Source organism: Schistocerca serialis, chromosome 5 (assembly GCF_023864345.2).
Source record: "Schistocerca serialis cubense isolate TAMUIC-IGC-003099 chromosome 5, iqSchSeri2.2, whole genome shotgun sequence".
NCBI classification, from domain to species: Eukaryota; Metazoa; Arthropoda; class Insecta; order Orthoptera; family Acrididae; genus Schistocerca; species Schistocerca serialis.
Window position 1 is genome coordinate 126,832,895 of NC_064642.1, and position 144,179 is coordinate 126,977,073.

The window sequence follows — 144,179 nt, forward strand, 5'->3', positions numbered from 1 at the left end:
CTAGCTCCACTCTTATGGGGCTGGCGCGAAATTTGTATACTTATCTTTTGTCTTCTCGGTAAACTTTAAGTAGAAGATCCTCGTCTCACAGCAATACTGCCCTCTACAGTCCTGTTGTGGACACATTTTCCTCACCCAGAAACTGGTGTTAGGGCCATTTCTGCACTTCGTCTCCTTTGTGGGTTGGACAGACAATGTTTTCGTGCCAGCTTACTTGAGGGAACACGACGTGACAGACGTCCCTATGTTATACGTGCTCTGGTGAAACTGTAGTCTGTTCACAACTGAGGTTTATGAAGCCTGTAAATCACTCGGAGGACGGAAATTACGTGGGACTCGCGGGCAGGTGCACGTAAATCAATGGTACTGCTGAGAGCTGAGGAACCGCAAAGGCGAATGCAGTGGAAGCCACTGCCGAAGTATTCCTCCAGCCTACTTTGCTCCTGGTAGTATTCCACTGCTAACAAAGGAAGCTATTTAGGGAAGGCATTGACAGAGAAGACGTATCACTTCTACTGCGCGTACAATTGAAACAAACTTACAGCGTACTAAGGCTACTTCAGATGGATTCACAAATGATTCAGGACGCGATTTATGGATATTTTCGAGCTAAGGTGTTCATATGAACATACGTCCAATGTTCCCTTCGAGCAGAGTTACAATTATTTCAGTGCTACGTATAAAAGTACCTCATTCAACTATCAGCAATTCACAAAGAAACTAATGAAGCAGAATTTATGAAACGTAATCGCATTAATTTAGATTATGCTGACGAAATGAGATTAGGAAATGAGACACTAAAAGTGCCGGCCGCTGTGGCCGAGCGGTTCTAGGCGCTTCAGTCCGGAACCGCGCTGCTGCTACGGTCGCAGGTTCGAATCCTGCCTCGGGCATGGATATGTGTGCTGTCCTTAGGTTAGTTGATGGTTGGAGGGCTGACACATTATCTGCGAATCCAGTAAGACTGGCAACTGATGGGCTATGCATGGGGATCGTATCAACCTGTACCGCATCAAAACAACCTGAAGATAGCGCAATGAAGGGACGAAACTGGTAGCGACAAAATAAAATAAAATCATAAGGACGGCTGTAGGTGTTTTTATTTTTTGTCACGTTAGGTTAGTTAGGTTTAAGTAGTTCTAAGTCTAGGGGACTGATGACGTCAGATGTTAAGTCCCACAGGGCTCAGAGCCATTTTTGAACACTAAAAGTAGTAGACTAGTTCGAGGAGCAAATTGATTGTAGATGTGAGAATCAGAGGTGATGAATGCAGAAACTTCCAAGAAAAGTGTACCTCAAAAGAGGAATACGTTAACAACGAGTATCAATGTTAGAAGATCTTTCCAGATGGTGTTTGCAGTGTATCCTTGTATGGTAGTGAATAGAAGGCAATGAACATTACAGACATGATTATGGTTCTTCAGAATATCATTGGAGATGAGATGGGTTCATCGGGTAACTAATGAAGAGGTACTGTGAACTGATTGGAAAAAATAATTAATGATGCGATTTAATTTAAAGAAGTTATCTGCTCCGAGGACACATTCTGAAACGTCAAGGAATGGATGGAAGTGTCACAATAGGAGTAAAGGTGACAGATGAATCGGTGGGGTGGGTTAATTGCAGAGGGAGGTATAGAAGATCTCACTAGTTGATGTAGGTTGCAATAGTTCTGCAGAGATGAACAGACCGGCAAATGGCAGACTAGAGTTAGAGTTGCACCAAACAGTTGATATTCTTTGGAGATAATAGGCTGACTGGTGTTATTTACATCTGAGTTTAGTCGAATAGTACCCTCTATAACGTGACAGAAATTATTTTCCTATTCATTTATAACCCGAGAAATCATTTATCATGCTTTACACGTACTTATAGACACCGACATTTATAAAGCGAGGTTGGAAAGAGAGGTAGAATGTGGAGGGGGGGGGGGGGGGAGGGAGGGAAACACGACGGATAAATAAGCAACCGTCTGAAGCAAAGCAAATACCTAGTCATAGTATTAAGCGCGAAAGACTTTTACTTTGTAGCTTCACCCCAGATTATTAGAGGAAATTACGGCCCCTTTACACTAGTTCTAAATGTGTCTAATTGGGAGTTGAATTACTTTTTCCCACGAGTGGGAACAAATGACCACGTCCACAGAAATCAACGTTTATCATTCGCCCCACACACCTTTTCACACACAGCGTCTTATGTGTAGAGTTATACGGTCGCAGGTTCGAATCCTGCCTCGGGCATGGATGTGTGTGATGTCCTTAGGTTAGTTAGATTTAAGTAGTCCTACGTTCTAGGGGACTGATGACCTCAGAAGTTAAGTCCCATAGTGCTCAGAGCCAATTCGGTGTTCGTAGAACTTAGAAAAGAACGTTGCCCTGAATGGACAGCCATTGACATACACATAACAAAATCGACAGATGAAAAGGTAATTACCGTAGTACCTCAAGGAAGTGTGATAGGGCTGATACTGTTTACACTATGATCCAGTAGAAAGCATGGGATGGTGTTAGGGCTGTTAGCAGATGATGCGGTTGTCTTTAAAAAAGTAGCAACGCCAAAAGATAATAACGATTTGCAGAATGACATCCAGAGATGAATGGTGCAGGCTCTGGCAGTTGACCTTGAATGTAAATAAATGTAACATATTGCGCATACAGAGGATAATAAATCGAGCACTGTAGGGCTATACTATTGATGACAAACCGCTGGAAACAGTATCTACAGTCAAATACCTAGGAGTTACTATCCAGAGCGACATTAAGGTGAATGACCACATGAAACAAACAATGGGAAAAGCCAGGCTCAGGATGACAGGAAGAATCTGAAGGAAACGTAGCTCATGCACGAAGGAAGTGCCTTATTACGAGCTTATTCGACCGATTCTTGATTATTGCTTATCTATCTCGTATCCCTACCAGGCACGACTGATAGACGATAGAGAAGACCGAACGAAGAGCGGCGTCTTTCGTCACGGGATCGTTTAGCCGGACGAGAGCGTTACGAAGATCCTCAACAAACTCCATTGACAAGCGTTACAAGAGAGGGGTCATGCAACACGGAGACATTTACTGTTGAAATTCCCCCCCCCCTCCCCCCTATACGTCTCGCGTAATGATCTCGTGGAGAACATTCCAGAAATTAGAGCCAATGCACGGGCTTACCGACAATCATTCTTCCCACACGCTATTCGCGAGTGGGGCAGTGAAAGTGCGGGAGGCTCAGTTACTGATACAAAACGTCCATTCCGGCACACATTATTAGGTGGCTTGCGGAGTATGATGTAGATGTGGGTGCGGATAAGTGATACCTTGATCTTATACAATTCCAGCTTACAACGTGATAGAGAATCTTGCTGATGCTCTCAGACAAGCGTCACATTTGGATGTTGATCAATCCAGACATGGCTGTTTCGGCTGCTGAAAACAGCATTTCGATTGAAATAGATGTAATAGGTGAAAAAAAGAAAAAAGCTTCAAGAGGTATGGGAAGGCAGAAATTCAGTAAATAATCCATAGATAAAAATGAACCCATGTTAATGACAGTGTAATTCTTTCCATGTCAACACACTTCACAGTTTATTCTCCACAGTGTGCATTTTCACGGCCACGTTAAGGCGAATTTTGATTAAGCTCCTAACAAATGATCCAAAATCACTTCCTAAACCATACAGTGCCAACAGTTATTAACTGAGGACGTCCACAGGTCACTACGGCTTTTATGAAACAGTTTCTCATATGTTTCCAACCACGTAGATGAAATTGCTCTACTTATGAAGAAGCCTGTTACAAAACATTTATTCGGATTTCAAGGCACTTAAAATTGCTGCACTGTTCATTAACAGCATTTCTAAAAATTTCTATAACTCGAAATGGTGCATCTTCGACAACAAATTATAAACTGTAAGCAATGGCGGATCCATTGTCGAACTCTTAATACATTCATAGTATGAAGGCTTTCACGACCGGATGAAATATCTTCTGGTAAACCTTGCGGGATGTAAGGTCGTGGTCCATGAAACTCTTCAGCTCCTGACGTTTCGTCCAGTGCTTCGCTGGACATCTTCAGAGGGGGTGTTTCTCCTCCGGTGAGTCTTGCCGGCAAGACTCACCGGAGGAGAAACACCCCCTCTGAAGATGTCCAGCAAAGCACTGGACGAAACGTCAGGAGCTGAAGAGTTTCATGGACCACGACCTTACATCCCGCAAGGTTTACCAGAAGATATCTTAATACATTCATTCCTAATATTTGGTCAATACAGAAGCAAAATTATTTTCTCGATGTAAGTTTGACGATATACTTTTCTGGTGGCCGTTAAATAAGTAATTCAACACTATTATTCTGGATTTCAAGACCATATTACTCCTCACTCGTTTGGTTACAAAACCCAGTTTTTCAATCTAATCATCGCTTAATGCAGCAGTGCTACGCCACTTTACTGGAAGGGCGCCGGCCGCGGTGACCGAGTGTTTCTAGGTGCTACGGTTGCAGGTTCGAATCCTGCCTCGGACATGGATGTTTGTGATGTCCTTAGGTTAGTTAGGTTTAAGTAGTTCTAAGTTCTAGGGGACTGATAACCTCAGATGTTAAGTCCCATAGTGCTTAGAGCCATTTGAACCATTTTGATTACATTTACAGACCAATAGCACAAGCGATTCTGTGGTGTGAGGTATCGACCCAAGCTGACCCATATCAGTACGAGGAGTAACCTCCAGGTGCGGCAATGAAGGCGCTGAATCCAGCATCCAGTCGATCGCAAAGGTGGCGAGTACTGTCATGGGACACGTTTGATACGCCTGCTCGACCTGTTAATGTAGTTCTGTTCCGTCCCATGAAATCCCACACGTGCTCGACTGGAGACAAATACGGAGATTATGCTGGCCAGGGAGGTATCTGTACGTCTTGCAGAGCAAGTTGAGATTCGCGGCTAGTTTGAGGGCTCGCAGCCGCGGGATTAGCCTAGCGGTCTCAGGCGTTGCAGTCATAGACTGGGCGGCTGGTCCCGGCGGATGTTCGAGTCCTCCCTCGGGCATGGGTGTGTGTGTCTGTCCTTAGGATAATTTAGGTTAAGTAGTGTGTAAGCTTAGCGACTGCTGACCTTAGCAGTTAAGTCCCATAAGATTTCACACACATTTGAACATTTTTTAGGGCTGGCATTGTGCTGTTGGAACAAACATCACCTTCCTGTTGCAAGGACGGCAAAAGAACGGGTATAACAGCATTCTGCACATACCGAGCACTGGTGTAAAATGCCAAGACATTGGCACTTACACGTTAGCCTACCAACATTAGTATTAATAGTAAAGGGACTGACCAGGGCATCAGATCATGACTCTATTGAATTATGATAAATATGAGGCACTCTCGAGCATTATTCCCTGCATGTCTGCATGATTAAGCCACTAACTTAAAGCGTTGGTGAAAAGTATCGGAAGTTGAGGATTGGACAATGTAAAGTCTGCAGATGGCCGTAGCTCGCCGGGGCGCCGTGGGCGGCAGGTAGCGGTCACCGGAAACGCGGGACAATACGGCGATTTTGGGGGTAGCCCGGCATCCGGAGCCACCTGTGCTGGGCAACACGTGGCGAAGACGGGAATTTCCGTTGCCTAGGGGCGATATGATCTAGTCGATCATTGGGTAGATGTCAGTGGAGGGATTTCGGCGATGATAGAGCGCTCGACAATGGCCGAAACTGAGTGTTCTTCCGCGGCGTTTTCGTACGCGTGGGAGACGAGAGAATTGCGGAGGAGGACTTCGCCTTCAGCCATCGAGCGGTACCGACTTGGAAACGGCGTCTTGGCCATCGTCTTCGAAGGGAGATATACGGTCTGTATCGCAGCATTGCACCAACGCGTGTTCCGTACACAGTTCTGCTGTTAGAGCTGTTTGTGTGCTCAGAAGCGAGATTTTCACCAACGCCTAACCACTTCCAACAACTTACCTAATATTCTCAATCTAGAAGTTATCCTTGCGAGGTGCCGAGTGTTTATCAACGCAGCTGCGGGTAACAGGGGCCCGTAATTGCAAATTGTTAGTGTGCCATTCTCAGGAGTGTGTGGGTGGACAAAGAGATGCACATTTTTTTTTTTGTAAATTTTGTCAGTTGTGGGGAATATCAAATTAAAATGCCAATATTACGATCGAATTATCGACTTCATTGTAGCTAGCATTTACCCTGTCCCAGTAAGCTTTACATGTACTCTAGTCACTGCACAGCTTGCCCAGACGGGAAGGAAAGAAGGTTTGCAGTCTTCTATGTCAGCGACGGACAGATAAGCTTACACTGGTTAACGTCCTTTCCAGAAACTGTAGCTTGTCGCGCCAAAGTCCATTAGACCTGGTGTGGGGCCAGTGTGTCGAATGCTCTCTAGATGCTCGCAGGTCTACGTCGTACACGCAAACGAGCTGCAGCCCCACTACTAATAACTTATTCGCAAGAGATCGTATTGGCTTGTCTGGGCTCACAAGCCTTCTTATATGTACTGTCGTAGCTGCACGATCAGCCAATGCTGTCCTTACAATACGACGATCCCGGCAAGCGTCTGTGCTGCGTGGGCGTCAAGAACCTCGTCTACGGGTGTGAGAAGGTTCACGTGATCACAGTTATCAATCTCTTTGCATAACGCAGCTCATTCATCTTGAGTGACAGTTCTCCGAAAGGACCATGCAGCCACTTGGAAGGCCACAATCTGATCCCTTTCAAACTCATTCAATTGGCTGTAGAAAGCAGGTGTACGTCTCCGGCCACAGTTGCCTGCTTGTTTCACACGTTTGCACCACACTGAGCCTTCTAGCTGTGAGCATTCCCTATTAAAGGGTTGACACAGGTCGCGCTCTGGTAGCTATGCCATTACGCTATTTGTTGGCGAAGGACGCTGGAATCATTATCAGACATCTGCATTCCCCAAGGTGCCACATGCAGTCATCTTATCAAGATCGACGTTGTCTTTCCAGGTGTATGTATGTATGTATGTATGTATGTGTTAAACCGGGGACCTAGAAACGACGGAGAGGATTCATCCCGCTGTAGCTCTCAGTGGTTTACAACCCCGCAACAGGCCACAGTAGTCCACCCACCCCCAAGCCGGACCCATGCTTATTGTGCGGTTCGGCCCCCAGTGGACACCCCCCCCCCCCATCCCGGAACGTCTCATACCAGACGAGTGAAGCCCCAAATGTTTGCATGGTGTACACGCGTACGTGGAAACGGTGTCTGCGCAGCGATCGCCGACACAGTGTAGCTCTTTACTCACATGAAGTGCTGAGTGCTATTGACAAGGGATTTCGGATCGATTCCGTATTCCTGGATATCCGGCAGGCTTTTGACACTGTACCACACAAGCAGCTCGTAGTGAAATTGTGTGCTTATGAAATATCGCCTCAGTTATATGACTGAATTTGCGATTTCCTGTCAGAGAGGTCACAGTTGATAGTAATTGATGGAAAATCATTGAGTAAAACAGAAGTGATTTCTGGCGTTCCCCAAGGTAGTGCTGTAGGCCCTTTGCTGTTCCTCATCTATATGAAGGATTTGGGAACAAACTGAGCAGCCGTCTTCGGTTGTTTGCGGATGACGCTGTCGTTTATCGACTAATGAAGTCATCAGAAGATCAAAACAAACTGCAAAACGATTTAGAAGAAATATCTGAATGGTGCGTAAAGTGGCAGCTGACCCTAAACAACGAAAAGTGTGAGGTCATCGACATGAGTGCTAAAAGGAACTCGATAATCTTCGGTTACACGATAAATCAGTGTAATCTAAACGCCATAAATTCAACTAAATACCTAGGTATTACAATTACGAACAACTTAAATTGGAAGGAACACATAGAAAATGTTGTGGTGAAAGCTAACCAAAGGCTGCGTTTTATTGGCAGGACAGTTAGAAAATGTCGGTCCACTTTCAGAATACTGCTGCGCGGTATGGGATTCTTACCAGACATGACTGAAGGAGTACATCGAAAAAGTTCAAAGAAAGGCAGCACGTTTTGTATTATCGCGAAATATGGGAGAGAGTGTCACAGAAATGATACAGGATTTCGGCTGGACATCATTAAAAGAAAGGCGTTTTTCGTTGCGACGGAATCTTCTCACGAAATTCCAATCACCAACTTTCTCATCCGAATGCAAAAATATTTTGTTGACGCCGACCTACATAGGGAGGAACGATCACCACGATAAAATAAGGGAAACCGGAGCTCGTACGAAAAGATATAGGTGTTCATTCTTTCCGCGCGCTGTACGAGACTGGAATAATAGAGAATTGTGAAGGTAGTTCGATGAACCGTCTGCCAGGCACTTAAATGTGATTTGCAGAGTATCCATGTAGATGTGTAGATGTAATAAGGGGAACCAGCCCGCATTTGCGGAGGTAGACGGAAAACCGCCTTAGAAACCATCAACAGGCTGCCCGACATACCGGACCTCGACACTAATCCGCCGGGCGGATTCGTGCCGGGGACCAGCACCCCTTCCCGCTCGGGAAGCAGCGCATCAGACCGCGCGGCTAGCCGGCGGGCCCTTCCAGGTGTACTAATTTTTTTTCCCCGTCAGCGGATTTATTTAACTTCGAACTGTTATGTGTTTATGTTATCTCTGTGCCATCTACTGTGTCAACATATTTCACCCAGTAAACTAGGTTCATAAGTTCCAGTGTACAGTGAAGTAGTGGTTCTAATATGGCTGTAAGCACTATGAGGCTTAACATCTGAGGTCATCAATCCCCTAGAACTTACAAGGGAACATCCCCATCGCACCCCCCTCAGATTTAGTTATAAGTTGGCACAGTGGATAGGCCTTGAAAAACTGAACACAGATCAATCGAGAAAACAGGAAGAAATTGTGTGGAACTATGAAAAAATAAGCAAAATATACAAACTGGGTCGTCCATGCCTAAGAGAGGCAATATTAAGGGCGATGTGAGCCGAGGAGCGCCGTGGTCCCGTGGTTAGCGTGAGCAGCTGCGGAACGAGAGGTCTTTAGTTCGAATCTGCCCTCGGCTGAAAATTTTGCTTTCTTTATTTTCGCAAAGTTATGATCTGTCCGTTCGTTCATTGACGTCTCTGTTCACTGTAATAAGTTTAGTGTCTGTGTTTTGCGACAGCACCGCAAAACCGTGCGATTAGTTGACGAAAGGACGTGTCTCTCCAATGGGAACCGAAAACATTTGATCGCAAGGTCATAGGTCAACCGATTCCTCCACAGGAAAACACGTCTAATATATTCTATACGACACTGGTGACAGCATGTGCGTCACATGACAGGAATATGTTGTCGACCCACCTAACTAGTACACTTGGCGAATGGGTAAAAAGATTCTTCTACCTTGCTCAATTTAGGTTTTCTTGTGGATGTAATAATCACTCCAAAAAAAGTGATGAAAACATAAGGGTTTGTCACATAAACTGAAAATAAAAAGTTAAAATTTTCGGTCGAGGGAAGATTGTTCAACCAAAGACCTCAAGTTTCGCATCTGTTCACGCTAACCACGGGACCACGGCTCTCCTCGTTTCACACTGCCCTTAATATTGCCTATATTGCACATGGACGACCCAGTTTGTATATTTTGCTTATTTTTTCATAGTTCCACACAACTTCTTCCTGTTTTCTCGATCGATCTGTGTTCAGTTTTTCAAGGCCTATCCACTGTGCCAACTTATAACTAAATCTGAGGGGGGTGCGATGGGGATGGTCCCTTGTTAGAACTACTTAAACCTAACTAACCTAAGGACATCACACACATCCATGCCTGAGGCAGGCGAACCTGCGACCGTAGCAGCAGCGTGGTTCCAGACTGAAGTGTCTAGAACCGCTCGGCCACAACGGCCTCCTGAAGTAGTGGATCCCCATGTCGTCGGGTTTAGTAGTTTTGATAGTTGTGGTGTATTGAACGATTTCGGTGGTGCAAGAGATACGATATTAGGGTGGTTTTTCTTAACAGTTCAGGTGACTGTGTTTGCAATAGAACCCGAGACGCTGGCGCAGAGCTGCGGAAGTGTGGAAGCGCGCGAAATATCGGCCAGCGAGAAGCCCCGGGGCCGGGTTTCGGCCGCCGTCCAGCGCTCTCCTTGTCCGGCCGTGGGGCCGCCGCTACTGGAATTTCAGCCGCCAGATGGCAGGCAGCTCGGCCCTGTACACATCTTCCGCTCGGCGGGGCAGTGTCTGGCTCTGGGTTACACTGCGGTTCAACTTAGTAGCCGCGGACAAGTTACACAGTTGCAGCTCGGGAACGTGCTGACCCGCTGCCGAAAATGCTTCGCCACTGCTTACACGTGCTGTGCTGTCCGTGTAACTGCTGCCTGTTTTGCACTTGTTTACGTGAATTCATTTTACCTGCGCTATGAAAAAATGTTTGGTCACGGGCAGTCCGTCACTGTAGCTTACGTGTTAGGGACATTTCTACAACTAAAATTTTTGAAATTGTTGAAAACATAGTCAGCGATCTTAAAATTCGTTAAAATTAAAATTTTAAACAGTCTTGATCGCAATTTTTTTAATGGAGTGAGTGACCGGTTTCGACTCTTTCACAGAGTCATCTTCAGACTCCAGAGCGGTGGATGGATACAGCCAGACGAGTTCCGTCGACTCTCGACGCTCGTGTAACTGCTCACGAGCGTGTACATGGTTTTTTTCACTTCGTCTGTTGGAAAAGAAACCTGGTTTACATACATAAATGGTTCTCGGTCAGCACACAATTTCGTGTCATACCATTAAGTGAAGAGTTGCTCAATGTAGGTGAAAATGCGATCAGTAATGTTTCAGATTTCGAGGTAGAATGGGATAGGAATGATGATGGAAATAGGATCACGTTTGAGGAAGTGGAGAAAATGGTCAATAGATTGCAGTGCAATAAAGCAGCTGGGGTGGATGAAATTAAGTCGGAACTCATCAAGTACAGTGGAATGTCAGGTCTTAAATGGCTACACAGGATAATTGAAATGGCCTGGGAGTCGTGACAGGTTCCATCAGACTGGACAAAAGCAGTAATCACACCAATCTTTAAACATGGAAACAGAAAAGATTGTAACAACTACAGAGGTATCTCTTTAATCAGTGTTGTGGGTAAAATCTTCTCAGGTATTGTTGAAAGGAAAGTGCGAGTATTAGTTGAGGAGCAACTGGATGAAAATCAGTGTGGGTTTAGGCCTCTTAGAGGTTGTCAGGACCAGATCTTTAGCTTACGACAAATAATGGAGAAGTGTTATGAGTGGAACAGGGAATTGTATCTATGCTTTATAGATCTAGAAAAGGCATATGACCGGGTTTCTAGGAGGAAGTTATTGTCTGTTCTACGAGATTATGGAATAGGAGGCAAACTTTTGCAAGCAATTAAAGGTCTTTACATGGATAGTCAGGCAGCAGTTAGAGCTGACGGTAAACTGAGTTCATGGTTCAGAGTAGTTTCAGGGGTAAGACAAGGCTGCAGCCTGTCTCCACTGTTGTTCATATTATTTATGGATCATATGTTGAAAACAATAGACTGGCTGGGTGAGATTAAGATATGTGAACACAAAATAAGCAGTCTTGCATATGCGGATGACTTAGTTGTGATGGCACATTCTATTGAAAGTTTGCAGAGTAATATTTCAGAGCTAGATCAGAAATGTAAGGACTATGGTACGAAGATTAGCATCTCCAAAACGAAAGTAATGTCAGTGGGAAAGAAATATAAGCAGATTGAGTGCCAAATAGGAGGAACAAAGTTAGAACAGGTGGACGGTTTCAAGTACTTAGGATGCATATTCTCACAGGATGGCAACATAGTGAAAGAACTGGAAGCGAGGTGTAGCAAAGCTAATGCAGTGAGCGCTCAGCTACGATCTAGTCTCTTCTGTAAGAAGGAAGTCAGTACCAAGACTAAGTTATCTGTGCACCGTTCAATCTTTCGACCAACTTTGTTGTATGGGAGCGAAAGCTGGGTGAATTCAAGTTACCTTATCAATAAGGTTGAGGTTACGGATATGAACGTAGCTAGGATGATTGCAGGTACTAGTAGATGGGAACAATGGCAGGAGGGTGTCCACAATGAGGAAATCAAAGAAAAACTGGGAATGAACTCTATAGATGTAGCAGTCAGGGCGAACAGGCTTAGATGGTGGGGTCACGTTACACGGATTGGAGAAGCAAGGTTACCCAAGAGACTCATGGGTTCAGCAGTAGAGGGTAGGAGGAGTCGGGGCAGACCAAGGAGAAGGTACCTGGATTCGGTTAAGAATGATTTTGAAGTAATAGCTTTAACATCAGAAGAGGCACCAATGTTAGCACTGAATAGAGGATCATGGAGGAATTTTATAAGGGGGGCTATGCTCCAAACTGAACGCTGAAAGGCATAATCAGTCTTAAATGATGATGATGATGACCATTAAGTGAGAATGCAAAAAAGTGAGTACGGGCAGCGAGAATCGATCCACAGACACCACGCTTACGAAACTAAGCGCTTGCTTTCGCTGCTGCGAACCTATTTTAATACTAGCGAACGCACAAAATACAAAAGCACGTCTAATACTTTCAAAGTCGTTTTCCTCGAAAACGGCTGAGATCTGCATCTTCGCATTTACATTTCTTGAAATTCTAGTTCTGCCCTGCATACCCAGTCATTATGAATGAAATCGGTCATGGGAAGTTCGTGTGGTCCCCTTGTAAGCACAGACTAATAGGTTCCCTCCACGACAGAATGAATGCAGTATTTACGAAGACAATAGGATGCTTTCCCCAGTAGCAGCAGGCTGGAACGTGAGAAAAAAGGTCGAAGAATATCAAGTGGATTTGCTGCAAAGACGATCCCAACACCATAAAAAATCTTTGTAATGCGCTACAGTGTTGGCAGCGTTTGACACCAGTTGCCCCATTAACGTAGCAACAACTTCCAATAGCTACGTGGGAGGTACAGCGATAATGGAAACAACATTGATAAAGTCCCCAACAAGTGAAGCAGAGGCACCTGCTGTGTTGAGGAAAAGGCGTACGTATTGCCACGCGAATAGAATAGTAATGCGCGACAGCCAAGCGGAATGTCGTCAGCCCTTGTAGTGAACGACCGCATGCGTGACGGTCAAGGGCGATGTAGGTACGACCGACGATGTCAGCACATTTAGACGTGCGAAGTTCGTGGCTGCCTCACGAATACAGGCCGTGTGCTGCACACATACCAGCGTGCAGCAGTTCTTTGATCAATTCAGATCCCGAGCATTACAGTGTAGCCTAAGTGTAAGTTTGTTTTATACACTAACGGAAGAAAAATCCCAGCAAAAAAGGAGTTGTGGGAGGTAAACGAAAGCTGGTAGGCGTGTTTCTACATCTGAAAGATGATGTTTATTCAGACTTCGCACCAGTCGGATAAGAGTGGGGAAAATAGCGTCATTATGGGCATGCCAATCAGGTCTGCTTTAAATTCACTCTGTAACGGTCGTGGGCGTAAGTTACGTTTGAGACTGTACATAGTGAACCGCGATGAATAATACCTCTTTAGCTATATTATAAATCTTTATTTCTAATACAAGGAGTTTCGCGGCTCTAGAGCCACATCTTCAAGCATACAGATTTATTTCACAATTTATTCCAATCTGTATCCCTGAATACAAGGCTCTAAAGATGATGATGTTGTTTGGTTTGTGGGGCGGTCACTGCACGATCCTCAGCGCCCGTAAAGTCCCAATTTTTACACAGTCCAATTTTTATACAGTCCAATCTAGCCACTGTCACGAATGATGATGATGAAATGATGAGGACAACGCAAACAATCAGTTCTCGGGCAGAGAAAATCCCCAACCTGACCGAGAATCGAACCCGGGATCCCGTGATCAAGAGGCAGCAACGCTAGCCACTAGACCACGAGCTGCGGCCACAAGGATCTACAGCCGCGAAACTATTTGTATCAGAAATAAAGGTTGAAATCCGGTTTCACAAAACAGAGCGGATCAGGTTATAGTTGTGGAAAGGAGCCAAAATCAGTTTCTGTCAGTTGCACAAAACGCATAGACTTTATTTTCCTAAAAACATTTAATCACACATGCCCTCAAAAAGATTCAAAACAATATGGCTGAAATTCCCAACACAAGTTATTAAAAGTGCCTTACGGAATACAACAGCTGAAGGCCTTAGTTACAAAATTTTATATAAAAGCTCTGCTGAAGGCCACACACTGGAGATAAAAGACTCAAGCCTTTAAGGCCTGGATAACTACAAACACACACTGGAGATAAAAGACTCAAGCCTTTATAGCCTGGATAACTACAATTTCAGATAGAGAAAAACATGTTCAAAATTTTAAACAAATGATTTTTCAAAATTTAATTTAAGACGGCTGAATGCCTTATCTTAAAATATTTCACGTAAAGTTCGACTGAAGACCACATACTGAACATAGAAAACTCAAGGCTTAAAGCCTGGATAATAATAAGGATTTCCAGTGGGCAAAATCCCCTTTTTTTTAAAAAAAAATTGGTTTAAGCAAGAATCTTCAAGGTTTTAATTTAAGATGGCTGAAGGCCTTATCTCAAATTAAAACAAACTAAATTAATAGACGGCTGAAGGCCTCGCACAGTACTTGAGACTAAAAGAAAGTCACAATCAAAAACAACAGAACAGTGGTGCTCAGAAGTGCTCCAATGGTCGGCCTGAGGAGGTAACTCTAACATAAATTCAGGTGGGACAGGCAGCCAAGAGTAAGGTTAAGTAATCAGATGGCAACCCGACCCAGGGGCGGCTGGAGGACCGACCAAGAACCTAATCAATTCCACCGCGCCGACCAACGGCAAGACAACGAAAAATATCAGCGACAACGAAGATACCAGCAGCACTATGTCTTCAAAATTGGCGTCTAAAACAGCCAAGCCACAATAGCCACTCAGAAAATATGAACAACACCAAAGGGAGGAAAAAACACACTGCTGGAACACTTCATCGCGGAGACTTCCTCGCTGCTCTGTCTCAACCAACCGACTGCCTACTCCAGTACGCAGACAGCATTAACATAACTGCTCAGTCGAAATTACACAAGCTATACACAGTTCCACGAAAACACTTCCACAAGAACTCGAACAATCGTAAAAGCAATCACTGTGGAACAACAGGGGCGAATGACAAGTCGACACACACAGACAACTCGAAGCGATCGGTGACCAAATATACTTCCGATGAGACGACCGACCGAACGACCAACCAAGGTCGTCCCCACTCAAGTCACGTGTGTCAGCAACGGTCGAGCGATTCTTGGCTGTCAGGAGTTCACTGCAGCTCCATCCCGACTCAACTCGATGTCCATTCGGAACTCGGAGACACGGCGACCCGGGCGCACTGGCTCTGACCAAACCATGCAGATGTAACTCTTGTCCATTGGCTATCCGACAACTCTGCACAAGGAAGGAACCTACCCACGTCCCCCAAGTTGACCAACTGACGAGGCTCAGAAACGGTCGTTCCCGCTCCAGCTTCCTTCCGTCGGACAGCCAGCAGTCGCCGAGTACTGGCTGTCCCGACCTCACTGGCGCTGCGTCCCGACTTCCCCCCCCCCCCCCCCCCCCGCCCCCCGACACAAGACGAGCCGGAAATAACTAGCGATCGCTTCGAAGATAATACGATAGTGCTCTTATCGATAGGCGCTGCTGCTGCCACTCACAGGCAGACAAGCCAGCAACTTACTGACGCCAGTAAATCGGAAAGAAACGAGGTGACAGTTCCGTGAAGAGAAGCTGTCAAGCCAGAAACGGCATGAACAAGAGCCGCGCACGGCTCAAAGCTTTATCATGTAGCTGAAGCGGTGTTCTATGGATGCCCGCAGTACAAAATTTTCTGTACATAGTGAGTTGATGTTAGTCAAGAAACCATTTAAGACGACGAAGACGCCGTTATCAACAGCTCTCTGAGTTCGAACGAGGTAGTGTAGCCGGCCGGAGTGGCCGTGCGGTTCTAGGCGCTACAGTTTGGAACCGAGCGACTGCTACGGACGCAGGTTCGAATCCTGCCTCGGGCATGGATGTGTGTGATGTCCTTAGGTTTGTTAGGTTTAATTAGTTCTAAGTTCTAGGCGACTGATGACCTCAGAAGTTAAGTCGCATAGTGCTCAGAGCCATTTGAACCAACCATTTTGAGGTAGTGTAATATTGCGCTGGATGTTTCTTGCACGTTATTGCAGAAAGACCTGGTAAATATGTAACCGCTGTTCCTGATTGCTGGCAGCGGTGATCAGGGAAAGGTACGGTCATAAGAAGACCAGGTCCCAATACCGAGGGGGAAGACCATCCTGTTCGGCATATCGCTCTGGCGCATGGTCTGCGTCAGCAATTCGAGCGGCAATTAGCACCGTAGTGAAGCAACAAACTTTTACAAATCGGTTACTTCAAGGACAGGTCCGAACCAGACGCAGAGTAGCGTGCATCCCAATGATCCCAAACCACCGCCGTATCCGACTTCGGTGTTTTCAGGGGAAAGCTCATTTGAGGACGGAGTGAAGGTCTGTTGTGTTGTCTGATGAAAGCCGGCTCTGCCTCGGTGCGAATAGTGGCCAAGTGTTGATTAGAAGAAGGGCAGGTGAGCACCTGCAACCAATCTGTCTGCAGCCTAGACACACTGGACCTACACGTGGTCTGGGGTGCGATTTCGTACGACACTAGGAGCGCTCTCGTGGTTATCCCACTCTCCCTAACTGCAATATTGTACGTCAATCTGGTGATTCGACCTGTTGTAGTCCTGTTGTGCTGCCATTCATAAAGAGCATTCCAGGGGGTGTTTTCCAACAAAATAACACTTGTCCATATACCGTTGTTGTAGCAAATCACGTCCTACAGACCTCAAAATGATGCCTTGGCCGGCCCAATTACCAGATCTGTCTCCATTCGAGCACATATGGGACATCATTGATCGACAACTCCAGCGTCACCCAAAACCAGCATTAATCGTCCCCGTATTGACCGACCAGGTGCATGGCATCGAACGTTTGCATACTTGCATTCAACACCCTGGTTATTCCTCCGGTTATTAATGTACCATAACTTCACTTTAGCAATGACTCTTCTTTTGTTTACGTTAAGGAGAGGTTTACCATCTTTGGCCCAATAAAAGAATGTTCTTTCAGAATTTCTTTCTCTGGATGTGTTATAGATATCAATGTCAAATTTGGTCAAAATGTTTATTGATATTTCGTCTAAACACTGGAAGTTTTTCGACCGGAAATGTCGAAGAGCAAAGGCGGAAGTGCCGTTGGAACGAAACAAAATTTCGATGTAGACCTCCACGCGCGGTATGTCACAGGTCAGCCGGCTCGTCTGAAATCAAAATTGAGTTGACGTTAGCGAAGTATATAAGATTCTTTAGAAGTAGTACCTCGCTTAAGTTATTTGTACCATAGGAAACAAAATGGCGGCCATTTGAAGAAAAGTAGGGGTTTTTTCATCGATTTTTCGACTTTGTCGGCCAAGTAAAAATATTTATATTTGATGGATCGGAATAAAAGCGGTACAACTCCTAGACAATTTAGTTAGGTCGGAAACAAAGAATAAGGCCAATCGGTTCAGTAGATATGAAGTTAACATACCGCGCGATAAAAAAAGTCATTTCCAGAAAATCGTGGTTGGAGTTTTGAGTACATATAAATGCAATATTATGCAACTTACGTTCAATCTGATATTTCAGGTCCGTAAACTAGTCGTTCCTCTTCCTCACAGAGGGCGTTCTGCTCGATCTGGGCCATCCTGGGCTGCTCCAGAGCCGCTCGTACGGCCGGTGACAAGCGGTTTTCGGCCGCTTGAATCCGGTGGTCGTCCGAATGCTTGGCGATCTGCGTCGAATAGAGGGTGACGTCCATCGTTTTCATGGTCTTCATAATTGCTGAACACCCTTCGTTGAAGCTGCTCATTGCCAGGAAAATCGCAATCTCAACAGTCTTCGCACCAGAATGCAAATGCTTGGGGACTAACTTCCAAACACACGCGTTCAAACTTCCATTTGAATTTTGTGCGTTTCCTCCCAAGCAGCGGTACAATAACTCGTCCTCAGAAAGAAAAAAACTGGTGCGTGAGAAAGGCCGATTTCAGGCAGGTGCATTTTTTTGTTCAACCGCGAATAACAAACATTTCCGTTCCGTATTCGGAAAAACCGTTTCAGGGGTGTATTCTAAACACTTTTATGGATCCAAAAATGCTATTTAAAAAAATCGATTTTTTGAACGAAAAGATGGTAAACCTCCCCTTAACCTGTTGTCTTGCAAGGTTGATCACTTCAGTTTGTTACCTATAAAAATATGTTGCAGGAAATTCATTACTCTACATTTGTTATTTGTTGGTGTCGGGTTTTTTCCGCCATTGTAATTTATCTCGGGTAAGCCATCACTTAAGGGCCATAATTACAAATGCTCTGGGAAAACCACGTTAGGCCCTACTAGCATAAATCAGATTGTTTATGTTCTTACGTGGAAGATTACCAATAATCTGTAAACAGCCAGTGACAATGATAAGCTACTGACATGTCGATATAAATTTCTTTTTTGTACCTGCTGTTGGTCATGTAGGCTAAAACATGCAGCTCAGCAGCTGAAGGTGTTAGTCACGTGTCATTCTTACCGTATGTCACGGCTGTGGAACACAACTGTTCCGCTTGGCCGGCAGGTAGTGAGCTGAAGTAGCCTGAGCCATGTCTGCAGCGCCAGCTCACACAACGCAGCCGCTGGTGCAGGCCGAGCTCGCGTGGGACGCAGACCCAAGTTGCAGCGGGGACAAGCAGCTGTTGAGTCCGAATAGTGCGTCGCACGGCGTGCCGGAGACGCCGCCAAGGCAGGCTGCATTCCTGCCTGGGTTCCCGCCAGCCACTGCCAGGGTCGACCGCCGCAGACTGCAGCGAGAAGCCTGCACGAGCAGTTCGCGGCTCCTGTTTCGGGGGACTCTCCAGGGGAACGAGGCAACGCCTTACCACTTTCTTCCTCCTGTATCTCTCAGCCTGAGAGAAATGTACTGCTCGTCATCAATACTGCAGCTCCCGAAGGCAGCCTACAACGGACCTCAAATAAACGTGAACTGTTCTACGTGCTAGGATAAACATATAAATAGTACTTCAGAGCGACCACGCAGGGCAGGTGGGAGCAAAGCCACCTACATTCTGTATATAAGGCAAAATTACGTAGTGAGTTTCTCATTCAGAAACATTAGAATATTGGTTATTTACGACAAGGTAATGTAATACTTCGTTTAAGAAACCGAAACTGCCAGCACTTGTTGGAATTCGGCAGCTACAGTATTATAGTCTGTCGAGATTGTGGTTTTTCGTTCCGCCATATTGCTGCTCTCGTTCATCGGGATCCCACAACTATCAGGTGAATATAGAGCCCATGGGTTCAGGAGAGCCATGAGGTCTTCGTATCAAACCATTCACAACAGATCCATCAACATCTGAATCATCGCCACCTCCTTCCCATTAACAAGTGTGGCTTCCGTCCCACCTTGTCTTCTAACGACCAGTTCCTTCACCTCACCCATCTCCTATCCTACCAGCTCAACACCTGTAAATCCACTGTTTTTTGTCTTCATCGACCTGAAGAAAGAACGTGTACGGCATTACGGTCACCTCTCCAAATTCAACACTTACGCACTTCCCATTAATTATGTCTGCCTCATCCCATTCTTCCTCTCTAATCGCTCATCCGTCTTCACCATTGACGACATCAATTCCCGCACAGTTCATCACATTGCTGCCGTCCCCCAAGGCTCAGTCTTCGCTCCTCTCCTTTCTCTTCTCTACATGGCCGACACGACCAAACGACCTCCTTCAGTATGTTGGTGACACCTTTCTTCACTCTCCATCCTACACTCCAGAAATCCCAACGATCCAAATCCAACCCATGCCGCTACTTCCTGGTATAACCAATGGCTCATCAAGATCAACCCTTCCAAAACCTAGGCAGTAATTATGGAGACCACCACCCATATGATCAGTCTTCATGCCTCTTGCCTTGGACTAACAATCGTCTGACAACTAACGTGGACACACGTCACCTACTAACTGTCCTACATAAAGCCCACAACAGGTTAAAATTACTAACTGCCCGAATTTCGCGATTGCAACCATCCACTGTCCTCCACACCAATAAAATCCTGATCCAACCCATCCTTTTCTAAGTAAATGTTGCACGTATTTCCTCTTCAGTCAACTCCCCCCCCCCCCCAATCCTGGTGCGCCATGCACACCATCTCGCTTCCCACCTTACCCCACAGGGATCCTTTACAAACTCATCAGATTCCCACATCTCCTCTATCACGTTGAAAACCTCCAAACAATTTATGCCATCTTCAAAATCAGTAAGTCTATAGTTTCCTCTCTGCTTTCCAACCCTCATGTGGTGACACACATTAACTAGCTTATCCCATGAGCCCGACACATTCACACCCTCCACATTCTCTTCCAAAAAATCTTCTGCCTTCTCCCCCTCCCCGCTAATGAACTTTGCTCTGACATTTATGCAACCTACAAGCTCTAATCCCACTCCAGCGGTTCCACCCCATTAGGGCCACATTTCCTTCCTCTCCCCATACTTCCTTATCTCCTCCTCTTTCCTCATGTGCCTTTTTTCCTGCCCCCTTTCCCCATCAACTTGTTGCCCTACCAATACACCCCTCTACTCAACCTCATCCTCCATCCAAACAGCCAGTCCTACCACATCGATGCTATTCACAAGTCCTCCATCCTTACCCCACCATATTCCTGCCCTCCTCACTGACCAAATTTTTCCACTTCAACAACAAACCTCATGTCCCAGGATTAATCCTTCCAGTTTAAGTGCCAGGAAAGTGCCTCTTTTAAATATCAGTGTTTCAACATTGTGTTTTAAATGTGTTCCCATTGAGTTTCGTTTTACCTATTATTATTATTACTGTTTTTAATTTCAAGTGCAAGAAGTCATATCTCTTGTAGATATAAAAACTTCCATTTTAATTTAACCTTTAAAAAGTTCTAAATTCATTGTAAATATTTCTGGTTTTTCTTCTCATTTAGTTTTTGTTGTCGTTTGGCTGAAGAGAGGGTTGACTGTACAGCTGACAGCCCCTCCACCCCCCATCACCCACATAGGGTGCAGAGGAATGGACTAAGAATAAAGGGAAAAAAAGAGGAGGACCATGTTTAAAGCGTTTGTAGTGGTAACTTCCGACACCAAACGTAACAGCAACACCAGATGTGGCGGGAAGAGGTAGAAGGTACCATATTAAGACTTTCCAGGTGATTTATTGTCTCCAACTACAGTTCCACGTTCCCCTCGGTCTGCATCACCGGGTCCTGCAATGCTGAGGACGCCACCTCAGCGACACATCAAGCACTCTGCTAATGGTCGGCCTTGTACGGCTGCGGTGATATGACGACGTCAGGGCTGCTCAGGCAGCAGACTCAGCAGGCTTCGTCCTGCTCTGCCTGAGTGCCTCCTGCTAACAACTGCAAGGTGGCCTATGCCATGCGTCCTCACCAGCGTGGCTTGAGACACATCGACAACAAACGCCCACGATCCGGCAGCTGAATCTGCAGCCCTCACCCTGGATGTCTCTGGTGCGTGTTGGGAGCCAAGATGACTGCCCGCGGTAGCGAGCTGTGGAGTGGCCCGCCGCTGGCTGCCTACGGACCCCGCGTCGGCCTCAGAGGGTCGAACCAGCGACTGGAACACTGGCGCCCCATCTTCTGCTGCGTGTAGTTGGTGGTGTGACATGCCTCACTGGGCAGGAGAGCTGTCACACCTGAATGCTTTGTTAGTGAACCGGCACCTATTGCACCTAATTATATGCGACTGTGCGATTCTATTTTGCTAAACGCACTGCTCCACGTCACGTACTCATAACACTTAGTTTGGCCAGTTTGCCCCCTTGAGCCCGTGACTTGCGCCAAGCAGACCACTGCGTGTACTTTTTACGCCGGTTCTACGCCTCTGTGGCCTCTAATTTACTTCGCAACTGCTGGTGAGCGTAACTCACTGTAAACAGGCCCGCTCCTGGCTGTAACTTGCGCGCTCAGAAATATTGCACCAAAACTGACTTTTCCTATCCCAAACGTTAGTACACCTGGTTCGGTCTCAGCGTTCTCGCACGATTAGCGTCTCAGAGAGCAGACATACTGTTTGCCCTGCAGTACAAGATGGTACTACTGCGTCACATATCTTGGGTGAGGATATGGGGACTGGTTGCAACACGACAAGTACCCACAGGGACAGTGCAACAATGACTGGGGCACCACAGAGGGTGGAGTGTGAACACGGCGATCATTCTTGTGGCTTCTCTTCCCGTGACGCAACAGAAAAGAGAGGCGCATCGACACCTGTGCACCTGACGAAACTGGACACAAGGGCCGGCCGCGGTGGTCTAGCGGTTCTAGGCGCTCAGTCCGGAACCGCGCGACTGCTACGGTCGCAGGTTCGAATCCTGCCTCGGGCATGGATGTGTGTGATGTCCTTAGGTTAGTTAGGTTTAAGTAGTTCTAAGTTCTAGGGGACTGATGACCACAGATGTTAAGTCCCATAGTGCTCAGAGCCATTTGAACCAAGCCTGGACACAAGAGTGCCACCAAACGAGTCCCAGTTCTGTGAACACCATCACGTTGGGTGTAGCCGTGTGTGGAGGTTCTGTGGAAAACGAAAGATGTCATCATCCCACCGGCCCACTAGGTGACACGGTGGTATGAGATTTCTTTCGGTACACTACAAGACCACCTCTGGTTCGATGACTGGTAAAGTGGACAGAAGACGCTACATTTCTGCAGTTGTAACGCAAGACTGCACATGGTCCATGTGCAAGCATACTACTACTTTTGTTCGAATTCTCTCTGTTTGGGATTTGGTTCCAATTCTGCTGCTGTCTAAGGGCCAACTTTTATTTACGAACTCGCTCTTTAGGGGTAATTAATCCCTGGACACTGCGTATCATTATGCTTGAGTAGTTACATTAGCTTTCATATAGCCATGGACTTTCATGCTTGTCCTCGAGTAATGAAGAGAGGAAGCAAGTAACGAACGAAAATTTTTCCTCACTCTGGTCCAGCATGTGCGCATTGTCGACCAGTCGGGAAGAGCTACAAACTACATCAAAACCCTGATATTTTATAGCGTAATGGTCCACAGTACATGTTACATAAACACCGATTACACATTAAATCTGTCTGAAATCGCTATACGAGGTGGAAGTACATGATGACGGCGAACATTTGGAAAACAATTTTGATGACGCAACGATTTATTACGGTGATCGATAGCCCAAATAAAAGTTACACAGTCAATTACATGCGTGATAATGATGATTAAATAAAATTATAAGAATGATTTCAGAGGCAAGGACATGAGAATTGGGAGCCATACAAAGTGGAGAATCATCCCGCACTGACGCTCTAGTAATCACTCGCAACGTAGTGACCAGAAGAGACAGTTTCATCTTCACCACAATTGAACCATAGAGGTGAAAGAGATTGGGCTACAGGGTGACTGAAGTCAGTGTCAGAGCTTTCCCACTAAAATTGACAAATTCCTTAGCTATTACTATATGCGAATTGCGGTTCGTTCTGCTTCTAAGAACTTATTTCTCCAAGTAGGAAAGCCTCTGCTCGCAATATCATTACTTTGTCCACACATGGCAGCCAGGCCAAAGCTGACCGTTGAAGGTGATGACTTGACTGAACAGTAGCAATCTTAACCACACTTGTACACGAGGATCATCTCGCGAAATCATCAATCTGCTTCATCTATATCACCATAGCTATGCTCGCACATCGAAGGACAAATCAACTTTTAAATAAATGCGGAAAGATTCTTAGTTTAAGAAACACCAGAGGCACATGGCCGGTACTGGTGTGAACAAAAGAACAACTCAAGTTCAAACATCGCTCGCGTAAATTTGTGGAAAAACTCACAATTCGGAATAAGAAACACTTCAGAGCATTTAAAGAAAGTAATGAAGCGATTTGCTAAGAAAAGACAAGTATTTGGCCTTACTAATGGAAACAGAAATCGTACCAAGATGTTTCAAGGAACATTGATGCTTACCCGCTTGGCGATGACACCCAGGTTGCTGTTCAGAAAAACTACTCAGCGGTGGTTGTCGCGACGATCCATTCCTTTTAAGAGAGTGGGAGGGGGGAGAGGCGAGAGGCCCTCAGAGCCAATAGTTCGGAGGGAAAAAGCAAGAACGCCTCGTATCGCAAGGAAACGACTTTAATAGTCCTCTCTGGAGGAAATTATCAGGGCAAATCCTATAAAATAGCACAATAAAGTCCCTGTTTCCCTTACTAGCAGCTTTCAATATATACACCCATGCATTCCTACTTATTCGTGGATATGGATTAAATGAGGATAGGATTCTGGTTATTACACAATATAAATATCGACGCATATTCTCTTTCCAAGGGGCTAGGACGAGCAGAAAATCTATCTGAGCAACATATGAACAAGGTTACCAGGCAACGTCGTGTGAGAAAAAAATGAAACTGCGATTAGACTTCCCTCTTTCTCGTGGTGTGGCGACCTACCTCGATAGGGAGGATGTACGACTCTTCCATGTTTCTCACCCATTGGTCACGGATGGCCACTCGCCAGCCACTACAACTGACGGACAATAGCACACAGTTGAAGCAGCATGGAATAAAGTGTGTGTTATCCAAGCTCGATACGACTCGACGCCCAACCGAGTTAGAGCCGTTTTTGTTGCCAGAAGTGAAAAGTCAGTGTAAGTCTTGCCCTGGAAAGCGCTAAACCACCTACGAATTTAATCACTTTTTCTCCCTACTGTACTGAAAACGTCCAAAGAGTAAAATTTGCTTATTTGCTACTCTTCGTGGGGCTGCAATTCTAGTGGTCAACAGTGTAGAATAGTGATCTAGTGTGTGGGACTAAAAGAAGATCTTGGCTGTGCGCAAAGAAAGGCAAAACGCGTCGTCACTGGGTTTCTTGACCAATAGAGCTTAAAAACCGGTACTGGGAAACGCTTTAAGGTGGATGCCAACTATCGCCTGGAAGCCTAATTACAAAGTCTCGAGAAACAAAGTGAAGAGTACAGCTCTCATAGAGGCTGCGAAGACTAACTACAAAGCGCTCAGAGCCAGTTAAACGACTATTCTGCCGCCGTCCATGAGACAATGGAAAGGAATAAATCTTAAAGCTTAGCAGGTGCTACAATAAGAAGTATCCTCCTTCATGCGCTTCGTAGTTCTTTTCAGGATATATACATGACCCAGTGAAAGTACTGTGACGACCACCACCTATGTTGGACGCAATATGCAGTATCTACTCACAGTTGACAGCACTAGCAGAGAAGTGTGTATAAAGCGCGCCGGGAGACACTACGTAGACTGCAGAAGTACAGGAGGCAGTGCACCTGGAGACGGACGTTGAGGCACCCGCTCTGCCTCCTGCTGTGGAGACAGACACAAGAACCGGGGAAGAGACGCCATCCGCTTCCTCCCACGACGAAGAAGAGGCCTCAGAGGAGAAAGAGGCATCATAGGAGGAAGAGCTGCCCCAGTGCCTGCCGCTCCCAGATGAGCGCACTGTGCAACCCTTTCTCAAGACGATTGCGGCGTCCCTAACGGATGGGTCGTACCCACACTGGGACAACCCATATCCCTTCACGCCTCCGGACATGCCCAGTCTCCCCATCCCCACCACCCTTGCCCCGTTGCACGAGGTGGTGTCCCGGAAGGAACTGCGTCTTCTTAACGCCCACCCTATCTTCACCCCCCGCGACATGTCTACCAAGTCGCGAGGAAGTGGTTGAAGGAAGAGTGGCGCTCCGGCAGAAGGAAGCCGGCCCCAGAGGACCAAGCAGCAGTAAACTACTTCGAAAACCTCAGAAAGTAGCGTGATGCCAACTCCAAAGGCAGGCCATTAAACCACCCGAGAGGTCAACGGAGAAACAGCAGCCATGCTGCTTAGCTTCCCTCACCACCGGACTCGATGACAGTCCGTGAATTCAATGGTTCAAATTGCTCTGAGAACTATGGGACTTAACAGCTGTGGTCATCAGTCCCCTAGAACTTAGAACTACTTAAACCTAACTAACCTAAAGACATCACACACATCCATGCCCGAGGCAGGATTCGAACCTGCGACCGTAGCAGTCGCGCGGTTCCAGACTGCTCGCCTAGAACCGCGAGACCACCGCGGCCGGCGCCCGTGAATTAGTGCAGTGCAGACAACAGTGCAGTTATAGTCGCATCGCGGAAACGTAGCGATTTATCTGACGTCCAAATGGGCATGATCATTGGTTTTCGGTCCGAGGGTGGAAGCATTTATGAAATGGCTAAGTTTGTAAACTTGAACAAAATAGGTGCCAACATCTGTAACATTATTTCACAATTTTATTTAGCTACCAGTTCTCGTCCTTAGAACCGATCCCATTTCACAACTCTGTCTTGGATGGCCTCACCGAAGTACTTGAATTGCTTTACTCTGGTAATCGGACCTGTCTCCCAGCCGGCCGATGTGGCCGAGCGGTTCTAGGCGCTAAAGTCTGGATCCGCGCGACCGCTACGGTCGCAGGTTCGAATCCTGCCTTGGGCATGGATGTGTGTGATGTCCTTAGGTTAGTTAGGTTTAAGTAGTTCTAAGTTCTAGGGGACTGATGACCTCAGCAGTTCCATAGTGCTCAGAGCCATTTGAACTTGTCTCCCAGGGAGTGGCTAAGCCACGTCCCCGAAACATGCTTTGTTCCAGGAGTTATGCAAGTTACGCACCAGGTCTTCTGTTAAGTTTGGAAGGTATCAGATGAGGTACTGGTACAAGTAACTGTCAGGTCGGGTCGCAATTCCGGCTAGGATAGCTCATTCGGTGGACCACCTACCTGCGAAAGGCAAAGGTCCCAGAGTCCACCGCAAAATGAAAAATACATTCTGAACTATCTCTGTTTCAAGGAATTTCGGTACACATATGTCATTCGTAATGAATCTGGTTTTTCTGTCGAGATCCTCAGCCCCGTTATGATGGAAGTCGTTTCTAGGAGGTTGATCTGTAAGATCGCTTCCTCAGGGCTTTCTGAAAGTATCACAAAATCCTACGCAAGGCCAGGCAGTTTAATTCATTCTGTGTTTTACCCCCAGCACGTCAGGCTTACTCCTTTATTTTCAAGTCCTGATTTCTAAATTCTCACAATCTTCTCTAGAACACAGTTGGACAGCAGCGGTGATAGTCTGTCACGTTGTCTCACGCCTGTCTTGCTCCCAAGAAATTCACCTAGGATTTTGTGCCTGTTAAGATCTTTATGATTATGTTTCCAAGTTTTGGTTTGGTCGGGAATTACCTTATGTTAAACCGTCCAGGGTCTCCCTGCCCACAGAGTCAAAAACCTATTAGAAGTCTGGAGAAGACACCACGATTTTCCTGGAACTTACCATTTTTGTGACGGATGTTTGACTCCAAATTAAGGGTCTGCTTTGGGCAGAAGTGCCCTTTCCGGAACCCTTATTGATACTTCTCGAGTTGGTTATGTAGGGTCATCATTATTCTATAAGGAAATTCCGTGAAAGAATTTTGTTGGCAACAGCTAGCAGGATCCCTTGCCCCCTCTAGAGCTGTTAACTCCTATTTTTCCCCTATCGTATGAAGCGAAACAGTCAGCGCCCCTTTATTTATTCTAGTAATTTCACGGGCTGTCGTACTTCCTGTAGGGCATCGACAATATTTTGTAATTTCAATTTCAACTTTTCTTCAGGCATAGAATCTTCTCCACTAGCCGTATTATTTTAAGTGCTTTTAATGGATCTTTGGTTCCTACGTCCGCCGGCGGTATGTCATCTCCTGGAATCTTTAATCACTGGTCATAAACTAGGTCTAAATTGTGATCAGATGATGACCAGACGCAGCCTCGCAGCTTGTCTGATTATAAGAATGAATGCTTGACAATAGGTTTGCGACTCCGAAACAGATCTCAAAGAATGCAAATAACGCATATAAAGCCGATGTTACTTTGCTCAACATGAAATTGTAAAACAACTTCGACAATGTGTATGTTAATTGAATCGCTGACAAGTCGAAACACATGCGAACTAGAAGTTAATCGTTTGTGGAAGGGAAGTAAGCTGAAGTTCGCCAATAAGCTCTTTGTGATCATATAAATCAAGAGATTGAAGAGCTACGTAGCTATACGGTGCAAAGAAAGGTACATGGTTGTCTTTCCCCTGCAAAGAAACTAAACGTACGGTAAAAGGACAATACAGGGTGATTCAAAAAGAATACCACAACTTTAAAAATGTGTATTTAATGAAAGAAACATAATATAACCTTCTGTTATACATCATTACAAAGAGTATTTAAAAAGGTTTTTTTTCACTCAAAAACAAGTTCAGAGATGTTCAATATGGGCCCCTCCAGACACTCGAGCAATATCAACCCGATACTCCAACTCGTTCCACACTCTCTGTAGCATATCAGGCGTAACAGTTTGGATAGCTGCTGTTATTTCTCGTTTCAAATCATCAATGGTGGCTGGGAGAGGTGGCCGAAACACCATATCCTTAACATACCCCCATAAGAAAAAATCGCAGGGGGTAAGATCAGGGCTTCTTGGAGGCCAGTGATGAAGTGCTCTGTCACGGGCTGCCTGGCGGCCGATCCATCGCCTCGGGTAGATGACGTTCAGGTAGTTACGGACAGATAAGTGCCAATGTGGTGGCGCTCCATCCTGCTGAAATATGAATTGTTGTGCTTCTTGTTCGAGCTGAGGGAACAGCCAATTCTCTAACATCTCCAGAGAGTGTGGAACGAGTTGGAGTATCGGGTTGATATTGCTCGAGTGTCTGGAGGGGGCCATATTGAACATCTCTGAACTTGTTTTTGAGTGAAAAAAAACCTTTTTAAATGCTCTTTGTAATGATGTATAACAGAAGGTTATATTATGTTTCTTTCATTAAATACACATTTTTAAAGTTGTGGTATTCTTTTTGAATCACTCTGTATTTAGGGGTCCTTCATAACGGTTGATACTCTTGGGTTGGTGCACAAGTTCGTAGCGTTTTTCGTAAGTTTAATAAACACAACAGATACACATTACAGAGTCTTTTGTTGTCAGTAATATATTCTCCTTCACTATCTACAACAGTCTGCCAACGCTGGGGTAACTTTTCGATTCCGCGACTCTAGAAATCACATGGTCTTGAGGCGGAAAACTCATCATGCCATGTTCGGAGTGCATTTTCGTCCGTTTCCTTGAAGGTCGCAGGTTCGAATCCTGCCTCGGGCATGGATGTGTGTGAGGTCCTTAGGTTAGTTAGGTTTAAGTAGTTCTAAGTTCTACGAGAGTAATGACCTCAGCAGTTAAGTCCCATAGTGCTCAGAGCCGTTTGAACCATTTGATAGAGCGCGAAAAGGGAAAATCAGAGGGCGCAAGATCAGGTGAAAAAGGTTGGTGCGGAATGACGTCCCATCCGAACTCCTGTAAAGTGTTTTTTGTCACTCTAGCAAATTTTGGGCTGGCGTTATCGTGGAATAGCACTTCACTCAGTCTTCTTGATCACTGATCATGGACTGCGTGTGCAAGACGTCGTAGTTGTGACAGCAAATGACAGCAGTGATGATTACACTTCGAAGAAGCAATTCGTAGTACACCACACCGTCTCTGTTCCACCAGATGTATAACAATACCTGTTGTGAATGCGCACTGGTCTTTTAACGGGAGTTGCTGTTTTGCTTGGGCTCAACCGTTCCTTTCTTTTCCTTACGTTAGCACACTACTGGCCATTCAAATCGCTACACTAAGAAGAAATGCAGATGATGAACGGGTATTCATTGGACAAATATATTATACTAGAACTGACATGTGATTACATTTACACACAATTTAGGTGCATACATCCTGAGAAACCAGTACCCGGAACAACCACCTCTGGCCGTAATAACGGCCTTGATTTACCTGGGCATTGAGTCAAACAGAGCTTGGATGGCGTGTACAGGTACAGCTGCCCATGCAGCACGATACCACAGTTCATCAAGAGTAGTGACTGGCGTATTGTGACGAGCCAGTTGCTCGACCACCATTGACCAGACCTTTTCAATTGGTGAGAGATCTGGAGAACGTGCTGGCCAGGACAGCAGACGAACATTTTCTGTATCCATAACGGCCCGTACAGAACCTGCAACATGCGGTCGTGCATTATCCTGCTGAAATGTGGGTTTTCGTAGGGATCGAATGAAGGGTAGAGCCACGGGTCGTAACACATCTGAAATGTAACGTCCACTGTTCAAAGTGCCGTCAGTGCGAACAAGAGGTGACCGAGAAGTGTAACCAATGGCACCCCATACCATCACGTCGGGTGATGCGCCAGTATGCCGTAGACGAATACAAGCTTCCAATGTGCGTTCAGCGCCATGTCGCCAAACGCGGATGCGACCATAATGATGCTGTAAACATAACCTGGATTCGTCCCAAAAAATGACGTTTTGCCATTCGTGCACCCAGGTTCGTCGTTGAGTACGCCATCGCAGGCTCTTCTGTCTGTGATGAAGCGTCAAGGGTAACCGCAGCCGTGGTCTCCCAGCTGATAGTCCATGCTGCTGCAAACGTCGTCGAACTGTTCGTACAGATGGTTGTTGTCTTTCAAACGTCCCTATGTGTTGACTCAGGGATCGAGACGTCGCTGCACGATCCGTTATAGCCATGCGGATAAGATGTCTGTCATCTCGACGGCTAGTGATACGAGGCCGTTGGGATCCAGCACGGCTTTCCGTATTACCCTCCTGAACCCACCTATTCCATATTCTGCTAACAGTCATTGGATCTCGACCAACGCGAGCAGCAATGTCGCGATACGATAAACCGCAATCGCGATAGGCTACAATACGACCTTTATCAAAGTCGGAAACGTGATGGTACTCATTTCACCTCCTTACACGAGGCATCACAGCAACGTTTTACCAGGCAAGGCCGGTCAGCTGCTGTTTGTGTATGAGAAATCGGTTGGAAACTTTCCTCATGTCAGCACGTTGTAGGTGTCGTCAATGGCGCCAACCTTGTGTGAATATCTGTAAAGCTAATCATATGCATATCACAGCGTCTTCTTCCTGTCGGTTAAATTTCGCGTCTGTAGCACGTCATCTTCGTGGTGTAGCAATTTTAATGTCCAGATGTGTATAAAGACAACGTTTCTCGTCAGCAATATCGATACAGGATGGGAATGGTCAGTGTTACTGACGATCCAATAGATGACGAGCAAGCAGAGCTGCACAAATGGCCACTCGCCGATTTTTGCTATTTTGGCTGAGAGCATGCAGTACCCGTACACCCGATTTTTGAGCCTTTCTCATTCCATGCAAATCTCGCACGATGGTGACATGATCACAGTTCATCTCAATTTCGAGCTCTCGAGTAGACTGATGTGGATAATTGATAGTTAATGTGTTTAAAGGGTGTTGATCAGACCCCGAAGGTCTTCCTGAACGTGGAGAGTCACTAATGTTTACAACGATTCTCCTTGAAGCGAGAAAAAGGTTTTCTTGCCGTGTTATGTGCAATGACATTATCCACATACACGAAGGAAATGTTTTTGGCTGACTCTACTGCTGCCACCCCTCTATTGAAGTCAAAGAGAAGACTATGTTCCGATTTCTCCACTTGGCACCCCATTTTTCTAGTGTCCACAGCCCCACACATTACCTCCAAAGGACAAAATAACAATATGTAAATTCAAATAGCAACAGCGGACCACAAATAAAAAATAACAATTGATAAATGAACCCATAGAAACAAGAATGCCGACGTGCAAGGCAATAAACGCTACGAACGTATGCACCAACCTAATGTTTTCGTGGCTCCTTTTTGTGTCTGTCTGCCTGACATTCAAAATTCATAGGAAAAACACAGTCACTTACACCACAATCCCTGCAACCTCATGTCATCCAAAGATCCATAAACAGGCAGCATACAGGACAATGCTACATAGGGCAACTAAGATACCATTGAACCAAGAAAACATGCAACAAGAAATAAACGCAGTGAAAAAGATTGCAGTTGCCAATGGGTACAATGTTTCCATGGCTGACACAATCCTAGACAAAGTGAAGAAAGAGCCAGATACAAGCTGCACCACAGAAGAAAAAGAGAAAAACAAATATATATGTAGTATCCCATATATTGGCAATGTATCACAGAAGACTGCAAATATTTTCAAAAATCACAAAGTAAAAATTGGGTTGGTTGGTTGGTTGTTTCGGCGAAGGAGACCAGACAGTGAGGTCATCGTTCTCATCGGATTAGGGAAGGTTGGTTGGTTGGTTGGTTTGGGGAAGGAGACCACACAGCGTGGTCATCGGTCTCATCGGATTAGGGAAGGACGGGGAAGGAAGTTGGCCGTGCCCTTTGAAAGGAACCATCCCCGCATTTGCCTGGAGCGATTTAGGGAAATCACGGAAAACCTAAATCAGGATGACCGCACGCGGGATTGAACCGTCGTCCTCCCGAATGCGAATCCAGTGTCGAACCACTGCGCCACCTCGCTCGGTGTAAAAATTGGGTTTCCTACACCTAATAAACTATGACAAAAACTAATACACAATATAAAGTGTAAACATGATCCATACTCAGACTCTGGAATATACAACGTCACATGCCAGGAATGCTCCATGTTCCACCTAGGACAAACAGGTCGTAATTTCAACACCAGGTACACAGAGCACATAAAAGCCTGCACACACGACAGACACACTACATCAGCCACAGCAACACATGTACATAATACAGGACACCCATTTGGAAAAATAGAGCGAAATGTCAAAGTACTCCACCAACTAAATAAAGGACATAAAATGGATTTCCTAGAAGAACTGGAGATATATTCACATTACAGAAAATATGAAGATAAAATATTAAACGAAAAACTTGAAAGTGAATCAGTGAATTTCTTCAGATGTTTCGATAGGATACTTAAATCAAAATAGTAACACATAGAAATAAGCACAATTGTAAAATAGACATAAGTGAATTATATGTGGAGGACTTATAATGTCATCTCTGTTGACTACTTGTAAGAACATCTGTGTCACTATTTTGTTTATGTAAAATGTTTTCGATGTTTAAAAGTGTACAACAAGTTGTGTGTGATGTTTAGCGCGTGTGAGACTCTGCACAAATGGACCATAAGGAAACTGTAACCACAAATTCTTATAATTTCGCCACTAACTTCGCAAAAAGATCGACAACCAACAAAAAATCTAGTTTTTTCTTATATATTGCAGCAAAGTCAACGAAATGAAGCAGACTCTCACACATCGACATCATCACATAGGAATGACATAACAAACACAAAAAACGCGCTTGAAAATGGGAATCATTTCCCCAAACAAGTCGTGCGAAAAATAAAATAAAGAAAATCGTGACTGGTAGCAGATGAGTTATTTATAAACAAACCTATTATAAAGGGAAAACTCTATAACAAAGGATGGTTTTACTAAAAGGTCCTAATAAATATTTGAAACAATATAAAACATTTAATTTTAGTCATTTTTACGCAAGGTGTGAAACTCACAGGGGAGGGGGAGGGGGGAGAATGGGGCTAGTGTCAGCACACCAAGGACGTGGAGGGGCTCCAGGTTTTAAAGAAAACCCTTCGCGTGATTTATGGGCGTCCTGTAGGAGCAGCAGCGTGACGTAACCAGCGGCGCCAGACCGGAGCAGCTGTGTTGCTTGCTGGCTGGCGTCTTGCCTCTCATTGCGTCACCCGCTGTCGGGCGGCTCCAGTTGGCGTCGCGCGTCCCACGCCCTCCGACCCCGGCCTCCAGCCTCCAGGCTCCAGCTCCAGCTTTGCCAGCTGCTGGAACGGCAGCCTCGCGGCCTTGGCGGCAGGCCTTTCCCACCACTCATTACACTCCTCACTACACTCCGCCTACTAAAATGTGGCAACAGGCGTTTCCAGCGCGTTTCGATGGCTAACAAATCAGTCAGCTGCGCACCAGTTCGGGAAAAGGAAAGACTAGTGAAAGTTTCCCCAAGACACACTAACTGTAGCTGACGGTAACGCACTGCAGATCTGATTCTGTCGCGCAAGTAGCCAGCAGCAACTGGAATTGTCTAGTAAGTGTGCATATATCAGTGGACAAATGCTGCAGATAAATCTTGCTTATCATGCCAGAGACCATGATGTGAATGCCACTGTTACCGGCTGCTGCCACTGCAACCAAATTCACTCATGATAATAACAATAATATCTAGTTCATAAACGCAAAATAGCCTGGGGATTCCTTTCGTCGATGTTCTGTTACAAAGGAAAACAACAAAAATTTCGAAAAAAGTTCGTTGCCATGTATTCGTGAAAACATCTTTGAAATTTTGAATCAGTCGCACAAAGAAATACGCATTATATATATACACTCCTGGAAATGGAAAAAAGAACACATTGACACCGGTGTGTCAGACCCACCATACTTGCTCCGGACACTGCGAGAGGGCTGTACAAGCAATGATCACACGCACGGCACAGCGGACACACCAGGAACCGCGGTGTTGGCCGTCGAATGGCGCTAGCTGCGCAGCATTTGTGCACCGCCGCCGTCAGTGTCAGCCAGTTTGCCGTGGCATACGGAGCTCCATCGCAGTCTTTAACACTGGTAGCATGCCGCGACAGCGTGGACGTGAACCGTATGTGCGGTTGACGGACTTTGAGCGAGGGCGTATAGTGGGCATGCGGGAGGCCGGGTGGACGTACCGCCGAATTGCTCAACACGTGGGGCGTGAGGTCTCCACAGTACATCGATGTTGTCGCCAGTGGTCGGCGGAAGGTGCACGTGCCCGTCGACCTGGGACCGGGCCGCAGCGACGCACGGATGCACGCCAAGACCGTAGGATCCTACGCAGTGCCGTAGGGGACCGCACCGCCACTTCCCAGCAAATTAGGGACACTGTTGCTCCTGGGGTATCGGCGAGGACCATTCGCAACCGTCTCCATGAAGCTGGGCTACGGTCCCGCACACCGTTAGGCCGTCTTCCGATCACGCCCCAACATCGTGCAGCCCGCCTCCAGTGGTGTCGCGACAGGCGTGAATGGAGGGACGATTGGAGACGTGTCGTCTTCAGCGATGAGAGTCGCTTCTGCCTTGGTGCCAATGATGGTCGTATGCGTGTTTGGCGCCGTGCAGGTGAGCGCCACAATCAGGACTGCATACGACCGAGGCACACAGGGCCAACACCCGGCATCATGGTGTGGGGAGCGATCTCCTACACTGGCCGTACACCACTGGTGATCGTCGAGGGGACACTGAATAGTGCACGGTACATCCAAACCGTCATCGAACCCATCGTTCTACCATTCCTAGACCGGCAAGGGAACTTGCTGTTCCAACAGGACAATGCACGTCCGCATGTATCCCGTGCCACCCAACGTGCTCTAGAAGGTGTAAGTCAACTACCCTGGCCAGCAAGATCTCCGGATCTGTCCCCCATTGAGCATGTTTGGGACTGGATGAAGCGTCGTCTCACGCGGTCTGCACGTCCAGCACGAACGCTGGTCCAACTGAGGCGCCAGGTGGAAATGGCATGGCAAGCCGTTCCACAGGACTACATCCAGCATCTCTACGATCGTCTCCATGGGAGAATAGCAGCCTGCATTGCTGCGAAAGGTGGATATACACTGTACTAGTGCCGACATTGTGCATGCTCTGTTGCCTGTGTCTATGTGCCTGTGGTTCTGTCAGTGTGATCATGTGATGTATCTGACCCCAGGAATGTGTCAATAAAGTTTCCCCTTCCTGGGACAATGAATTCACGGTGTTCTTATTTCAATTTCCAGGAGTGTATATAGTAACCAAATTAAGAAACATGATCCCGGCCAGTTTCTGTACCCTGGGAGCTGCTGTTTCGCGTGCCTACAACACGGCTTTGTAAACGTCTCTATGGCACCGCCTCCCCCTAGCTCTATAGACGGCCGTCGTTTCCACATACAGCCGTTTCCACAACGCAGTTGAAAGCTGTCAAAAGCGCTGCTATGTGTCAGGGATTTCCTTATTAGGCTGCGTTCACACTGCCGGCCGGGCCGAGCCGAGCTTGGCCGGGCCGCCGCCCGCTTTGATATCAAACACGTGGTTTTGAATTGCGGTGTTCACACTGGCGGCCGGGCCGCGCCGACACGGCGTGAGCCTCCCGGAGCCGAGCCGGCGACATCCCGAGTGTTTAATACTGCCGGCGCGAGCCGACCGCAGGCGCGGGCCTGTGGAGCAGCACTACAGCTTCTGCAGTACACGCATCACACGTCTCCCTTCTGCTTTCATCACAAGAGTGACTGCACACGTCTTTTATTTTTACAAGGGAACCTCCCCATCGCACCCCCCTCAGATTTAGTTATAAGTTGGCACAGTGGATAGTTCTTGAAAAACTGAACACAGATCAATCGAGAAAACAGGAAGAAGTTGTGTGGAACTATGAAAAAAATAAGAAAAATATACAAATTGAGTAGTCCAGGTGCAAGATAGGTAACATCCAGGATAATTTGAGCTCAGGAGCGCCGTGGTCCCGTGGTTAGCGTGAGCAGCTGTAGAACGAGAGATCCTTGGTTCAAGTTTTCCCTCGAGTGAAAAGTTTAATTTTTTATATAATCAATTTCGCTCTCCAAAATTCCAGGAAATGTTCAGATTTGCTTGGACATATGCAGGATTTGACCGTCTACACACGGAAAAATTTGAAAACGTTAAAAACATATGTTTTGACAGAACACAGGGAAAACTGTGCGACTGTGAAACTGTTGCACTCATTTGTTGCAGTGTGTGTGACAAATTCTTATGTTTTCATCACTTTTTTGGGAGTGATTATCACATCCATAAGAAAATCCAAATCGGGCAAGGTAGAAGAATCTTTTTACCCATTCTCCAAGTGTACAAGTTAGGTGGGTCGCCGACATATTCCTGTCATGTGACGCACGTACCGTCACCAGTGTCCTATAGAATATATCAGACGTGTTTTCCTGTGGAGGAATCGGTTGACCTATGACCTTGCGATCAAATGTTTTCGGTTCCCATTGGAGAGGCACGTCCTTTCGTCCACTAATCGCACGGCTTTGAGGTGCGGTCGCAAAACACAGACACTAAACTTATTACAGTGAACAGAGACGTCAATGAACGAACGGACAGATCATAACTTTGCGAAAATAAAGAATGTAAAATTTTCACTCGAGGGAAGACTTGAACCAAGAACCTCTCGTTCCGCAGCTGCTCACGCTAACCACGGGACCATCGCGCTCCTGAGCTCAGATTATCCTTGATGTTGCCTATGTTGCACATGGACTACTCAGTTTGTATATTTTGCTTATTTTTTCATAGTTCCACACAACTTCTTCCTGTTTTCTCGATTGACCTGTGTTCAGTGTTTCAAGGCCTATCCACCGTGTCAACTTATAACTAAATCTGAGGGGGGTGCGATGGGGAGGTCCCCTTGTTAGATGTTACCTCACATTTCACAATCAGTGAGGAAAAATTACGTTTATCATTATGATTCATGCGAAATTACTTTTATTTCATTTATTTAATCTACCGTATTTACATGCATTTACAACAATAGCTTGCCAGCGATCGCGGCATTGCCGCCACTGAATAGTTCGCATTTACTTGTAAACGGAGACAGATATGAGCGTCACTGAGGGACGGAAATGCGTCCCTACCAGATGACAATGCATTGTAAAGTCATGCTGTGGCACGTTACTATAAGCTGTTGTCTGTGACATCTTTTTGCGATGTTCTTACTTTAATGAATGCAGAATAACATATACTTGTGTCCATCAATTTGGTATCAGAAATTCGGCTAGTATGATAGTAATGATGCAGTTTCCAGATTATGGAACGAAGTAACCAAGGAGTTTGTTTCAGATAGTACACACAAATGTAAATTATTTTCCTTTATAATTTTATTTGTTTTATTTACAGTGAAATGAGATACACAAAAATACAGTAAATAGCTAAGTACTTTCAATTCCAAAATTTATTTTTGAAAGGTTTTTTTAATTATTTTAAGTTGCACTTTTAACGAAATGTTCAACAAAAGTGTTCCTGACAGTTTTCGAACGTAATGTGGAATTTCTGTTGAAAGTGGCACCAGCTGTCTGCATATCAGCATTGTTACAAAACTTTTCAGCTTCAACATTGCATCCTTCTCTGTCAATGACAATATTATGAAGTAGACAAATGCACTTGCTACGTCAATGGACGTTTCAGTTTCATTCCTCAGTAGTCTCCATTTATTGGTCATTATACCAAATGCACATTCGACAACTTTTCTTGCTCTGGAATGCATATCATTGTATAGAATCTTCTCGTTGTCCAAATTTCTGCGAGGAAAAGGTCTCATCAAATTCTCTAATAAGGGGTAAGCTTCATCTCCCAAAATGACGTACGGTAGTTCCTGACAGATTCCTTCAAGTCTTGTTGGTGACGGTAATAACAGCTCCCCATTTGTAAGTTTCTTATATAACATACTTTCTTTAAACACGCCTGCATAAGACTGTTTACCGTAGGCACCAACATCTACAGCTATAAATTTGTAATTTGCGTCAACAACTGCTTGGAGTACAATCAAATAATACTGTTTGTAATTGTAAAACATGCAGCCAGAAAGTTTAGGACATTGGACACGTATGTGCTTCCCGTCTATACATCCAACACAGTTTGGAAATCCCCATCTCGTATGCATTTCACTGTCAATTTCTTTAAATCGAGAAACAGTTGGCGTTGGTAAATGAATGGGAGCAAGTGATTCCCATATGGCCATACAAACGTCTTTCACCACCACTGATACGGTGGACACTCCTAATCGGAATGACTATGTTAGTGCATGAAAGGAGATGCCAGTGGACAGATACCTGAGAAAAAAATCGTAAAATGTGTTACTCAAGTGTGGTGTTGGGCGAAGTTTTTACAGTTTTGTTTGCACATTAGATATTTACTTAGTCCATGTCATTTCACAGTTATACAACAATAAATAATTCTACCTTGCACCCTTCTATTTCAAGTAAAATAATGAAATTGAAATGCAAAGACCTGAGAGACAGTTACAGAAAATAACTTGTGTAACTTGGCAAAATAAGGTCATGTGATCCAGGGAATGGTATATTAAAATGCAATTCCACTCGGGCTTTGTTCTGTCATATGATTTTCCTAAGTTCCAAGAGCTATGCACAGTTCCTTATCAGTGGAAATAGAACCCTGTGTCAAAGGGCATTATCTCAAAACTCTTCGCCTATCAATCTGTCTATCTTACAAGGTAATGAAAAGAATTCTGTGAAGTCATCAGTGGCTCCACATGATGAACCATCACCACTGCCAAGCGCTGCATCATGAAGAAAAAAAGAAGAAAAAGTTGGAAAATTCTGAAGGAGTATTTCTGCGATTCTTCGTTGAAGGCGCAGCAAGACATTACCCAAAATGACGAAGCTAATTGCTTACTAATGATTCTCAGGAGTCCCATAAACTCTCTTCCCCTCAGAGGTAAGCGTTTGTGAAATTTAAAATACAAAAGCATGACTACAATTAATTGGAGGTAGTGAATGCTGCACAAAGTTCTACTGCAAACCAAAGAGTGTGTACTAACGAATCTTACCTTATCGTTATAGACAATTTTTCTTCTGCTGTTATACTTATGCGAAAATTTGTGTTCTGTTTCGAAATTTTGTCTTGAATGTTCTGCAGCACATACTGAAATGTATTATGATTCATTCTGTAATATGAATAAAATTTTTCAGGATAGTTTTTAAGTTCTTCATGTAAAGAAAAAAACTCTCCTAAATGTCTGTCGCTATTTATGGGATGAATCCATAACCTCCTAGTTCTTCTGTACTTCAAAACTCGACGAGTTACTGCAGAGTCAAAACAATACCAATAAAAGAGTGAAGACATTGTTCTACACGACAGCACAGACTAGCTAAAGGCGAGCAACTGTTGACTGCAGCTGTGTTTCCTACTGACTTGCTTGTCAGCTGTCGAAGGGTGGGGATTTTTTTAAATTTATTTCTTTGGCCTCCGACAACTAACAGCCATTTAGCCAAAGAGTGGGGATTACCTTGACAGTGCAGCGCAGCCCGCCAAGGAAGAAAAAAAAACAATGAAGAACAATGAAACGCACATCTGTGTTGATCTGCAGTAGTTTCATTAACTCTCCATTATTTTTTCTGTGCCGGCCGCGGTGGTCTAGCGGTTCTAGGCGCTCAGTCCGGAGCCGCGCGACTGCTACGGTCGCAGGTTCGAATCCTGCCTCGGGCATGGATGTGTGTGATGTCCTTAGGTTAGTTAGGTTTAAGTAGTTCTAAGTTCTAGGGGACTGATGACCACGGTAGTTAAGTCCCATAGTGCTCAGAGCCATTTAAACCCATTTTTTTATTTTTTCTGTCAAAGTAGAGAACGAGACTACAGAATTGCGCTTCAGTTTCTGCAGTAAGCGTATCACAAATCTCCAGTTTGTTTTTGTGATTAGTTTTACACCAAATTTTATCAGACCTACGTCATTGACACTTCTACCTGTACATGTACTAAACCAAGCTGTAACCGCGCGAACTCCGTAGCTTTCGGAAGCTGCACTGACACCACTGAGTAGCTCGCATTACTTGAGACCAGAGACAGATATCAGTATCATTATCATTTCAAAAACTTTCTGGTACTTTTAGCTACATTTCATTCCCATCAATGTATGGTCTAAAACGGATCTAACAGTTAGCTACCCGCTACATAACTTTTTCACTACAAGATTTGTAAATCAAGTGCACAACGTTCACAAACAGCATAATTTCACAATTACTGTTAAGCAATATGGAAAAATAAATGATTCAATACGAAGCTAAGATGTTACACTACCACGTGTACAAAAACCAGATTTTTTTAGCCGCATGCTTTCTTCAAAATCGATTGAGAAGCGTTATGAAACTAAGAAATCACGTGAAACGAAAAGTAGACTTTTTCTTTTTTCACGACGTAAGTAACGCTTTTGAGGAAAAAATAAGTTCATAAAAAGATGTGGCGAAGTCTTATATACCGCTAAGAATTTTTAAAACATGAAAATCGGAGAAGTGGATTTTCCCCCTTTTCGCCGTCCCGGCTCGGCGCGGCGCGCAATGTGAATGCACTACACGTCGGCCTGAGCTGGGCTACGCACGAGCCGAGCCAGTACGCGTCAACCCGGCCCGGCCGGCAGTGTGAACGCAGCCTTAAGCTTACTCGACTATGGGAGTGTCTTAGTAGTAAAGATTAAATGTACTGAAACTTGATGCATTTTCCGGCATTTTTTTTACGTATTTCAGTGTTATAGAAGTCACATATCTCTTGAAATATGTGACGCACAATGGTATAGGTACATTCAGCAGCATATTTGGATACTGTCACCTAAATATGTTGCAAACAGAGATAGTAGTAAACAAGTGATTAATTTAATGCATGAGTCAGCGATGTTTCACACATATCAGTTTTCGTATCGCCATATCTCGTGATGTATCATAGGGGTATGTGTACAAAGTTATGTTAAAATCGGTGCCATAGTTTAGGAGGATAGCCAACGTAACTGCGGCCACATGGTTCAGTATACAATGAAAAGTGGTATAAATTCCCATAATAAAAATATACCTCAAATCACTAAGCAAAATACTCACGCAATGTTTTAATTAATGAATAGAAGCACTTTAGAAACATTTACTGGGGTTATAAGGGACAGTCAAATGTAGACAGATGGCAAAAAGTTAGCAAAGTGTTTATTATTTCAAAAGAAATCGTCATAAGTGTTAACCTTGGCAGCATGTGGGCGGGTATTACTCTGTAGCAGAATGATCTACCTTCAGTCAGAGTAGCAGACGAAGCTCTTTTATATATATATGCTGTTTCTAAGCATCAGAAAGTTATGGATCCCTCGAAAATCCGGCGTTGATTGCATAGTGTAACAGGAAAATGACGGGAAACGCCTTACTGGTGGTTAAAGAATTTTTGTAACTTATTATGAAAGTTTGCCGTTTCAGGGCAACGGTATTCTGTAAGTGCGCAATTTATTCGGTTAGCTTTATCTAAATGACAGCTTGCACTACTTGCAGTAAGATATTTTGCACTTGAATGAGATTTTCACTCTGCAGCGGAGTGTGCGCTGATATGAAACTTCCTGGCAGATTTAAACTGTGTGCCGGACCGAGACTCGAACTCGGGACCTTTGCCTTTCGCGGGCAAGAGCTCTGCTAAGTGCCAGCTTTACTTCTGCCAGTATCTCGTCTCCTGTGTGAGGACGGGACGTGAGTCGTGCTTGGGTAGCTCAGTTGGTAGAGCACTTGCCCGCGAAAGGCAAAGGTCCCGAGTTCGAGTCTCGGTCCGGCACACAGTTTTAATCTGCCAGGAAGTTTCATATCAGCGCACACTACTCCGCTGCAGAGTGAAAATCTCGTTCTGGAAACATCCCCCAGGCTGTGGCTAAGCCATGTCTCCGCAATATCCTTTCTTTCAGGAGTGCTAGTTCTTCAAGGTTCGCAGGAGAGCTTCTGTAAAGTTTGGAAGGTAGGAGACGAGGTACTGGCAGAAGTAAAGCTGTGAGGACGGGGCGTGAGCCGTGTTTGGGTAGCTCAGTTGGCAGAGCTCTTGCCCGCGAAAGGCAAAGGTCCCGAGTTCGAGTCTCGGTCCGGCACACAGTTTTATTTTGCACTTTGTTGTTTCAAGTTCTGTGTTTCAGATGTCGTAAAGATTCTGCTGCTGAATAGGAACAGTGATAAAGTAAGAATGACTTGAGGGTTTTACCGAAAAGTGAGAATAGTGTAACGATTTTTGTGTTACGTGGAGAATTATTGTAAATTTACACCGCACTCTTTGTCATTGAAATTTCGTAGCAACTTTCTTAAGCCGATGTCCTTATTGACTGGACATGGTACTTTCCTTTTGGCCTTATACCATACTCATGGTTATTGAAATTTTTCTTTATGTGTACTACTGACAGAACAACAAGAGTAGTATATACGATACTGCCGTGCCTGTGTTGTTCGGAAGTGCGATGCAAAGTTTCTTCGGACATGCGCGTCTGAATGTATGAGTGCAGGTTGTAGACACATGGCTCCTGACATACGGATGTTTGCGTCTAGCTGGGAGTCGTGCTCGGATAGCCTAAGTGAATGGCGACCGCTCGGATAACTGGGGAATCCGGGTTCGAGTCCCTGTCCGGTACAAGTCTTCACTGTCGTCATTCCATTATATTCGAAAATGCGAATACATTTCATTTGTGACTAATGTATGAACAAGTGAGGAAATGTGCATTTTCATAGGGCTAACGCAGGAGTTTTACACGAGACAGTTACAGCCGGCATCTGCCGATAGAGCCCATCACTGATAGTTCTATAACTGACTCGAATTTATTAGCATTTGTGACCTGCACATATAATTCGCCTTGACTTTTGGTGTGCCCAACAGTGAATGATACAGAGTAAGATTAAATTCGCCCTAAGGCACTAAAAACTTTAACTGAATAAACGTGTACAGGATTTCATGGGCATCGGATGCTGAGATGCATTCCGACATACAGAGCTCTGGGCATTATCTAATTTCACAATTACACATGGACACTCATGTACTTCATCACACGACACGTCCGCCCCCGGTAGCTGAGTGGTCAGCGCGACAGAATGTCAATCTTAAGGGCCCAGGTTCGATTCCCGGCTGGGTCGGAGATTTTCTCCGCTCAGGGACTGGGTGTTGTGTTGTCCTAATCATCATCATTTCATCCCCATCGGCGCGCAAGTCACCGAAGTGGCGTCAAATCGAAAGACTTGCACCTGGCGAACGGTCTACCCGACGAAGGCCCTAGTCACACGACATATACTATCACACGAGACCATGCTTTCAGTGGCATTATGGGAGGAATGTTCCAAACACTGGAGGAGGAATCGCAATACGCAATTAGGCAATTGGCACCATGAAAACAGATAAACTTCTGCAAGGAGAAACTTTACGGAAAGTATTACGTAACTAAAGGGCTACTCCAGATGGGCAACAATTAAATGAAGGCTCAGTTTATGCAACACCACATTGTCGTCGTTACACCTTACACAAAGGTAATCAAAACGACGATTCGTGTCCAAATGTGCCGCTGCACTACAGACAAAGAACAAACCCCCAAAATAACTAATTATAGCGTCACACGATAGCCACATCTCACTTTGTTCTGCATATGTTAGATGATTTATCACCTGTGAGAGGTTCAAAATGGTTCAAATGCCTCTGAGCACTATGGGACTCAACTTCTGAGGTCATTAATCCCCTAGAACTTAGAACTAGTTAAACCTAACTAACCTAAGGACATCACACACATCCATGACCGAGGTAGGATTCGAACCTGCGACCGTAGCGGTCACGCGGTTCCAGACTGCAGCGCCTAGAACCGCACGGCCACTTCGGCCGGCCACGTGAGAGGTGCCATACTTAAATCTACACTCGTAGGTGAGAGGTCACTCAAAATATTCAATCTTCTGGACCACAGTTAACACACGCTGTGGTAACCTCTCATTACAGTTTTTACTCGTCATAATTGTGTGGTAGGGAGAGCCAGTCTTATCATATATACACGTGGCGGCCGATCGAATTGATCGCCAGGTAATGGATATTAATCCCAACAGAATTTAAGGAAATATCAAACAGGGTGGGTGCATCCCAATATTCTGTAGATAGTATCACAAACTACCCAACAGATGTACCTCCTTCTTACAGACTACACATGTGATGGTAGTAGACTACAGATTTTATGAATTCCATCTTAAATTATCTTTATGAAAATATCCTATAAATTCACAGATGCTTTCCCAACGTATTAATTAAACCTGAAACTTAAGAAAGATAACATTAAGAACTAGCTCTAAAGTTAGAGCGCGACCCATGTTTCTCAGCGGTCAACCCGTAACAAAATGAGTACATAAGGCCCTCTGACATTTACTTAAAAAAACTCAGCGAATGAAATTCAACATGATTACGCGAATAAAATCACCGATCCCATTCTCGCAATCTAGTCTAGGTACTATTGACCCCTCTGTGAAACGAATGTTCACAAGTCCAGCACAGTGCGAAGCTCTGAAGCACTGTGGCCTCTCCCCCTTTGTGTGCTCTATCGGCTCCGTCTCCCGAAGGGGAGGGGCCGGAAATTCGTACCTGTTACCAATCCTGGACAGCAGCACCTGTTTCTCCGATGTCACAAACTGCTCCTGCAGTAGTGATGCTTCTAAGTTGGTAGCACAATCCACCATTTTTCTACCTCTGCCTAAGCAGGAGTGATCTTGAAATTAGTCAGACTTCTACAATTACTCAAGATTCACACCAAGAGGTGGAACGATAAGGAAAGGGGACGCATGTGCACCACGATTAAATAAATTACACCACATTTGCATTCTGCCGTACCCGAGAGTCTGAGTGTCAAGTAATACATGAAAGGAAACGCAATTATAGTAGTGGTTAAAAACAGTCTTGGTTGCAAATTTGTTTTTTACTTTATTTTTTCAACTACGCGTTTCGCTTTAATTAGGCATCATCAAGTTCATCTTAATTTGGTATTTCTTAAAACGATCCTTTAAGACAGCGTAGCCAAAGGGCATCGTCGAATACATCAGGCCAATATCGCCTTCGTTAAGCTCAGTAAAAACTTTTCTAGATGGACTCGAGTGACTCCAAGACCTGCATAACGCGTTCCCGTTCACAGGAGCGAGTAACAGAATAAGATGGGGCTCAGGTAGTAAGCATAATGCACCACAGCCACATATAGAATGGAAGAAACACAATTACGAGAGATATTCAACGCCACTGATGGCTGTGCATTACATTATTACACAAATTAAACAGGATGTGAGGCTGTAAGGGTTACAGTTTAAACGAAGGCGGTTCTAATTGAAGCCTCTTAATAATTGCTTTTGAAATAATCAACGGTTTACTTACTTTTTCCCACCTGTCTCGTTTTCAGTTCACTGCCTCATGCGTGTCAGGCAAGTCGGTACCACGTTGTGAATTCCCAGCTGGGGGGCGCTCCACAGCTCTGCGCCAGTCAACACAGCCGACTGCAAACAGCTGTGAGATCCCGCCCCTCTGGTGCACAGATCGGATCAGCTTTTTGTGTGCGGTGAGAGTTTTTGTCGCGCCGCAGTCACCTGCAGCGGAGGGTCGCCCCACCCGGACATCCTCAAAGGCGACGGCTGCCTTATCAGCTGCTATTGTGTCGGCCACGATTTATCGTAACCCACTTAAGGGCTGCGGATACGACCGCCCCGTGCATACATCAGGACACACCGCCGCAGACGCCGACCCCATCTGTCCCAAGTCGGCGTTGCTGGTCTTGCCGTATCTCACACACGACTCAACGACAATGAGTATGGCAGCGGATGGAAACTGAAAGCAAACCCATTGAAAGAAATCGCGGCATTCCATCTGAACAACAAATACGCAAACTACTGTATTATTGTGCAAGAGCAATGCGAAGTATCTGGTCATCACCTAGGATAGGTCACGTGCCTACAGCCTCCATCTTCTGAAAAAGGCTGCAAAAGTGAAGAGCAGCAAAAATGCGCTCCCTGATCAAAAGTATCCGGACGCCTGTCAGTGGACATTATTTGGGGTGTAGCCACCCTACACCTTTATAACGGGTTGAACTCTGCTAGAGACACTTTCAATGAAGAGTCTGAAAGTCAGTGGAGAAATGGCAATGCATTCTCCCAGAAAAGATTTTTGATGTTGGGGTCTCCAGTTACGTCGAGGTTCTAATTCAACCCAAAGGTGTTCCGCTGCGTTCAGGCCGGGACTCTGAGTTGCTCAATCCATTTCAAGAACGACATTTTTGATAATCATTGTCTTACAGACGCTGCTTTATGATAGGGTGGATTGTCATGATCTACATACACATCTATACTCTGCAGACCACCGTGAGGTGCATGGCAGAGGGTAAGTCACATTGTTCCGGCTATCAGGGTTTCTTCCCGTTCGCCGGCAAGAGTGGCCGAGCGGTTCTAGGCGCTACAGTCTGGAACCGCGCGCCCGCTACGGTCGCAGGTTCGAATCCTGCCTCGGGCATGGTTGTGTGCGATGTTCTTAGGTTAGTTAGGTTTAAGTAGTTCTAAGTTCTAGGGGACTGATGACCTCAGCAGTTAAGTCCCATAGTGCTCAGAGCCATTTGAACCATTTTCTTCCCGTTCCATTCAACACTGATTGTTTGAATGCCTCTGTGTGTACAGGAATTATTGTAATCTTATCCTCACAATCCCCACGTGAGCGATACTTAGGGGGTTTTAGTATATACCTAGAATAATCATTTAAAGCCGGTTCATGAACCTTTGTTAATAGACTCACTCGGAATAGTTTGCCTATCTTCAAGAGTCTTCCAGTTCAGTTCCTTCAGTATCTCTGTGACACCCTCCCTCGGATTAAGTAAACCTATGACCATTGGTGCTGCCCCTCTCTGTATACGTTGAATATCCCCCGTTAGTCTCGTTTATTACGGGTCCCACACACTTGAACAATATTCTATAACCAGTCGCGCGAGTGATTTGTAAGCAATCTCCTTTGTAGACTGATTGCACTTTCCTAGTGTTCTACCAATAAACCGAAGTCTACCACCTGCTTTACCCACGACTGAATCTATGTGATCATTCCATTTCATACCCCTACAAAGCGTTACACCCAGGTATTTTCATGAGTTGGCCGATTCCAACACCGACTCATTGATACTATAGTCATAGGGTACTAGGTTTTTTCGATTTGTGAACTCCAAATTTTGCATTTATGAACATGTAGAGTGCCAATCTCTGCATCACGTTGAATTCTTAACAACATCTGAATATTTATGCAGCTTCTTTCAGATAGTACTTTATTGTAGATAAGTGCATCATATACAAAAAGCCTGACTTTGATATTAATATTGCCTGCAAGGTCATTATCGTACAATATGAACATCAAGAGTCCCAATAGACTTCCCTGGGGCACAATCGAAGTTACTTCTACAACTGACAATGATTCTCCATCCCAGGCAACATGTTGTGTCCTCCCTACCAAAAGTCCTCAATCCAGTCACAAATTTCACTTGGTACTCCATATGATAGAACATTTCACAATAAGCGTAGGTGCAGTAGTGAGTCAAATGCTTTTCGAAAATCAAGAAACACTGTATCTGCCTTGATCCATAACTTTCTGTATGTCATGTGAGAAAAGTGCGAGTTGGGTATCACACGATCGATGTTTTCGAAATCCATGCTGGTTGGCTTTAAGGAGGTCATTCTGTTCATGAAAGCTCATTGATCACAGAATATGTTCTAAGATTCTACAGAAAGTCGATGTCAAGGATATTGGACGGTAGTTTTGTGGATTACTTCTATTACCCTTCTGGTAGACGGGTGTGACCTGCGCCTTTTTCCAAGAGCTGGGCACGGTTTTTTATTCGAGGGATTTACGATAGGTTATAGTTAGAAGAGAGGCTAACTCAGCCGCAAATTCAGTATAGAATCTAACAGGAATTTCATCGGTGCCTGGAACTTTGTTCACCTCTAACGATTTCAGCTGTTCCTGAACACCACTGGTGAGAGGATTAAATTGGGGAAATTCTCCTGGGTTTTCCTTTGTAAAGAAACATTTGAAAGCGGAGTTAAGCATTTCAGCTTTTGCTTTGCTACCCTCAATTTCAGTTCCTGTGTCATTCGCTAGGGATTGGACGCTAACCTTGGTGCCACTAACAGGCTTTACATACGACAAGAAATTCTTCGGGCTCTGTGAAAGATCACTTGGCAATATTCAGCTGCGGTAGTCGTTGGAGCCATCACGCATTGTTGTCCTGACAATCAAACGCGTTTCATTCAGCATCTCTCTATCAACACCCCTACTCTTTGTTTTACACGTATGAAAATCGTCTCCGAACTATTCCTCTACTTTCAAATTTGTTCATACCCTTCTGCATTTAGCATTTTCTTAAACACAGTAAGGTGATGTAAACTTTCTATTAAAATATTGTCTGTTTGTAAGAGAAAGTGAGTATATTGGTTTCAAAAACTTTCTCCTTATGTGACGTGTACTTTAGATATTGCATTCTATTGCTGAGCAAAACTGACTGGTGGTTGGCACTGTGTTTCGCATCTCAACAGTGTCGTGAAATTAAACTATAAACATGAAATTCAAAATCTGAACTAAAGAAAATGAATGTAATCAAATGCCAAAAGAAACTGAAAACCATACAACTCAAACTCGCTACCGAAGTACATTAGGTACGTTAGGTGATATGAAGAGCAGTGTTAGACTTGAATATCCAACAAATAAATAACAGTGAGTGTCATTATTATTATTGTTATTATTAACATCAGCGATAGTATAAGTAGTGGCAGTCGGCGTTATCGTCTTAGCAGTAATAGTAGTAGCGGTGGTGTTCATTAAGAAAGCTAGCTATGTCCATATTAAAAGGGAAAAGAATTTAGTCCCGTGATCCGCCACGGCTGCTTGGTACGAGCATTCGGACACTTTTGGTGCTCGAACGTTTGTTCGTTCGCGGCAGAGTTTGCACACGGGGAAGAACACACCTTACGCAGTAGCACGTCCATCCCCCGCCACCACAGTAAATCGTTGCTGCGGAGTGTAACGTAACGCCACAGTCGTTCCCAAGCCTACTCTTTATACAGTGTGTATGTAGCTCTGGATATTTTGAGAGGCAGCCGTAATTTAAGAAGAAAAATGGATCGGAAGGTGTGTCAGAGGACAGAGCTGCCGGCAGCCGTAACGACTGCGCGTTGGCGGCGCCCCCACAAAAACAGGCGGCGGGTAATGCTGCAGGCACACAGGAGGCGGTGAGGACGGAGACAAAGTGTGGCCACGGCGCATACCGAGCGAGGACAAACGACGCGGGAGGCCGCTCCGGCCGTGATTAATAGGGCCGGGGGAGGCGTTCCACGTCTCCAGGGGAGCAACTAACCTGCCCCACTGGCCGGCGCGCCTCGCCTGCTGTCTCGGTACGCAGCAGTCAGACTCCGTTAGTTCAGTTTAACTGGCACATTTATTTATTTATTCCTTATTTAGCATCTAAATCTACATCAACATCCATACTCCGCAAGCCACGTAACGGTGTGTGGCGGAGGGCACTTGGAGTACCTCTATCGGTTCTCCCTTCTATTCCAGTCTTGTATTGTTCAAAAAATGGTGCAAATGGCTCTGAGCACTATGGGACTCAACTGCTGAGGTCATTAGTCCCCTAGAACTTAGAACTAGTTAAACCTAACAAACCTAAGGACATCACAAACATCCATGCCCGAGGCAGAGTTCTAACCTGCGACCGTAGAAGTCGCGCGGCTCCAGACTGTAGCGCCTAGAACCGCTCATCCACTCGGGCCGGCTTGCATTGTTCGTGGAAGTCGATATGCCTCTGCATGGGCTCTAATCTCTCAATTTTATCCTCATGGTCTCTTCGCGAGATATACGCAGGAGGGAGCAATACACTGCTTGACTCCTCGGTGAAGGTATGTTCTCGAAACTTCAACAAAACCCCGTACCGAGCTACTGAGCGTCTCTCCTGCAGAGTCTTCCACTGGAGTTTATCTATCATTTCCGTAACGCTTTCGCTATTACTAAATGATCCTGTAACGAAGCGCGCTGCTCTACGTTGGATCTTCTCTATCTCTTCTATCAACCCTATTTGGTACGGATCCCAGTGGGCGAAAAAGTGTACTGTAACCTACTTCCTTTGTTTTCGGACTGCATTTCCTTACTATTCTTCCAATGAATCTCAGTCTGGCAACTGCTTTACCGACGATTAACTTTATATGGTCATTCCATTTTAAATCACTCCTAATGGCTACTCCCAGATAACTTATGGAATTAACTGTTTCCAGTAGCTGACCTGCTATATTGTAGCTAAATGATAAAGGATCTTTGTCCGCATCTCGTGGTCGTGCGGTAGCGTTCTCGCTTCCCACGCCCGGGTTCCCGGGTTCGATTCCCGGCGGGGTCAGGGATTTTCTCTGCCTCGTGATGACTGGGTGTTGTGTGACGTCCTTAGGTTAGTTAGGTTTAAGTAGTTCTAAGTTCTAGGGGACTGATGACCATAGATGTTAAGTCCCATAGTGCTCAGAGCCATTTTTAGCCATAAAGGATCTTTCTCTCTACGTATTCACAGCACACTACTCTTGTCTACATTGAGATTCAATGGCCATTCCCTGCACCATGCGTCAATTTGTTGCAGATCCTCCTGCATTTCAGTACAATTTTCCATTGTTACAACCTCTCGATATACTACAGCGTCATTCGCAAAAGGCTTCAGTGAACTTTTGATGTTAGCCACAAGGTCATTTTTATATATTGTGAATAGCAACGGTCCTACGACACTCTCCTGCGGCACACCTGAAAGATTGAGCCCTTAAGGCCCTCTCTTAAATCTGACTAGAAACAACACATACAAAAAATATTTCATAACAATCACAATAATAAAAATTTGCATTGTTAGTAAAGAAAAATTTGCAACAACAATAATAATAGTGACAATAAAATAATGGAGGCATTAATAGTTATGCTGATAATAATAACAACAATAGTACTAATAGCTAGTGCATGCTAACAGAAGAAGGACAGAGTACTAGGAAATAGTGGGAGGTACGGGAGAACCGGGAGGGTGAAGAAGTAGAGAACTACGAAAGAGCTATAGACAGCGACTGCACGAATGGAAGTTGGGATATCACCAGGGCCTGCAAATGTACCAATACAATTTGTGAGGTATGGCCCGAGCATTCTGTATGAATATCTAAGCAACTTGTTTAATAAATGTGTGTGTTATGGGGTAGGAAATTCCAGAAGAGAGGAACTTAGCGTATCAGAACCCCAAACATAAAAAGAAAGCAAGGAAGTGTATAGCAATTATCGTGTTATAAGTGTCACAAGATCAGTTAGCAGGTTGTACGGGAAGATTTTAAAATCAAGAACGGAAAAGCTTTTAAAAGAAGTGAAAGAACGAAATGGCTTTACAAGAGGGAGGTCATTTGTACATAACATCTTTACCTTAATACAGATCATGGAAAAGGCCAGCCGGGTTGGCCGAGCGGTTCTAGGCGCTACAATCTCGAACTACGCGACCGCTACGGTCGCAGGTTCGAATCCTGCCTCGGGCGTGAATGAGTGTCATGTCCTTAGATTAGTTAGGCTTAAGTAGTTCTAAGTTATAGGGGACTGATGACCTGAGCAGTTAAGTCCCATAGTGCTCAGAGCCATTTTTTTGAGATCATGAAAAAGAGGTTGTAAAGGAATCTAAGTAGTCATCTGGTCGTCATAGATCAAGATGGTTCAAATGGTTCTGAGCACTATGGGACTTAACATCTGTGGTCATCAGTCCCCTAAACTGAGAACTACTTAAACCTAACTAACGTAAGGACATACATGCCCGAGGCAGGATTCGAACCTGCGACCGTAGCAGTCGCTCGGTTCCAGACTGTAGCGCCTAGAACCGCATGGCCACTCAGGCCGGCTTGTTCCAAGTATCACAAACTTCTACAGCTCGACGGAATCCGTCACTGAAGTGGAGAAAGGAGTTTCTAGAGAGATCCTCAGAATAACTAAAGAAGCAAGGATGCTGACTGTCTCCCACAATCTTTAAAATGTATGTGCCAAAGGCACTGGATCTGTGGTGTAGAAAGAGCATGGGAATGGGGACTGAAGTAAGGAACCAGTGTAAGTACACAATTTTCTATGCTGATGATCAAGTCGTTGCAATAAACGCTGAAGAGGATATACGTATCTTACATGCTTACGAAGTTGTTCGAAGAGTGTAAACTGTGGATTTTGAAAACTAATTCTGAGAAGATGGAATATCCATGTTGCGAAGAAGGCGGGAGTAACCTGGACATTGAGGGACATCTTATTAAAAATGGTTCAGATGGCTCTAAGCACTATGGGACATAACATCTGAGGTCATCAGTGCCCTAGGAATAGAACTACGTAAACTTAACTAACCTAAGGACATCACACACATGCATGCCCGATGCAGGATTCAAACCTGCGACCATAGCAGCAGCGCGGTTCCAGACTGAAGCGCCTAGAACCGCTCGGCCACAGCGGCCGGCCATCTTATTAAAGCGTATAAAGAGTTTAAGTACGTGGGTAGTATCTTGTCACGTAATGGGAGATAGAAATATCCAACAACGGATGAGTCAGGGAAGGGCGGCTAACCAGAAATTAAATCATATACGTTGGTCCTCAAGAAGGGGTTTAAAGGTTAAAGTACATCTATAAAAAATCCATCGTGGAACGAGTAACAAGATATGGGATTGAGAGCTGGGAACTCACAGATAGAAATAAAAAGTGTCTTAGACCACTTGAGAATCCCATGCAAAATTTCCCAACTTTACCACGTAAGAAATGAAGAAATAAGAGAGTCATTATACTATTACGGATAGAATTGAAGAAAGACAGCTTGGATGGTTCAGGCACGTCAAAAGAATAGATAAGACATATGGCATAAAGGAATATTTTAATGGCAACCTTCTGGAAGGAGAAGAAGAGGAAGACCGCGAAAAGTATGGCTAAGTGGAATAAAAGAAGCGATGGAGAGAAGACGAATAGAAGCTGATGAGGAAAAGTGACGAGATCGAGGCATTTGCCAACAGAGCAGGATGCGGCGACAGCTGTAAGACCCGCAACAAGAGAAAAAAATAACGCCAATAAATAATCAAATAAAGGAGTTAATGAGAATGATATTGATTGGTTTAGCACATTTGAAGCCGTTTTTTCTGTTATAAGAAGTGGAAGCGTTAATAAAAGAGGAGAAGATTTAAATTAAAGTGAAGTGGATGTTATAAAGAAAAAACTTCACCAGAGAATTCTGTGTACAACTGGAAGGGAATAGGGGTGGGGGAAGAAGGGTTGACGAGAATGACCTGCAGACATGTATGTGGAAGAGGCAGCTACAGAACAGAATGTCTACCACTAGCTGTCTTTTGGAGTTTGAAAGGAATTTAATTTCTTTAATATTTTGAAGTAGATTGTTGCACAGTCTGGTTCCCTATACTGAAGTTGATTTAGAGAACATGGCAATATTGTGTACTGATACAGCGAGTATTTTACTTTATTGAGAACTAGTGTTCCTGCTGTGCTGTTCAAATACTAGTGTAGGGTTGAAGATTAATAAGAAGGAGTCCAATGCTCGAGAAAAAGATAGAGAAAGCACAAAGTGTAATAATCTCTACATTTATTGTCATGTAGCCACGATAACTGTTCTTAGGCAAGAGTGATATAGTTGAAATAACGCTAATGTATCACACACAAGCACTTATCGACAGTCCCAGCCGGCGTGATTTTTCGTACCATAATCACGAGTGGGAAGTATTCGTGATTCTACGACTTTCTTTTTAAGCTCGAGTGCTGGAAGAAGCACAGGGAGAGATGGTATGGCGATGATTGGGCGGAAAACACTAGAGAAAGGAATGTTACGAGAGTGCAGATCATTTATTAAATTCACTGTAGGAGTAAGACTGTGCAGTGTGTTAGGAAAATCTGCTAAGTCCGCAAGCGCCACAGGATGACCAGAAACAGTCGACGCCGACAACAAACTCCTTCCACGCACTGTCGAGACGAGAAATCTGGTAGCATAACGAGACGTCAGCCCTACTCTGACCTAGAACGATCCAGACGCGCGAATTCCGTGCTGATCTGCGGCCATGGTGATGGATGTTTGAGAAACTGCCATGGAAGAGGCTCTACGTTGGACAGAACAACTTCACCTTGTACAAGAGCGAGGGATCATTACCGAACGTTGCAAACCTGCTCACTTCAAAAAGCACCAGCCAAGGAAGCAGATGTTTATTTATAGTCACGACGTATAGGCCGGCTAAAAGAAGAAGAAGGCGGCAACTATAAACAAACATCTGCTTCCTTGGCTGGTCGTTTTTGAAGTGAGCAAGTTTGCAACTCTCGACAATGATCCCTCGCTCTCGTTCAAGGTGAAGTTGTTCTGTCCAACGCAGAGCCTAGTTGTATGGTAGTTTTTCAAACATTCATCACCACGGAATCAGATCAGATCGAAATTCTTACGCTTGTGTTTGACTAGATACAAAAAATTTTTTAATGTTTGGTGAAGGTTATTTGAACTTGTTTGTGAAGGAATCTTCGTGGTGTATTCGCTTATAGTTTTTTTCTTTTTCTATATTTAATATTTTCTGTTATAATGGCGTAGACTTTCGCGGGCAGAGTCAGCTAGCATAAAAGTTTTCTAGGTATCGTAAAGTTTCATAATGTACGAGTAAAAGCCGTCCCCCGGTAGCTTATGGTCAGCGTGACGGATTGTCAACCCTCTGGGGGCGGGTTCGATTGCCAGCTGGTTCGGGGAATTCTTTCCGCCCAGTGACTGGGTGTTGTGCTGTCCTCATCATCATCCTATCATCGTCATCGACTGCAGGTCGCCGAAGTGGCGTCAAATTGAAAGACCGGCACCAGGTGAATGGCCTGCCCGACGGGGGCCCTAGCCATACGATTAAATTAGTTAATAATGTAAAAACCTATAATGGAGAAACCAACATTTCGGTCACGGCTACAATGGCCTTCTGCTGCGTCTACTGATGATCCGAATACTTAGAGATACACTCCTGGAAATGGAAAAAAGAACACATTGACACCGGTGTGTCAGACCCACCATACTTGCTCCGGCACTGCGAGAGGGCTGTACAAACAATGATCACACGCACGGCACAGCGGACACACCAGGAACCGCGGTGTTGGCCGTCGAATGGCGCTAGCTGCGCAGCATTTGTGCACCGCCGCCGTCAGTGTCAGCCAGTTTGCCGTGGCATACGGAGCTCCATCGCAGTCTTTAACACTGGTAGCATGCCGCGACAGCGTGGACGTGAACCGTATGTGCAGTTGACGGACTTTGAGCGAGGGCGTATAGTGGGCATGCGGGAGGCCGGGTGGACGTACCGCCGAATTGCTCAACACGTGGGGCGTGAGGTCTCCACAGTACATCGATGTTGTCGCCAGTGGTCGGCGGAAGGTGCACGTGCCCGTCGACCTGGGACCGGACCGCAGCGACGCACGGATGCACGCCGAGACCGTAGGATCCTACGCAGTGCCGTAGGGGACCGCACCGCCACTTCCCAGCAAATTAGGGACACTGTTGCTCCTGGGGTATCGGCGAGGACCATTCGCAACCGTCTCCATCAAGCTGGGCTACGGTCCCGCACACCGTTAGGCCGTCTTCTGCTCACGCCCCAACATCGTGCAGCCCGCCTCCAGTGGTGTCGCGACAGGCGTGAATGGAGGGACGAATGGAGACGTGTCGTCTTCAGCGACGAGAGTCGCTTCTGCCTTGGTGCCAATGATGGTCGTATGCGTGTTTGGCGCCGTGCAGGTGAGCGCCACAATCAGGACTGCATACGACCGAGGCACACAGGGCCAACACCCGGCATCATGGTGTGGGGAGCGATCTCCTACACTGGCCGTACACCACTGGTGATCGTCGAGGGGACACTGAATAGTGCACGGTACATCCAAACCGTCATCGAACCCATCGTTCTACCATTCCTAGACCGGCAAGGGAACTTGCTGTTCCAACAGGACAATGCACGTCCGCATGTATCCCGTGCCACCCAACGTGCTCTAGAAGGTGTAAGTCAACTACCCTGGCCAGCAAGATCTCCGGATCTGTCCCCCATTGAGCATGTTTGGGACTGGATGAAGGGTCGTCTCACGCGGTCTGCATGTCCAGCACGAACGCTGGTCCAACTGAGGCGCCAGGCGGAAATGGCATGGCAAGCCGTTCCACAGGACTACATCCAGCATCTCTACGATCGTCTCCATGGGAGAATAGCAGCCTGCATTGCTGCGAAAGGTGGATATACACTGTACTAGTGCCGACATTGTGCATGCTCTGTTGCCTGTGTCTATGTGCCTGTGGTTCTGTCAGTGTGATCATGTGATGTATCTGACCCCAGGAATGTGTCAATAAAGTTTCCCCTTCCTGGGACAATGAATTCACGGTGTTCTTATTTCAATTTCCAGGAGTGTATTTTCTACGCCGTCTAAAATATGTACATTTGTATGCACGCATGTAAGTGCTGCACGTATATAGTTTTTATTGCATAAGTAGTACCTCCGGAGAAATTAAAATGAATGAAAGAAACCAGAGCAACGAAATTACGTAGACAGTTGACAGTCGAGTAGCGGGAAATAATGGTGTTTGCTGGACTAGTTGGTGACATGGTGTGCGAGAAATCGAAAGTTGTAGTAAATGACTCTTTTAACTATTTACTGATGTGGAAAGTGGTGTAAAGTAGAGCTAATTATTTGTGGTCGAGTTCAAATATTTAAAAAGTAACTGGTACAGACTGTGGTTATAGCGTGCTACAGTTATTCAGAGAAAGAATACTGTGGTTTGGTTCAAAAATGGTTCAAATGGCTCTGAGCAATATGGGACTTAACATCTGAGGTCATCAGTCCCCTAGAACTTAGAACTGTTTAAACCTAACTAACCTAAGGACATCATACACATCCATGCCCGCGGCAGGATTCGAACCTGCGACCGTAGCAGTCGCACGGTTCCGGACTGAAGGACCTAGAACCGCTCGGCCACACCGGCCGGCTACTGTGGTTTGGAGTGTGTAAACAATGACAGTGTGAATTCACAGAACTTATAAGGCGTTGTGGTAAATAACTCTACATGACCGCCTACTGGTTGAATGCAAGGGAATGTGCGATATTACACGAATGAAGCCGGTCTCTGCCAGCATTTAATCTCCATTCCGTCTGAACATCCCAACATAAACAGCTCTCCGTATACTGGATTCCCAGATATTGCTATATTGCAGCGATTCATCAGCCACTTTAGTCTGATAATTAATTTTAACGACAAGCAACGTAATATGAAATGAAAGACGAGTCGCCATACTCGATACAGCTTCATTTACCGCCTTCATTCGTTACGGGGCAGGCACAAGTTACTTGCATAGATCTATGACCGCAGGAAACGTAAGAAGTGGAAGCGAATCATAATAAAGCGAGTCACGTATCCATTCAAAGTGTTGCAAAAACGTACACAAAGTGACCGAAAGTATGTGACCAAAAGTATGTACCACAGACTGCTCTGTGGAGGACCCGGGTTCGATACGAGGTGCCCTCAGGGACTCTACGTTGGTGGGAGAACTGGAACGACGTGTATGCAGCCTTGTCATGCCACTTGAGGAGCTACCTGACTGAAAAATAGCGGCTTCAAGGTCGAGAAAGCAGACGACCGGGAGAGCGGAGTACTGACCTCACACCTTTCCATTCCATGCCGTATCCAATGACGCCATTGGCAGCGGACGACACAGTGGTCGGTCGGTTCCGACAGGCTTAACAGGGTCAGACGCGGTGCTTCCGCTATACGTTTGTTGATTGTAAGTATCCTGGCACCCTCACGTAATGCGGCGCTGACCACTAGATGTCCTAGGAGGCGGACTCTACTCGATGTCAAAAAAGGTTGGCTGGCCACTATAGAAGGAAGAGGGAACAATTGTTTCGACAGGAGCGCAGCAGAAGCAGCGTAATTCGTCGATCAGGAGTGCTCAGTGCAATCGAACGTTGAGCTGTCATTGGATGTTACCTGAGTAACAATCCCATCAGGGGCAGTTCCAACTTTCTAAATCTTCCCAAGTCGAGCGTTACTGACGCGACTGTGTGGTGGAGACACGAAGGAAAAACCACAGACCAGGCAGTAAGAAAGCGGGACAAATCACTCGTGAGTTACAGAGTGCAACCAGCAGTCCTTGAATGTGCACAGGGAGTTAAAAAGAATGGACTACAATAATCGGGGAAATCCTCATGAGCTACATAGTTCTATAGCTTATGTTAATCAAAGGTTGAAGTGGTGTAAAGAGCAAAGCCACTGGTCAGTGGATGACTCAAAACGAGTGATGCGGATAGATGAAACACACTATACTCTTTGGTCTGCAGACAGTGAAGTACGGAGAAGGTGGTGTTGCCTTGTAGGAGTATTTTTCGTGGTTCTTCGTCTATATATGTACTGTTCAAGCCACCGTATTGTGCATGGCGGAGGGAACCTCATGCTTCTACTATTGGTTTTCCTGTACCACTCCGCCGGCTGTTGTGGCCGTGCGGTTCTAGGCTCTTCAGTCTGGAACCGCGCTGCTGTTACGGTCACAGGTTCGAATCCTGCCTCGGGCATGGATGTGTGTAATGTCCTTATGTTAGTTAGGTTCAAGTAGTTCTATGCCTAGGGGACTGATGACCTCAGATGTTAAGTCCCATAGTGCTCAGAGCATGTTCCACTCCCAAATGTAGCAAGGAAAGCATCTATAGGCATCCGTACGAGCCTTAATTTTTATCTTGTCTTCGCTCTCCTTACGCGAAATATACAGGGTGAGTTACCTAACATTACCGCTGGATATATTTCATAAACCTCATCAAATACTGACGAATCGATTTCACAGACCGACCGTGAGGAGAGGGGCTAGAGTAATTGGTTAATACAAACCATAAAAAATGCACGGAAGTACGTTTTTCAACACAAACCTACGTTTTTTTTAAATGGAACCACGTTAGTTTTGTTAGAACATCTGAACATATAAACAAATACGTAATCAGTGCCGTTTGTTGCATTGTAAAATGTTAATTACATCCGGAGATATTGTAACCTAAAGTTGACGCTTGAGTACCACTCATCCGCTGTTTGATCGTGTGTATCGGAGAGCACCGAATTACGTAGGGATCCAAAGGGAACGGTGATGGACCTTAGGTACAGAAGAGACTGGAACAGCACATTACGTCCACATGCTAACACCTTTTTATTGGCCTTTTTCACTGACGCAGATATACGTTACCATGAGGGGTGAGGTACACGTAGACACGTGGTTTCCGTTTTCAATTACGGAATGGAATAGAGTGTGTCCCGACATGTCAGGCCAATAGATGTTCAAAATGGTGGCCATCATTTGCTGCACACAATTGCAGTCTCTAGCGTAATGAATGTCGTACACGGCGCAGTACATCTGATGTAATGTCGCCGCAGGCTGCCACAATACGTTGTTTCATATCCTCTGGGGTTGTAGGCACATCACGGTACACATTCTCCTTTAACGTCCCCCACAGAAAGAAGTCCAGAGGTGTAAGATCAGGAGAACGGGCTGGCCAATTTATGCGTCCTCCACGTCCTAAGAAACGCCCGTCGAACATCCTGTTAAGGGTCAGCCTAGTGTTAATTGCGGAATGTGCAGGTGCACCATCATGCTGATACCACATACGTCGACGCGTTTCCAGTGGGACATTTTCGAGCAACGTTGGCAGATCATTCTGTAGAAACGCGATGCATGTTGCAGCTGTTTGGGCCCCTGCAGTGAAGTGAGGACCAATGAAGTGGTCGCCAATGATTCTGCACCATACATTTACAGTCCACGGTCGCTGTCGCTCTACCTGTCTGAGCCAGCGAGGATTGTCCACGGACCAGTAATGCATGTTCCGTAGATTCACTACCCCATGGTTTGTGAAACCCGCTTCATCGGTAAACAGGTAGAACTGCAACGCATTCTCTGTTAATGCCCATTGACAGAATTGCACTCGATGATTAAAGTCATCATCATGTAATTGCTGATGTAGCGACACATGAAACGGATGAAACCGGTGACGATGCAGTATGCGCATGACACTACTTTCACTCAGTCCACCGGCTCTCGCAATGTCCCGTGTACTCATGTGTGGGTTCATGGCAACAGCAGCTAACACACCAACTGCACCCGCTTCTCCTGTGACGGTCCTGTTACGGACCCGTTTGCGTGCTACGACCGTACCTGTTGCATACAGTTGGCGGTAGATGTTTTGCAATGTGCGGTACGTTGGATGCTCTCTGTCCGGGTACCGTTCTGCATACACCCTGCAGGCTTCAGCTGCATTTCGTCGATACTCTCCATATATGAGTATCATCTCCGCCTTTTCAGAGTTCGAATACACCATGGTCACAGTTCCTACAACACTACACTATCACAGACGTCTGGTAACACGGTGTACTACAGTTGGTCTGCGTGCGGAGACGATTGCAGAATAACAATAGCAGCAAGCGCTACCTGCGGACACTGCGACAGCTAGACCAAACCACTGCTGCCACACTCATAAACACGGTCGTCATCGTAAACATGTCCCTGTAGATGCTGCTCGCCGACCGAGGCCCGTGTTTGTTACAACAGGCAACTGAACGTCGGAGGTTTCAAGCGTCAACTTTGGGTTACAATATCTCCGGATGTAATTAACATTTTACAATGCAACAAACGGCATTGATTATGTATTTGTTTATATGTTCAGATGTGCTATTAAAACTAACGTGGTTCCATTTAAAAAATGTAGGTTTGTGTTAAAAAACATACTTCCGTGCATTTTTGTATGGTTTGTATTAAACAATTACACTAGACCTTCTCCTCACGTTCGGTCTGTGGAATCGGTTCGTCAGTATTTGATGTGGTTTACGAAATATATCCAGCGGTAACGTTAGGTGACTCACCCTGTGTATTGGCAGCAGTAGATTAGTTCTGCAGTCAGTTCTCAAAATTTACTCTACTTCGTGTCTTCCCTCCAAAGATTCCCGTTTGAGCTCGCGAAGCTTCTCCGTAACACTCACATGTCGATCGACCCTACCGGCAGCAAATTTAGCAGCCCGCCTCTGAACTACTTCCATATCTTCCTTTATAAGACCTAGTGGGGATGCCCAACACGAGAGCAGAAATCAAGAATGATTCGCACAAGTGTTGTACGCTAGACTGCACTTGGTTATAGAAGATAGACTCAAAAAAAGAGTTGCAAAAGTACTGATATATTGCAGCTGCCACTACGAGCATCTCAGCACAGCTTTTTTGTGCCATTTTCCATTCATTGCTTTCAGTACATCCATACACGAGGTCCATATTGGTGTACACTCCCTTACTGATATGTATCATTGTTAACGTATAACAAACTACCGGAAAAAACATGTAGTTATTTTTACTCTGTCTGGTTTTTTATACACGAAGTTTAGAGTGCCTTCCTTTTAATTATTGCAACCAAACCCGGCAATGCTTCACAGTTGATAAATGGGTCTAGGAATTAGATAAGTCCTAATCTTCATCTTTCCCCTTTCTCTGTCCATCTCTTAATCCTCTTCCTCTCTTTGTCCATCACCTCCTACTCCATCTCTCTATCCATCTCCTCTCCCCCTATGCCTCACCACCTCCTTCCCCTCTCTCTGTTCATCTCCTGCTTCCCCCTCTCTATATCCATTTCCTCCCCTCTCCTTGACCTTGAACTTTGATTACTGTTATTGCCAACGAATCATTGACTGGGAACTGAAGTCGCTTAAAATTACTGATATATGGGACATGACATACCTCCTCTGCTGCTGCATCTGTGAAGATAATAGCTCCAATGATATTACTTCACGTAGTTTTATTCTGCGATTGGGTAGGATTACAAAGTTTGGGTGATGCAGTTCCGTAGTAGTACTCTAATGGCCGATGAGCCATAGATACAAGTACCCTTTTTCTATGAAAACCGACTGCCCGAGAGAAAACAAAACAGCGTACAGTTGTGTATACTATTTCTGTTTAAAATTATATACAGGGTGTTACAAAAAGGTACGGCCAAACTTTCAGGAAACATTCTTCACACACAAATAAAGAAAAGATGTTACGTGGACATGTGTCCGGAAACGCTTGATTTCCATGTTAGAGCACATTTTAGTTTCGTCAGATTGTACTGTACGTTATCATGATTTCATACGGGATACTCTACCTGTGCTGCTAGAACATGTGCCTTTACAAGTACGACACAACATGTGGTTCATGCACGATGGAGCTCCTGCACATTTCAGTCGAAGTGTCCGTACGCTTCTCAACAACATATTCGGTGACCGATGGCCTGGTAAAGGCGGACCAATTCCATGGCCTCCACGCTCTCCTGACCTCAACCCTTTTGACTTTTATTTATGGGGGCATTTGAAAGCTCTTGTCTACGCAACCCCGGTAACAAATGTAGAGACTCTTTGTGCTCGTATTGTGGGCGGCTGTGATACAATACGCCATTCTCCAGGGCTGCATCAGCGCATCAGGGATTCCATGCGACGGAGGGTGGATACACGTTTCCCCGCTAAGGGAGGACGTTTTGAACATTTCCTGTAACAAAGTGTTTGAAGTCACGCTGGTACGTTCTGTTGCTTGTATTTCCATTCCATGATTAATGTGGTTTGAAGAGAAGTAATAAAATGAGCTCTAACATGGAAAGTAAGTGTTTCTGGACACATGTCCACATAACATACTTTCTTTCTTTGTGTGTGAGGAATGTTTCCTGAAAGTTTGGCCGAACATTTTTGTAACACCCTGTATAAGCTGGAATAATGTGTACGGGAGAAAAAAATTGTGTAATGCTTAAATTCCCTACTATTGTACTTGAACATGACTGCAGGGAAGAAAATGAAACCGCAGATTTTCACAGCACAGCATAGCACAACCTTTTCCTTCTCGTAGTTCGTTTTAACAGACAACCTGTCAATTATTATTTAAGAAAAAATGTATCCTCTACCGATCTATTTATTAGAGTCAACTTTCAAACAAATCAGTCAACAACTTTTAGAGACTTTTACTAACTACGTTTTCCCGTTATATACTACACTCCTGGAAATTGAAATAAGAACACCGTGAATTCATTGTCCCAGGAAGGGGAAACTTTATTGACACATTCCTGGGGTCAGATACATCACATGATCACACTGACAGAACCACAGGCACATAGACACAGGCAACAGAGCATGCACAATGTCGGCACTAGTACAGTGTATATCCACCTTTCGCAGCATTGCAGGCTGCTATTCTCCCATGGAGACGATCGTAGAGATGCTGGATGAGGTCCTGTGGAACGGCTTGCCATGCCATTTCCACCTGGCGCCTCAGTTGGACCAGCGTTCGTGCTGGACGTGCAGACCGCGTGAGACGACGCTTCATCCAGTCCCAAACATGCTCAATGGGGGACAGATCCGGAGATCTTGCTGGCCAGGGTAGTTGACTTACACCTTCTAGAGCACGTTGGGTGGCACGGGATACATGCGGACGTGCATTGTCCTGTTGGAACAGCAAGTTCTCTTGCCGGTCTAGGAATGGTAGAACGATGGGTTCGATGACGGCTTGGATGTACCGTGCACTATTCAGTGTCCCCTCGACGATCAACAGTGGTGTACGGCCAGTGTAGGAGATCGCTCCCCACACCATGATGCCGGGTGTTGGCCCTGTATGCCTCGGTCGTATGCAGTCCTGATTGTGGCGCTCACCTGCATGGCGCCAAACACGCATACGACCATCATTGGCACCACGGCAGAAGCGACTCTCATCGCTGAAGACGACACGTCTCCATTCGTCCCTCCATTCACGCCTGTCGCGACACCACTGGAGGCGGGCTGCACGATGTTGGGGCGTGAGCAGAAGACGGCCTAACGGTGTGCGGGACCGTAGCCCAGCTTGATGGAGACGGTTGCGAATGGTCCTCGCCGACACCCCAGGAGCAACAGTGTCCCTAATTTGCTGGGAAGTGGCGGTGCGGTCCCCTACGGCACTGCGTAGGATCCTACGGTCTTGACGTGCATCCGTGCGTCGCTGCGGTCCGGTCCCAGGTCGACGGGCACGTGCACCTTCCGCCGACCACTGGCGACAACATCGATGTACTGTGGAGACCTCACGCCCCACTTGTTGAGCAATTCGGCGGTACGTCCACCCGGCCTCCCGCATGCCCACTATACACCCTCGCTCAAAGTCCGTCAACTGCACATACGGTTCACGTCCACGCTGTCGCGGCATGCTACCAGTGTTAAAGACTGCAATGGAGCTCCGTATGCCACGGCAAACTGGCTGACACTGACGGCGGCGGTGCACAAATGCTGCGCAGCCAGCGCCATTCGACGGCCAATACCGCGGTTCCTGGTGTGTCCGCTGTGCCGTGCGTGTGATCATTGCTTGTACAGCCCTCTCGCAGTGTCCGGAGCAAGTATGGTGGGTCTGACACACAGGTGTCAATGTGTTCTTTTTTCCAAGCAATGATCACACGCACGGCACAGCGGACACACCAGGAACCGCGGTGTTGGCCGTCGAATGGCGCTAGCTGCGCAGCATTTGTGCACCGCCGCCGTCAGTGTCAGCCAGTTTGCCGTGGCATACGGAGCTCCATCGCAGTCTTTAACACTGGTAGCATGCCGCGACAGCGTGGACGTGAACCGTATGTGCAGTTGACGGACTTTGAGCGATTGCGTATAGTGGGCATGCGGGAGGCCGGGTGGACGTACCGCCGAATTGCTCAACACGTGGGGCGTGAGGTCTCCACAGTACATCGATGTTGTCGCCAGTGGTCGGCGGAAGGTGCACGTGCCCGTTGACCTGGGACCGGACCGCAGCGACGCATGGACGCACGCCAAGACCGTAGGATCCTACGCAGTGCCGTAGGGGACCGCACCGCCACTTCCCAGCAAATTAGGGACACTGTTGCTCCTGGGGTATCGGCGAGGACCATTCGCAACCGTCTCCATGAAGCTGGGCTACGGTCCCGCACACCGTTAGGCCGTCTTCTGCTCACGCCCCAACATCGTGCAGCCCGCCTCCAGTGGTGTCGCGACAGGCGTGAATGGAGGGACGAATGGAGACGTGTCGTCTTCAGCGATGAGAGTCGCTTCTGCCTTGGTGCCAATGATGGTCGTATGCGTGTTTGGCGCCGGGCAGGTGAGCGCCACAATCAGGACTGCATACGACCGAGGCACACAGGGCCAACACCCGGCATCATGGTGTGGGGAGCGATCTCCTACACTGGCCGTACACCACTGGTTATCGTCGAGGGGACACTGAATAGTGCACGGTACATCCAAACCGTCATCGAACCCATCGTTCTACCATTCCTAGACCGGCAAGAGAACTTGCTGTTCCAACAGGACAATGCACGTCCGCATGTATCCCGTGCCACCCAACGTGCTCTAGAAGGTATAAGTCAACTACCCTGGCCAGCAAGATCTCCGGATCTGTCCCCCATTGAGCATGTTTGGGACTGGATGAAGCGTCGTCTCACGCGGTCTGCACGTCCAGCACGAACGCTGGTCCAACTGAGGCGCCAGGCGGAAATGGCATGGCAAGCCGTTCCACAGGACTACATCCAGCATCTCTACGATCGTCTCCATGGGAGAATAGCAGCCTGCATTGCTGCGAAAGGTGGATATACACTGTACTAGTGCCGACATTGTGCATGCTCTGTTGCCTGTGTCTATGTGCCTGTGGTTCTGTCAGTGTGATCATGTGATGTATCTGACCCCAGGAATGTGTCAATAAAGTTTCCCCTTCCTGGGACAATGAATTCACGGTGTTCTTATTTCAATTTCCAGGAGTGTATGTATTTCTATGCCCTACACATTTGAAAGATATGTAACACCCGAACGTTTATTAGATTATCGGGAAAAACTGTGAAGTAAACTGGGCAAGAGCTTTTCAAGATTCTTGGGAATAACGAACAGCTTAACTTTGTATTTTAGTAGAGATTAAACTAACATGAAAAGTTATTACCACCCCTCTCCTCTCTCCCCCTTCGTACCAACTATTCAATGTTTTCGATACCGATACTCTGATATTTCTTTCAATTATCTGAAATTATCGAATGCTGATGCCGATACCAAAGGCAGTGAAACACAGGTATCGATGCGTACTGATAATGTTAGTATGATAACGTCTCTACATACACCCCGTATGCGTCTATCCCAGAGTGTGACGCACACATTGTTGTCCTGTTGCAGGTGAGGAGCGGCGCTAAGCTGGGACAGGTGGTGGGCTGTTTCTGCTGCAGCATGCCGACAGTGCGGTTCTTGCTAGTCTAACACTGCCCATCTGCTGAGGGTAAGATATTGCCTAACTACTGTCTCCCACAATGTGGCGAATTGTGAAAAATAGCATTTTGTGCACAAACGTGTGTTGCACTGCTATGTTGCGAATTTCCCTGTTTAATGATTTTTTCTTAAAGCATCAGTATTTATTGCGTATTCATTAGTCAGAACGTAATGAAGAACTGTATTTTCGTCTTTAAACTCGCGTTTCAATGAACTCGGTGTTACGTCATATGAGAGCCCAGAATGTTTATTGACAGACGTCCTCTGTATTAGGTCTTCACAATGTGATTCATCCACCTATTCTCTACTCAGCTTTAGAGAGGTTGAAATGTTCCTGACTGTTTTGTTACTCAGGTTACATCCAATGACTACGCCACATTTGAAGTCACTGAGCCCTCCTGGCCGACCCATGCTGCTGCGTCTCTCCGCTTCTCGTGGCTTATAGCTGGTTTTGCTGATTATGTAGAGGTGTTCGGATACTTTTGGTCAGGAAGCATATATACAGGTGGTCCATCTGAAGTTTCGGATAAGATTATCTGGAAAACTATAGATCGGGTACAAATAGTGGGTAAGACAAATTCCTAACCTCAAAGGGGGACATCAAATGATACTACACGTGACCCCCAGGCCCCGCCCCTTTGGGTGGGGCGGGGGGGGGGGCAACATTTAAATCTTAAATGGAAACCCTCTTTCTTTATTGCAGAATCGGATTCACCATAAAAAAGTAATCATGTTTTGTCTGAAACATCTTTTTAAACCATTAACAGATGGCGCTGAAATCGAGAAGTTGGGGAAGAACTCCGATTTATTTAGAATGATCCCAGAAAGACGCATCAGATCGATACAAAATGTGCACCAATTATTTCATTACACCAAATTAAGCTATTTTTTTTTTACAAAATGTATCCTACCCGCCACAGTTTTTGATGGAAGGAGGCGGAATGGTATTAAAATCTCGTTAGGGAACTCTTCACAACTGCATTACTCACCCGACTGTGGGGCTACTGTGGCCAAACTGAGAACTATGACTCAGTACAAAGGTCGGTGCAATGCGATCAGAAGTGACTTCACTTTCAGATTGTGAACCGTAAACATCAACTGACGAATGTAAATTATTCTTTAGCGAAACATGGCTCACTACCCTCCTACAGAGATTGTTGATATGATGCTACTTTTAGGTGAATGCCATAACAATTACGCTGCAGCTGCGCAACTGTATGCGGATCGTTTCCCAAACAGACGACATCCAAGCGAAAACATTATTCGAAATTGCACTCAACGAGCTCGAAATGGATACGTTCAAAATGGTTCAAATGGCTCTGAGCACTATGGGACTCAACATCTGAGGTCATCAGTCCCCTAGAACTTAGAACTACTTAAACCTAACTAACCTAAGGACATCACACACATCCATGCCCTAGACAGGATTCGAACCTGCGACCGTAGCAGTCACGCGGTTCCGGACTGAAGTGCCTAGAACCGCACGGCCACCGAGGCCGGCGAAATGGATACGTGCACCTTCAACCTCGTCATCGCGAATACAATGAATATGACGCACGTACCATTACCGTTCTCGCCTTTGTTCAACTGGATCCCGAAATGAGTAGTCGTGCGATTCAGAGACAAACTGGAATACCGAAATCAACTGTTTTGAGGATTTTCAAGGCACGTAAATATCATGCGTATCATACCACACTGACACAGGCATTAACGCTGAAAGATATCCAAATACGCGTGCATTTTGCCAATGGGCCTTGCAAATGATAAGAGCTGCCAATGAAATTTTTAGATACGTTATGTTCACTTATAATGCCACATTCAAAAACAATGGTGTATTAAATTGTCATGATTGTCATTATTCGTCCCCTGTCAAACCACACTGCCACATACCCGTTGACAATCAACACAAATGGTCGTTAATGGTCTGGTGTGCAATTTTAAACGGTTACTTGGTAGTACCGTATTTTTTTGACCGAAATGTTACTGGGGAATCTTATTTACAACTTCTCCGCGATGATTTGTTGGAGCTAATGGATGTTGATTTAGAAACTAGGAAACGAATGTGGTTCCAACAGGACGGAGCAGCTCCCCATTATGCTAAAAACGTACGGAACGTTTTATATTTACGGTACCGTGGTCGCTGGATAGGACGCGGCGGACCAATTCAGTGGCCTCCATTCACCAGACCCAACATCTCCAGATTTTTTCTTGGGGGGTTATTTATAAAATATTGTTTATGAAAGACAGCCCACAACCAGAAACGATATGGAGCAACGCATTAGAAGATCGTGTGCAGCCATACCACGGGATGTGCTGCTCAAAACTGTAGACATCTTGCGCAGACGATTGACTTCATGCATTGAAGCAAATGGGGATAATTTTGAACAATTTTTTCGTGACTAATTTCATAAATGAAGCACCACAAATTGTGAAAGGCAAGGGGACTCACACTAATGAAGCACCCCAACATGTGAGAGGCAATGGGACTCACACTAATGAAGCACCCCATGGGAACATCATTCTACTACGTCCGTGTCGTTGTTGCTGGGTAACGCTAAAAGTAAGATACAGTACATTTTGTACAAAAACAGCTTAATTTGGCGTAACGAAATAATTGGTCATATTTTAACGATTTGATAGGTCTTTCTCGGATAATTCTAAATAAATCAGAATTCTGTCCCAATTTTACTTTTTTCTCGATTTCAGCGCCATCTGTCGATGGTTTAAATGTGTTTCAGACAAAACTTGATTACTTTTTTTTTATGGAGAATCCGAATCTGCAATAAAAAATGGGGGTTTCCATTTAAGATTTAAAAGTTGCCCCCCCCCCCCCCCCCCGCCCAACCCAAGGTGGGTGGGGGCTGGATCTCACGTGTAGTATCATTTGATGTCCCCCATTGAGCTTACGAACTTGTCTTACCCACCATTTTTACCCGATGTATAGTTTTCGAGATCATCTCATCCGAAACTTGAGATGGACCAGCCCGTATATACATATTTGAATGCGTTTGTGAGCTAGCAAGGTATTAACAAAAATTTGCCCGACATTTTAATGTTCCCATGTAATTCGCTGGGCCCACGGACAAACTTATCAGTCAGTTGCTTCTCATTCATTGGGTCGTTTTTGCTGTTGTAAGAAGTGTGTGAGAAATCTCAGTTACATTGATTAAATATTACACTGAGTATCAATACAGCCAACTAATGACATTCTTTGCATAATGTAAGATTCTGCGATTATCTGTGGAAATAAATAAGCACTCAGATATCGACAGTCACAATCTAAGGGCGAAACAAGTGAGCGCGATTCTAAACATTGCTGTGAGACTAGGCCTGTCTGCGAGAGTAAAATTTCAGTAGTGTTGGTCGAGACCTCGTATACAGAAGACGCGTCTAGCTGCCGTCATTTCGGTGATGGCAGATCTTACCACACTCAAGGCCTGATTTAATTTATACAGCCAGGCGAGACGTAGATGGCTTAACTACGCTTGAAGATGGAATTCAAGATAACATTCGCAAGCATAGCGTAAAGCGCAATTGCAGGGTTAGGCACGTGATTATAGTCCGAGTTTGCAAAGTGCCATGATTTACTTGTCAGTTAAAGAAGCCTCCTTATTCTCCAAATAATAATTATTATTCTGCACATCTGATTCACAAATATGCTGTGGTTATTAAATTTTAATGTAACTTTGAAATTGAAATAATTTGTTAATCTGGCACTCACCCATTATTGATACTCATTAGGGCATTGTCAGGCATTTCGCCATTATTAACAACTGTCAAACTATTATTGGTCATGATGATTTCTATAGTTTATAAACAGACTTAATTTATGAAATCCCTTCTTACAACTTATTTTGTAGCTAACAGGACCCAGGCAAACTCCTTTTTATTAAAATTATTCTTAGTAACAATAAGCTTTAGCAGCATGCTGCTGCGAATTGCTGTAAACCACATGGAAAAGGGCAGCCATCTAAAGAGGTGAGTGCAAAACTTAGGGCCAAAACATAGACACTGACGCACCACAACGTGTCATGTACTCTAATCTAGTAAATTCCGTTGCGCAAGCCAGATTCTGTATCATTTGTAAATTCATATTCCGATACATAGTCAGATAGCTTATCCAAATGTTAGTTTTAAGTTTTTCCTGTAACGATCTGTTGAGGGCTTAAACGACAGAGAAACTGACACTCACATAACACGCATACAGTGTTATGCAGGTTAGATTCCGATTACTGATAGCTCAGTTTGCTTAGCGAGTCCATTTTCACAGACGAACATGGGCTTTATTTGTTGTAGGTACGTTACACGGTAAGACTGACGTCGTTCATGTCTGTACGTGACAGAAATCAGGAAGGAAGACTGAGTGAAGGATCTCACTATCGGTGTTTACCTCTGTTAAAACTTCTGGGCTGAGAGAGCAAGAACGAGAGGGCGAGAACTATGCGTGAAACTATTCACTAACTTATCGTCCTCGTCTGCGGGAGACATCTTCAGATATAAAACATTAGCAACATCTGAGATACCAGTCGTCCATCTCTAATGTTATTCTGCGTTGACAGGGAAGAAACAGTAAATAATTCTATGAGCCGGCCAGAGTGACCGAGCGGTTCTAGGCGCTACAGTCTGGAACCACGCGACCGCTACGGTCGCAGGTTCGAATCCTGCCCCTGGCATGGATGTGTGTGTTGTCCTTAGGTTAGTTAGGTTTAAGTAGTTCTAAGTTCTAGGGGACTAATGACCTAAGCAGGTAAGTCCCATAGTGCTCAGAGCCATTTGAACCATTTAATTCTCTGTATCGCCGCAGCCTCTCATTTCGTACGTTTTGAGAGAGAAAAGGAAGTTTATTTTTTTGGTTACCCGACCGCAGTCAAGAATATAAATGGCAAATAAGTTTATGCCCACTCAGTGACATTCGTTTAGGCCTAATTGTTTTATCAGTGTTTTATCAGATAATTTATTGTACACCTTTACATACACAACCAAAAGCTGGGAAAATGTCATTTACCAAAGCTCTGCACGAGAGCCTGGTGAAATTTACGTAGTTTTCTTCGATATCCTCTGGAGTTTATGCTACCGCCTGACCGACTGTAGGAAGTGGAGGTATGTTTCTCTTTTTTTCCGTAGCTCTCGTATGTGGCCCGAGTTACTTGCTTTGCTGCTTTCACAAGGCCGTCGAATTCCTCGTACCCTCTGATTCTAGCCTTGCGCCTACGCGTGTATTCCTCGCCTGTAATCAACAACTGGCAGCTGCTTGTGAGTTCCGCGATCACTGCAATCAACAAGCATCGCCGATCGCGTAATGCGGCAATTATTACTCTACACACTCAGTTCTGACGTTACCTTATGACCACTATGCTATAGCAAATGATTCCTAGGAGATAGGAATACGTTCATGATTAAAACTGAGCGTAATTATACCTCTGTTGGTAGGTTTAAAGCAAATGTAACGATGTTTTAGAGATTTTCAGTGAAATTCACCCACGACCGTTCATCGAGACGTGCGTACGAAGAATCAGCGATGCGGACACTTTATCAGACAGTTGGCATCTTTAGCTATGACGACAATTTATCTTTTTATTTCCGTCGGTTTGACTTGTTTGATGCGGTGCGCCATAACTTCATTTCCGGTGACAACCTCTTCATCTCATTGTAGGATTTGCACCCAAGGTTATCAATTAATTTTTTATTCAACAAGGAAAATCGCCATACAGCCGTGCAGCTTGAGAAGTTATATGATTTTATTTTACAACCAGTTTCGGCAATTAAGTATTCCATCTTCAGGCCCCCTATGAAAGTCATGTACAGACGCTCATTCGTATCGATATTTGCATACTGAAGTCATCAGCATCTGGATGTCGTGAATTGGTTTTCCAAGTGCATTTTTCGAAGACTTAACTTCTTGTCAAGGAACAACTTCTTGTTAGGTCTTCGAATGGAGCACTTGAGAAACTAATTCACGACATCCAGATACTGATGGCTCCAGTATGCCAATATCGATACGACTGTGTGTATCATGAGGTGTATATGGAACTTGAAGATGGCATATTGAATTACTGTTTGTGAAAATAAAATAACTTCTAAAATTCCAAGGTGTTTTAGCGATTTTCCTTGTTAAAAATTTGATCGGCTGCTGTCCTGCGTCCACAATGGGTCAACAAAGATTGTCAATTAATGGATGCGTACATACCAATCTCTGATTTCCTCAAGAGTTTTTACTCTCTACACCTCCCTGTAGTACATACCATGTAAGTTATTCCCTGATGTCTTAACACACGCCCTGTCATCCTGTCCATTCTTCTTGACAATGTTTTCCACATTTTTCTATACTCGCCAGTTCTGCGAAGAACCTCCTCTTACCTTATTTCACGGCGAATCTGTGTGCAGTTTAGATGTTTGGTCCACAAGAGTCTTACTGGCCCGCATACTTGAACTCTGTGGTAGGTTTCCAGTTGAGCGTGATTTCACCCCCAAACCGTGACGCACTTGTCATCTGTACAGCAGCCGAAGTATCCGCCGGATACCCTGACGTTTCTAAAACCCGCATAGTTATTTCTCAACAATGCTATAAAATTTCGCAGCAGTAATTGAAGCGCGACACTAGATTAAATATTTTAGTGATACTGTCTTATAGGATTGCTACGTCTTCACTAAGGCTGGTCGCCCACCGGAACTGTACCGTTTCACTTGTGGTTGAGACCGTGAATACTGTCTTCTAATTTCAAGTTCATGACTTAAGAGCAGCACACAGTAACGGTTCAGTGACGTGTTCCAAAAGTCTATAACAGACTGACGTCAGGAGTATAGGCCTACAGTTCTATTCATCTGTTTGATGAACTTTTATATTCCGTTTATTCCAGTTTGTGTTATTGCGTCACGAAATAAAGTAGTAAGACTCTGATTTTTGTATTTCATTCCAAGCTTAGGTGACGCGAAGCACTTTCAGGACTGCACTTTATGAAGATTGTGCCAAGCACCTACCAAATAGGCAGCAGTCCCTCGTGCATCCTGTGCTGCTGGCAGCCTATCAGGCGGGGGCTGTTAAGAAGCTACGTTCTGCGTCGCCCTGGCTGAGCTGGTTGCATGAGTACGCGGCGCATCTCCGCACTATCTGTATCGCTCCGAAAACAAAAATGTTTGTGTCAAAAGCAGTCACAGTGGTGCCTCCTTTATGTTTTATCTGTCTTCTCTCTGTCGTAGCAAAATTATTGATAGCTATAGGACAGCAGACATTACACAGCTTCTGCCATGGTATGTAACGCATAACCTAAAGCAGCCAGTTCGTCTGCCTATACAGGGTGGTCCATTGATAGTGATCGGGCCAAATATCTCACGAAATAAGCATCAAACGAAAAAACTACAAAGAACGAAACTCGTCTAGCTTGAAGAGGGAAACCAGATGGCGCTATGGTTGGCCCGCTAGATGGCGCAGCCATAGGTCAAACGGATGTCAACTGCGTTTTTTTTTTTTTTTTTTTTTTTTTTTTTTTTTTTTTTTTTTTTTTTTTTGTGATCCGCCGACAACGCCTGACAACATGCGTCAGCGCATTGTCAATGCATGTGCGAGCATTACGGAAGGCGAACTACTCGCTGTTGAGAGGAATGTCGTTACATACACATATTGCCAAATGCATTGAGGTTGACGGACATCATTTTGAGCATTTATTGCATTAATGTGGTTCAAAAATGGCTCTGAGCACTATGGTACTTAACATCTGAGGTCATCAGTCACCTAGAACTTAGAACTACTTAAACCTAACTAACGTTAGGACATCACACACATCCATGCCCAAGTTAGGATTCGAACCTGCGACGTAGCAAGCGCGCGGTTCCAAACTGAAGCGCCTGGAACCGCTCAGCCACATTAATGTGGTATTTACAGGTAATCAAATTGTAACAGCAAGCGTTCTCAGAAATGATAAGTTCACAAAGGTACATGTATCACATTGGAACAACCGAAATAAAATGTTCAAACGTACCTACATTCTGTATTTTAATTTAAAAAACCTACGTCTTACCAACTGTTCGCCTTAAATTGTGAGCCATATGTTTGTGCCTAATACAGTGCCATCTATCACAAAACGAAAAAAGCGGTCCAACTAAAACATTCATAATTCTTCACGTACTACACGAATATGTAATAAAAAATGGGAGTTCCTATGTTAAAAAACGCAGTTGATATCCATTTGACCTATGGCAGCGCCACCTAGCGGGCGAACCATAGCGCCATCTGGTTTCCCCCTTCAAGCTAGACAAGTTTGGTTCTTTGTAGTTTTTTCGTTTGACGCTTATTTCGTGAGATATTTGGTCCAGTCACGATCAATGGACCACCCTGTATACGTACAGTAGTGTCTAAAGTTAAGCATAGTCACAAAAAGAGGACATATTACCTTATCACGATTTCGGAAGGGTTACTGAAGAAACTACAGCTTAATCAAAAGCCTTTGACATACAACGGTGCCCGAAACATATGTTAGAAAAGTTCTGATAGCTAAGACACAAATTTGTAAGAAAACAACACAACTGGGAAATCTCTTCCACGGCAAAAAAGAGTAAACCCCTATGAACCACAAATACTGCACAGTGACGTGGGATGCTCTCTACGGTATGGTTCAAGAGGTCTGTTGGGAGCAAGAGCGGTGCGGAGGTTTGGAAGTGTCGTTGGTGGAGGCTGACGGGAGGCAAAATGTTCAAATGTGTGTAAAATCTTATGGGACTTAAGTGCTAAGGTCATCAATCCCTAAGCTTACACACTACTTAACCTAAATTATCTTAACTACAAACACACACACACCCATGCCCGAGGGAGGACTCGAACCTCCGCCGGGACCAGCCACACAGTCCATGACTGCAGCGCCCTGACCGCTCGGCTAATCCCGCGCGGCGACGGGAGGCAGTTCGCCTCTCTGATTCATCCCAACCATCTTATATAGCATTCAGATCCAGGGATGTCGATGGCCGTTTCAAGCGATGAATATCTTCATTTTCAAAAAATTCATCCGCTAGAGCAGCTCTATGTGAACTGCATGAATCGTCCATAAAAATGAAATCTGGGACAACTGCTGCTCTGAAAAGGCGAACGTGGGGTAGCAATACCTCATCTCTGTACCTCAGAGTTTAAGAATTTTTAACATTGTGCAGCCCTGTCAGCAAATGTGATAATTGAACATATAACACGTCAGCATCAGTTGCAAATAGAAACCAAATTTTACCCAGATTTCAGCCAAAATAATTTGGCCCTCTTCAGAAGCGAGTAACACCAAACTACTGCATGCCAAAGTTTGGCCATGTCAAGTATAAAACTGTAGCACCGTAATAACTAGTCGTAATCTACTTGTCATAATCTACTAGTCATGGCCAAACTTTGGCATGCAGTGTGTTTAGTGTCACTCGCTTCTGAAGAGGGCCAAATTATTTTGGCTCAAAACTGGGTGAAATATGGTTTCTATTTACAACTGAGGTTGACGTGTTACATGTACCTCAGAGTATTTTCAGTATTCCTCCGACCACCAACGTAGATGTGGAGCTCCATACGGGGATTCAACATGTTGCCTCCCCACAACATGACGCCATCATCACCAAACCGGTCTCTTTCCACGATCTTCCTGGGGTTATACCGTCAACTAGATTCGCCCTAGAGTAATGTGCGACGAGAATCATTTTGCAAAGTGAAGTGGGATTCATCTGTGAAGAGCAAAGTTCACACTCTAATTTTGATTTTGTCGACTCAACAATACACGCGCTATCTCTGTGCTCGAGTAAGGAGAATGCACAACTCCTGAGGTAGCTGTAAGCTTTGCAGCCAGTTGTCTTGCGCGATTACTTTGGGCCGTTACGGCCAGATATCGATTATGATTATTCTGGGTCGGCCTTGTACTGGGCTACAACGAACATCTGTGTCTCGAAACCGTCACCAAAGCCTCTAAATGTCACTTTGTGTCACATTCAATGATATGAGACTACGATATTGTAGTCTCAGTATCAATGAATGTGACACAAAGTGACATTTCACGTATCTACACCACACACGGGATATGGAATTGCAAGTCTCTGTTCAACGCCGAAAGTGGTCGCGCGGGATCGGGCAGACCCAATGGTGCACGTCCGCTGAGCCACACCTCCGGCACTCGGTACGACGAGCGCCCTTCTATAGGATGGCCGGCGGCAGCAACGTGGTCCACTCTCGCTCGGAGCCACTTTGCAATGGGAAGACACGCAGACGCCGACTACTCGCGGCTTGTTGTTGCTGTTGTAATACTGAACTCTGTTTCTTGTTGCGTCATTTGTACTGAGTCTTCGTACATCTGGAGAAATACAAGCTAAGTAAATCTGCTTGTTGTGTTGCTTGTTCACTACTCATTTTTGCTTCTGTCCAGCTTTTCTACGACGACAGTTGCTGCAACACTCTATAGCCTATCTCCCCTTACCATTTTGCACGAAGCTGTACACAACATTTGAACAGAAATTTGCAATTCTGATACCAACATAACGACGCCCGTGGGGTGGTACTGATACGTGACACCACAGATCTGTCTGGCCTGCTTCCAGGCGGGCGAATATTCTTCCCTTCAAAACAGGGTGTCTTTCTGCCATTACCTCAGCTTCAACAAGAGACTACACTTTGCTCACCATGAAGGGACAAACAAGACTGCGACATGAGGTATTTCATGCACAGTTGTTGTTTACTTTTCAGTAACACCGCTATTCACAGCTCAGAGTGCTCCTTTCCTATATAGAGAGAACAAGTAGATTACGTAGATAAACATTTACTATATTGTTCGATTATTGCCCTCCTTTTATCTTTATGCTTAACTTCTGGACACACACACACACACACACACACACACACACACACCGACAACTAAAAATATTATGTCACATGTTTTAAAGCGCTTTGGTCCATCTTTGCCACGCAATACGGTAGTGATTCTGCATGGCATGGATTCAGAAAGTTTCCGAAGATATGCGGCCACAGATATCTACGCGTAGGTCACGCAGTTCCCGTAAATTGCAGGTCTATGATTTGTTGGTGCGGAGCTGGCAGCTTATAGCTTCCCCATTGTGTTCCATTGGTATCAGATAAAGAGAATTTGTCAACAAAGACGTCGACATAAGTTCACTGTCCTACTTCTGGTCTTCTCATGCGGACAGTTATCCTGCTTGAAGATGTTACCAGCGGCAGGGAAGACATTAGACATGAAGTGAGGAAGTGATCCACAATAATGTTCACACACACAGCTGCCTATACGAGACCAACACAGCTTCCATGGAAGCCCAGCTGTCACACACAGCATAATACTTCCCCTCACCGGTCTACGTCTGTAGCGGATGCATGTTTCGAAAAGCCGATTGCCGAACTGTCGGCTTATCAAGAAACGACCATCGGTCTGGTGTAAAAACAAACTCGATTCATCCGATCGGGCAGCACGTTTCCTTCGATCCAAGGTCAAGTCTAGATGATCCCAGACCTAATGCTATCGTAATTGGCAATGCCACGTTGTCAACATGGGACACGTAGAATCTGCTGTGAAGCCCCTCGTTCAACAGTGCGCCTTGAACGTTCTGCCCGGAAACACTTGCGCATGCACCAGATGGCAGATATCGCAGCCTTCTCTGCCTCCACATTCTGCGATGAGCCTAGGACATCCAACACCTTGTCGCCTACCTGTGGTTTCACCATTGTCCAACCACTTTCCATAGACGCTCATGACAGCAGCAAGCAAACAGTAGACCAAAGTTACCATTTCCGAGATGCTAGTTCCCAGTAGCCGGAGCCACATGAACCTGCCCTTTGTCAAACTCGCTTCTGTCAGCGCATTTCGCCTTTTGTGACACGAATCGTCGCTAGAATAATTCCTCACTCGTCTCTTCTCCGTTTATACAGGGTGGTCCATTGATAGTGACCGGGAAAAATACCTCACGAAATAAGCGTCAAACGAAAAAACTACAAAGAAAGAAACTCGTCTAGCTTGAAGGGGGAAACCAGATGGCGCTTTGATCGGCCCGCTAGATGGTCCTGCCATAGGTCAAACGGATATCAACTGCTTTTTTAAAATAGGAACCCCCATTTTTTATTACATATTCGTGTAGTACGTAAAGAAATGTGAATGTTTTAGCTGGACCACAGTTTCGCTTTGTGATAGATGGCGCTGTAATAGTCACTATCGTATAAGTACGTGGTATCATGTAACATTCCGCCAGTGCGCACGGTATTTGCTTTCTGATACATCACCCGTGTTAAAATGGAGCGTTTACCAATTGCGGAAAAGGTCGATATCGTGTTGATGTATGGCTATTGTGATCAACACGCCCAACGGGCGTGTGCTATGTATGCTGCTCGGTATTCTGGACGACATCATCCAAGTGTCCGGACCGTTCGCCGGATAGTTACGCCATTTAAGGAAACAGCAAGTGTTCAGCCACATGTGAAACGTCAACCACGACCTGCAACAATTGATGATGCCCAAGTAGGTGTTTTAGCTGCTGTCGCGGCTAATCCGCACATAAGTAACAGACAAATTGCGCGAGAATCGGGAGTCTCAGAAACGTCGGTGTTGAAAATGCTACATCATCATCGATTGCACCCGTACCATATTCCTATGCACCAGAAATTGCATGGCGACGACTTCGAACGTCGTGTACAGTTCTGCCACTGGGCACAAGAGAAATTACGGGACGATGACAGATTTTTTGCACGCATTCTATTTAGCGACGAAGCGCCATTCACCAACAGCGGTAACGTAAATCGGCATAATACGCACTACTGGGCAACGGAAAATGCATGATGGCTGCGACAAGGAGAACATCAGTGACCTTGGCGGGTTAACGATGGTGCGGCATTATGGGAGGAAGGGTAATTGGCTCCCATTTTATCGATGGCAATCTAAATGGTGCAATGTATGCCGATTTCCTACGTAATGTTCTACCGATTTTAGTACCAGTTGTGTCACTGCATGACAAAATGGCGATGTACTCCCAATATGATGGATGTCCGGCACATATCTTGCGTGCGGTTGAAGCGGCGTTGAATAGCATATTTAATGACAGGTAGATTGGTCGTCGACGCACCATAACATGGCCCGCACTTTCACCGGATCTAACGTCCCCGGTTTTATTTTTGTGGGGAAAGTTGAAGGATATTTGCTATCGTGGTCCACCGACAACGCCTGTGAACGTGCGTCAGCGCATTTTCAATACATGTGCGAAAATTACGGAAGGCAAACTACTCGCTATTGAGAGGAATATCGTTACACGAATTGCCAAATGCATTGAGGTTGACGAACCTCATTTTGAGCATTTATTGCATTAAAGTGGTATTTACAGGCAATCACGCTGTAACAACATGCGTTCTCAGAAATGTTAAGTTCACAAAGGTACATGTATCACATTGGAACAACAGAAATAAAATGCTCAAACGTACCTACGTTCTGTATTTTAATTTAAAAAACCAATCTGTTACCAACTGTTCGTCTAAAATCGTGAGCCATATGTCTGTGACTATTATAGCGCCATCTATCACAAAGCGCAAAAAGTATTCCAACTAAAACATTCATATTTCTTTACGTACTGCACGAATATGTAATAAAAAATGGGGGTTCCTATTTTTAAAAAACGCTGTTGATATCCGTTTGACCTACGGCAGCGCCATCTAGCGGGCCAACCATAGCGCCATCTGGTTTACCCTTCAAGCTAGACAAGTTTCCTTATTTGTAGTTGTTCGTTTGACTCTTATTTCGTGAGATATTTTTCCCGGTCACTATCAATGGACCACCCTGTGTACTTCCCTTAAAGCGTCACGTGCCTGCATCGCCACCAGGTGGCAATCTACCTGACACTGGGCGATGGCTATAATGTCTTGGCTGTTCACTCTCAAGCCACCTGTGAAACGTACAGATATCCGTGCGTGTTGAACCGCCGCTTCCGGGACAGGGGAATGTGCCGACCCCGGATTGAATACGCTCCACGGATTAACGATGAGGTTCGGTGTGCCAGCCAGCCTGCATGTGGTATTTAGGCGGCTTCCCACATCCCACTGGCTGTATACGGGAGTTGGGTATTAGTCCCGCCTCACGAGGAAGACTCCCTGTCGCACCCCCCTCAGATTTAGTGGCAAGATGACCCAGCGGATAGCACGTCAAAAGACAGGTCAAGCATAAAAACGGGACAAAGGTGTACTGAAGTGTAAGAAAAAACAAAATAAAAAACAGTGAACGATCCACGTTAACAAGTTGTAACCTCCCAACAGTTTACTTCCGTAACCTCGCAATAATAATGTGACTAACCTCTCAATAAAATTGTGGCTCACATATAACCTTTCAATAATTAACTGACTGTGAATCTAAACTGGTAAATCTGGACGTCAGAAATGCTGTGTCATAGCCCTGAAAAGTCATTCTGAATAAACTGAAAATTATTACCTCAATTATGTCGCCAGATAACGCATATATATCTGCTCCTGTAAGAAATTTTTCTGGCACAGCCCAGTGCAATGCTGGCCGCTAGATTTACCATGTATAAAAAGAAACAACTGAATTTTCTTTACGATAATCAGGATGACCATGGATAGGAGAAATTAGTGAAATCTTTAAATTAAGATGATTGATTGTCAAAAGTTATCTTTATAAGAAAGATTAACATTAAAATATTTTTAGAAACATTTACATGGGACTTGATATAACAATAGTACAAAATCAGTTGTAACAAATTAGATATTCGCGCGGCTGCTTTTACCTTATACTACATCGCTCAGGCACGGCCGGCCCAACCGCCCGACAGCGAGCTACCACCACTACTGCTGCTGCCGACACAGCTCTTACTGCAGCCGACACTGCTCTCTGATCTGCGATTCTATTATAGCTTACATATCGCAGGCAGCCGGTGAGCAATCCATCGAAATTACATCTGCTCGAGTGAGCCAGCAATAAATTCCTTAGTCATGGACCTCTTACAAAGTACAATATCGAACGTTACAGCGTCGTGGTTAAATGATCACAGTGTTGGACAGCAAACTGGGTGAGCCGTGTTCAACACTCCCTCGTACCATTTTTTTCACAACATTATGAGCTGTTCGTCTGATCATTGAAATGTTTGTTCTCATTCTGCAGTCTTGAGAATTGTCACACTATACATTGGTTATAGAATTTGAGTCATGCGGTAAGAGTACATTACCGTCGCAAATAAATGTCATGAATAGTGGGAGCAGGCGAGATACCACATAGAGGTCCTACAGAAATGAAAACGACAAATAAAGGGCTCTTAACAACAAAAGAATTCAAGAGACAAAACTTCCGAAACGGAACGCAGCTTCAAAGACGTTGAAATCTTACGTTTTGACAGAGCACAAGGAAAACTGTGCGATTGTGAAACTGTTGCGTTCATTTGTTGCAGCTTATGTGACAAACATTTCCTTGGGAGTGATCACATTCACATTCGTACGAAGAATATATCGGACAAGAAGACATTCGTACAAATTAGGTGCATCGATAAGAGATTCCTATCGTATGAGAAATGTACTGTCACTATGCTGAGTACGACACACCAGAAGTGTTTTCCGCTGAAGGATTCGGTTGACTTGCCTTGTCATGAAACATTTGCCGTTCCCATTCGAAAGCCGCTTCCTTTCGGCTGCTAATAAAGTAGTCATGCAGAATCAACTTTCATTATAGGTCTCTTCCTTACACCTCGTTCTTCGCTGTTTCAAACGGACGTTACAACACGACACAGACACAAATCTGAATAGGGCCAACAGCGAAAAAAAAATTTAAAAAAAATGGAGGAGGGAGCTTCGAACACACGTTGCCAGCTATTCAGTCCAACACTGTGATCACTTAACTACGAAGCCACTGCTCAGGCACACTTCTCTATGTTGCACTTCTTTTCCTTGCGCCGTTACTTGTTCTATTTTGCCTTTTTTTCAGTTCAGTACACGTTCTTCCCGTTTTCATGCTCGATGTGTATTCAGTGTTTGACGTGCTGTCAACTGGGACTCTTACCACTTAAAAGAAAGAGGGGGGGGGGGGTGCTATGGAGAGTTTCCCTTGTCATTAGTACGAATCGGAAACATTTAGAAAAATTTCACTCACTTTCACATGGCACACAGACTTTGGGGTACACACATTGCGTCTCGGAGAGTAGGGGCTGGCGGCAGGAAGGGCATCTGGCCACCCCTTAAAACTAACCATGCCAAATCCATAAATGACCACGCTGATACTGTGCTAGTAGGGGAAAAGGGGACAAGAAAAAGAATTACTGTGAAGCCACTTTTCAACCTTTCAAGCCGGCCGAAGTGGCCGTGCGGTTAAAGGCGCTGCAGTCTGGAACCGCAAGACCGCTACGGTCGCAGGTTCGAATCCTGCCTCGGGCATGGATGTTTGTGATGTCCTTAGGTTCGCTAGGTTTAACTAGTTCTAAGTTCTAGGGGACTAATGACCTCAGCAGTTGAGTCCCATAGTGCTCAGAGCCATTTGAACCATTTTGTCAACCTTTCAAAATACACTACTGGCCATTAAATTTGCTACACCACGAAGATTACGTGCTACAACGCGAAATTTAACCGACAGGAAGTAGATGCTGTGATATGCAAATGATTAGCTTTTCAGAGCATTCACACAAGGTTGCCGCCGGTGGCGACACCTACAACGTGCTGACATGAGGAAAGTTTCCGACCGATTTCTCATACGCAAACAGCAGTTGACCGGCGTTGCCTGGTGAGCCGTTGTTTTGATGCCTCGTCTAAGGAGGAGAAATGCGTACCATCACGTTCCCGACTTTGATAAAGGTCGGATTGTAGCCTATCGCGTTTGCGGTTTATCGTATCGCGACATTGCTGCTCGCGTTGGTCGAGATCCAAGTACTGTTAGCAGAATATGGAATCGGTGGGTTCAGGAGGGTAATACGGAATCCCGTGCTGGATTCCAACGGCCTCGTATCACTAGCAGTCGAGATGACAGGCATCTTATCCGCATGACTGTAACGGATCGTGTAGCCACGTCTCGATCCCTGAGTCAACAGATGGGGACGTTTGCAAGACAACAACCATCTTCACGAACAGTTCGACGACGTTTGCAGCAGCATGGACTATCAGCTCGGAGACCATGGCTGCGGTTACCCTTGACGCTGCATCACAGACAGGAGCGCCTGCGATGGTGTACTCAACGACGAACCTGGGTGCACGAATGGCAAAACGTCATTTTTTGGGATGAATCCAGGTTCTGTTTACAGCATCATGATGGTCGCATCCGTGTTTGGCGACATCGCGGTGACCGCACATTGGAAGCGTGTATTCGTCATCGCCATACTGGCGTGTCACCCGGCGTGATGGTATCGGGTGCCATTGGTTACACGTCTCAGTCACCTCTTGTTCGCATTGACGCCACTTTGAACAGTGCACGTTACATTTCAGATGTGTTACGACCCGTGGCTCTACCCTTCATTCGATCCCTGCGAAACCATACATTTCTGCAGGATAATGCACGACCGCATGTTGCAGGTCCTGTACGGGCCTTTCTGGATACAGAAAATGTTCGACTGCTGCTCTGGCCAGCACATTCTCCAGTTCTCTTACCAACTGAATACGTCAGGTCAATAGTGGCCTAGCAACGGGCTCGTCACAATACGCCAGTCACTATTCTTGATGAACTGTGGTATCGTGTTGAAGCTGCATGGGCAGCTGTACCTGTACATGGCATCCAAGCTCTGACTCAATGCCCAGGCGTATCAAGGCCGTTATTACAGCCAGAGGTGGTTGTTCTGGATACTGATTTCTCAGGATCTATGCTCCCAAATTGCGTGAAAATGTAACCAAATGACAGTTGTAGTATAATATATTTGTCCAATAAATACCTATTTATCATCTGCATTTCTTCTTGGTGTAGCAATTTTAACGGCCAGTGGTGTAGGTAATACAATAGAATGACTTTGTCAGTATAGGTGGATTTGATTTTTTTTCTCTGTCTTCGAGAAAATCGAGAGGGTTGGACAAAACTTTGTTTGGATTAGACGGGCTGTCGTTAACCTCTCACAGAACATTGTTCAGAGACAGAAAGAGTGTGAGGGAGAGCTTTTTCAGCGAGTTTCTGGAGTAAATCGTCTCTGCAGCCTTCACGCAGTGATGTCTTAAGCACGGCAGATTCCTCAGATGCTGTGCGGTCCACTCTTCCGGAAAGCTGGGCTGTTTGGAGCCTGGAGCCCGGAGCCTGACAAATACGCAGCACGTGGCCTGTGGGACGTGACGTCACGTGCGCTGCGGCTGCAACTTGATCCCCGCTGCCCAGCCTCCGCCTCTGTTCCGCGCGAAACTCTAGCCGGCGCAGTCGCAGACTTATCGCGTCGCGGAATCCGTGGCTACCGGGAACCCGTGCCCGCAGTGCTGGAAGTTTCCAGCCGCTGCCAGACTCTGCACTCGGCAGTGTTCACGATCTGCTTTGAACAACATCGTAATTCTTTGTACGTGCTTGCGATTTAACAGTATGTCGACATGGAGACGTTACGGACGGGGAATAAGCTACGACCGGGTACCAACTGAAGAAATTTGAGAAAACTGCACAATATCTACCGTAGTGTCTCAGAATTTGATCCTCTGGATACTGGTGGATGAAGATATCGATAGACGATATATAACTGATAAGTCATAAGGACAGTTAATTAAGCTCACACCTACCTCTTTAAAATACACAGTGGTCACTGTAAATGGTCTGTAACTGCTACTGGACGCTCATGTAAGTCTTCGCTATTGACGTAAGGCGTGGCAATAAAGTGAGGTGTGTGCGCCGGCCGGTTGTATGCAATCGGTTCAGTTGAGGTGGGTCGACGTGGAGACATAATGGTAGAAATCAGATGAATTTTGACATGAATGAAGCTGCCGGATTTTATGTTGTATTAACGCGGACAGTCTAGCGTGTCTACAAGGAATTGTATACCACTCGCAGCCACGTAACACGAGATAAAAAAACCGGTTGGTAAAAAGATCCAAACTGACAGGGATTGGAGAAAAGCGTCACGCCTCGTCCATGACAGACGATTTCAAAACGATAGGAATTTCTGCTGTTAGTGAACTCATGTCCATCTCAATCAATTTCTGATCGAACTTTTCGAAAGTGGCTGCAGGCTGCAGTCGGGAACCCCGCGAAAGGCCATTTCTCGTAGCGGACCAGAAAGCTACACTTCAGTGGCGCACGCAACACAGAAACTGGACAGTAGCTGACTGTAGGTGTGTAGTGTGGTCCGACTAGTGGCGATTCAGGATAATTTCAACTGGTGAACAGCGTCGAGCGGTCCGACGGCCCAATGAGGCGTGTGTGGAGGGTGACTTTCATGCCGGGGGTGGTTCTGTGACTTTTTGCGGTGTTTTTCGTACCATGACTTCAACGCACTCATTCCGGTTACTTAAACCTTTTCTTATGGGCTTGACGCCTTTCTATAACAGAATCTCCACTATGTAAGCGTAGACCAGCGGTTGTTAAAATTCAGAGAAACAGTATCGACGGCTGTTCAGTTGATACATATATACCAGATAAATTGATGAGCGATGGTACTGATCCCATGGTGTCAGAACACTGTTGCAGAAGAATTTAAAATCCCCAAGATTGGCGAATTTTTACAGACGCTCGAAATTTAGAGCGAATTTCAATCCGAAGTGCTTTTAATAGTTCCCAAAACGAAACTCAGTTTCAAAATCTCGCAGTAAATCCAGAGAGATTCTGGTTGGTTGGTTGGTTGGTTGGGTTGGTGGAAGGGACCAAACAGCGAGGTCATCGGTCTCATCGGATTAGGGAATGATGGGGGAAGGAAATGGACCGTACCCTTTCAAAAGAACATCCCAGCATTTGCCTGGAGTGATTTGGAGAAATTACGGAAAATCTAAATCAAGATGGCCGGACGCAGGTTTAAACCGTCGTCCCCCGAATGCGAGTTCAGCGTGCTAACCACTGCGCCACCTCGCTCCGTGGGTTCTAGTCACACGTAAAGTATATCGGTGGCAAGACAATCAGCACCTTCAGTGCACGTTAACAACGTCACTGATGACAGTGCGAATAAAGCAGAGTTACTGAACAGGGTTTTCCACAGTTCCTTCAACAAGGAAGACGTAGTAAATATTGCAAAATTCGAATCAAGAACTACTGCCAACATGAGTAACTTAGAAGTAGTTATCCTCGGTGCAGCGAAGCAGCTTAAGTCACTTAACAAAGGCAAAGCCTCTGGTCCGGATTATATACCAGTCAGTTGTCTTTGAGAGCATGCCGGTACACTGGCTTCATAGTTAGCTATCATATACAACAGCTCGCTCGTCAAAGGATGTGTACAAAAAAACTGGAAAGTTGCACAAATCACACCAACACTCAAGAATGGAAATAGGAATAATCCGCTGAATTATAAACCTACATCGCTAAGATCAATTTCCAGTGGTATTTTTTTCTGAGTTACCTCGAAGAAAACGATTTATTGATAAATAGCACGGAACGAGAAAATATAGTTTATGTGAAGAACAACCAGCTCTTTATTCCCACGAAGTAACGAGTGCTACAGACAGGGAATGTCAAATTGATTCCATATCTTTAGATTTCCAGAAGGCTTTTGACACATTTCCTATGGAGTATCGTCTCAGTTGTGCGACTGGATTCCTGAGTTCGTGTCAGAAAGATCATTGTTCGTAGTATCTGACAGAAAGTCATCGAGTAAAACAGAAGTAGTTTCTGTCGGTCGTCAAGGAAGCGTTATAGGCCCTCTCCTGTTCCTGATCTACACAAACGACGTAGGAGACAATGTGAGCAGATCTCTTGTTTGCGGATGATGCTGTCATTTCCCGTCTTATAAAGTCATCAGATGGTCAAAACCAATTGCAAAGTGGCTTGGACAAGATGTCTGCATGGTGCAAGAGTAGCAATTGACTGTAAATAATGAAAAGTATGCAGTCATCCACATGAGTGCTAAAAGAAATCCGCTAAATTTCGGTCACACGATAAATCACACAAATCTGAAGCATATAAATTTAACCATATACTTAGGGATTACAATTACGAATAATTTAAACGGGAACTATCACCTAATAATGTTGTGTGGAAATCAAACCAAAGACTGCGATTTATAGGCAGAACACTTTGAAAATGCTGCAGGTCTACTAAAAAGACTGCTTGCGACACGCTTGTCCGCCATCTCCTGGAGTACTGCTGTGCGGCGTTGGACCGCAACAGATGGGACAAACGGAAGACATCGAAAATGTTCACAGAAGGGAAGCAAAACAGAGAAGAGAGTGCTACGGAGAGGATACGTGAACTGGGGGTAGCAATCATTAAAACGAACACGTTTTTCGTTGTGGCGGATCTTCTCGTGAAACTTCAATCACCAACTTTCTCCTCCGATTCCGAAAATATTTTGTTGGCGTCCATCTACATAGGGAGAAATGATCACCATAATAACATAAAAGAAACCAGAGATCGCGCGTAAAGATTTAGGTGCTCGTTTTTCCTGCTCGCCGTTCGAAAGTGGAGCGGCAGAGAAATAGCTTTAAAGTGGATCGATGAACCCTCTGCCAAGCACCTAACTGCGAATTCCTGAATAATCGTGTAGACGTACAGGCAGAAGTAGACGTTGATGACTCTGCGCTGAGTACGCTGTAGACACCCCCGTTTTCCAAGATGACGTGTACGTTTCAGGTATTCCATCGCACCTCAAACTGACTGTTAAATAACCTAAATTTTATCTTAGGGCATACATATGGGACAATTTTTAATAGTGGGTGAAACGTACAATCGACATTACCAAAGTTTTGTGGCTGTACGGGATTCAGTTATCAATGCGTGGCTGCAGCGCCATATTAAATTCGTTGTCGGATTGAGGCCATACTGCACGATATTAGCGTAATGTCTGCAGTGGGGGGATAATTTTTTGTCCAGCCTGCTAATAACCCTGTTTTTAGGTGCCGTAAGCATGGTGATAATGGTCTGGAGATGACCTATATACACTCCTGGAAATGGAAAAAAGAACACATTGACACCGGTGTGTCAGACCCACCATACTTGCTCCGGACACTGCGAGAGGGCTGTACAAGCAATGATCACACGCACGGCACAGCGGACACACCAGGAACCGTGGTGTTGGCCGTCGAATGGCGCTAGCTGCGCAGCATTTGTGCACCGCCGCCGTCAGTGTCAGCCAGTTTGCCGTGGCATACGGGGCTCCATCGCAGTCTTTAACACTGGTAGCATGCCGCGACAGCGTGGACGTGAACCGTATGTGCACTTGCCGGACTTTGAGCAAGGGCGTATAGTGGGCATGCGGGAGGCCGGGTGGACGTACCGCCGAATTGCTCAACACGTGGGGCGTGAGGTCTCCACAGTACATCGATGTTGTCGCCAGTGGTCGGCGGAAGGTGCACGTGCCCGTCGACCTGGGACCGGACCGCAGCGACGCACGGATGCACGCCAAGACCGTAGGATCCTACGCAGTGCCGTAGGGGACCGCACCGCCACTTCCCAGCAAATTAGGGACACTGTTGCTCCTGGGGTATCGGCGAGGACCATTCGCAACCGTCTCCATGAAGTTGGGCTACGGTCCCGCACACCGTTAGGCCGTCTTCCGCTCACGCCCCAGCATCGTGCAGCCCGCCTCCAGCGGTGTCGCGACAGGCGTGAATGGACGGACGAATGGAGACGTGTCGTCTTCAGCGATGAGAGTCGCTTCTGCCTTGGTGCCAATGATGGTCGTATGCGTGTTTGGCGCCGTGCAGGTGAGCACCACAATCAGGACTGCATACGACCGAGGCACACAGGGCCAACACCCGGCATCATGGTGTGGGGAGCGATCTCCTACACTGGCCGTACACCACTGATGATCGTCGAGGGGACACTGAATAGTGCACGGTACATCCAAACCGTCATCGAACCCATCGTTCTACCATTCCTTGACCGGCAAGGGAATTTGCTGTTCCAACAGGACAATGCACGTCCGCATGTATCCCGTGCCACCCAACGTGCTCTAGAAGGTGTAAGTCAACTACCCTGGCCAGCAAGATCTCCGGATCTGTCCCCCATTGAGCATGTTTGGGACTGGATGAAGCGTCGTCTCACGCGGTCTGCACGTCCAGCACGAACGCTGGTCCAACTGAGGCGCCAGGTGGAAATGGCATGGCAAGCCGTTCCACAGGACTACATCCAGCATCTCTACGATCGTCTCCATGGGAGAATAGCAGCCTGCATTGCTGCGAAAGGTGGATATACACTGTGCTAGTGCCGACATTGTGCATGCTCTGTTGCCTGTGTCTATGTGCCTGTGGTTCCGTCAGTGTGATCATGTGATGTATCTGACTCCAGGAATGTGTCAATAAAGTTTCCCCTTCCTGGGACAATGAATTCACGGTGTTCTTATTTCAATTTCCAGGAGTGTATTTACACGGTTGTTAAAATCTCTAAGGGAAACAGTTAATTCGCAACACGATCTGTTTAAGAATCATTTTGCACCACAATCAAATGATATGAAGGTTTTTTTTATCTTTTGTTGAGGTAAATATGGTATGTAGTAGGCTGTAATATTCTTTATTGGTTCAAATGGCTCTGAGCACTATGGGACTTAACATCTGAGGTCATCAGTCCCGTAGAACTTAGAACTATTTAAACCTAACTAACCTAAGGACATCACACACATCCATGCCCGAGGCAGGATTCGAACCTGCGACGTAGCGGTCGCGCGGTTCCAGACTGACGCACCTAGAACCGCTCGGCCACACTGGCCGGCTATTATTTATTGATTGTGCGATCGGCCGATTTCGACGTCTGCCATTTTCAAGCACATGTGGACAACTTTCATATGATTTATCACTTTAGACGTGGCACATTAATTAAACTACTGTGCCACATATGACGCCACATTTTACACTTTCCATATACAACATTCCTGGGTATCTGCGTTGTCCTCATCATCGTCATCATGATCATCATCATCATTCATGACAGTGGCTGGATTGGAATGTGTAAAAATTGGATTCTGTCAAAATTGGGTCATTCTACGGAGGCTGATGACCGCGCGGTAGGGGGGGGGGGGGGAGTGCCTCACAAAGCAAACATCATCATCCTCATAATATACTACATTCTATGTGGATTGAAAAGCGACAATACAGGGAGGGGGGGGAAAAAGTGGCCTGGGGAGCAGAGTTCCAGGGTACAAAGAAACACAGCAGAGGAAGGGAAGTACAGACTAAACAGATTATAGCAGATGTTGAAAGTGACCACCATTCATCTCTTGGTACTTCTGCGCCCTGGTCAGCAAATAGCTGAAGACGGATTGAGGCTGGACTGCTGGAACTGCTGCAATTGATGCAATCTCATCCGAAGTGTTCTGCTGAAGTTTTGAAGACTATGGAGGTTCTTGCGATACACCTTAGACTTGAGGCGTCCCCACACAAAGTATTCGCACACTGAGAGATCAGGTGACCTGGGTGGCCAGCTACCGCAGCGACCAGACTGATATCTGCTAACAACCCTGTCAGGCGTGAAGACTGTGTAAACGCGCCCCAAGATTCGGCAGGCTGTATGGGCAGTTGCTCCATCCATCCTACTGGAAGCAATTGTAGGCCTTTCCCTCCTCTGTTAACGCTGCCACGAACTCACGCCCAGTCGAGTGTGCAGTCATGTTAATTTGACCATCTGTCAAAAGCCTGAGTAACCACGTTTTGTGGCGGGACATCTGCGAAACGCGCAGGAAGAGAGTCTGATTTTCTGGAAGGTACCGACAGTGATGTCAAACCAGGCAGTCTCCAGTGCTATGATGAGCTCCACTAGGTTTCTCGGTTGAGAACCCATGGCGCCAACAGCACGGTCGACCTGGTGTCACAGATTCTCGATTGGGGGTTAAATCCAGGGAGTTTGGTGCCAGGGGAGAACGGTAAATACAGACGTACACTGTGAGCTGTGTGACATGTTGCATTGTCCTGCTGGTAATTGCCATCGTGCAGAGAAGGAACATACTGCATGTAGAGGTGGACGTCGTCCCCAAGGATAGATGCATACTTGAGTTAATCATCTGTGCTTTCCAGAATGAAGAGATCACCCGAGGAATGTCACGAAAACATTCCCCAAACCATAATAGTTGCCGTAGAGCGTACAGGAGCAAATACTGTTTATTACGTGACACTTCGGACTAACGTCACCTGTTATTATGTGCACTGAAGATCAGTATGTAAAAGTTGAAATGTTGATCTTCTACAATAGAACGACGGATTTCGCGATCGATTGCTGTTCTTTTTCCATTGACTGGCGCACACAGCGGGATCATATGGATTCCAGTCAAATTAGTCAATTTATAGTCCATATTAACAAATCTCGCATTTAAAAAAATTTTTTTCTTCCTGATGCCATTCTGCACTTTATATTCTTTCTACTTCGGTCATCGTCAGTTACGTTGCTGCTCAAACAGCAAATCTCAACTTCTAATTTTAGTGTATTATTCCTCAATCCAGTTCCCTTAGCGTCAACTGCTTTAATTCAACCTACTTTAGTTGATGATCGGTTTATAATCTTTTTGCAATCATTATACACCTTATTCTAACGATCTTCCTATTAGCTGGCTGTCTGAATTAAAATGTCATAAATGAACCTCAAAGCTTTTATTTCTCCTGTTTGAACTTCAATTTCCCGTCCAAATTTGTCCTTGTTTTCCCAGTGTCACATACTGGATCGTCTACCAACGACAACGTAAATTTGAAGCTCCATTAGGTATTCCAGAGGAGCGCTCCCCGTTTTCAAGAAGGGACGTCGAACAGATGTGCAGAACTATAGTCCTATATCTCTAACGTCGATCAGTTGTAGAATTTTGGAACACGTATTATGTTCGAGTATAATGACTTTTCTGGAGACTAGAAATCTACTCTGTAGGAATCAGCATGGGTTTCGAAAAAGACGATCGTGTGAAACCCAGCTCGCGCTATTCGTCCACGAGACTCAGAGGGCCATAGACACGGGTACCAGGTAGATGCCGTGTTTCTTGACTTCCGCAACGCGTTCCATATAGTTTCCCACTGTCGTTTAATGAACAAAGTAAGAGCATATGGACTGTCAAACCAATTGCGTGATTGGATTGAAGAGTTCTTAGATAACAGAACGCAGCATGTCATTCTCAATGGAGAGAAGTCTTCCGAAATAAGAGTGATTTCAGGTGTGCCGCAGGGGAGTGTCGTAGGACCTTTGCTATTCACAATATACATAAATGACCTTGTGGATGACATCGGAAGTTCATTGAGGCTTTTTGCGGATGATGCTGTGGTATATCGAGAGGTTGTAACAATGGAAAATTGTGCTGAAATGCAGGAGGGTCTGCAACGAATTGGCACATGGCGCAGGGAATGGCAATTGAATCTCAATGTAGACAAGTGTAATGTGCTGCGAATACATAGAAAGAAAGATCCCTTATCATTTAGCTGCAATATAGCAGGTCAGCAAATGGAAGCAGTTAATTCCATAAATTGTCTGGGAGTAGCCATTAGGAGTGATTTAAAATGGAATGATGATATAAAGTTGATCGTCGGTAAAGGAGATGCCAGACCGATATTGGAAGAATCTTAAGCAAATGCGATTCGAAAACAAAGGAGGTAGTTTACAGTACGCTTGTTCGCCCACTGCTTGAATGCTGCTCAGCAGTGTGGGATCCGTACCAGATAGGGTTGATAGAAGAGATAAAGAAGATCCAACGGAGAGCAGCGCGCTTCGTTACAGGATCATTTAGTAATCGCGAAAGCGTTACGGAGATGATAGATAAACTCCAGGGGAAGACTCTGCACGAAAGACGCTCAGTAGTTCGGTACGGGCTTTTGTTGAAGTTTCGAGAACATACCTTCACCGAGGAGTCAAGCGGTATATTGTTCCCTCATACGTATATCTCGCGAAGAGACCATGAGGATAAAATCAGAGAGATTAGAGCCCACACAGAGGCATACCGACAACCTTCTTTCCACGAACAATACGAGACTGGAATAGAAGGGAGAACCGATAGAGGTACTCAAGGTACCCTCCGCCACACACCGTCAGGTGGCTTGAGGAGTATGGATGTAGATGTAGATGTAGATGCCCGTAGGTCTTTATACTGTGGCCGCTCCTGCTGACTCCCACTTCAAAGCGCTCGTCTTCCAGAAGCCATATGGCGCAGTACTAGGCTACAAATTAAGAGGTTCTAAAGCGAGGACGTGGCGCCAGAGAGGTGAAAGCTGTGCAGGATAAGGAGCTGACAGAGGGCCGCCGCTCCCCGACAGCCCAGTGGCGTATGCGCCCCCGTTGCCCGTTTATTCGTGTCGCCGCGTCGTTAGCGCCGGACTGGCCTACCTGTCGCTCGGGCGCCATTGCGGAACACCGGCGCCGACACCAGATGGACAGCGCTGACCCGCCCTGGCGGCAGCGACAGCCGTCCACGCTGCACGGTGCGGCGGCGGCGTCACCTGTTAAGATTCCTCGGACTTGACGAGACTACAGCACTTCCACAGCTGAATAAAATCACGACGATACGAACTCGCCGCTCGAAATTTCGAAGAGATGCGGAGTGGCCTGTTCACGTGAGGGTTGTTGTTGGATGTGTACACTCCAGGCACACGTCGCCCAAGTTCTGTTGATTCACCCTTCGTCTTGCAACAAATACACTCATCCTTATAAATTAAGGATAATTGAAGAATGTGGTGCCACACAACGTGGCACTACACAAAACTGGCGCTAATAATACAGGCACATTGTGCCGTTGGTGGGGAGGCTTGCGTGCCTCAGCGATACAGATAGCCGTACCGTAGGTGCAACCACAACGGAGGGGTATCTGTTGAGAGGCCAGACAAACGCGTGGTTCCTGAAGAGGGGCAGCAGCCTTTTCTGTAGTTGCAAGGACAACAGTCTGGATGATTGACTGATCTGGCCTTGTAACAATAACCAAAACGGCCTTGCTGTGCTGGTACTGCGAACGGCTGAAAGCAAGGGGAAACTACAGCCGTAATTTTTCCCGAGGGCATGCAGCTTTACTGTAGGAGAGCTGCATCAAACCAGTCTCAGGACTGAAGACCACAACAACAACAACAACAACAACAGGGAACACACACGACACAGATCTGTAAGGCCACGGTATTGGTGATAAGTCGAGAAAACCGTCCCGAAACACATCTGCTACAAAACGCCACTGTTTCCTGCGCATGTACCCCGACATCAGTATGGGATATTGTAAGTAGGCTGTTTAGGTTTTTATGTTGGTAACGCCACGTAGCGCTCTATATGAAAATCACTGGCTGTGCTGTGTGCGGTCTGTGGCTGGTTGGCATTGTTGGAACGTTCGCTACTGTAGTGTTCCGCAGTTGGATGTGAACAGCGCGTAGCGTTGCACAGTAGGAGGTGAGCCGCTAGCAGTGCTGGATGTGGGTAGAGAGATGGCGGAGTTTTGAGAGCGGATGATCTGGACATACATTGTTTGTTCTCTATCAAAATCTTTCATTTGCTAACTATACCTATCAGTAGTTAGTGCCTTCAGTAGTCAGAATCTTTTATTTAGCTGGCAGTATTGGCGCTCGCTCTATTGCAGTAATTCGAGTAACGAAGATTTTTGTGAGGTAAGTGATTCATGAAAGGTATAGGTTATGGTTAGTCAAGGCCATTCTTTTGTACGGATTTTTTGAAAGTCAGATTGCGTTGCGCTAAAAATACTGTTTGTCAGTTTAGTGTTGATCAGAATAAGTAAAGAGAGAAATGTCTGAGTACGTTCAGTTTTGCTCAGCTGTTTGAAAATCAAATAATGGAAGAGGTTTATCAGCACAGTAATTCATAAATTTTTCTAAGGGCACGTTTCAATATGATCACCATGCACGCGTACACAGGCCGCACAACAGGTTGGCATACTCTGGGTCAAGTGGTTGAGCAGCTTCTGGGGTATAGCTTCCCATTCTTGCACCAGTGCCTGTCGGAGCTCCTGAAGTGTCGTAGGGGTTTGTAGACGTGCAGCGATACGTCGACCGAGAGCATCTCAGACGTGCTCGGTGGGGTTTAGGTCTGGAGAACAGGCAAGCCACTCCATTCGCCCGATATCTTCTGTTTCAAGGTACTCCTCCAAGATGGCAGCTCGGTCGGGCCGTGCGTTATCATCCATCAGGAGGAAGGTGGGACCCTCCGCACCCCTGAAAAGGCGGACAAAATGGTGAAAAATAACGTCCCGATACACCTGACCTGTTACAGTTCCTCTGTCAAAGACGTGCAGCGATGTACATGCACCAGTCATAATCCCACCCCACACCATCAATCCACAACCTCCATCCAGGTCCCTTTCAAGGACATTAAGGAGTTGCTCTCTGGTTCCTGGTTCACGCCAGATGAAAACCAGGATAGAATCTCGGTACAGACTATACCTGGACTCGTCCGTGAACATAGCCTGGGACCACTGTTCCAATGACAACGTACTGTGTTCTTGTTCTTGACACCAGGCTTTATGGGCTCTCCTGCGACCAGGGGTCAGTGGAATGCACCTTGCAGATCTCCGGGCGAATAAACCATTTCTGCTCAGTCGTCTGTAGACTATGTGTCTGGAGACAACTGTTCCAGTGGCTGTGGTAAGGTCCTGAGCAAGGCTACCTGCAGTACTCTGTGGCCGTCTCCGGGCACTGATGGTGAGATATCGGTCTTCTTGTGGTGTTGTGCACTACTGCAGCGCCTGGACACATTTCCTGTCCGCTGTAATCGTTGCCATAATATTGAGATCACACTTTGTGGCACACGGAGGGCCCGTGCTACGACCTGCTGTGTTTGACCAGCCTCCAGTCGCCCTAGTATTCTACCCCTCATAACGTCATCGATATGTGTTCTTTGAGCCATTTTCAACACACAGTCACCATTAGCACGTCTGAAAACGACTGCACACTTACTCGCTGCACCGTACTCTGACATGCACCAACACACTTCTGCTTTGTGGACTGCTGCCAGCACCACCGTGCGACGACCGCAGTTCAAATGCACCGCATGGTCATATCCTGAGGTGATTTACACCCTCAAACCGCCCACCAGAGCGTTGTTTCACCATATATCAGCATTATCCTTAATTTATTATTTTGAGTGTATGTCCCTCCGGCAGAAGGCTTCGCACAGTCATAGGTCCGTTAATTATGCCTGTCGAGACTATAATGAGGGTCGATGTTTCTCTACATTTGCTGAATGATATCGTAAATTTTAGTGATGACAGAATAATTTATTTCCATGATGTAGTTTGAGCCACTACACGTCATCACAATCAGAATGCAAAGATTACGCATGAATGAAAAACGCATTGTCCCGCTATGTACATGTCAAATGCGACGAACTGCCAAAATCGAACTCACTCTCAAAACAAGACTGCCTAACTTAGCTCCCATAGCTGAAGCGACGCCACGAAGTTCGTGTCCAGCTGTCTGTTCTTGACTCTGGCTATCAGACGGTAGGAAAGAAAACGCTTTTTTATAAGGGATAGCCAATAGGTAACCAAAAAACGCATTTCCCTCTTCTTTCACGTGGTTAACCACGCACCTTCTCTGCCGTTTAGCGTGATCACCCATGCACGAAGTGCATGATCACGATGCATCACAGCACTATGTGGGTCGCCCGTTTTGGTTTGAACCCATATTGCACCATGTTACGTATTTTGCAAGGGACTGTTAGCTATAAACATTACAAGGGTTAGTCATCAAGTTTTAATTTGGACTTGGCTGATGTTGGACATTCCAATGCGACATATTTTTCTCCAAGACGGATTACCTCGGAGAGAACTTTGGTTAATGAAGTGGACTTGGCTGATGTTGGACATTCCAATGCGACATATTTTTTTTCAAGACGGATTACCTCGGAGAGAACTTTGGTTAATGAAGTAGGCATTTTGGCTAACATGGAGACGATCCACCTTGAAAGTCACATTGTCCTCACTCTGGGAATGCCTGGTGTGCAATTGTTCCTTCATCCTAAGAAACAGGAAGACGTCTCTGGGTTTTGCGTTAGCGGTATGTGGGTGGTGAGGCCAAATTTCGTAGTTAAGAGAAACAGCGCACAATGAGCCAGGGCGTTCTCGTGGAGTAAAAGCATCCAATTGGGCAGTTTCCCGCGATACTTCATTTTGACAGCCTCTCGTAATATCGGCAGTAAATTCCGGTGGTAAGCTCTGTGAAAGTCTGCCACTTACGAGCATAATCTATCTCCTCCATGAGCTTGCTCAATGACGTGATGCTTGGGTTTTCACCTTATCAGCAGTTGTGAATCCCCAGGTTTCCTCTGCTTACTTTGCGCCTTTGGTTAGGGTCACTGTCACATATTGATACAAACGCCATTCGCCCCCAGTGATTGTGAGGTGAAGTCGTTTGGAGTGCCCTCTCAGCTGCGACATTTCCACTCTTATGTCGGTTCGGTAGCCTCTTTGAATGAGTGTGATCAGCTGCGGCACCCAGCCAGGTGTGACCTTTATAATGTTCGAAACGTTTTGCAAAATGCTGATTCACGACTGATTTTCATTTTTCCACTGTAACCTTGATTGAGTTACACCGGTACTCAAATACCAGTGCCTAAATCTCTCTTGCGAATCCCGTTTCTTCACAGAAAGAAGGTTTGCCACTTGGCTCTTCGTCATTCGGGTCAAACTGGGAGCGTCTCTATCTCATTCAGTGCATGTGAAGGGGAATTTTGTCACACACTTCCGCCAGTTCTGCATATACTGTTGCAGAGTTTCTCACCTTCAGACGCAGAAAACGAATTAACACACATTATTGCGGTAGTCCATTTTATCTGCTCTAGCAACGAACTGTGGTGCTGTTACTCTATTGTTCCAAAATTCAGAAACAATTCGCTAAAACTCAATGGCATAAAGCGTAGTTGTGCAAATGTACACTAATTTCCGCACGAAAGATCATGACGCAGTTCTTACTTTCGACTGTCAGTCTCAGATCACAGTGACAAATGTAAAAAAAAAAAAGAAAAAACCGAGAGAGAGAGAGAAAAGTGGTAGTAATAATTATGATCGATCGAAGACGTTAGTTTGTGTTGAGGCAGCTAAAATAGGCCACCCGAAATAAATCCACACCGAATATACACTCCTGGAAATGGAAAAAAGAACACATTGACACCGGTGTGTCAGACCCACCATACTTGCTCCGGACACTGCGAGAGGGCTGTACAAGCAATGATCACACGCACGGCACAGCGGACACACCAGGAACAGCGGTGTTGGCCTTCGAATGGCGCTAGCTGCGCAGCATTTGTGCACCGCCGCCGTCAGTGTCAGCCAGTTTGCCGTGGCATACGGAGCTCCATCGCAGTCTTTAACACTGGTAGCATGCCGCGACAGCGTGGACGTGAACCGTATGTGCAGTTGACGGACTTTGAGCGAGGGCGTATAGTGGGCATGCGGGAGGCCGGGTGGACGTACCGCCGAATTGCTCAACACGTGGGGCGTGAGGCCTCCACAGTACATCGATGTTGTCGCCAGTGGTCGGCGGAAGGTGCACGTGCCCGTCGACCTGGGACCGGACCGCAGCGACGCACGGATGCACGCCAAGACCGTAGGATCCTACGCAGTGCCGTAGGGGACCGCACCGCCACTTCCCAGCAAATTAGGGACACTGTTGCTCCTGGGGTATCGGCGAGGACCATTCGCAACCGTCTCCATGAAGCTGGGCTACGGTCCCGCACACCGTTAGGCCGTCTCCCGCTCACGCCCCAACATCGTGCAGCCCGCCTCCAGTGGTGTCGCGACAGGCGTGAATGGAGGGACGAATGGAGACGTGTCGTCTTCAGCGATGAGAGTCGCTTCTGCCTTGGTGCCAATGATGGTCGTATGCGTGTTTGGCGCCGTGCAGGTGAGCGCCACAATCAGGACTGCATACGACCGAGGCACACAGGGCCAACACCCGGCATCATGGTGTGAGGAGCGATCTCCTACACTGGCCGTACACCACTGGTGATCGTCGAGGGGACACTGAATAGTGCACGGCACATCCAAACCGTCATCGAACCCATCGTTCTACCATTCCTAGACCGGCAAGGGAACTTGCTGTTCCAACAGGACAATGCACGTCCGCATGTATCCCGTGCCACCCAACGTGCTCTAGAAGGTGTACGTCAACTACCCTGGCCAGCAAGATCTCCGGATCTGTCCCCCATTGAGCATGTTTGGGACTGGATGAAGCGTCGTCTCACGCGGTCTGCACGTCCACCTCGAACGCTGGTCCGACTGAGGCGCCAGGTGGAAATGGCATGGCAAGCCGTTCCACAGGACTACATCCAGCATCTCTACGATCGTCTCCATGAGAGAATAGCAGCCTGCATTGGTGCGAAAGGTGGATATACACTGTACTAGTGCCGACATTGTGCATGCTCTGTTGCCTGTGTCTATGTGCCTGTGGTTCTGTCAGTGTGATCATGTGATGTATCTGACCCCAGGAATGTGTCAATAAAGTTTCCCCTTCCTGGGACAATGAATTCACGGTGTTCTTATTTCAATTTCCAGGAGTGTATATATCGTGGTGTGGCTTCCTCTGAGCTTTAGCGGACAATGAAGTGAAGTAAGTAATTTTTGACAATTATAGGTGCCGATGCCGACGAGTGACACGTTTATTATTAGAACTTCTCTGTGGCACTGGTCAGACCTCCGAAGAAGGCTTCAAGATATAAAATAACTTACAAGAAATTTTATCAAATAGTAATGAGATAACAGCGCATCAGACCACTATCCCAAAGACGTTTGTCCTGCTGTACCAAATATAAACAAGCACTTAACTCGACTGTTGTTCATGTCTCTCCTAGCAAGTGCTCGAAATGTGGACACTCAGCATTAATACACGGATGCACAGCACCGAATATTGAATTTCATCTGGACTTAATCGCCATGCAAGCCCGTGTTATACGCCGCTTTTCATCTTCAGCAGTTTTCGATGTTTCCATGCTGCTACCATATTTTAATTATCACGACTGGTAAAAGTCCTAAGGTATTTAGTCTCCTGAGCAGATAGATCATTTTGTGTTTCTCGAACGATCCATCCAACGATCCCCAAATATTATTTTATTGTCTGCAATTATCTGAGCGGATTGTACGGATTACTCGTCATGTTGGTATCACAATAAAATGCCTCATGTCCAGTTAGTTGTCTTACCGTAGCTGTGGCAGCGTAACGGCTAGTGTCTATACTCGTTGCTATTTACTTGTAGAATCCTATCAATGAAACATGGACCGTAGTTATATACTTGAGAAGCCTGCTTCACGCGTTAAAAGACAAAGTCCATTGCTTATTCACTTCTCTCAGCCAGTGCTGGTTTTCAGCTGACCAGTTGTGAAGATTAGTTGTCCTATACTGTGTAAATGATGTTTCACCCGTAAATAAAAGCATGTATAGAAATGCAACATCGTTTTGCGGTCTCCGTTAACCACTCTGAGAACTGAATCCGATTTTCAAAGTAGTTCTCGGAAAGCTATTGATAGAGGGAAATGTGGAAAGGATAAAATGCGTTTGAATGGAGAACGCTCCTTTGATTGAACCGACTCTCACATTCAAGCTTCCTCGATCTGAGAAGTGAATTCTGCTAAAATTTTACTTGCACTTCCCTAATCACTTGCTGTTTATTCTTTACATTTCAGTTTTTGGAGGAAGTATACCCATAACATACTACCACTCACCTCCTCTAACAATTTGTCAACATTTACCATAAGTGGTTATCACATTCACTTTTTCGATTTTTGATGTGTTCAGTGAGAAAGTTTATATGGCTCCACGAGCAAGTTATCTGATCGCTACATTAGCTGAGCATACACTGTCGAGTTTCAAATGCACAGCTAGACACACAAAGCATACATGAGTTACACGTTTGCTTCATTAGGTACAGTTTGGCTGATTTTTTTGGTATGTCACCTCCTGACAGTGTTTTGCGGCGCTTTGACCTTGCTACTACTTGATCAAGTATCACACATGTTGAGAGGTGTCGCGCCACTCTCTCACTTTAGCATCATTGTCAGATTAATATTCATATTTTAGGTCACGATCTCGGTGTTCCCTAGTACTGCATTTGGTATGTAAGGTTTATGACTTTTTACATGAGGAAAATGTGGGCAGAATATGCTTATAACTGCAGCTATACTCTCTAGAGAATTTGTACCTGAGGGGCCGTAGTCGAGGAGACGGAGAACGGGGTGAGAGAGATGGAATGGGGGCCATAAATTCTGATTGCAGTGACAGGCTGTGTGAGTGATTCTGGAAAGCAGCACTCAGTGGACTGCTGGCTGCAGTACTCTCCTCCTTTCGCTTAGGGTCGAACAGGAGGGCACTGGTTCACAAAACATTTTAGCTAGGCTAGGTGGCAGTCCATTGTGATGGCGGCCAGTTGGTGGAACGTGGGTGGAGGAACCTCAAAAATAGTTCAAAAGGCTCTGAGCACTATGGGACTTAACATCTATGGTCATCAGTCCCCTAGAACTTAGAACTACTTAAACCTAACTAACCTAAGGACATCACACAACACCCAGTCATCACGAGGCAGAGAAAATCCCTGACCCCGTGGAGGAAGCTGTTCAAGAGAAACTGTTGTAAACTGACCCTTTGTACAAATGGTGGGTAGGTCATAAAACAATGCATTTCCACGTTAAAAGCTGAGACGATACAGACAGAGCTGTTAGCGCACGTATTTAGTGGAGGCAAGACTGTAACTCCCCTGACCCCAGAAAGTCTTCATGTTCTTTTAGCGAGCGGCAAAAGCTTATATTTCGTGGGCACGTCTGTGTGGGAAGTTTAACAACCTTCTTTCAGAAATCTGAAATGATCAGCCTGGAAAGATTAGATCTCTCCATAAATAAGGGACTGTGGTCCCGTCTCGGTAGATGTTTGTTTTGTCCAATCATCTAGTCTAAAATCTCCTTTTTTCGGACAGAGAGGTTTGGAGTCGCTGATTGGCTCCTCTTATTATACGCAAAGTGGGGCTTGCTGTCCCAGTGTGGGAACCCTGGCGCTGTGACTGGATTGGCTACCAGGCTAACAGAACAGTGAAGAAGGGAGATTCAATGAGTAGAGGAGTTCGATTGGTTTGTGCAATGTGGGGGCAGTTTCGTTATTACTAATTCAGTTCCCGTACCGAGACTTGGTGGAAAATGGTTGTGATTCTTTGCTTTCTTCGTCTTCTGGTCATCCCCTGGTGGGAGCTTCAGGTCTTTCCCAAATGGATGAGACATGCGGTCTGTATCTAGTGGTGGACTGAGAGCCAGTGGCAGTTTCCAGCCGTAACGACAATTGAACTGCATATCATCAAGAAGATATCGTTGTCACGAGAGTGAAATTATTCATCCACAATCTGCCATCTGGCATCTGACAATACCAGCACGCACCGTCGTGCCTCTGAGTCAAACTGGTTTGGCCAGATCAGTGAACAGGTGCATCTCACGCTGAAATCAGCCGGGATTTCAGGGCTCTGATAGGGAAGTTTCCAATGTTTCAATAATCAAAACGCCAGACCGCATAGTTGGTAAATTTTCGTGGGCGCACCACGACATTATACACTACTGACCATTAAAATTGCTACACCACGAAAATGACGTGCTACAGATGCGAAATTTAACCGACAGGAAGTAGATGCTGTGAGAAGCAAATGATTAGCTTTTCAGAGCATTCACACAATTATGGCGCCGGTGGCGACACCTACAACGTGCTGACATGAGGAAGTTTCCAACCGATTTCTCATACACAAACAGCAGTTGACCGGCGTTGCCTGGTGAAACGTTGTTCTGATACCTCGTGCAAAAGGGGAAATGCGTACCATCACGTTTCCTACTTTGATAAAGGTCGGATTGTAGCCTATCGCGACTGCGGTTTATCGTATCGTGACAATGCTTCTCGCGTTGGTCGAGATCCAATGACTGTTAGCAGAATATGGAATCGGTGGGTTCAGGAGGGTAATACGGAACGCCGTGCTGGATCCCAACGGCCTCTAATCTGTCGCAGTCGAGATGACAGGCATCTTATCCGCATGGCTGTAACAGATCGTGCAGCCACGTCTCGATCTCTGAGTCAACAGATGGGGACGTTTGCAAGACAACAACCATTTGAACGAACAGTTCGACGACGTTTGGAGCAGCATGGACTATCAGCTCGGAGACCATGGCTGCGGTTACCCTTGACGCTGCATCACAGACAGGAGCGCCTGCGATGGTGTACTCAACGACGAACCTGGGTGCACGAATGGGAAAACGTCATATTTTGGGATGAAGCCAGGTTATGTTTACAGCATTATGATGGTCGCATCCGTGTTTGGCGACAACGCGGTGAACGCTCATTAGAAGCGTGTATTCGTCATCGCCACACCGGCGTATCACACGGCGTGATGGTATGGGGTGCCACTGGTTACATGTCTCGGTCACCTCTTGTACGCATTGACGGCAGTTTGAACACTGAACGTTACATTTCAGATGTGTTACTGCCTGTGGCTCTACCCTTCATTCGATCCCTGCGAAACCCTGCATTTCAGCAGGATAATGCACGAGCGCATGTTGCAGGTACTGTACGGGCTTTTCCGGATACACAAAATGTTCGACTGCTGCCCTGGCCAGCACATTCTCCAGATCTCTCACCAACTGAAAACGTCTGGTCAGTGGTGGCCGAGCAACTGTCTCGTCACATTACGACAGTCACTACTCTTGATGAACTGTGGTATCGTGTTGAAGCTGCATGGGCAGCTGTACCTGTACACGCCATCCAAGCTCTGTTTGACTCAAGGCCCAGGCGTATCAAGGCCGTTATTACGGTCAGAGGTTTTCTCAGTATCTATGCACCCAAATTGCGTGAAAATGTAATCACATGTCAGTTCTAGTATAATATATTTCTCCAATGAATACCCGTGTATCATCACATTTCTTTTTGGTGTAGCAATTTTAACGGCCAGTGGTGTAGCTGCAGCGCGGCGCTCCTTGCCCATAGCGCGCTGTTTTCTGCTGCCGCCCGAATCAAGGTGAAAGGGTACAGTACTGATGCATCAGCGTAGTATTGTTAAATGATATTCACAGTACTGACAGCTCCCTGTTCTCAGGTGAACCATAGTTTGTGGTATACTTCGTCGTAGTTGATCCCATCTGAATAGAGATAGGCCTCACAGTGAATTCATGTAAACAAAGTCAGGTTGCATTGAAGAGGGATTAATTCAGGAGGGAATTTGTATAGCTTCGACGTCAATGTGCGCTTTGCCAATCAAACACCATCCATTCTCTGATCTGTGTTTGTCATTTTTAGTGTAAGATTTATTAGCTCATTGTAGTCTAAAAGGTTTAATGAAACTTCTCGTCATTTATAAACTTCAATACGCCACTGTTCTCGTTCATACTCCCTCAACTATTCACTGTTTTTAATTTATTGTGGAGGGACGTGAGTACACCAGAAATTTAAGTTTCAATCTTATTAAATTAATTAATTTGATTATTTTTTTGTGTTCTGAAAGTGACCACAGCCAGAGGCAACAAAAGCGCCATGAGTAAATGCAGTAATTTCATATATAAAAATTAAGGGTGTAGCTCACGATTTGAAGGTTATTGAGAACATAATTCTTTTCTTTAAGTAAAGATAACATTTAACATAATAACATTTAGTATCACTCAGCGTCAGCTTGCAATGTTGTGTCCTTGAAATCAACTTCTAATGCCCATTATGATAGCACAGTACAAAATATACAGTTGCAGTACAGAAAATCTAAATTTTTGTCGCAATTCGGCAGCCATAAAGTTAAAAATTACTTACGTATGCCACAAGATTTGCCTCACTGCCCGCTGTTTCTCGTTCTAGTCTGTAATTGGCAGGGCCTGTCTTCTCTGCCTCGCCCTGTATAGCTAGTTTATGCAGAATCTGTGGTAGTCTGTAATTCGTAACACGGCGGCTGACATCCTTTGAATATATCTTTGTCAAGTTTACACTCGCTAGTTTTCTCTTGCTTTTGCCAGCAGCTTGAGATTATGATGTGTGCGTGTTTTGAGGTCAATTCCGTGAGTGGCACGCTTAGAGAATTTACACTTATCGTTTATTTTGTCGTCCAATTTGCACATTTATTTTTGTGATGTGACTAGATCCGAGGAATATTAGATAATCATCAGATCTATGTAGTTGTGTAAGCAGCCAGTCATATCCATGTGCAACGACACTAGCTTGCGGAGATTCCAGTATTATGCTCACCAAACTATTTAACATTATCTCAATATAAAGGATGATAGCTGGAGAGGAGCCATGGAAACTACTGTGCAGTAAGACTGACAATACAAACGCCAGAGATGTGGGAAGAGTGCTTTGCAAACAAATTAAATAAGGCAACAAAAATTGCAGCCAACCAATTTAGTTATGTCAGTGGGTGTAGGCACTACTGACGCTATTCAAACAGAGAAAATCGTGAAATAAAAATGCAAAGATTCCAAGTTCCGTCTTGTGTTTATTGACATCGCAGAAACTTTGTACCGTGTGTCAAGAAAATTTATATGGTAACCTATACGTGCACCGTGTGTCACGGATGCTACATCTATATCCTGAAGAATATGTATGAGAACATGAAGACAAAATAAAATTATAAACAGCCGACCAGTTGCAATGGATAAAGAATTCTTTACCTAGGTTTCGACAAATATAAATTTGTCTTCTTCAGAAGGTGGCAATTTTACATTGGTAAGGACTAATGTACCATCGCCGTTTTTACAAATGTCGGCATAGATCCATTTTTCAATATGAAATATAGCCCTAGAATTAGGGTTTGTCACGTAAATATAAATTAGTACATGTATCTTGCAGAGCTCACAACCGAGTCGGTTGGGGTCCACCGAGTATCTGATTTGAGTCCACTGCTTTTTATTGTGGTCATTCATCCAGTCACATACCATCTGCATAAAACCTACTCCTTGGACGCTTTTATACGTCGACATAGTAGATCTAATAGAACAATCTCTACCAAATATTAGAGACTACATTAATAGTTGCTGCACCGTGGAGTACTCTAAAGGGGTATATGTGTTGCAACTTCTCAAGAATGAGTACCATCTTAAATCGCACCAGCATCTACGTAATTCTCTTATAGTATCGACCGATCAGTTCGACTACCTCTTATCGATGCAGATATTGAAAACTGTATAAAAAGTGGTTGGTTCAAATGGACGTAATCATAGAGTATCTACGATGTGAAAACGCCTGACGAAGGGAAAATTTGCGAACGAAGACCATATCTGACGTATGGTTCACAATGTTGGAGAACAAAGGCTCCAGGTTATACAAATAAAGAGTCTGGCATGTAATCCTAAATGGCAGAGTAAGAAACGATCGCATCAGAGGCTCGTATAAGACAGCAAACATGGAGAAAAACAGAACCGCCTAGGCTATTGCAGGCGTCTCATGCGGCGTGAACCTAACCAGATGAGAAGAACTGAAAAGAGGCCCTCGGCACTCACCGGATGCATGGATTAGGATCCAAAGAACGACGCGAAAACGATGGCAGTGCAACCCGAAATGATTCAAATACGTTCAAAACGGCAAACGAGATTAAGAGGGTCGACCCCAAGGGACAGGGGAAATAAGAGATGGAACAAGATGAATGTTTTTGGACGGAGCCACTCTACGGAAGATTTTTTGTAGTGAAAGAAATGACTAAGAAAAGAAAAGAATTCAGTTCGGAAACTCATATAGTCTCCATCGATTTGCACAAGTCACCTGATGCCTCAGTGCAGCAATTCTATGGGAGATTTAGATCACAAAAGTTTTACAAGAGAATCTACTAAAAAATGATCAGAACTCTATATCAAAACATTACTCCGTTTATTGACGCAGGGAAGAACCGTAAAAACAAATAAAGAAGCTGCACAAGGTTTTCTGACTGTTCCCATCACTTATTAATAATGTCGACGATGTCAGAGTAAGATGGAAACAAAAGTTCTGGTACGGTATAATGCTCTCAGCGCAGTATAATTTGAGTAGTATTTTATATGCAGACGATGTTGTTATTGTGCAATAGATAGAAGAAATTTACAAAGAGGCTATACATCTTCAGTAATGTAATAAATACACACATCGAGAAAAGTTTTGCATCACCTCGGTTCCGATACTTCTGAAACCTGTAGAGAAAACTGGAATTGAGATCAACATAAGCATCATTTCCGCCCTTTTTAATGCTGATGTAAACCATACATTGCATGTTGTACCACCATACTACCCAATCTATTCCAGGCATGTTCGATCGGGTTCATGTGTGGAGAACATGCTGGCCACTCTAGTTTAGCGATGTAAGTCATACACAAGAATTGCACGATGGGGGCGCGAATTGTCGTTCATGAAGACGAATGCCTCGCCGATATGCTGCCGATATGGTTTCACTATCTGTCAGAGGATGGCATTCACGTATCGAACAGCAGTTTCGGCACTTTCCATGACAACCAGCCGCGTACGTCGGCCCCACATAATGCCACCCCAAAACATCAGGCAATCTCCACCTTGCTGCACAGGGTTGCCGGCCGGTGTGGCCGAGCGGTTCTAATCTCTTGAGTACGGAACCGCGCTGCTGCTACGGTCGCAGGTTCGAATCCTGCCTCGGGCATGGATGTGTGTGATGTCCTTAGGTTAGTTAGGTTTAAGTAGTTCTAAGTTCTAGGGGACTGATGACCTCAGATGTTAAGTCCCATAGTGCTCAGAGCCATTTAAACCATTTAAATCATGCAGGGTTGTTTACATCTTTGGGCGGGTTTAGTGACTTCTCTGATCAAAGGAACTGTGTCTGTGATACAATGTCAACAGTCAACGTCTATCTTCAGGAGTTCTGGAACTGGGGTGTTGCAAAACTTTTTTTCATGTGTGTAATATGGACTGACAATAATTCCACATAAATCAAAAGTAATGGGATTTCTGGGAAAAAGCATGATAAAATCCAAAACTGAGGTAAGTGGCAATGTATTGGAATGAATATCCTCCAGCTCGAAGTAGCTTAGATATGAAATATTCTCAACATTTAATGCGACATAGAAACAAATCTTCTCAAATTTAAACATGTGTAGGGTGTTCTTCCAAAGAATCGCCAGACCTATTTTCCGTGATATTTCGGTGCTGTGTAGCTGGAGTCAGCCCAGTGAAATACTGCTCACTACGTCGTTCAAGAGGCGCTCACTGTCGATGGAAATCGTGGGTTTGTTTCCTGTTACAAACAGTATGATATTTAAAGCAGATTTTTTTTTGTGTCCCGTCAGATAGATCGGTTCAAAATTCGTATAGTGCAATATTCATTCTATCAATATGTAATAACCAGGGGCACTAAAACACAAAAAATAACCAGTGCTATGGCACCGCCCTGGTCCGGTCACTGGTAGCGGTGCAGCAGTGCTGCTCAGTCGCTGCTGAGATGATGGTTAGTTTCCGTATTTTACTGCCCCTGGTTAATACACATCGATAAAACGAATATCTGCTCTACCCGCTCTTTCGAATGCGACCTGTAAAATCCCGCTTTAAAAATCATTTTTTTTTTTTGGTAACGGAAAAAACAATGACTCTTTTCGTTGACGCTGGATGTCGCATGAAATACGTGATGAGCGGTATTTATTTGGGCCCACTCAAGCTACACATTGCCAAAACGAAATCACGAATATCTGCCGAAACACCAGAGAAAATGCGACTGACAGCTATTACGGTGGGACATTCTGTAGGTGGAGCATTTCATATAACTCTGAAACATGAAACCGGAAAAGGAACTAAACTGAAGCTTTATTAAACAGTGCCGGTTTATATAGTACGTACTATATGGAAGTGAAACGTGTGCACTTTCGAAGAAAGAGGGAAAGAAAATTACGTCAGCTGACATGAAATTTCTCGGAGCAGTCAAAGGCTGCACACTGATGGGCAAAATACAAAACGTAATACATGGTAAGAAATACGGAATTTCGATTAGGAAAGCAAAATCAAAGAGAAACATAATGTCAGTTGGTGAAACCTTTTAGAAAGAATGTCTAGAATCATCATAGATCACAGTCTTACAGGGCGGCGATGTGTCTGACGAACGAGTAAAAAATGGTTTCCTGAACGGGTCGTATGAAGTGGACGATAAGGACGACGACGAAGAAGAAGACGAAGAAGAGGAGCTCGGAGTATTAATTTGGAAATTTGTGGTAACTTCCTATGGGACCAAACTGCTGAGGTCATCAGTCCCTAGGCTTACGTACTACTAAATCTAACTTAAACTAACTTACGATAAGGACAACAGACACACCCATGCCCGAGGGAGGACTCGAACCTCCGACGGGGGCAGCCGCGCGAGCCGTGGCAAGGCGCCCGAGACCGCGCGGCTACCCCGCCCGGAAAGAATTAATTCTTTGATCACATGTGAAGATGCAGTGACCTGAGGTGACAACTTTTGGGACAATTATATGCACATTCTGCAGATGGCGGTAGCATCTCGTAAACAGGGTACAGGCTTATTACAAATGATTGAAGCGATTTCATAAATTCACTGTAGCTCCATTCATTGACATATGGTCACGACACATTACAGATACGTAGAAAAACTCATAAAGTTTTGTTCGGCTGAAGCCGCACTTCAGGTTTCTGCCGCCGAGCGCTCGAGAGCGCAGTGAGACAAAATGGCGACAGGAGCCGAGAAAGCGTATGTCGTGCTTGAAATGCACTCATATCAGTCAGTCATAACAGTGCAACGACACTTCAGGACGAAGTTCAACAAAGATCCACCAACTACTAACTCCATTCGGCGATGGTATGCACAGTTTAAAGCTTCTGGATGCCTCTGTAAGGGGAAATCAGCGGATCGGCCTGCAGTGAGCGAAGAAACGGTTGAACGCGTGCGGGCAAGTTTCACGCGTAGCCCGCGGAAGTCGACGAATAAAGCAAGCAGGGAGCTAAACGTACCACAGCTGACGGTTTGGAAAATTTTGCGGAAAAGGCTAAAGCAGAAGCCTTACCGTTTCCAATTGCTACAAGCCCTGACACCCGATGACAAAGTCAAACGCTTTGAATTTTCGGCGCGGTTGCAACAGCTCATGGAAGAGGATGGGTTCAGTGCGAAACTTGTTTTCAGTGGTGAAGCAACATTTTTTCTTAATGGTGAAGTGAACAGACACAATCTGCGAATCTGGGCGGTAGAGAATCCTCACGCATTCGTGCAGAAAATTCGCAATTCACCAAAAGTTAACGTGTTTTGTGCAATCTCGCGGTTTAAAGTTTACGGCCCCTTTTTCTTCTGCGAAAAAAACGTTACAGGACACCTGTGTCTGGACATGCTGAAAAATTGGCTCATGCCACAACTGGAGACCGACAGCGCCGACTTCATCTTTCAACAGGATGGTGCTCCACCGCACTTCCATCATGATGTTCGGCATTTCTTAAACAGGAGATTGGAAAACCGATGGATCGGTCGTGGTGGAGATCATGATCAGCAATTCATGTCATGGCCTCCACGCTCTCCCGACTTAACCCCATGCGATTTCTTTCTGTGGGGTTATGTGAAAGATTCAGTGTTTAAACCTCCTCTACCAAGAAACGTGCCAGAACTGCGAGCTCGCATCGACGATGCTTTCGAACTTATTGATGGGGACATGCTGCGCCGAGTGTGGGAGGAACTTGATTATCGGCTTGATGTCTGCCGAATCACTAAAGGGGCACATATCGAACATTTCTGAATGCCTAAAAAAACTTTTTGAGTTTTTGTATGTGTGTGCAAAGCATTGTGAAAATATCTCAAATAATAAAGTTATTGTAGAGCTGTGAAATCGCTTGAATCATTTGTAATAACCCTGTATAAAAGGGCAGTGCATCGGCGAAGCTGTCGTTTGTATTTTGGTGATTCACGTGTAAAGCTTTTCTACGTGATTATCATTGCACGACAGTAATTGACGGACTTTGAACAGTGAATGGTAGTTGGGTCTAGACGCATGGGACATACCATTTTTGAAATCGTTGGGGAATTCTGTATTCCGGGACCCACAGCGTCGAGAGTGTGCCGTGAATACCAAACTCACGCGTTACGGCTCATCACGGAAAGTACAGTGACCCACGACCTTCACTTAACGACCAAGAGTAGTGGCGTTTGCGTAGTGCTCTCAGTGCTAACAGACAAGCAACTCAGCATGAAATAACCCCAGAAATCAATGTCAGACGTGCGACGAACATATCCGTTAGGAAGTGCTGCGAAATTTGGCGTTAAAATGAAATGAAATGAGCGTATGGCATCTTTGACCGGGAGGCCCATCTGGGGAAGTTCGGCCGCCAAGTGCAAGTCTTATGTCAGTCGACGCCACATTGGGCGACTTGCGCACCTGTGATGAGGATGAAATGATGATGTGAATAACACGACACCCAGCCCACGAGCAGAGAAGATCTCCAACCCGGCCGGGAATTGAAACCGGGCCCACTTGTATGGGAGGCAAGCACGTTACCCATTAATGGGCTATGGCACCAGACGACCGCCGCGAATACCTTTGCCAGCAGCACGGCATCGCCTTCAGCGCCTCTCCTGGGCTTGTGACTGTATCGGTTGGAAGCTAGTCTAGAAAACCGTGTGAACCGTGTTGCGGCTCGTGTTGGTGCCATTGATATGTTGGCATCGTGTAATAGGGATAGTTGTAACGCCAGAAGTGCATATCCTCCTATTTCCATCTATTGTGCTATAAATGGCTCTAAGCACTATGGGACTCAACATCTGTGGTCATAAGTCCCCTAGAACTTAGAACTACTTAACCCTAACTAACCTAAGGACATCACACACATCCATGCCCGAGGCAGGATTCCAACCTGCGACCGTAGCAGTCGCGCGGTTCCTGACTGAGCGCCTAGAACCGCTAGACCACCGCGGCCGGCTGTACTATAAATGTTTTTCCTTATTTTGTTACCTCTAGATATGACATTTCTGTGTCTTTATATATTGTAATTGTTGTACTATTTGTATATATATATATATATATATATATATATATATATATATATATATATATATATATATATACAGGGTTATTACAAATGATTGACGCGATTTCACAGCTCTACAATAACTTTATTATTTGAGATATTTTCACAATGCTTTGCACACACATACAAAAACTCAAAAAGTTCTTTTAGGCATTCACAAATGTTCGATATGTGCCCCTTTAGTGATTCGACAGACATCAAGCCGATAATCAAGTTCCTCCCACACTCGGCGCAGCATGTCCCCATCGATGAGTTCGAAAGCATCGTTGATGCGAGCTCGCAGTTCTGGCACGTTTCTTGGTAGAGGAGGTTTAAACACTGAATCTTTCACATAACCCCACAGAAAGAAATCGCATGGGGTTAAGTCGGGAGAGCGTGGAGGCCATGACATGAATTGCTGATCATGATCTCCACCACGACAGATCCATCGGTTTTCCAACCTCCTGTTTAAGAAATGCCAAACATCATGATGTAAGTGCGGTGGAGCACCATCCTGTTGAAAGATGAAGTCGGCGCTGTCGGTCTCCAGTTGTGGCATGAGCCAATTTTCCGAGGGCTACGCGTGAAACTTGCCCGCACGCGTTCAACCGTTTCTTCGCTCACTGCAGGCCGACCCGTTGATTTCCCCTTACAGAGGCATCCAGAAGCTTTAAACTGCGCATACCATCGCCGAATGGAGTTAGCAGTTGGTGGATCTTTGTTGAACTTCGTCCTGAAGTGTCGTTGCACTGTTATGACTGACTGATGTGAGTGCATTTCAAGCACGACATACGCTTTCTCGGCTCCTGTCGCCATTTTGTCTCACTGCGCTCTCGAGCGCTCTGCCGGCAGAAACCTGAAGTGCGGCTTCAGCCGAACAAAACTTTATGAGTTTTTCTACATATCTGTAGTGTGTCGTGACCATATGTCAATGATGGAGCTACAGTGAATTTATGAAATCGCTTCGATCATTTGTAATAGCCCTGTATATTTATTTATGCATTTATGTGGATGTATAATTGGTTTGTTTTGTAAATATTATTTGCATTTTTACGCTGGGTCTTGCCTATGGAAAACTATGCTATCGAACGAATACATCGATACGTCGTGTGGAGAACCAAAGTGTTGAGGATCTTTGGTAGTGTTAACTCTGTCGCGTTGAGTGCGGGCAGAGGGAGAGTCTGGCTGGGGTAGGCGGTGGAGCAGGTGTGTTGTGTGACGCTCCCGCGAGTTGCCGCGCTTTCGGGGTTTGGCAGCTTGTAACTGCGCTCGACTTGCTATGAGAGTTTCTGACACGGTGTCGCGGACGGGAAGCGTTAGCTGGCGCACATCAAGAGCCCGCTTCGCCTGGTGACCGTGTCGAGAAGAAGGCGCGCCAACATCCAGCTTCTGCAACAGCGACGGCCGACAATGAGTGACTGTCGCCACCTCCTCGATCGACGGCTTCAAACCTTCAATCAACCAACAAGGAAGACTGGAAGCACGTAAAGTTTCAGAACTGTATGGCAGACTTCAACTTTTCAAACTGTTCCATTTTCGTTACTACAATTACAGCAACTTACCATGAACATTTGTTGCTCATTGTCCCAATTGTATTACCAAGCAGGGTCCCTTCCTTTTCTGGAATGAACCCGAGTGTCGTTGAAATTCAAACACCAGCATTAAAGTAATATTATTCCATTTCACTGCTTTAATTTCAAAGTTCAGTTGAAGTATTCATATCTGGCTACAATATTTAGATTACACAAGCACAAATTATGAGTGCGAGTTTTGTTACCATATTTTAACTTACCTGTGACTACAGCTCAGCTTGGTACGTACTAAATTTTACTATTGTTAATTGTTCAGAATCATTAAATTCAAGTTCAAAGTTAAATCTCTTATTTCTAAATTGCGTAGATTCAAGTAGCTTTTGAAATGATTGTTCAGGTAGCCCAAGACTAACTTTATTTTATTGAATTTCGGTGTGCTTCAGAAACAAAGCTCACTATTAATTTCAGTCACTAAATTAACTTTCAGTTTTCCAGTTTTATTAATTCTTTTGCGAAATTAAGTCAGAGTGTAGCGAAATTTATTACTTCTGACAAACTTTCAGTTTTCATACTACACGTGTCAACCTTCAGTTGCCACGCTTCTAGTGCTAATTATATGTGCAATAACCTTTCTTTTTCAGTTACTATAGTAATTGTCCTTAGGACTGGCGACCGTAATTTTCCCCAAATCTCAAATATCTAATTACCGCTAGTTAATTGTTAACGTAACGGCCGCACATTTACTTTCTTTATTAACTTTACCCCTTTTCAAAATTAATTTCCACCAGTTTCATTTGCATTTTTCCTTTCATTTAGATGTAACCCTTTCCTCCCTCTTTACCGACAGATTAACTTCGGTGACGATTGCTTTTCCCAAATTTCCATTAGGTACACGCGGTTTAATTTTTCAGTCATTAGGGTCGATAAGCGAGGGGGAGGTTACATAGTGACATCTCGTTTTCTTCTTGTGTTAACTGACGCAACTACATTTGCTAGCATTGTCTCTCTGCGAGTGGCAGCAGCAGCGGTTATCGATACCTGATACGGTGGTATTATCTTTGGAGGGACGTCAAATGTTTTCCTGGTCGCGTGTATCATGGAGTTCGGTTTGGGATGAAGCAGCAGTGAGGTCCATAAGCGCGAGGACATGCCAGGGCCAGTGGCGGCACGGAGACACTGCCGAATCGAAGGGCTGTAGTTGCGAGTGCCACAACCTGGACCCAGGACGTTTGAGTTGTGTGAACATTAACCCAGTAGGGAAACCTCCACTATTTTGAGATCACGCCATTTGTTCATGCGTTGCTGTTTGCAGGGTCACTGAGATGAAGAGCGAGTGGAGTGTTTGGACTTGGCGAAATTAATTAGCCGTCCTCCACTTCTTATTATTAATCATTGAATTCCTTGTGTTATTATTGGTAAAGTTCAACCAGCGGTATTTTTCTGCCTAGTGGCCACTAACACCCCAGTTACCTGCCCTGGAGGTTACTGTATTCTCGCGGCAGTGTACTTTTCCTCGCCTTGCCGCTGCTGTTTGGTAAGCCATGTAGCTCGACAGCCTCCTTGATTGTGGTTCGGATAGTTTGTTTCTTTCGGACTTCTTTGGTTGTAGTGGTTCCTTCTGCTTCTGGATGTTTTAATCACCAGATTCTGAAGACGCAGTGCTGTCCACTTGTTCCGCCTTGCCTGGATTATTCCGTCGTTGTATTGGTTATCAGACGCTAGGTAGATTTTGCAAGAGGGTTGGTCTGCGTTTAAACTGTCACTAGTTTGGTTGCCATCCAGTTAAATGATACTACTCTTGGCTCCCTGTCTCATCGTTTACGAAGTTGAGCGACTTTCCCATGTCGATCCTTGGAGCACTGTCTGAGGACCACTTCGCTCTTGATTTTGTCAGATTGTATTGATTGTTTAAAAAAAAATTATTTTGAGTTATTACTGTTTGGGCCTTCAACCGACAAAGAGTATGAATTTCTTGTTAATAAAGCCTGCAGCCGTGAGTTTAACTTGTCTTAAGAAATTTTAATTAGACGAAATATCTTAACACTGAAATATTGATGATTGTTCTTTAAAAATCTCTAGAAGAAGTTTAATTGCTTGCCAAAAATTGGCTATCCAGGCCTTCAGCCGTCCAACTGTTTTTTGAGTTATTACTATTGGGACCTTCAGCTGACAAATAATTTGAATTTATTGTCAATAAGGCCTTCAGCCGTGAGTGGAATTTGCTTAAGAACTTTCTTTAACTAAACATTAGTCTTAACAGTCAAATTTGATAATTGTTCCTTATTGTCAACTTTATTTGCAATTGTTTTCAAATAAAGTATACGTGATTTAAAAAAACTGAGCAATTAACAGTAACTGATTATGGCCCTGTCCACACCAAATCCTGCCTTTCCTTAAGTCCAGGTTTCAGCGTGGTCTGGTCAGATGAGTCCCGATTTAAGTTGGTAAGAGCTGATGTAGGTTAGTGTGGTGCAGTTTCTAAGAAGCCATAGACCCAAGATGTCAACAAGGCACTGCCCAAGCTAGAGGTGGTTCCATGGGCTGTGTTTACATGGAACGGACTGGGTCCGCTGGTCCAGCTGGACCGACCGTCGACTGGAAATGCTTGTGTTCCATATTCACGGAATTCATAAACAACGGTGGAATTTGTGTGGATGATAATGCGCTATGACACAGGGCCACAGTTGTTCGAGATTAGTGTGAAGAACATGTTGGACAATTCGAGCTAATGGTCTGGTCACCCAGATTGTCTGGCATGAATCCCATCGAACATTTATGGGGCGGGATTCATGTCAGTTCGTGCACAAAATTCTGCACCGGCAATTCTGTTGCAGTTATGGATGGCTATAGAGGGAGCATGGCTCAACATTTCTGCAGAGGACTTCCTACGACTTGTTGTGTCCATGCCACGTCGAATTGCTGCATTACGCAGGGCAAAAGGAAATCCGCCACGATGTACACTACTGGCCATTAAAATTGCTACACCACGAAGATGACGTCTACAGACGCGAAATTTAACCGACAGGAAGAAGATGCTGTGATGTGCAAATGATTAGCTTTTCAGAGCATTCACACAATTATGGCGCCGGTGGCGACACCTACGACGTGCTGACATGAGGAAGTTCCCAACCGATTTCTCATACACAAACAGCAGTTGACCGGAGTTGCCTGGTGAAGCGTTGTTGTGATGCCTCGTGTAAGGAGGAGAAATGCGTACCAACACGTTTCCGACTTTGATAAAGGTCGGATTGTAGCCTATCACGATTTCGGTTTATCGTGTCGCGACATTGCTGCTCGAGTTGGTCGAGATCCAATGACTGTTAGCAGAATATGGAATCGGTGGGTTCAGGAGGGTAATACGGAACGCCGTGCTGGATCCCAACGGACTCGAATCTGTAGCAGTCGAGATGACAGGCATCTTATCCGCATGGCTGTGACGGATCGTGCAGCCACGTCTCGATCTCTGAGTCAACAGATGGTGACGTTTGCAAGACAACAACCATTTGAACGAACAGTTCGCCGACATTTGGAGCAGCATGGACTATCAGCTCGGAGACCATGGCTGCGGTTACTCTTGACGCTGCATCACAGACAGGAGCGCCTGCGATGGTGTACTCAACGACGAACCTGGGTGCAGGGATGGCAAAATGTCATTTTTTGGGATAAATCCAGGTTATGTTTACAGCATTATGATGGTCGCATCCGTGTTTGGCGACAACGCGGTGAACGCACATTGGAAGCGTGTATTCGTCATCGCCATACCGGCGTATCACCCAGCGTGATGGTATGGGCTGCCACTGGTTACACGTCTCGGTCACCTCTTGTTCGCATTGACGGCAGTTTGAACAGTGAACGCTACATTTCAGATGTGTTACGACCTGTGGCTCTACCCTTCATTCGATCCCTGCGAAACCCTACATTTCAGCAGGATAATGCACTACCGCATGTTGCAGGTCCTGTACGGGCCTTTCTGGATACAGAAAATGTTCGACTGCTGCCCTGGCCCGCACATTCTCCAGATCTCTCACCAATTGAAAACGTCTGGTCAGTGGTGACCGAGTAACTGACTCGTCACAATACGCCAGTCAGTACTCTTGATGAACTGTGGTATCGTGTTGAAACTGGATGGGCAGCTGTACCCGTACACGCCATCCAAGCTCTGTTTGACTCAATGCCCAGGCGTATCGAGGCCGTTATTACGGCCAGAGGTGGTTGCTCTGGGTACTGACTTCTCAGAATCTTTGCACCCAAATTGTATGAAAATGTAATCACATGTCAGTTCTAGTATAATATATTTGTCCAATGAATATCTGTTTATCATCTGCATTTCTTCTTGGTGTAGCAATTTTAATGGCCAGTAGTGTAAGTTGGCATCCCATGACGTTTTGTCGTCTCAGCGTACAATAACATTTGCGCTGTCGTATGGCATTACTCGGGAATTCCCGCATTACGTACCCCCCAAATTTGACGGGCAGCTTGCAGCGCCCCATTAGTTGTGGGGCTGTGTTGATTTGTTTGGTCGGAGCGGCGTGGCATACCCTGACAACGTGGACGTGGGTCCCGCCTCGTTCGCCGCGCTGACGTCCGCTTGTTTGCACGGCGGTCTGGGAAGGAACCTCCCCGAAACTCCGTGGCAGGCGTGGGTGTGAAGCGCGTGACTGCGCATAACTTAATTCGTTAGGGCCCGTCCACGCGCCACGATGCTATCTCGCGTGCCGTGCCGTGCCGTGCTGTGACGGCCGGGTCAGCCACTTCCGCCGAGCGGCTGCCGATGCGAGCGGATAAACCGTCTGGAGGCCGCGCCGTGATAAACGCGCGATCTGATCCCCTCGGATCGGCCAGTCCCGCGTCTGGCGACTCCCACGCCCGCCGCGCCACCTGACGGATGGCTGTAATTGCGGGCAGGGAAATGGCAGGCCACCGCGTGCGCGTGCCGGTGTCCGGAGTAAATCTGGCAGCCCCATCTTGTCTTGTTGCCTGGTCCGAGGCAGACTCTTTCCGGCAGGATGCTTGCCGATCGTGAGAGTCCACGCATTACGATAAGTAATAAACAAAAGGGCTCTGACAGCATTCATTATGTAACGTCCCCGGGACTTCTGTGCCGCCGCGAGAAGTCACACTGAAGGCTGTCTCCAGAATACAGGCATTCTTAACGATGTACGGGGCACGAGATACTCACCGTCGAGTCACATTAATGTGACCTACTGCCAAAAGCGCTAGACGTTGTGGCGTTCGCTGTGTTATTCAGTGGTTTGGTATTTAACTAATTTGTAAATGAAAGTGATAAGGTTATTTCATTACATTGAGTAATTACTAAATAATTTTTTCTGCCGGCTAAAGATTTGGTCAGTTTGCTAAAGAACTCCAAGTTTAACGTTGTGTGAAAGTGTTGTCTGTAAGCTGTGTAAGTGTCACTAAATCACAGTTCATACAACAGATTCTATACAACTATTGATTATGATGGAAACAGTTATCTTCAGCAAAATGATCATTAAAACCACCGACTGAATATCAGCCGCGCACAACACTGACGTATGTTACCTGAAACAATATTCTTCGCAGCTCGTGCGTAATTAATTTCGACTCCATACATCAGTTAGAAAAGTTTGTTATGAGGATCGTGCTATGAGCACTGTTTTTAAAGAACCAATCTGATTCGAATTATTTTCATGAAAATGAGTTCGGGACCACCGGTGCACATTTATTTTTACACATTTGTATTACCTTCTGCATTTATGTCTGCAGAGTTACGTAATTTGAATTTGCCGCTGAGATAATTGTTAAGATGGCGGCAGACAATTGATAGACACTTTCTATTGTTAGAGCAAATAGGATAAGTATTTGAAATGCTTATTAAACTTTACTTTCGTATTGTGCACTATTTATACTTCATCAAGCAACCATTTGATTTTTCTCTAAGGAAAACACAGACAAAAAGACGCGATACAAATCGCTATCATCAATGGCTGCGCTCTTTGCAGCGGAAAGAAATAATTAACACAGATAATGCTTACTGAGAGAGGAATTAAAGTTACAAATAATTATTCACTCATATTTATAATAATAATGAACTCTATTGTCAAGTAATAATTAACAAATAATTACAATTTCTTAACAGACCTCAGTTTGAAATGCATCTTGCGTCAAATGGTTCAAATGGCTCTGAGCACTATGGGACGACCGTATCAGTCGCGCGGTTCCAGACTGAAGCGTCTAGAACCGCTCGGCAACACCGTCCGGCCGTCTTGCGTCCTGAGCCTACAAAACCAACCAAATGGTTCAAATGGCTCTGAGCACTATGGGACTCAACTGCTGAGGTCATTAGTCCCCTAGAACTTAGAACTAGTTAAACCTAACTAACCTAAGGACATCACAAACATCCATGCCCGAGGCAGGATTCGAACCTGCGACCGTAGCGGTCTTGCGGTTCCAGACTGCAGCGCCTTTAACGGCACGGCCACTTCGGCCGGCAAAGCCAACCAACAAAAGGTAAAAACAAAGGAAGACAAACGCAGATCATTAAAGGAATTTACAATTATCATTGTCTTTGTATGATGCACATCGATATGTCCTATTACATCATAAAATATTATATAAATAATTAATATTTATCATCGTTTTCACTGTTTTTTTTTCATATGTCGAATGGATAATGTTTATAACTGTTAGAGACATAATTTCCTCTCGTCGCACTGTAGCTAAAATTTATCTCGTGGATGTTACAACGTTCAGGAAGAGATCCGGAGTGGTAATGGAAGGTATCGTCAGGGATGCGGAGCCATGCCGACTCCGGTGCCGTCTCTAGCTGCGCTAGGTTTCCCGGTTGAGGATCCATGGTGCGAACAGCCCGAATGAAGTGGTCCCACAGGTTCTCGTATTGGAACAAATCCGGAGACTTTGGTAACCAGCGGAGTACAATAACCTCATCTTAGTGGTCTTCGAACTATTCCCAGAAAAAAAACAAGCTGCATGTAGGGGACGATACGATCCCCAATGATAGATGCTTGTGTTGATCCGTTGTGCCTTCCAGAATGACTAGACCATTCAGGGAACTCCGCGAAAACAATCTTCACCATGACGCTCTCCTTTGGTTCCAGGGTGGTTGCTTTCGGAAATTTCATGCCGTACACTCCAAAGTGCATAGCATACAACTCGATTCCTCTGAAAAGGCCACCTGTCGCCACTCAGTGGACCTCCAGTCGCGCTATTGACGTACAAACTGCGTCCTTCGTCGCCAGTGAACAGCATTGAGATTGGGTTTATGAACCAGATACCGGCAGCAGAGGCAGCAAAGTTTGCTGAGTTGACGTTGTTCACACTCTTGGTAGCTCCTTGTTTCACCTGGACGGTGAGTTGCTCAACAGGTGCACGTCTGTACGCCCGGTCACAGCCGTCGTTCACCCCTGTCACCTACGGCCCGTGGTGCCCCACAGTTGCCTCGGCGACCGTTTTGAATGCACCATTTTGCCATGCACGGCGTACTCGTACTTTAACCACAGCGGCAGTAGAACAGTTTACAAACTTACCTGATTCGGAATTGCTTCCACCCTTGGAGCAAAAGCTAGTGGTCAACCCTTTTGGACCACAGATAAATCGAAATTAGAATTACACTCCTGGAAATTGAAATAAGAACACCGTGAATTCATTGTCCCAGGAAGGGGAAACTTTATTGACACATTCCTGGGGTCAGATACATCACATGATCACACTGACAGAACCACAGGCACATAGACACAGGCAACAGAGCATGCACAATCTCGGCACTAGTACAGTGTATATCCACCTTTCGCAGCAATGCAGGCTGCTATTCTCCCATGGAGACGATCGTAGAGATGCTGGATGTAGTCCTGTGGAACGGCTTGCCATGCCATTTCCACCTGGCGCCTCAGTTGGACCAGCGTTCGTGCTGGACGTGCAGACCGCGTGAGACGACGCTTCATCCAGTCCCAAACATGCTCAATGGGGGACAGATCCGGAGATCTTGCTGGCCAGGGTAGTTGACTTACACCTTCTAGAGCACGTTGGGTGGCACGGGATACATGCGGACGTGCATTGTCCTGTTGGAACAGCAAGTTCCCTTGCCGGTCTAGGAATGGTAGAACGATGGGTTCGATGACGGTTTGGATGTACCGTGCACTATTCAGTGTCCCCTCGACGATCACCAGTGGTGTACGGCCAGTGTAGGAGATCGCTCCCCACACCATGATGCCGGGTGTTGGCCCTGTGTGCCTCGGTCGTATGCAGTCCTGATTGTGGCGCTCACCTGCACGGCGCCAAACACGTATACGACCATCATTGGCACCAAGGCAGAAGCGACTCTCATCGCTGAAGACGACACGTCTCTATTCGTCCCTCCATTCACGCCTGTCGCGACACCACTGGAGGCGGGCTGCACGATGTTGGGGCGTGAGCGGAAGACGGCCTAACGGTGTGCGGGACTGTAGCCCAGCTTCATGGAGACGGTTGCGAATGGTCCTCGCCGATACCCCAGGAGCAACAGTGTCCCTAATTTGCTGGGAAGTGGCGGTGCCGTCCCCTACGGCACTGCGTAGGATCCTACGGTCTTGGCGTGCATCTGTGCGTCGCTGCGGTCCGGTCCCAGGTCGACGAGCACGTGCACCTTCCGCCGACCACTGGCGACAACATCGATGTACTGTGGAGACCTCACGCCCCACGTGTTGAGCAATTCGGCGGTACGTCCACCCGGCCTCCCGCATGCCCACTATACGCCCTCGCTCAAAGTCCGTCAACTGCACATACGGTTCACGTCCACGCTGTCGCGGCATGCTACCAGTGTTAAAGACTGCGATGGAGCTCCGTATGCCACGGCAAACTGGCTGACACTGACGGTGGCGGTGCACAAATGCTGCGCAGCTAGCGCCATTCGACGGCCAACACCGCGGTTCCTGGTGTGTCCGCTGTGCCGTGCGTGTGATCATTGCTTGTACAGCCCTCTCGCAGTGTCCGGAGCAAGTATGGTGGGTCTGACACACCGGTGTCAATGTGTTCTTTTTTCCATTTCCAGGAGTGTATATTAATATCTTCAGCTGCTGACGGGCGTTCATATACATCAACGGTGACAAGTGAAAATGTGTTCCCCGACCGGGACTCGAACCCCGGATCTCCTACTTACATGGCAGACGCTCTATCCATCTGAGCCACCGAGGCCACAGAGGATAGTGTGACTACAGGGACTATCTCGCGCACGCCTCACACGAGACCCACATTCTCTCCTTGTAGGTCCACACACTACATACCTAGTGCCCAGCCCCAGCACACTCATTACTCGTGGAAGACATTCTTGCCATGTCCTGTAAGAGTTCGGGGAATATGTGTGCATCCTTATAGAAGATGAAGGTCATTCCCGGTGTTGCCAGAATTATATACTTATATGGACATGTTCGAAAGAACAGACAACATATCCATGTAAGTATATAGTTCTGGAAACACCGGGCATGACCTTCTTCTGTGCGGATGCACACATATTCCCCGAACTCTTACAGGACTTAGTAAGAATGTCTTCCACGAGTAATGAGTACTGAGTGTGTTCGGGTGCGACACTACGAATGTAGTGTGTGGACCCACAAGGTGAGAATGTGGGTCTCGCGGGAGGCGTGAGCGAGATAGTCCATGCAGTCGCACTATCCTCTGTGCCCTCGGTGGCTCAGATGGATAGAGCGTCTGCCATGTAATCAAGATTTATAATTTATATAAAGAACAGCTACCAGCCACATGTATGGTTTAAAAAGGTTTATTATCTTCAGACCATGATCGGTTTCGGATTTTTCTTTACAAATCCATCTTCAGATGGCAGATTACAAGCATTCTTAGTTGGACCTATTTTTGTTTGTGTTATTCGTTTGCTGTAATCAAGAGATCCCGGGTTCGAGTCCCGGTCGAGGCACACTTTTTCACCTGTCCCCTTTGATGTATATCAACGCCCATCAGCAGCTGAAGGTATTAATATAATTCTGATTCGTTCTAGATGGCTGCAGGTCATCAATGGTGTCTGTTCTTTCGGACATGTCCGAAGGAACAGACATCACATCCAAATATCAGATAAATCGTTCCGTTTCCGCATTACAATGACGACGGCACTGTTTTCTAGGATCCCCCCCCTAACCTCCCCCCCCCCCCACCGCACACACACACACACACACACACACACACACACACACACACACATATATATATATATATATATATATATATATATATATACACCCTCCATTGCCAGTGCTGCCATCTACCGTCTGTGAGGGCATCACATAGCGTACCGCTCCCAATGGTTACTATAAAACGTGTGCTGTTGAACTTGGTAGCCTTATCTATACTGCTACACTATTCCAACACGTCTAAACAGCGTCGCAAGCATCGTAGTGACACGCGTGACAGGGTTAACGTTTTTGGAAAAAAAAAAAAAATGCCGTTCTGGCGTGAAGATAGAATCGCAGGAAATATTTTACGCTGTTAAGCAGTAGTGAAAACCGAAAAATAAGAGGACTGATGTGTTTCAGATGTAGTGCTACAGAAGACGTCGTAAATTAAGTGGTCTGATTAAAGAATTAGGACTTCTTGTGGAGAAAAACTCGTGGAAAACATTCATAGCAAGAAGAGACAAGTTCATAGGACATGTGTTACGACATCGATGAATACGTTCCATGACACTAGAGGGAGCTGTATAGGCTAAGAACGATAGATGAAAACTGATATTGAGGTACATCTAACAAATAATTGACGAAGCTGCTCTCAGGTGCTAACGTTAGCCTCACGTTCTACTGTGAGACTAACGGGTAGGCACAGGAGAGAAATTCGTGGGCGGGTAGACTGGACCAGTGAGAGGAATGATGACTCACAAAAAATAACCATTAAAAGAATACCGTATTGGCCACCATTGGCGATCGTCAGAACGAATGAAAGCAGAATAATATTGTCATTAAGTAATCCTCTCTGTGTTACATAGGTCAGGCTGAGTGTGTTTCTACGTCATTTACCGCTGTTTTTGAGGTAAATGCCGGCCTGGATCTCCGTCTCTGGCTTTGTGTCCCAAAGAATTTCTATCTGACCATCTGGTGTCAATTGCACTTGTTCTGGTGATGGACAGTGGTGGCCAATAATAGTTAACAATAGAAAAAATTACTGTGATCGTATGGAGGAATACATTTAGCGTCCAACAGCGTTAGAATTGTCACTAATAACTGCTCAGTAGCAATCTCACTAGTTTCAGAAATGTTCGACATTCGACCACTGAACTGGACAATAAAGACTCCTACCAGATCATACACCGCCTCATGCTGACTCCTTGTGGATACGGGAAGGCGACAGGTACAGGTTTTCCTAAGAACTAGGGTACTTCTCATCTATAAGAAAATATATAAAACCAAACAAAAAAGATAGAAAGTAGAGGGAAAAAGTTAGGGAAGATTTAATCGTTTTTGATTCTGATTACATGTTTCCTATGTTTGGTTTGTTGTAATGTTTGGCATGTTCTGTAATAAGACTTTCATGACAGTCCCAAAGCTAATCACTTTGTGTACATATTCTATTTTGTTGTGCTGTATGTGCACAGGTATCTTAACGCTGAAAATTGAATTTTGTAGGTCTTAAGGACTTTTGTTATTGCGCTTCATTTTCTGAACAGTCAGCTGTAGTATACCTTGACATACGCTACATACATACTCGTTTTTAATACGCAGAGGCCTAACAAGAGCATTATTGAATGCCGAACCTGGTTGTCTGAATAAAATAACTTCTGAAAACATACGGCTGTTTGGAAATCTTCCTTGATAAAACTAAAAATGCAGTGGTCAAAAGATACACAAATACACTACACTTGAAATTTGCACGGAAACAAATAAAATTTATTGGTTTCAGTCACAGTCGTCAAGTCTGCCTTGTTTTTTAAACAACAACTCTAGCTAAATTGTGACTCCATGCTCAGATAAGAGGCCTCTTATTTCCAAGCACGTTGTGAAAAATGGGAGCGCTCTATCGAATCAAAAATTTTATATAATTATATGGATCACGAAGTATTACTCACTCTCAGTTTGATACACACTGTGACTAACAGGTTAGTCACATGACGCTAAGCAACGATAAATAAATTCTTTGCTTTTTATTTTTATGAATATTCTGTGTGGATGAACAGGGCTTGTAAAGTCGGCAGTTAGAGAGAGGCCCGCCGCAGGCTTTAGGCATTGGGTGGTCGAGTAGCAGATATTCAGGAGGTCACGCAGAATCCCCCCAAAGACGGTGTAGTGCCTTGAGAATGCCGCTGCAGGTAACGGTGATCCCAGGCCGGGATACCGCAAAACGCCGTTTCAGAACTGTGCGATCTGTGAGAGGTCCCTCGGGGATAGCCTGTAATGCTCGTGTTCTTTCCTAGAATCATATGCAAATAATGAGCCACTGCCATTTTACGTACACAGCGTATGAAATGAGGTGAATTTCGAGTCTAGACAAATTTTCAGCCAATGAAAGTAAGAGCCCGTCAAGTGCCAACTTCTAGTTAGTTTACGGAAATTCTACAAGCGCTTGTTGATAAAATTCTGCAGGCTTCCCGTGCATTTTTGAATGTGCAGAGAAATTCTCAGTTGTCACAGTGGCAAAAATTCTTGAATCCTCCCCTCCAACCGGTGTCATTTGGGAGCGGAGTGGAGCGTAGATAGAACACAACGCTTGCTCTTCGAGATCGAGGGACGACGGTTCGTCGCAGAGATATCGAGAGGTGTTCGGCCCCAGCCGGGAAATTCTTTCTCTGTTTTTTGTGTATGTTTAGCGTTTAGCATTTGCGCTGCTTTTCCTTTGTCCAGCTCACAATTTGCGACTTTATTCTGCAACATGAGTTTCCTTTTTTAAAAAAAAAACTGGGATCCTGAATTGGTCTTCTCCAGTATGATTGCATTTGCGAACTGCTCAGACTTTGAAAACGAGTTTGATTGTTGAGTAATAGTCTTCCACATTGCATACTGGTGCTTTCTGCATTTATACAGTGCTTTCGGAATTGACCGGAATTTTGTCTCACTGCTGATTAATGCTGATTAATTTGTATCTTTGATTAAGAAACTGTAACTGTAATTTACCTTTATCTCACAAGCATCTTTGAAGATCAATAAATTAACGTTTAATTTCAACGGCTGCGATATCATCATTTCTATTCCCACAACAGTCCGATGCGGTGACTTTAATCTTAATAAATACCGTTCGTCGATTCCATATGACCAAACTGTGGTCTCATTGTTCCGGTGTAAAACAAATGTCCTTACTAGGAACGTTATTAATTAACGAAGAAAGTTAATTATTTCATTTCGTTTTTATGAATTCTTATATTTTATTTTTGGTAATTAAGCTTCAGCTCCATTTGCACTGAGTGGTGCCAGAGATAATCATTACCAATGTCATTCTGTTGTTTTGTAGACCTACAAGCCGTAGAATTGCTTGTGGATTTTATCACGTTTTGAGTTTGCAAGTGTGGCAGGTAGCTTGCACTTACTGCTCCCGAACCCCTGTCGACCCACAAGCACCACCCACAACATTAAGAGATAAAACAGCTGTATTACAACACAACAGTCTTAAAACTTCACCCCACCCCACAGGGCCCAAGAAGAAGCTCCTACCCCCAGGAGTGTTGCTGGATGACTCCTCGAATTCGCAAGTTCCAAACAGCTCGCCCAAATTGTTTTCACATTTAGTACTTTCAGCCAATCAGCAGAAGAGAGGCATTTCATTGGTCAATTTCTGCACCACTGTAATAGATGTGCTCTGAACGTCATTGCAGCCTGGCATGATATTTTAATAGCTTTTTTGTACAAATTGCTGGAAAATGCTATCATTGGAAAAATCATTAGCATTTAAGAAATCATTGTAGACCACAAAAAAGCCACTTAGGATTATAGAACGTCGTACGCTGAAAAAGAATTCCTCCACTGTATACCAGAGGCCATCCCTGGAGCACGCGCGCTGGTCCGCAGACCCAGTAGAGGTACGATTTGTAACTAGCGATTTTTCCATGGAAACAGATTTCTTAATTTTATGTGGAGTCCGCTGTTTTTTCTTTTTTTCCTTTTCTCTTACGCACACTCAGCTGCTGCCCTTTCAGCCGAAAAATGGTTCAAATGGCTCTGAGCACTATGGGACTTAACATCTGAGGTCATCAGACCCCTAGAACTTAGAACTACTTAAACCTAACTAACCTAAGGACATCACACACATCCCTGCCGAGGCAGGATTCGAACCTGCGACCGTAGCGGTCGCGAGGTTCCAGACTAAAGCGCCTAGAACCACTCGGCCGCAGCGGCCGGCCCCTTTTAGCCACTACAGGCGTTAGCTAATGGAAGGTTGGAGATTTGTGTGTGTTTTCAAGTATGCTGCCAGGGAGTAGGCTAGCGTGAGCTCCCAATTATCGTATTCAGGTGTCCCTGTGAAGAACAGCAGCATGTTGCCCACCTCCTGGCTCGCTTTGCCATTGTGTCTGCTCCCGCAGCTGTCTCGCACAAGGCTGGACAGCTGCATCGGTGGAGTCTAGTTACGAACTCATTGTGTGAGCGGCCAAAGCGATATAATGGGACAGAAGCAGCCTTGTTGAAGGTCGCCGAACTCACTATCTGGAGAGCAGAGTAATGAGTCGAGTACGGAAGTGCGAAACTCCCTTCTGGACAAACGAGCTCGATTGTCTGGGAAATTTATTGGACGCATTAGCTTACCATGGTAACGGCGGGGGACGTTGAATAATTTAGCCGATATACTTTGTTGTTGCATAAGAGAGAATGACCGTCTTTGTTCTTTGCTACAAGTAGTGTCTTACGGCAGACATAGATATAAACTGCACTGATCCCCAGACCAGTGAGGCTGATGTATACATGGAAGTGCAAAACGGGAGAGACTTAAAGCAATCATGAGAGTGACGAAATTCTGAAGGGCTCTCAGGACAATGTCTCGTAGAAGTACAGACGTAGAGAATACATTGGCTTTGTCGAAGGAAATGTGATCTTACCTTCTGTCATTTAGCAGATTGTCCCATACACGTTGAAGGTATCGAAATTTTACTTTGGTCCAGATCCATTGCAAATACGATCAAAATCGTAGCAAGGTACGAGTTACTGACACACTGACAACACGTTAGAGGAAGATGCATTGTGTCACACGAGTTGGAAGAGACTGTTTAACTGTAATTTTAGATCCAAAGAGAACCTAATTCGACCGAAAACAGTAATTACGGTTAAATAAAAATTTGGTGCACACTGATTTCTTCGTAAAATAGCGTATATTACGCTGAATAGAGAATGTTACTAATGTCTTCTGAAACATACAAATTACAACTAGCCATTTCTACCGTACACGTCGAATACATGTTCGGCGTGTAGTAACGCCATTTTTTTGTGAATTAAGTTATTCTTATGTCCCTATAATATTATTTCGTTGCGCCATGTACTTACGTAAAATAAAGAATGGTAATTGTGTACGGTTTTTGAAGCCAAATAAATAAAAAATAAGCGTGAGAGCAATTTATTATACAACATATTACCAATAAGTCGTCAACATTTATATAAATTGCTGCTAGTGTTTAGTATGTTCAGTTGAAATCGTGATAGTGGCGGTAAACCGTTCTTATCTTTTACAATCTTAAAGTTTGGTGATTTCTGCTCTTAACTCAACGAGTGTCAACATCAGTTCAAATACGTAACACACTGTGAAACCACCGTTAAGTAATTATGCAGAAAAGCCGTAATTGGCAGCTAGGATTCCCTCGACGGATGTGTAGCAGGTGGGTAACCGTAGCAAGGATTTTCGCTCCCGACATTTCGTGTCGCCCTAACTTAATGCAGCCAAGCGAGTCTAATAGTGAAGAAAAGGGCCGTTTAAAATTGCCACTTTTCAAGCTCGGATGCATCACGACGGAGCGGCACACCAGCTGTTGGATTTACGGCGTCTCCCGTGGGGATGATTCAACCGCTCGGTGAGCCAAAATAACTGCTTTTGCTTTTCTCAGAGCGTGACAACACCGACAACGGTTAGTTCAACGGCGAAGGAATGGGAAAGAATGCTGACAATTAATGTTCTGTCGATGAAAAAATTTATCAGAGGTGGTGCTCAGGCTCATTTGGAAAAGGTTTGCTCTGATAAGTAACCAAGTAAGTTTTAAGCGATACAACGAACTGAATGTCCACGAAACGAGCTGATTGGGCAAGAGTTGAACTTCTAGATATTAGTAGAATTTCATAACTATCGTGCCACCTCGCTCGGTCAGTTGTAAAATGCGAATAGAGATGAAGTATTGCAGGGCTGTGTGCAAGCTATAAATTATTACGAACTGCGAGAGGAGTATAAGACGATCAACGCGTCTTGTAGAGACTGTTCGCTTACCCTCGATAAAAATATCCTGTCGCCAAATGAGTCAGTGTCATCAGGGCTATGGTGATATTTAATTACAAATACTCTGTGGAATGCAGTACATACGTCGTCGGTGAACCAGGGAAGAAAACTGGCATCTATTATCTCTTTGGCAGGCAGAGACCAACTATTAGAACCCGACTTGCTCGGTGATAGCATTTTGCTACTATTCCTTCCCTGTATATCTCCACAAGTGTCTTATTAACTGATCCCTTATGCCAACTAACGTCATAATTTTTCTCTAGTTAGTTTCGGTACCTCCTCATTAGTTATTCGATCTATCCAGCTAATTTTCAGCATTCTTCTGTAGCTTGAAGTTTCAAAAGCTTGCATTCCCTTCTTGTCTGATTTGATTATCGTCTTCTTTTCTCTTTCGTACAATCCAACAAATAGGGTCAGAAAATGCTTCGCAGCACTTAAACTGATATCAAACTTTAACAAATTCCTCTATCTCAGAAATTCTTTTCAGGGATTGCCTGTCTGCATTTGATCTCCCCTCTGCCTCGACCGTCGTTTGTTTTTTACTGCCCAAGTAGCATACCTCATTTAGTGTATTATTTCGTAGTCTACTTCCCTCAGCATACGTTATAGCAGCAGTTTATCGTAAGTTCCAAGTGACAGGAAACAGGATGTCATTCCCCGTTTCAAGGAATGAGGCACATAATTACAGGCCTACATCAGTAACCTCAGTCTGCTGTGGAACACGTTTCACGCCCGCGTGATCCGACCTTTTGGAAGAACGGAAACCTACAATGTAGGAATTATCAGACATTCTGCAAACAGCGATCCTGCGCAATTCAGACCCCTCTGTTCATTGTCAAGATCTAAACAACAGTACATAGCACCGCTCAAATTGTTCCTCGATTTCTGGAAAGCTTTCGATAGTGTTCCGCAATTTCACCTAATGGATATAAGACGAGTTCATACAGAGTGATCCGGTGATGATGTCACAAACTTTCAGGGATGATGAGCAGTGATTTCCGGAGTACCCCAAGGAAGTGTGACACTACCGCTATAGTTTAAAATGCATATAAACCATCCAGTAGAAAGCGTCGGATGCTCTTTAAGACTTCGCAGGTGAACCTGTTGTCTGTAACAAAGTAGCAATGACAGAAGACAGTATCGATTTCCAGAATTGCCTGCAGAGCGTTGATGAGTGGTGCAGGATCTTTCAGTTGACCCTGAGCGTAGTTAAATGTAATATGTTGCGCATACACAGGTAAAGAAAGCCACTGCTGTACAACTACTCTATTGATGAGAAATTGCTGGAAACGTTATCTACCGCACAGTAACTAGGAATAACTATCTGGAGCAACCTTAAGTGGAATGAGCACACCAAACAAATAGTTGGAAAAGAAGATACCGGACAGAGTCATAGGAATAATCTTAAGGAGTAATTAATCCTCGTAGGAAGTCGCTTATAAGGCGCTTGTTCGTCCGGTTCATGAGTGTTGTTCTTAAATATGGGATCCTTATCGCGTAGGACTGACAGACGAGACAGAGAAGATTCAACCTAACGCGGCGTATTTCGCCACGGGATCGTTTACCCGACGCGAGCGCGTTACTGAGAGGCTGAACAAACTCCACTGGCAGTTCCTAAAAGAGAGCCATTGTGCATCACGGAGAGGTTTACTACTGAGATTTCTGGAACACACTTTCCAGGAAGTGTCGGACAACATATTACTTCCTACCAGATGTTGTTGTTGTTGTGGTTTGATGCAGCTCTCCATGCTACTCTATCCTGTGCAAGCTTCTTCATCTCCCAGTACCAACTGCAACCTATATCCTTCTGAATCTGCTTAATGTATTCATCTCTTGGTCTCCCTCTATGATTTTTACCCTCCACGCTGCCCTCCAATACTAAATTGGTGATCCCTTGATGCCTCAGACATGTCCTCCCAACCGATCCCTCCTTCAGTCAAGTTGTGCTACAAATTTCTCTTCTCTCCATTTCTATTTAATACCTCCTCATTAGTTATGTGATCTACCCACTCTACCCACCTAATCTTCAGCATTCTTCTGTAGCACCACATTTCGAAAGTTTCTATTCTCTTCGTGTCCAAATTATTTATCGTCCATGTTTTACTTCCATACATGTCTACACTCCATACAAATACTTTCAGAAACGACTTCCTGACACTTAAATCTATACTCGATGTTAACAAATTTCTCTTCTTCAGAAGCGCTTCCCTTGCCATTACAAGTCTACATTTTATATCCTCTCTACTTCGACCATCATCAGTTATTTTGCCCCCAAAATAGCAATACACATATACTACTTTAAGTGTCTCATTTCCGAATCTAATTCCCTCAGCATCACCCGACTTAATTCGACTACATTCCGTTGTCCTCGTTTTGCGTTTGTTGTTGTTCATCTTATATCCTCCTTTCAAGACACTGCCCATTCCGTTCAATTGCTCTCCCAAGTCTACATCTACATCTATGTCCATACTCCACAAGCCACCTGACGGTGTGTGGCAGAGGGTACCCTGAGTACCTCTATCGGTTTTCCCTTCTATTCAAGTCTCGTATTGTTCGTGGAAAGAAGGATTGTCGATATGTCTCTGCGTGGGCTCTACTCTCTCGATTTTATCCTCATCGTCTCTTCCCGAAATATATATACGTAGGAGGGAGCAATATACTGCTTGACTCTTCGGTGAAGGTATGTTCTCGAAACTTTGACAAAAGCCCGTACCGAGCTACTGAGCGTCTCTCCTGCAGAGTCTTCCACTGGATTTTATCTATCATCTCCGTAACGCTTTCGCGATTACTAAATGATCCTGTAACGAAGCGCGCTGCTCTCCGTTGGATCTTCTCTATCTCTTCTATCAACCCTATCTGGTACGGATCCCACACTGCTGAGCAGCATTCAAGCAGTGGGCGAACAAGCGTACTGTAACCTACTTCCTTTGTTTTCGGATTGCATTTCCTTAGGATTCTTCCAATGAATCTCAGTCTGGCATCTGCTTTACCGACGATCAACTTCATATGATCATTCCATTTTAAATCACTCCTAATGCGTACTCCCAGAAAATTTATGGAATTAACTACTTCCAGTTGCTGACTTGCTATTCTGTAGCTAAATGATAAGGGAACTATCTTTCTATGTATTCGCAGCACATTACACTTGTCTACATTGAGATTCAATTGCCATTCCCTGCACCATGCGTCAATTCGCTGCAGATCCTCCTGCATTTCAGTACACTTTTCCATTGTTACAACCTCTCGATACACTACAGCATCATCTGCAAAAAGCCTCAGTGAACTTCCGATGTCATCCACAAGGTCATTTATGTATATTGTGAATAGCAACGGTCCTATGACACTCCCCTGCGGCACACCTGAAATCACTCTTACTTCGGAAGACTTATCTCCATTGAGAATGACATGCTGCGTTCTGTTATCTAAGAACTCTTCAATCCAATCACACAATTGGTCTGATAGTCCATATGCTCTTACTTTGTTCATTAAACGACTGTGGGGAACTGTATCGAACGCCTTGCGGAAGTCAAGAAACACGGCATCTACCTGGAAACCCGTGTCTATGGCCCTCTGAGTCTCGTGGACGAATTGCGAGAGTTGGGTTTCACACGATCGTCTTTTTAGAAACCCATGCTGATTCCTAAAGAGTAGATTTCTAGTCTCCAGAAAAGTCATTATACTCGAACAGTCCTTTTCTGTCTCTGACAGAATTACAATGTCATCGGCGAACCTCAAAGTTTTTATCTCTTCTCCATGGATTTTAATGCCTACTCCGAATTTTTCTTTTGTTTCCTTTACTGCTTGCTTAATATACAGATTGAATAACATCGGGGATGGACTACAGCCCTGTCCTACTCCCTTCCCAACCACTGCTTCCCTTTCATTCCCCATGGCTCTTATAACTGCCATCTGGTTTCTGTACAAATTTTAAATAGCCATTCGCTCCCTGTATTTTACCCCTGCCACCTTCAGAATTTGAAAGAGAATATTCCAGTCAATATTGTCAAAAGCTTTCTCTAAGTGTACAAATTCTAGAAATGTAGGTTTGCCTTTCCTTAATCTATCGTCTAAGATACGCTGAAGGGTCAGTATTGCCTCACGTGTTCCAGTATTTCTACGTAATCCAAACTGATCTTCCCCGAGGTTGGCTTCTACCAGTTTTTCCATTCGTCTGTAAAGAATTGTCGTTGGTATTTTGCAACCATGACTTATTAAAGTGATAGTTCGGTAATTTTGACACCTGTCAACACCTGCTTTCTTTGGGATTGGAATTATTATATTCTTCTTGAAGTCTGAGGGTATTTCGCCTATCTCGTACATCTTGCACACCAGATGGTAGAGTTTTGTCAGGACTGGCTCTCCCAAGGCCGTCAGTAGTTCTAATGAAATGTTTACTCCAGGGGCCTTGTTTCGACTCAGGTCTATCAGTTCTCTGTCAAACTCTTCACGCAGTATCATATATCCCATTTCATCTTCATCTACATCCTCTAACATTTCCATAATATTGTCCTCAAGTACATCGCCCTTGTATAGCCCCTTATACACTCATTCCACCTTTCTGCTTTCCTTCTTTGCTTAGAATGGTGTTTCCATCTGAGCTCTTGTTATTCATACAAGTGTTTCTCTTTTCTGCAAAGGTCTCTTTAATTTTCCTGTAGGCAGTATCTGTCTTACCCTTAGTGAGATAAGCCTCTACATCCTTACATTTGTCCTCTAGCCATCCCTGCTTAGCTATTTTGCACTTCCTGTCGATCTCATTTTTGAGACGTTTGTCTTCCTTTTTGCCTGCTTCATTTACTGCGTTTTTATATTTTCTCCGTTCATCATTTAAATTCAATATTTCTTCTGTTACCCAAGGATTTCTACAAGCCCTCATCTTTTTACCTACTTGATCCTCTGCTGCCTTCACTATTTCATCTCTCAACGCTACCTATTCTTCTTCTACTCTATTTCGTTTCCCTGTTCTTGTCAATCGTTCCCTTACGCTCTCCCTGAAACTCTCTGCAACCTCTGGTCCTGTCAGTTCATCCAGGTTCCATCTCCTTAAATTCCCACCTTCTGCAGTTTCTTCAGTTTTAATCTACATTTCATAACCAATAGATTGTGGTCAGAGTCCACATCTCCCCCTGGAAATATCTTACAATTTAAAACCTGGATCCTAAAGCTCTTTCTTACCATTATTATCTATCTGAAACCTTCCAGTATCTCCAGGCCTCTTCCATGTATACAACCTTCTTTCATGATTCTTGAACCAAGTGTTAGCTACGAGTTAGTTATGCTCTGAGGAAAATTCTACCCGGCGGCTTCCTCTTTCATTTCCTACCCCCAATCCATATTCTCCTACTACGTTTCCTTCTCTCCCTTTTCCTACTATCGAATTCCAGTCACCCATGACTATTAAATTTTCGTCTCCCTTCCCTATCTGAATAATTTCTTTCATCTCATCATACATTTCATCAATCTATTCGTCATCTGCAGAGCTAGTTGGCATATAAACTTGTACGAGGGTCACTCCAAAAGAAATGCACACTATTTTTTTAAAATCCATCTTTTATTTTACATGTCTGAAAGTTTTACAGTGTGTAGATACATACTTCAGGAACCATATTTTCATTTCTCCACATAATTTCCATCCCTTTCAACTGCCTCACGCGATATTGGAACCAGCGCCTGTATAACCGCACAGTAAAATTCTGGACCAACCTGTTGTAGTGACTATATGGCAGCGTGCACAAGGGAGTCATCATATTCAAACCTTCTTCCACGAAGAGAGTCTTCCAGTTTCCCAAAGAGATGATAGTCACGTGGAGCCAGGTCAGAACTGTAAGGCGGGTGTTTCAGTGTTGTCCATCCGAGTTTTGTGATCGCTTGCATGGTTTTTTGACTGGCATGTGGCCGTGCATTGTCGTGCAACAGCAAAACATCCCGCTTTTGTCGATGTGGTCGAACACGACTCAGTCGAGCTTGAAGTTTTTTCAGTGTCGTCACATATGAATCAGCATTTATGGTGGTTCCACTTGCATGATGTCCACAAGCAAGAGTCTTCGGAATCGAAAAACACCGTAGCCATCACTTTTCCAGCAGAAGGAGTGGTTTTGATTTTTTTTTTCCTTGGGTGAATTTGCATGATGCCACTCCATTGATTGCCTTTTCGTCTCTACTGAAAAATGATGGAGCCATGTTTCATCACCTGTCACAATTCTTCCAAGAAATTCATCACCACCATTCTCGTACTGTTCCAAAAGTTCGCTGCATACCGTTTTTCTTGTTTCTTTGTGAACCACTGTCGACTACCTGGGAACACACCTGGCACAAACCTTTTTTATCGCCAACACTTTCAGTATTCTGCAAACACTTCCTTCCCCTATCCCAATGTAGCGTGACAATTCGTTCACTGTGATGCGTCTGTCAGCAGTCACCAATTCGTTAACTCTCTGTACATCGTCTGGATTGTGTGCAGTATGAGGCCTGCCGCTGCGAGGACAATCCTCAATATTGCCGTGCCCGCTTTCATCATGTAACCTGCTTGCCCACCGACTAACTGTACTGCGATCGACAGCAGCATCTCCATACACCTTTGTCAACCTCTTGTGAATGTTTCCCACTGTCTCGTTTTCACAGCACAGGAATTCTATGACAACACGTTGCTTCTGACGAACGTCAAGTGTAGCAGCCAACTTGAAGACATGCTGTGACGGCGCCACTCACGGGAACAGGTTGAACTAAGTTTGAAAACAAGCGGGAAGGATGTAGCTACACACTGTAAAACTTTAACACATGCAGAATGAAAATTGTAATTTTCCAAAAATAGTGTGCATTTCTTTTAGAGTGGCCCTCGTACTACAGTGGTAGGCGTGGACTTCGTGTCTATCTTGGCCACAATAATGCGTCCAGTACAATGTTCATAATAGCTGACCCGTGCTCCTATTTTTTTTATTCATTACTAAACCTACTCCTGCATTACCCCTATCTGATTTTGTATTTATAAACCTGTATTCACCTGACCAGAAGTCTTGTTCCTCCTGCCACCGAACTTCACTAATTCCCACTATATCTAACTTTAACCTATCCATTTCCGTTTTTAAATTTTCTAATCTACCTGCCCCATTAAGGGATCCGACATTCCAACCTCCGATCCCTAGAACGTCAGTTTTCTTTCTCCTGATAACTACGTCCTCCTGAGTAGTCCCCGCCCAGAGATTCGAATGGGGGACTATTTTACCTGCCGAATATTTTACCCAAGAGGACGCCACCATCATTTAACCATACAGTAAAGCTGCATGCCCTCGGAAAAAATTACGGCTGTAGTTTCCCCTTGCTTTCAGCCGTTCGCAGTACCAGCACAGCAAGGCCGTTTTGGTAAGTGTTACACGGCCAGATCAGTCAATCATCCAGACTGTTGCCCCTGCAACTACAGAAAAGGCTGCTGCCCCTCTCCAGGCACCACACGTTTGTCTGGCCTCTCAACAGATACCCCTCCGTTGTGGTTGCACTTACGGTACGGCTATCTGTATCGCTGAGGCACGCAAGCCTCCACACCAACGGGAAGGTCCATGTTTCATGGGGGGTCCTATCAGATACAGAATGCGAAATGATCAGGAAGAGAAAATTCTAGAAATTAGACCTAATACACGGAATAACTTCCACCGTACTAGAGGGAGCAGTAGATGGTAAAACCTGTAGAGGGAAACAAAGGTTGGAATATATCCAGCAAATAACTGAGAACGTAGGTCGCGAATACTACTCTGGGATGAAGTAGTAGGCACAGGAGAGAAATTTGTGGCGAGCCGCATCAAACGAGTGAAAGACTAATAACTCGAAAAAAAAAACAGAAGGTTTCCTACAGTTATTCTCCACACGCATCATTCACGCATAGAACAGAGGGGGGGGGGGAGGGGGGGAGATCTGTTAGTGATACCAGAAGCACCCTCCGCCACACAACAGTAGATGACTTACGGAGAATGATTTAGATGACGATGTAAGGTTATCAGTTTGATGCAAAGGACCCTGGTCTGAAGACGACCGAATCGATAGTTATAAACGAATATTGTTCTATCTCTGTCACTGGACATAGTCTATTGCAAACTCATTGCTTTCAGTATTTTGAGAGGAGGTAGTATGAAGCAAAACAAGACAAAATTGTCGGTAAACATGACTTTTAAAATGCATAGCTTAAGAGCTGTGAGTGATCAGTCAGTAGAAGAGGTATGCTTCACAGTGCTCATAGCTCCTAAGGTATGCCCTTTAGAGTCTACGTTTACTGAAGAATGTTTTCTTCTTTCGTCCATACTACCATCTCTCAAAATATGGAAAGCAAAGAGTTTACAGTAGAAGAGCTTCACTTCAGAGGCATAAGAACGACTTTCGCTTGTAACTTTCGATTCGGTCGTTTCCGGACCAGTTTGTCTTACAGCAAATTGGTTCATCACAGAATCACCCCGTATAATATCGGACAGATTCTGTGACTCGATACATGACTAGCAGATGGACGTTAACACGCCAAAGGTAACGGGATGAAATTTAAAAGTAATTTCGGAACTAGTTCGCAGATAGTCACTATGATTCTGTTCGCGGAATCATGCTATTAATTGTAGGAAAATCACAAGGTTAGAAAATTTTAGCGAAATGCTGAAAGACGTGTTGCGGAAGGACACTTGGTGAAGGGACTGGCAGTAACATATACAAATGTGACGTATTGCGCATTAAAAATGTGTACTCTGCTGTCCGATTACACTGATGGCAGAAGAAACACGATAAACAGTAACAACCGTAAAATGCCTAAGAGTAAGCGTTCGGAGCGACCTGAAATGGAACGACCGCATGAAACTAATTGGAGGAAAATCAGATGCTAGGCTGAGACTCATTGGAAAAATCGTGAGGAAACGTCGTTTACCCATGAAATAACTACCTTAGAAAACTCTCGTTTAATCGATTATTATGTATTGCTAGTCAATCTAGATAGTACTCTTACCAGGTAGGACTAGTTGAGGAGACAATGAAGATCGATACAGAAAGGCACGTTTCGCCACGACATCGCTTAGTAAGCTCTAAAGCGTCACGCAGATGCTCTTCAAACTGTGATGGTAAATGCTACAAGAAAGGTGCTGTGTCACATACAGGTTTACTGTAAAGTAATAATAATAATAATAACTTTAAAAATCCGAAAGTTTGGACGTAGTCAGCCAGCATACTATTTCCTCCCACACACATCATGCGAAATTACCACAACGGGAAAATCAGAAATACTGCAGCTGTTGTTCCTGTGTAGTTTTCGTGACTAGTACAGGAAATACAGAACGTTTATAAACTAATAGTACAAAAGTTACCTTTAATTGTGAGAAGGGTAAGTAAGTTACAGAAATGTTTGATACAGCAATGAATGCAGTATATCTTAAGGTCTTATTCCCACCCAGAGCTGTTAGTTCCCGATGTTCCCGCTAGGTGACATGTGCGAATGAGTTATTCCAATAGTCATCATGGGTACGTATAATGGTGCAGAGCAAGTGGAATACTGAATCCAAATCCGTTATTACAGTTCAGAGACAAAACAAGACTAAGTATCGTATGCCACGATCTCAAAGACAGACTATCATCAATTTATACAACTATCATCAATTTATACAATAGTTTCACCGAAACTGGCAGTGTATCATACAGGACGCCGGGTCAGGGAGGCCAGCAGTCTCTGACGCAGCAACTGGCCAAGTTCGGCAGTCTTGTATTCGTAGACTGGGTAAATTGACGTGACGTGTGACCTTGGAATTGAATACGTTTAGCGTTACAGTGCGGAAGGTATTACGGGAACGCCTGTCATTCAAACACTAAAAATTGGAACTCTTGCAAGCTTTACGAGAAAGTGACAAAACGAATTGAGTTTTGTGTTGAAATGTGTAACATAATGCAGACTACAGACGTTTATTTTTATGAAATTGTGCTTATTGATGAGGCCAACTTCGATACCTATGATAAAGTGAACGAGTATAATGTTCGAATATGGGTTGAGCAGAAAGCACGTCACGTAAACGAACATGTACAGCACTCGTCTAAGGTAAATGTCTTCTTGTGCTGCAAACTGCAAGAAGATTTAAGATCCTTTCTGTTTTGCAGTATCAACTGTAACTAGTATATCGTAAATGAATATGCTTGAACATTATCTGATGCCTCAGTTACGCCGGCCGGTGTGGCCGAGTTGTTCTAGGCGCTACAGTATGGAACCACGCGACCGCTACGTCGGCAGGTTCGAATCCTGCCTCTGGCATCGATGTGTGTGATGTCATTAGGTTAGTCAGGTTTAAGTAGTTCTAAGTTCTACGGAACTGCTGGCCTCAGAAGTTAAGTCCCAATAGTGCTCAGAGCCATTTGAACCTCAGTTACAACGGGTTGTGGGCGCAGAATTTATTTTCCAGTAAGATGGCGCGTTATCACATTATCGCCGTGAAACTGTCGCGTATATCCGTAGGAATGTATCTACTTGGAATCGACGTAGTGGACAAGATCGTTGCCCGCATCTCGTGGTCGTGCGGTAGCGTTCTCGCTTCCCACGCCCGGGTTCCCGGGTTCGATTCCCGGCGGGGTCAGGGATTTTCTCTGCCTCGTGATGGCTGGGTGTTGTGTGCTGTCCTTAGGTTAGTTAGGTTTAAGTAGTTCTAAGTTCTAGGGGACTGATGACCATAGATGTTAAGTCCCATAGTGCTCAGAGCCATTTGACAAGATCGTGGTCACCAGGGTCAGAATGTTTGTTCCTCCACTTTCGGGAAACTGCTACAACGGAAAACACAAGCAGATGCCACGATATATCAAGACTGGCTTCATAGGATTTGTCAGGAAACTGATTACAAGTGGGACGTTTATCGTGTTACGAAAGTTAGCCACAATAAACATTTGTAAATAAAACTTGAAAATACACTGCATTCAGGGCTGTATCAAACATTTGGTAAGTTACTGACCTTTTTCGCAATTAAGGGCACATCTTGTACAACTACACTCATGCTCATAAATTAAGGATAATTGCAAAATGTGGTGCCACACAACGTGGCACTGCACAAAACTGGCGCTTATAGCATAGGCACATAGGGAACACACACGACACAGATCTGTAAGTCCACGGTATTCGTGATAAGTTGAGAAAACGGTCGCGAAACACATGTGCTACTAAACGCCAATGTTTCCTGCGCTTGTACCCTGACATCAGTATCGGATATGATCACCTTGCACAAGGAAACAGGCCGCACAACGGGTTTGCATACTCCGGATGAAGCGGTCGAGCAGCTGCTGGGGTATATAGCCTCCCATTCTTGCACCAGTGCCTGTCGGAGCTCCTGAAGTGTCGTAGGGCTTCGAAGACGTGCAGCGATACGTCGACCGTGAGCATCCCAGACGTGCTCGATGGCGTTTCCAGGTTATGTTCACGGACGAGTCCAGGTACAGTCTGAACAGTGCTTCAAGCCGGGTTTACATCTGGCATGAACCAAGAACTAGATTTTTTTTTTTTTTTTGTCATCAGTCTACTGACTGGTTTGATGCGGCCCGCCACGAATTCCTTTCCTGTGCTAACCTCTTCATCTCAGAGTAGCACTTGCAACCTACGTCCTCAATTATTTGCTTGACGTATTCCAATCTCTGTCTTCCTCTACAGTTTTTGCCCTCTACAGCTCCCTCTAGTACCATGGAAGTCATTCCCTCATGTCTTAGCAGATGTCCTATCATCCTGTCCCTTCTCCTTATCAGTGTTTTCCACATATTCCTTTCCTCTCCGATTCTGCGTAGAACCTCCTCATTCCTTACCTTATCAGTCCACCTAATTTTCAACATTCGTCTATAGCACCACATCTCAAATGCTTCGATTCTCTTCTGTTCCGGTTTTCCCACAGTCCATGTTTCACTACCATACAATGCTGTACTCCAGACGTACATCCTCAGAAATTTCTTCCTCAAATTAAGGCCGATATTTGATATTGGTAGACTTCTCTTGGCCAGAAATGCCTTTTTTACCATAGCGAGTCTGCTTTTGATGTCCTCCTTGCTCCGTCCATCATTGGCTATTTTACTGCCTAGGTAGCAGAATTCCTTAACTTCATTGACTTCGTGACCATCAATCCTGATTTTAAGTTCCTCGCTGTTCTCATTTCTACTACTTCTCATTATCTTCGTCTTTCTCCGATTTACTCTCAAACCATACTGTGTACTCATTAGACTGTTCATTCCGTTCAGCAGATCATTTAATTCTTCTTCACTTTCACTCAGGATAGCAATGTCATCAGCGAATCGTATCATTGATATCCTTTCACCTTGTATTTTAATTCCACTCCTGAACCCGTCTCTTATTTCCATCATTGCTTCCTCGATGTACAGATTGAAGAGTAGGGGCGAAAGGCAACAGCCTTGTCTTACACCCTTCTTAATACGAGCACTTCGTTCTTGATCGTCCACTCTTATTATTCCCTCTTGGTTGTTGTACATATTGTATAGGACCCGTCTCTTCCTATAGCTTACCCCTACTTTTTTCAGAATCTCGAACAGCTTGCACCATTTTATATTGTCGAACGCTTTTTCCAGGTCGACAAATCCTATGAATGTGTCTTGATTTTTCTTTAGCCTTGCTTCCATTATTAGCCGTAACGTCAGAATTGCCTCTCTCGTCCCTTTACTTTTCCTAAAGCCAAACTGATCGTCACCTAGCGCATTCTCAATTTTCATTTCCATTCTTCTGTATATTATTCTTGTAAGCAGCTTCGATGCATGAGCTGTTAAGCTGATTGTGCGATAATTTTCGCACTTGTCAGCTCTTGCCGCCTTCGGAATTGTGTGGATGATGCTTTTCCGAAAGTCAGATGGTATATCGCCAGACTCATATATTCTACACACCAATGTGAATAGTCTTTTTGTTGCCACTTCCCCCAATGATTTTAGAAATTCTGATGGACTGTTATCTATCCCTTCTGCCTTATTTGAACGTAAGTCCTCCAAAGCTCTTTTAAATTCCGATTCTAATACTGGATCCCCTATCTCTTCTAAATCGACTCCTGTTTCTTCTTCTATCACATCAGACAAATCTTCACCCTCATAGAGGCTTTCAATGTATTCTTCCCACCTATCTGCTCTCTCCTCTGCATTTAACAGTGGAATTCCCGTTGCACTCTTAATGTTACCACCGTTGCTTTTAATGTCACCAAAGGTTGTTTTGACTTTCCTGTATGCTGAGTCTGTCCTTCCGACAATCATATCTTTTTCGATCTCTTCACATTTGTCCTGCAACCATTTCGTCTTAGCTTCCCTGCACTTCCTATTTATTTCATTCCTCAGCGACTTGTATTTCTGTATTCCTGATTTTCCCGGAACATGTTTGTACTTCCTCCTTTCATCAATCAACTGAATTATTTCATCTGTTACCCACGGTTTCTTCGCAGCTACCTTCTTTGTACCTATGTTTTCCATCCCAACTTCAGTGATGGCCCTTTTTAGAGATGTCAATTTCTCTTCAACTGTACTGCCTACTGCGCTATTCCTTATTGCTGTATCAATAGCGTTAGAGAACTTCAAACGTATCTCGTCGTTCCTTAGTACTTCCGTATCCCACTTCTTTGCGTATTGATTCTTCCTGACTAATGTCTTGAACTTCAGCCTACTCTTCATCACTACTATATTGTGATCTGAGTCTATATCTGCTCCTGTGTA